The 138,345-nt window shown below is 42.9% G+C and overlaps 8 protein-coding genes across 10 annotated transcripts in view; 6 read left to right on the top strand and 2 right to left on the bottom strand.

The window, feature by feature from the left end:
- Positions 1–18,650: 18,650 nt before the first annotated feature.
- Positions 18,651–27,253, top strand: atg9a (ATG9 autophagy related 9 homolog A). Its single transcript, XM_079174473.1, has 20 exons — positions 18,651–18,786; positions 19,083–19,138; positions 19,689–19,840; positions 19,960–20,003; positions 20,141–20,205; positions 20,318–20,467; positions 20,643–20,784; positions 20,891–21,031; positions 21,163–21,283; positions 21,480–21,655; positions 21,758–21,880; positions 22,097–22,284; positions 22,829–22,982; positions 23,689–23,868; positions 24,044–24,250; positions 24,377–24,609; positions 24,843–24,960; positions 25,091–25,361; positions 25,472–25,620; positions 25,723–27,253. Exons 3-20 carry the CDS (start codon positions 19,738–19,740, stop codon positions 25,729–25,731), a joined length of 2,574 nt encoding a protein of 857 aa, XP_079030599.1. The 5' UTR covers positions 18,651–18,786; positions 19,083–19,138; positions 19,689–19,737; the 3' UTR covers positions 25,732–27,253.
- Positions 27,254–30,103: 2,850 nt separating this feature from the next.
- On the top strand, positions 30,104–62,003 carry pcnt (pericentrin). Of its 3 annotated transcripts, XM_079174469.1 has the most exons (61): positions 30,104–30,260; positions 31,075–31,104; positions 33,318–33,494; positions 33,851–33,970; positions 34,852–35,001; positions 35,115–35,983; positions 36,067–36,420; positions 36,527–36,935; positions 37,120–37,527; positions 37,632–37,850; positions 38,019–38,114; positions 38,240–38,383; positions 38,648–38,876; positions 39,089–39,168; positions 39,276–39,573; positions 39,718–39,818; positions 40,284–40,395; positions 40,581–40,707; positions 40,956–41,075; positions 41,169–41,247; positions 41,341–41,445; positions 41,744–41,855; positions 41,967–42,007; positions 42,098–42,232; positions 42,337–42,583; positions 42,658–42,808; positions 43,093–43,546; positions 43,636–43,833; positions 43,931–44,002; positions 44,328–44,432; positions 44,938–45,090; positions 45,778–45,924; positions 47,392–47,552; positions 47,682–47,854; positions 47,978–48,159; positions 48,252–48,414; positions 48,557–48,799; positions 49,275–49,507; positions 49,735–49,842; positions 50,134–50,154; positions 50,500–50,736; positions 50,823–50,996; positions 51,181–51,333; positions 51,998–52,177; positions 52,286–53,305; positions 54,373–54,543; positions 54,713–54,887; positions 55,110–55,432; positions 55,543–55,645; positions 55,811–55,983; positions 56,071–56,346; positions 56,426–56,583; positions 56,723–56,852; positions 57,064–57,855; positions 57,936–58,136; positions 58,258–58,476; positions 58,663–58,886; positions 58,964–59,043; positions 59,119–59,260; positions 59,368–59,495; positions 61,459–62,003. In XM_079174469.1, the coding sequence occupies exons 1-61, from the start codon at positions 30,213–30,215 to the stop codon at positions 61,500–61,502; spliced, it is 12,477 nt and encodes a 4,158-aa protein (XP_079030595.1). In that variant the 5' UTR covers positions 30,104–30,212; the 3' UTR covers positions 61,503–62,003. The 3 variants fall into 3 exon arrangements, with proteins under 3 accessions (XP_079030595.1, XP_079030597.1, XP_079030596.1); XM_079174471.1 differs by lacking the exon at positions 31,075–31,104; XM_079174470.1 differs by lacking the exon at positions 50,134–50,154.
- Positions 62,004–62,998: 995 nt separating this feature from the next.
- Positions 62,999–69,760, top strand: senp2 (SUMO specific peptidase 2). Its single transcript, XM_079174475.1, has 17 exons — positions 62,999–63,268; positions 64,326–64,387; positions 64,489–64,601; positions 65,335–65,401; positions 65,501–65,573; positions 65,703–65,865; positions 66,418–66,524; positions 66,628–66,710; positions 66,815–66,863; positions 66,983–67,055; positions 67,157–67,303; positions 67,396–67,527; positions 67,747–67,977; positions 68,203–68,282; positions 68,395–68,479; positions 68,567–68,662; positions 68,741–69,760. The coding sequence occupies exons 1-17, from the start codon at positions 63,120–63,122 to the stop codon at positions 68,801–68,803; spliced, it is 1,773 nt and encodes a 590-aa protein (XP_079030601.1). The 5' UTR covers positions 62,999–63,119; the 3' UTR covers positions 68,804–69,760.
- Positions 69,761–70,280: 520 nt separating this feature from the next.
- Positions 70,281–74,220, top strand: LOC306707151 (transformer-2 protein homolog beta-like). The gene is made up of 8 exons (XM_079174478.1): positions 70,281–70,432; positions 71,636–71,769; positions 71,901–72,060; positions 72,191–72,379; positions 72,596–72,711; positions 72,839–73,039; positions 73,137–73,207; positions 73,410–74,220. Exons 1-8 carry the CDS (start codon positions 70,400–70,402, stop codon positions 73,418–73,420), a joined length of 915 nt encoding a protein of 304 aa, XP_079030604.1. The 5' UTR covers positions 70,281–70,399; the 3' UTR covers positions 73,421–74,220.
- A 1,188-nt stretch (positions 74,221–75,408) lies between these two features.
- Positions 75,409–80,894, top strand: LOC306707150 (obg-like ATPase 1). Its single transcript, XM_079174477.1, has 11 exons — positions 75,409–75,494; positions 75,847–75,944; positions 76,064–76,207; positions 76,310–76,437; positions 77,084–77,259; positions 77,396–77,476; positions 78,176–78,273; positions 78,375–78,515; positions 78,803–78,899; positions 79,193–79,315; positions 79,429–80,894. Exons 2-11 carry the CDS (start codon positions 75,847–75,849, stop codon positions 79,531–79,533), a joined length of 1,191 nt encoding a protein of 396 aa, XP_079030603.1. The 5' UTR covers positions 75,409–75,494; the 3' UTR covers positions 79,534–80,894.
- Positions 80,895–82,706: 1,812 nt separating this feature from the next.
- Positions 82,707–89,946, top strand: LOC306707147 (transcription factor Sp3-like). Its single transcript, XM_079174474.1, has 8 exons — positions 82,707–82,790; positions 83,431–83,661; positions 83,751–84,326; positions 85,217–85,417; positions 85,526–85,730; positions 85,841–86,030; positions 86,292–86,488; positions 87,685–89,946. The coding sequence occupies exons 1-8, from the start codon at positions 82,722–82,724 to the stop codon at positions 87,933–87,935; spliced, it is 1,920 nt and encodes a 639-aa protein (XP_079030600.1). The 5' UTR covers positions 82,707–82,721; the 3' UTR covers positions 87,936–89,946.
- Positions 89,947–92,124: 2,178 nt separating this feature from the next.
- On the bottom strand, positions 92,125–117,668 carry uggt1 (UDP-glucose glycoprotein glucosyltransferase 1; the record flags this gene model as incomplete). Its single annotated transcript, XM_079174472.1, has 40 exons — positions 92,125–93,402; positions 93,493–93,637; positions 94,308–94,424; positions 94,835–94,949; positions 95,251–95,411; positions 95,850–96,032; positions 96,696–96,780; positions 96,913–97,017; positions 98,062–98,150; positions 98,653–98,737; positions 98,858–98,943; positions 99,083–99,241; positions 99,725–99,914; positions 100,951–101,030; positions 101,152–101,254; positions 101,542–101,637; positions 101,746–101,876; positions 102,007–102,138; positions 102,337–102,543; positions 103,605–103,699; positions 104,404–104,502; positions 104,704–104,824; positions 105,254–105,418; positions 105,969–106,100; positions 106,261–106,396; positions 106,763–106,848; positions 106,959–107,078; positions 107,568–107,718; positions 108,517–108,608; positions 109,876–109,936; positions 110,030–110,129; positions 112,488–112,588; positions 112,895–112,973; positions 113,079–113,175; positions 114,344–114,518; positions 114,606–114,718; positions 114,817–114,947; positions 115,274–115,353; positions 115,648–115,786; positions 117,638–117,668. The coding sequence occupies 40 exons, from the start codon at positions 117,666–117,668 to the stop codon at positions 93,383–93,385; spliced, it is 4,593 nt and encodes a 1,530-aa protein (XP_079030598.1). The 3' UTR covers positions 92,125–93,382.
- Positions 117,669–125,281: 7,613 nt separating this feature from the next.
- Positions 125,282–138,345, bottom strand: part of hs6st1a (heparan sulfate 6-O-sulfotransferase 1a) — a 47,813-nt gene continuing 34,749 nt past the window's right edge. Inside the window, exons 2-4 of the mRNA XM_079174476.1 lie at positions 130,416–130,638; positions 128,228–128,476; positions 125,282–126,461 (exon numbers count right to left, since the gene is read on the bottom strand). Of these exons, the coding sequence (XP_079030602.1) occupies positions 126,135–126,461; positions 128,228–128,476; positions 130,416–130,638 (799 nt within the window). The 3' untranslated portion in view covers positions 125,282–126,134. The remainder of the gene's footprint in view (positions 126,462–128,227; positions 128,477–130,415; positions 130,639–138,345) is intronic.

Genomic DNA, 138,345 nt, shown 5'->3' with positions numbered 1-138,345 from the left:
AAATGTTCAATGTTTAGCCCCATCAGAGTCTAACCAAATTTATAATAAAAATAAAATAAAAATCTCTCCTAAATACAATATCTAATGGGTTACAGATGCTCAGTAACTGACAATATTTTGAGCTATTGAGCATTTAAATCACAGGATACTATTACAATTATTTTGTAGGAAAAGAGGGAAGTAATAACATAAAAGTGTCAACAAAATAAACAAAGTTTCCAGACTTGATTACTCAAGTCTTAAGCCTGAGAAGATGTTTGAGTCCTGAAAAGACTCTGTGGGACACCAGATGTGTGCACGTGAATGAGCGGAGCAGCAGAGGAGAGCTGGAAATTAATTATTTTAGCAACAGATGGTGCCGCCTCCCGAAGCATTCCCTGGCAACTTTTATCTCTTTGTGATCCTCCCCGTCTCTCTCTTTCTTAGTCTTTCTGTCTTTTTCCTGCTCTCTTTATCAATCTGACACACACACACTGATGATAATAGAATACCAGTCCTTGCTCCAGGCTGTGGAGTTAATCAGGCAGAAATCATTCCCACACACATACAGTACACTATATATACAGACTGTTGGGTAGCTGAAGATAAGGCTGAGGGGGAAGAAAAGTCTGAATGCTTTTGGATACAAAGTTTTAACTAGGGGGCAACCTCATTTTTAGCGGCGAGTCTCTATGGAAGGCAAAATCCGTCTGCTACACTCCTTTGAGTCCAGATTGAACTATCTCAACAACTATTGAATGGATTGCTTTGAAATTTTGTACAGACATTCATGGTTCCCAGAGGATTAATCCTAATGACTTTGGTGATACAGTGGAGGCCTAAGGTTGACTTTGTATTTCACAGTGCAATGTCTTGTCAACTATTGGATGGATTTCCATGAAATGTGGTAGACCTTTGTGTTCCCCTCAGGATGAATTGTTGTAACTTTGGCGACTTATCCTCCAGCGCCATCATCAGATGAAAATTTGGTTTCTTCCAATACTTTGGTTTAACTGTACTTTGTCTTTAGTGCTACTGAGCTAAAGTCAGACGGTGAACATTTTTATACCAACTCATCTTGTTATAAGCTCCACCATAGATTGCCTCATTGAGGACAGTTTGAGTCTAAGATCTGAAGATATTCACTGCATGTTACATTTCATGCTAATTTACTCCAATCTTTGCACGAACGAGCCTCATACATCTGATTTCACTCTTGACAACTGAAAAATTCAAGAGCCTCTGTGCTGTTGGTTCCTCAGTAGCTCCTCTATATATAGCCCCCCCCTCATCCCTCCTCTAGGTCCTCTCAATCTGCAGTCAGTCAGCCTGTCTCGTCCCAAACTCCAGCTCGTCTGCCTGTCAGATTCCGGCACACAGAGCCATTATAATGATGGTGGTGCCGTGACCTGACCCGATGACCACCTCGGCCTAAGGCTCATGCTCACAGTTCACACTTTACTACATCCTGTTTTAACTGATAAAATGACCTCTGACCCCACGAAAACATATAATACTATTGGTACATTTACACTTTCTCCCCCCTATTTTTCCTAATGTTCTCCTTAAATAAGAATATAATGCATGTTTTTGTTTTCTGCCTGGCTCGCTATCTGCCTCCTCTTTAGGTAAATTGGTCTCCTGATCGATGTACTTTGCCTGAGCTATGCGCTATCTCTGGGGAATATGCAGCTAAGGGGACACAGAGGGTTATAAATGACCTGCCAGCATTACAACCTACACCCAGCAACACCTTCCTACACCTCCTCCCCTCCCCCCATCTGGCCCAGACAGACAGGAATGGTCATGCATGACAACAAACTCCAGTGCTTTCTGTGTGCTCGGAACTGCATGTATGGTAAAAACACTCCCTCTACATTTCTCACTATGAAATTCAAACCAAACTGCATTCAAACTAGGGCCTCCAGCTTTGTCCATCACCTTTTCGTCAAGCTCCATTAAACCTCAATGGACACTTTATACTCAAACATGACCCCTGACCTCATATCTTACACCATGCTCTCTGACCAACAGGAGTTGAGAGAGTACCAAAACATCCCACCCAAAGAATGCTATTCAATGAATTTCTTTGTGCATGTTAGGAAAAATTATTTGGTGCTTCTGTAGTTTCATGTCTTCTTCAATACAGCATGATGTTCATGTAGTAAATTGGGGTCCCATTTAGAGTAAAATAGACAATAAAGCAGGGTATGCTTTAGGATGCGGCCACCTTGTGGTTGACAGGTCACTGTCACGGTCTGGGAGTTGTCCATGTTTTAGTCTTACAACTTGAACTCTCTCACAGTGTGTTTTCAGTTCATGAAAGTTAATTGTAACCATTTTTGTTGCCTAAGTATGTCTTATTCATTCATGTATTTGGTTGTACATAACTCCACCCTCATGTGTCACTTCTGGTTGCAAAAAACCCAACATGCCGACAGCCAACGTGCCAGTCCGAAGACCAATGGGTGTCGTCGCAGTGACTATACGTCCCCTTCTTATATACAGTATAAAACATGCAAAACCTGTACTGTTCCTCACACTGTTTCCTCCATTCATCAAGGCCTTTATGCAGAGGAAGGTTGGCAGGTTTGATTATATTATCATATATTGAATATACCAAGAAGATAACTGGGAGAGCTATTAAGAAAATCCTGAGCATCTACTAATCTTTCATTACTGAGCATACAAAAGAGAGCATTCGACCTAGACGCCTGATCATCAGTATGTTTGTGTGCGTGTGTGTGTGTGTCTGATAAAGGCCTTGTCTCTGCTCGGGCGATCACATGGACGCTCGTGCCATTTGATTGAGGCATCGCCCCTGAGACAGCCTCTGATGAAGAACCCCCTCCCTCTGAGAGACTCTCACGCCCCAACGATCCCCAAACACAGGATTAATGTCTGCAGGCATACACATGTTCTTCACTTCAAGCTGCAGGTTCAACAGCCCCTCAACTGAGCATCAATACACCTCGTTAAATAAAAGCACACAAACAGGACATACCGTATACAAGGGTCAATCTGAGTCAAGACGTGATCTACTACAGTGATAAATACTATCTCAAATATCCGCGTAAGTGTTTCAGTTGATATGGAAACACGAAAAACGAATTACGGTAGAGGAATAGAAGAGCAGGGCACATTCATTTAAGACCAAATATCCCTTTACACTGTGTCATGTTGGGTAGTCAGGATAAAGGTAAAGGAAAAAAGCAGCACGGTCCCAGGGTAAAATACCAAGTTTTTAGGGAGTCTCAGGAGAAAGGGACATAAAGAATGACACAAACAGAAAGAGAGAAAAAGAGTAACCCACAGGAACAGAAGCAAGTGTGACAGCCTGGCTATCGTCGACTGAGAGGAGAACAGAGGAGACAGACAGGAGACAGAAACTGGGCGGAAAATGGACAATTGTTTTGAAAGTACAAAATACATAAAAGTAGTAAATGGGACCAAAGGTTACGGGAGACTGAGGAATACACAGAATGACACACGGATAAATAAATTATGACAGAAACAGCTGACCAGTCACCAGCTAATGGAAGGTGGGAGGACACTCTGGAGACTAAAGGTCAGGGGTGCGATGAATTTGAATGGCTGTCTCTCTGGCTAGCTGAACTCATTAACTCATTGATTACAGTTACTTCTACCACAATGTTAAAACAACAGTGGAGACACATCCAAGACTCACTAAACACAACCAGCAATTAATAATTCAACATGATAATGTCTTCAATGCAACTCAGCTGCCTTTCTGTCTCCTTTCTTTGGCTCTTTCTGAAACCTCCGGCAATGATTCTGGCAAACAAGCATGTATTGTTTTTAACATTTTAAACAAAATGCTAAATCAGCCATCAAGCTCCGCCAAGCCGTGCTCCCCCTACAGTGACGGATGTCTTACAGGAGAGTGGATGTGGGTGTGGTTGTTAAGTGCTTATGTGAGTTAATGAGGCGAGGAGGGGAGGGTCCTCTTGCCAATATGGTTCTTGTCCATCCTGGATGGAGGGCTTGTTTCTGTAGTTGTAAGTTCTGTAATTCTCTCAAATGTTTCCTGCCATACTTTTACATTTAAAGGAACAGTGGGTTGCAATTAAGGGGATCTATGGGCAGAAATGAAATAAAATAAGAATCATTGTGTTTTTGTAAGCTTAGAATGAGCCATTTATTTAGAAAGATGGAGCTGCTCCTCCTCACAGAGCAGCTGACATGTTTTTACAGTAACCCAGAACGGACACTCGCAAGACCTTAAACTATGAGACCTCTGTTAAATTCATAGATGCACAAAATGAACTTGTAAACAGTAAAATTGCTGTCATCATATCTTCCACCTCCATGTCAAGGACATCCATTGGAAGCATGTTGGGAAGGTCAGGGTTTTGGTGGCTGTAATGGTCTGTGCACTTGTGGTTTACAACCCTGTAAGAAGCATTTGGCTGTGATGGAGCCGACCGTATAAGAAGCAGGTTAACTTGTGTGTGTGTGTTAAAGGGACTCGACAACATCACTGTGATAAAGCTCTCTGATCCGTCTCCTCTGGTGCGGCCCGGCCTGTGCCAGGGACCTAAACTGTGTCAGTAATATTCCATTAAAGGTGATAATACAATCAGGACAGCGAGGCTTTCAGCAGATTATGGCGGCTGGAAGGAGAGCGACAACATGTGTTTGTGTGTGCGGGTGGGTGAGGGTCAGTGTCACCTGTCCTATATGAGTCACATCTGTCAGGGAGAGAGATTACAGTTGAAATTTAACTCGGTATAAAAAATTTAAAAAAACATCTGGGGGAATAAAGAAACAATTCTGGACAATTCTATATGTCAATATTTCCAAAACTGATCATTTTGTCCTCAAGCACCTATTATCTTTTAATCAAAGGTCTTATGGGATGGCTAACTATGGTTTTGAGGAGAAAATAATCAGCAGAGAGAGAGAGAGAGAGAGAGTGAGAGAGAGAGAGAGAGAGAGAGAGAGAGAGAGAGAGAGAGAGAGAGAGAGAGAGAGAGTGCATTAAGTTCCCTGTTTGGCCGCTTTATTATTATTATGGAAAATATATAAGCTTTAGACAGATAACCTTTTGACCTGTCCTCATTTCCAAAACAAACACATGAATGATTTATCCAAAGTAAACCAGATCAGAGTATACTGCTAAATTACAAACAGGGATAAAGGCAGCAGATAGAATCAACTGTTAAGTGTGTGTGTGTGTGTGTGTGTGTGTGTGTGTGTGTGTGTGTGTGTGTGTGTGTGTGTGTGTGTGTGTGTGTGTGTGTGTGTGTGTGTGTGTGTGTGTGTGTGTGCGCGAGTGTGTTTGTACAGTGCAAATCCTCTTTGAGAGGCCAGTTTTGAGCAGTCTGCTAATTATCACATTCTCTCTGATCTTGGATTAAACTACAGTCACACCCCCCCCACCCCCACCAACACCCTGGCAACAAGACTCCACGGCAACAGCGTGGAAACAGGGCACCATGGAAACAGCCTCTCTCCTATAAGCACGGGTGGATGCTGGGTTCAGGAGGAGAGGATTGTGGGATATGGTGCCCTGTGTTTCTTTAATTGTATCTAACTTCATATTTACTTTAATTCTATTTTATGTCATTTATTTGTGACTTTGGGCTACACATACATATTTTAATTGACTTCACGTTAGTTAAAGTCATACTGTAATTTAATTTTAAATAAATACGTTGTAATAAATCGACAATAAAATGACTATTTTGTCAATCAATTAATCATTTCAGTCAGTGTTTTTCTAACAGATGTGCCAACAATGTAATGGTTCTAGCTTTTCATTGTTAGGATTTCCCATTTTTTGTTTTTTATCATTGAGCCACTTTTGGTTTTCGACTGTGAGTCAAACCAAAAAAAAAGACTTTTTGAAGACGCCACCTTGGGCTTTGAAACGATGAACATATTAACAGAGGAAGTAATCAGCAGATTAATCAATAAAGAAGATAATCATTAGGTGAAGCCCTATATACAGTAACCAGTTTAATCAATCAAACAGGCAACATTTAAGTGCATAAGTGTAACTCCTGCTCTCCAAATTCTAAGACATGTTTTACTAAAAAGTAAATACTCATTGTTACATTTGCTGTTATTTAACTTTTTGGAGCGATTTATTATGATATAAATGTTCGGTCATATTGACAAGTTGTATTTTCTGTGTTTGTACGTTGGAAGCAATGTAAAAAAACAGAGTCAAATTCCTTGTATGCATACGCATACATGGCCAATAAAGCTGATTCTGATTCTGATATTGCCAAGTTCCATTACAGCCCGAAAAGAAGATTTTGTTTAATTCACACACTGTAAAACAGCTTTAATGCGGTTTGACTGAAGCGGAGCTACACTCTCACACCTACACAAGCAGAACAAGCCGGAGAATGAGACAGGAGGGGGAGCGGGAAGGAGAGCAAAGACAGAGCAGGAAAAACGCCAGAAGGAGGAAGGAGACTGGCAGAGCGGCATCGAAAGAGGTGGTTTGACTGAGATGGAGACGCACCAAGTGTGGCCGCAGGGAGAGAGAGAGAGCATCAGAGGGAAGGGAAAAGAGGAGAGAAAGAGAAAGAGAGAGAGAGAGAGAGAGAGAAGTAAAGCTGATGCAGCTCCTGAGCAGAACAAATGTGTGTTGGAGCTGCTGAATATAGGTCACACATCTCCAGTGACTGCTCCCACTGAACCAGCCTTCCTGCAGCATGCACTCCATACAAAACCCTACATTATTTTGGAACACAATCTATGGACTGCTAAATTCACGCCTATAAGCTTTTTACATCAAAATGCGTTGCACAAAAGACAGGACTGAATTTTTTACTGCAATTAGATGACTCCCTCCGCAGTTCAAGCTCAAACACGGAAGCTGCTTCGAGATTTTCTACTTGTGTAGAGTGTTTCACAGCTTATATCCCTTATAGAATGTATATGATTAATATTTTAGTGCTCTTTGCAGGAAGAAATCAACTCAGTGAGAGAAAGCTCTTATTGCTCTACTACTGTCAGTATGTAGTGGCCACTCAACAAATTGCCTTTGAGTGGTAAATTATTTTTTTACAGCCTGTGCGGTTATACAGACTGAGGGAAACCAGAGCGAAGAAGAGGAAGAGGAGAGGACTGTGCACTGGGCAAAGACAGGACAGAAAGAGAGGCTATAAACAGGCAGATATGATACAGCAACACGGCAGCAGGCTTCAGATAATGTGTCAAAGCTGTTCTTTCCACATTCACACCTGTCTATCTCCCGGTTATTGGCCCATGGTGGATAGTCCAGACCTATCACACACACACACAAAACACTAACACAAAATGCCACCCATCTTGCTCAGACACATACAGATACATGACATCCAGGCCGTCTTATGTCAATGAGACATACTTTACACTGTACTGTCATCCGAACACAGAGTTTAGCAGTTTGTAGTTTAAAAGCAGCTTCAGGACATTCTTTACAATATTTTAATTTCTCCCTTTATGCCTCTCACTGTCACTCCCAATGTGTCCCCAGTAGCATCCTTTTCATAAAGTAGCATAACTTTTCACATGTATGGTGTAGAGAAAACATTATTTGTCTTGAATTTAGAGCACATAATGTCACTGAAACTACCATATTCCAAATCTAACCGAACTAGTTTGAATATGGGGGGATTATACAGTAGACTACTGCCACCTGACATTTCATGCTTGGCTGGTCGGCCAGCTATCAAGTTTTCTGCCTGGGTTGAGAGAGAGAGAGAGGTCAGCTGTTCACTCTTTCTGGTTTAAAGGATAGAGACAAGTGGAGGAGTGCAGTGGTATAAGATAAAGATTGCAGAGGAATGAAACTAAGTGCTTGTTGGACCGACACTTCCCGAGAGAATTGCTTACTCAGCTCCCCACTGCATGAAGTCAGGTTTCTGGGTATCAGATGTGCAGTTTATGCAGGACTGCGGGCCTCAACATCATAACTCAATAAGTCACTCCATTTTCAGGTCTCACATGGGCTTTCAGAGTCTGTCCCTGTTTGGGATGCGGGGTTGGTGATGTGTGGTCTGTGAATCAATGCTATATGATCAATATATTACACACAGACTGATGGGAAATGGAGCAGGAAAAATGGCTGTTGCACTGATCATCCGAACAGTTGTCATGACTTTTTGTGTTGTTAAAATTACACATTATTACCAGGATTCAATCTGTTTTGTTCCCCAGCAACAGCCAGAAAATCCAGGACCTCGGACACCAGTGCTCGCCATGGACCTGGTACCCACACAGATACCCACACAACCACTCACACACACACACACTGATAAATGGCATGACATCACTGCCAATGTGGAAGGCATTTAAACCCATATCAGATTAACTTAAGAGGGGGGAGGATAAGTAGCTTGGAGAGGACGGATATTGGCGGACAAGACAGTGTTGCGTGAGACGGTGTGGATGCATGTGCCACTGAATGGTGCGCGTGGACCGAAACACAAATGAAAGGAGGAAAGAGGTAAGATGGGTTCGCAATGAAGACTCTACATGGAGGGGGAAAGGAATGGAAATACAGAAAACCCATCAGGCTTGGTTTTACAAGCATGAGAATGGTTTGTCAGATGAATCCCAGGATGCTGGAGGTGAAAGCCTGTGAGGGTTTTATCCCCCAGTAGGCAGTAGAGGAATGCAATGGGCTGAATTAATAACCTCTGATTTATATTCAGTACTGGTTGTTAACCATTTGTCTCACCTATAGCTTCCATCCACGTACACACACACACACACACACACACACACACACACACACACACACACACACACACACACACACACACACACACACACACACACACATATCCCTCCTCCTCCTTCACCCCCTCCTCAATTCTCGCATCCGTGTTCCGACCCATACCCACCCATAGATATCTGATTGACAGCAGCATGGTGTGGGAGGGCTGTTGCTGTGGGTCAACACGGTCTACCCTCCGTTAACAGATTGTCTTTAATCCGAGAGCCAGCTTTATGAATGCAAAAGCCCGTGTCAGCTCTCGTTTGGCCAATTTATCTGCAGCTCTGCTCTGAATTAATTCACCTAGCCGGCCGGCAGCCGGGCCCTGATGCTCTGCAGTGATCATAAAATAAACGGAGTGTTTATTTTGAATCGACACATATTGGCGTGCAGTTTAGTCACAGGCCTATTCCTTGTGGGGGTGTGTTAGGAACTGTGAGGAATGGTTCCAGTCGACGGAGGCAAAGCAACACCTGCCAAAACCAAAAACCGATGGAAATCAAAAGACAAACAGCAAAGGCATCTTTACACGTTGAGCCGTGCATCAGTGCATAGCCTGTATCACGCCGTGAAATGCTGTCATCGGTGTTCAGCTCCATAACAGTGACACATATTCTCCATAGCTTACCTCTGTGAAAAACCCCTCCATCCTCCTTCTCCCTACTCCTCCCAGACGACGCGCGCCCGGCCCCGCAGAGCGCAGACACCGGCTCCGGTCTCGGCTGCGCAAATCTCGCCGACGGAAGGGTGAGCGTGTTGGTCGGGATGGGGGAAAAGTAGCGGTGCCTCCGTGTTGGTGTTTCCCATTCACCGAGCGTTCGTCTTCATCTCCGAAATGGCTCAGTTGCTCAAACACACCTCGGCAGCGTCCGGGCTCTATGCGCAAAAAAGCCACATCAGAAAAATCCAAGGAGGCTGTGATGTAAAATGTAAAATGTCCACACCAGGGATCCGTCGGAGGAGCGCTAATTGACGTGTCCCGGGTTTCCAGGTCTGCCTCGTTTCAGCGTTCCAGTGTCTGTTTATGTGTGTGTGTGTGTGTGTGTGTGTGTGTCTGTGGATGCGCGTGTGTGCGTGTGTGTGCGTGTGAGAGAGGCTGTGGGTAGGCTATAGTGCGTTCGGTTGAGCGAGAGAACCAGTCCGGGGGCAGAGTGAGCTTGACGCTGCCCACCTCACACACCGACGGGGCGGTACAGACACAGCCTCCTGCAATACAAAACACACGCATTCAGCCCACACACACACCTACACACACGCACACACAGGGCAAATGAAGGGTGGTATAGGTTTGAAGTTATGTTGCTGTTGTCAACGTTGACCACATCTGGATTTTTTTTCTTCTTCAATCTGAAAAGTATTAAGGGTAAAAAAAAAAAAATGGTTCACTAGTGATCTGCAGTTTTTCACTGTTTACAGTAGTCACCATGTGTAAAGCCTTCCAGCAAGAAATAGGTTGCTTTGGTGGGTGACTACTAGGATAAATGAAAGAGCCCAATTACGGTTGTTGATCATGAAATGAACCAGATTGTCCATCAGCAGCAAAAACAGGGGAAAGAGGATTTATGCAAAAGGAAATGTGATTTTTTCTAAGAATAGTCTAACCACATATGCCTCTGCCTTTGTGTCATTAATTTATGCCTAATTTGCCTTTTTAGGTATTTAATCCAATGTCTTGTCTGACCTCTGATCTTCTGGAAAAGAGCTGCAGAGCACCTGAACCAAACTTCATGTATTACAGTACTAAATGAACACCTAAAACTGCTGACTCACAAAGTTGTGAACCATTCATTGTCAATATAGTCATACAACTTCTAAACCCTATATAAAGGTTGATTTGTCATAAAGTGGTACAGCATTATGTCCCCTACATACTTTTCCATGTATAATACACATTAGAAGTGATTCTTGAAGAATAAAATTATTAACGTTGACAAGTTGGCTTGAGTGAATATTAATATGTAATAACACAGAGAAAGAAATCCTCCTATCACTGACTGAAATGATGTCTAAATCTAGAGCTGTCAGCAGTATTCATGTGTATCAAAAGAGGGAACGAGTGAGAGGGGGAGAGTTAATATATGATCTTTCCTGAAAAGCCTACCCCTCGTTGCATAGGAGAAGGAGGCTTGGTTACAGGGTTAGTCAGAGCCCCTGTAGGGTGAAAAATGATATCTGACGATACACACACACACACACACACACACACACACACACACATACACGTACACAGAAACATTTATGCACACAGGACCAGAACAGCAGGGGGAAAAACAAAAAAAATCAAGGAACATAACACACAATGTGCCCAAAGACACCAGTTTGTATGAATGAGTTAGAAATGGATAGACAGCTGGTTTGTGGTGATGTGGACCGTGTGTGGTTTTATTCTCCTCTTCAGAAGGCCAAGCTGAGGGGGCCAGGTGCAGCCATCAGGAGCCCAGTGGGGTGAGGCCTCTCTGGGGTAAAGCATTGTGAAGCTCAGCCTGTTCCCCCTGGAGCCCTGGAGGCATAGAGGGGGCCTCCTGTATGCATGCCTGGAAGTATTTTTTTGATGTGGCCCCCCCATCTTCATCAGGGAGACATTTCAAAAGCTTTAGCCTCGACTATCCCATCTGTTGGGCTAAACACACACACAAACACTCAGGAAATGAGACCCGATCTTTACAATCTTTAATATTAAGTGGCTTTAAGGGAGAACTCCTATAGTAAACTTGCAGCAGAACAGACCATGAATGCACATCATACACTCGTGCTCACTCTAAACAGTAGGAAAGGTTGGTTGTCTTAAAAGGGAGGAGTGGTGTATAAACATAAACCAATATAACAGAAATCCCCCGTCCAAGGTCACCAAACCCAAAGATATTTTGGTGTTTCATTGTTAGAGAATGTCTATAGTCACTGGAGATATTCAGTAACATGCACTAAAAACAATTGCCAATGTTATATTGCAGTGGTGCATTCAGGTACCAGAAGCAGTTTGTTAACACAGGACTAACAGGGATTACAGCATTGTCAGCTTGATTAGGTATACCCTGCAGCAGCGCTTGCGATTCATAATGGACTCTCAAATTCTCTCTCTTGTTTTCTCAGAAGTGTTTTTTTTTTCAAATTTAATGAGGCCTCGCTCTGAAGGTTGCTGACATCATTGGCCATTTTGTGAGAAAGTGGGGATTAATATTTTGCCTGTATTGGAACATTTTTGATTAGACAATGCATTTACTGTATAAACCAGTCATGATACAGGCTACACACAAAATCCTAAATGCACCAAAATCTGTAAGGAAATGTACATGCCTAACTATGTTTATTTTAAGCATTTGTTTTAAATCATTGAGAGTGGTTTATCACACCGGAACAATTCAGATCATGTAGAGTTGAAACGATTAGTTGATTAATCAATCAATCGATTAACTGTTAAATTAGTGACTGAGAGCATTTCTGTTGCTCTCAGTCACTGATCTCAACATGGCGACAACTGAGCTAGCGGCTCACAGCAAACGGTGCAAACAGCGCTAACAGCGCTACCAGTGCAAACTACAGAGCTAACAGTGTTTACCTGAGTGGAAACCGGAGGGTGTGTGCTACGCTTCCCAGATGTGGGTTATCAGCTGTAAGAGCACAGTGCAGAGCAGCGGCTGTGAGCTAGCCAGTGGGGCACGCTAACATGCAATAACATGCATGAAAAGCATGCAAGGCCCAGCTATGTCAACAAACCAAGGAGAAAATCAGATTACAATTTAAACATACTCCACTAAATAGCAAATAGTTGTTTGCTGCTATTACTGCTCTGACTCCCTTTAAATTGCACCTTTTAAAAATAAATATGTTCACTAAAAAGTTGACAAAACTTTTGAATACCCTTCATGTTGTCTGCAACTAAACCCCACCCGACTGGTACTCCAGGATGTATGAAACCAATGTACTGAACATATTTTTGATCTATATGGAAATCAATAGCATACCGAATGCAACGGACACAAATTTGCACAGAAAAATGCCTGGAGTGGAACAGCAAGAGGGGGGTTGTGCTGTCCGTGATTACCTAAAAGCCATCGACCCAACTCATCTAACATGCACATGTATACAGGAACACACACACACGCATTGAACAATGCATTTAAATACACAGACATTAGAAAATCTGGGCTATTAAATTTGTACTACTATGACAACACCAGGACTGTGTGACCCTCAGCAGTGAATTGTGGGACAGATTTTGTTCCCTGCGAGTCAAGAGCAGAACTCTGCTTACTCATCTGACCATAGCTCTCTGTCCCTCTCTCTTTCTCCTTGACGTCTCCTTCTCCTCTTACTGTTACACTGAATGCGTGTCTGTGGGGTGTGAATCAGAGAGAAGTGTGCGTTGGTTGTGGACAGATCATCAATAAGTCCCTCCGGTTCTCCAAGTGAAAACGCAGACAGATTACTGAAGAGCTCAAAGCTGAGCCCAAACATCGCACAGTACTTCATCTGTACGTACACATCTATGGAACTGACAAACAACACTTACATACAGTTAAGAAGCATATCATTTAACACGTGTTTCTGGTAACTGGTGGGTGCATGTCATATGTTGCAAGCGGTAATATGCATCACTCACAATGTCACAGCCAATCAGTTTTATATCCGCGGCATCCATAAATCTCTCCTCATTTATTAACCTCTGTCTCTTTCAGTCGCCCCCTCCTCTGTGACCCGACGCTCTCCCTGCAGACACATCTGTTTATGGCTGTCTGAAGGACACGCTGAATCAAAGGGATGCAGAGAAACTCAGTGTGAAATGCCCTGATCATCAACCTTACTTTGTACTGGTTAACTGGTAAAATGGGACAATCCAAAGCAAGGCCTGGGGGCTGAATTTCAACAAGCTCTGTTTTGGTTTTTACAATGGTCCCAGAGGTACAAAGATGCTTTGTTTGGTCTTATATACTTATATAAATGTATAAATACACCCCATCAGATATACATTAAAAGATGCCCCTTGTTATATGTTAAAAAATAATGAAATATGTAATGGTTGATGCCCTTCATCATTCTTATATCGATCTATATTGCAATCTACAATACATCAACCCAGTTACTACTCTGGCAGTGCAAGACAAACTATGTTATAACAATAACTGCGGCAGCTTTATTAAACCTTGTTTTCATTCATCTACATCAGGGTTTATGACACGTTTCCCAGTGACACACAAACACACATAAACTCTCACACTCTTGAGGAAATGTAATATCGAGCAGATGAGGTTACTTAGTCTCTAATTTAATTTACTTTGAATCACTCAATATTAAACTTCTGCCGGCAGAGGCCAAACACTTCTGTTCGCAACAGTATGTTTCAACATCAGTCACTCAGATTCTCATCACACCAAATTAAAACAAAGCATTAAAGCACAAACACTTTTATATCACTTAGAGAGAGCTTCTCCAATAGTCCAGTTATGGATAGAATATCATACCAGCTGAATCCTTCCGTTGGTTGTCAGAGAACCGGAGTTATGTTTGATCAAATTAAATTGCTCTTGTAAACTGATGGAGCAATAACATCCACCAAAGAATGCAAACAGGGGCAAACTGCTAGCCGGACTGCGTTCAAAGACAACATCCGCCTACCTGGCTGGACACAGTCACTTCCTGGAGTCTCCACTGGACTGTCTTTGTGCAATGCTAAGCTAAGCGGCTATAGTCAATCTTCTTATCTAACTCTCTGCAAAAAAACAAATGAGGATGTTCCCCAAAATGTCCCACTATTCATTTAAGGGAAGCAACTCTATATATTGTTAAGTGTTTCGGTTATTTTTTTTCCACCAGACAGTTTTTATCTGTCCTCACATGCCACCATCTTCCTCTGTATTGATTATCAACTAAACTGTTGATCTTGACCTTTAACTTTTTTGTCTAGTAAGCAAGTCTGATGGACATCTGCATGTCTGGATGCCCAATTTTACTTCATTTATGATGCATATAACAGGGATACAGCAACGAGAGAGTAAAGAGAGACAAAGCGAACATCGAGACGTACAAAGATCTTATATTATAATATAGAATAGAATAGAATATTATTTTAATATCGCTATTCCATATTACAAAGGTGGAAAAAGTGTGTGTGGGGGGATAATACAAAGTTGCTCAGCCACTGTGGTGCTTGTGAGGGACAATCCATGAAGTGGTGTCAGAGTTCACTCCCCGGGGACAAGTAGGCTATACTGAACGGGACAATGATTCATGCATTCATGTCTGATGCACACCTCCCCCCACACACAGACAGACACTCAAACACACACTCTCAGAGAGTGACATATATGATGTCACCCGATGTGCATGACTCATGCAACCCACTTGGCTCTGGATTCGTAATTGAATCATATTTCTCAGAATAAATGAGGATGAAGAAGGTCATTTTGGAAAGAAAGTTACTGACCAGTCGACTATTTAAAGGAAACAAAATGTAGGTGTTCAAGTTATAATTACTATCAGCAGACCGTGAAGTGTGTATTATTGCTCCTATTCGAAGACAGCGGTGTGCTATTTCAAAAAACTCATTTGGCCAACAGTGCTATATCAGCAAACTATAAATGAAAGTTTGACCTCGTCTTCTTACAGGTAATCCCTATTTCCTTCACACACACACATACAGACAAAAACAATCTAACCTATTCAAACATCTCCAGTTAAATACAACCCGGACAGGAAATTGTTATTAAACTGATTCCTTCTGTGTGTGCGTGGGTCTGTGTGTATGTGTGTGTCCAAAACATCTTTCAGGTGAAATAAGGGACCACAAAGGTTGTGCAATATGGAGTAATATACATATGGCAATAAACAGAAGACCTCCTTCCACATGTATCAATGTTCAGGTTTGGAAAATTGCAGGTTAATAACATAGCTGATAATCACACCGGACTGATTGACAACATTTTCAGGTGGCATATTTCAGGGACCACCATTAAGCTTATGTTCCTAGTACGATTTTTAGAAACTTAGGGGTTTTAGGGGAATAAACACAAATGGGCGGTATTTTGAGGCTGGTTGATATTAGTGCCTATATCCAATAGTCTTGCTTTGGAGGATATAAATAGGTTTTGACTCATTTGGTAAAGAAAATAGCAAACTTCTCAAAGTATCAGTGTACAAAGATTTATTGAGGTTTAATGCCGTGTTAACCCCTCATTACTTCTCCACCAGAGTTTCTTTCCCGGCAGTTAAGAGAAGGCTTTGAAACAGTAAACCGTCATGCTGGGACATTGAAACACTAGACTGAACAAATGACATATGAAAAATACAAGATTTCAATAAAAATGAAGGGGTCGGAAGACTCCTAAAAAAATAATTCCTAAAATCCTGAGTACGGTAACTATAAATTGACATAATTTAGATAACAACTGAATCATGATTTGCCTAATCAAAAAATAATTCCTCAAAATGATAACAGCAATAGATTAAAACAGTAATCTCTTGAATGCTTGCCAAGCCCTACGGGAAGTGGGACAATTAGGGCTATGCTGGAAAACCGCCCCGGGGGTACCAGCAGGGAGAGGAAGACAAGCAACCATTACATTTTCATTTTCAACGAGTCCAATGTTGCACCCTGTGTAAATTGTTTGTGCACATGTGTGTATATATTCCATACCTGCTGTGTTGAGTTCACATGGGTGCAAGCCCAGGAAGGAGCTTGATCTGATTATATAGAGAGATGACATCATCCTGATTCCCTTTTCCCTGCCCCCCATCCCGGCACCCCCACCTGCCACACCCCACCCTACCCCTGCTATCCCAGCACCACCCATGGCAGCATGACAGCACGTCTTTGGACGAAATTAGCTGTCAATGCAACCCCCTAATTCCCAACAGACAGTGGGGTAATTTAATCTGCCAGCTATATAGCCTGCAGCAGAGTACTATCATGCTCACACACACACATATACAGACACAACAGTCCAGAATCATAACATACAACACAAGTTATTCACAATGAGTGTTGCAACGGAAAGAAAAAAATAAACTAATTTAGTGGAGGAAGAAGTGGATGAGCTCTAACTCTAGTTTTAGCTTCATTTTAGATCTGGAAAACTCAAACTATCTTATTTTTAAATTATCTATTTGTCAATGCGATGTACTTTTTGGTTGTATTTTGTCTATTGTGATCAGGAAAATGTTTTCGCTCAGTCAAGCCAGAAAAGTAATCGTACAATTTTAGATTATCTGTAACATCTGCAATGTTACCCTTTACTTTTCCTGTACAAACGTCAACAAATTAAGTGAATTAACATAAAGTGAAGCAATGCAAGCATGGTCGAGGTGAGAAACTTTGAGATACACATTACATTACTTTTATACCTCAGTTACTGTTTGTGGTTTATCAGCTATTGAGCTCCGTTGAGACAGACTTTTTCAAACTGGATTAAACTGAATGAAGCCTAATCCTAATCAGAACAGCTTAAATTGCCCAGATCACTATAATAACTGGATTACACAGACTCCCCCCCTGCCTCAAAACACCCCTGCCCTTTTTAAAAAAATCTGCACCCACAGATACACACAAACAAACAGACACACTGTCAGAACAGGTTACATGATGGATTGGTGAATGTATTGTGGAGGTGTTAAAGAAAGACAGAGAGCTGCCGACCTGTCAGACTGTTAGCGTTAATGACTTTGTGTGCAATGTGCATATATGTTTGCGTGTTTGTTTGTCTTCCTGTTTTTGTTTGTGTGTGAAAACCATACTTATTAATTTACTTGTCTGAGGAGATTGGCAAATTAAATCGTCATTATGCTAAGTTCAATATGCAAAGGTACACACACACACAAACACACACACACACACACACACACACATACACAGTGATAGGTAGCAGTGTAACTAACCCAGTGACACAGTAAACAAAAGCACAGCTGTCCAAAGTCTTGACAATCATGTATGAATATTCATCACAGCAAAGAGCAACAGAAGGTGAGCTTGGCTTTGCAAAGCATCATCTTGGTGCTATGGAGTCATCTACCTCTGCCCATCTACTGTATGCTCATAGAAATATGATGCACAGGCAAATCTTTAAGAGATCACATTATTTGGCATTAATAACAAAACATATAGAGGCCATGCTGCTCTTTGAATTCTCAACTTCTCAATCTGAGTCTGAATCTCAATATTTGCCAAGAAAGTCATTAGGATCTTTAGTTGGTGTGCGCTCAGCTTCATTTGACATAGAAATAATGTATTTCAAAAATGTTTAATAGCAGAAACTAGCAGACTATACATGGTAATGGCTGCTGTTCATTTTGGACATAGTATGTTTTGGGCCTCTACAGCAACAATACACAGTAAGGTCCTTAAATCAATTAATTGGTGGAAGTTTATTTACTTACTACTGTCTCTATTTTCCTCATAGCTCTTTGCTTGAAACGTTTCAGATATTAGAGGAAATAATTATATTAAAATAAAGAGTTACCATTATTTTAATTCCTTTCACTGCATACTTTATATGATAATGTCGTTCAGCTGATCAAAAGTCATGTTCTAAAGACTCATTTTAAGATGTAAAACAACAATAATAGATGACAAAAATCAATTAAAAATCTGTGTAATAACAGGAATTGTCCCACGTTATTGTTTTTAATGTACATGTAGAATCCTCATGTAGCAGCATCACCAAGAGTACCCTTGCAGTATGACAGAACCGTATTGTAGTGCTACTTAAAACGGCCAGGCGGTGGTAGTAAACACCCATTTAATTAGACAAACCACTGTAACTGAGGAGCCCGTCGAGGAGGCCCATCACGCAAGGCGTGTCGGTCCATATATACAAAACACGAATCCAAGAGCCCGCCTCTGACCGCACCTGATTGGTTGGCTCTTCTCACCGTCAGGGAACTCTCTTTCTGATTGGATAAGCTTCCTTTCCCCACAGCTGTGACAGACGCCACACGGCTAGCTATTTCGAAAACGAAACTGGCTCGTGTATGACTCCCGACTTCAAGAGGCTGCCAAAGAAAAACGAAAACAAGACGGGTATTAGATAAAAAATAAAAAAAAACGAGAAAGGCTGCGGAGGTGGAGGAACCTAACGGTAAGAACTCCACGCGGCGACATGTTTTTTTGAGAGGGAGGCAGGCCTGTGCTGTCAAAACCACGACAACAACAACACCTGAATCGGTTCTGCTGTGTTGTCTTCGTACTCTGACGTGTCTCTGCTATTTTCCTGTTTCAAATAACCACTAAACAGTCAAAAGGTTTTTCGTTCACCTCGTTTGGGTTTAGCCTCGTGCTATACTGCACTGCCTCCGAAAAGAAATATGACATAAACCCCCCGTCCTACAGTCTGTTATGGTCCTAAAAATTGTCTCTTCCTTTTTTTTTTTATAGCTGGTAATGTTGAGTAAATACCACAACTGGAGAGGACGTACTACACTGCAATGGAGGTAAGCTCGTTTCTGAATCTGACATACACCATAGCCCTGCTTTGAGACAGTATATGTACGTTAGACGTGTCCCCAGTTAATACATATTTCAATGATCTAAAGTATTTCTTCCCACCTACAGTAAAGACTAACTTAACATGTACAACGATGGTCCCTGATTTGTGATGTAAGGACAGATTTTTCTGTTGTATAAGCCGAAATAAGATGCTTCTTAAATCACTATTGTTGTACTTCATTCCTGCTGGGTTTCCATTGTTTTGTCATCATTGTGTTGTATATATTGTTCGTACTCTAAACCATGTAATCTTGGTCTTGAGTCAATACAATCTGTTGAGTCTCTTTGGGAACTTTGGTGGTTTTATGAGAGGCTGTGGTCTGGACTACATGGTTTCCATAATATAGGGCTTAAGTGTTGAATGAGTTGATTATTAACATATCATATGAGGTGTAAACCTTTCTCCCCTCCTCTTCCTCGTCCTGTTTACTCGTATGTGTACCTTCATCCCTCTTGCCCTCCCCTCATCTCTCCCTGCCGTTCTCTGGTCTCTAGTCTGTAGCAGTGGGCCCAGCTACCTGGTGAGACGTAAGCTGCCGTCACGATGGCGCACTTTGACACAGAGTACCAGCGCCTGGAGGCGTCCTACAGCGACTCTCCGCCTGGAGAAGAGAACCTGCTGATGCACGTGCCTGAAGGAGCCAAATGTATGACATGCAAACGCAAATCACAAACAAATCATGAAGTTATCACACACACAGAAACACACCTCACACTGATAGTGATGGCTAACACTGTTACTAATGTTGTAATCAATATTTTGCAGCCCAATGGCACCATATAGAAAACCTGGACCTGTTTTTCCAGAGAATATCCTTTTTACGTGGATTTGGCAGGTATTCCTAATGTGTTGTGTCCTTAGTGTCCATGACGCATGAATTGTGCTTTTAATACAAATCGTGTTGCTAACCTCAGATACATTCACAATATTCCTTAACGTCCGTTACGTCTATAATCTGCACCAGAAGAATGGATTCACCTGTATGCTGCTGGGAGAGATCTTTGAGCTGGTGTATGTATCCTATCCATCAGGAATTATGTTTTTGTGTCTGTCTGTGAGAAGTCCGTGTATGGCAGAGCTTGATGTAGCATGTCCTCTCCTCCTCCTCTCTTTCTCCTTGCAGTCAGTTGCTGTTTGTGGTTGGCTTCACCGTGTTCCTGGCTAACTGCGTGGACTATGACATACTCTTCGCCAACAAGTTTGTAAATCACACCGATTCATCTAAAGTCACCTTGCCTGATGCCTTCCTCACAGTGGATGTCTGCAGTGCCCGGTGAGTGTGACACTGTCATTTAGTCAATGATTGTTTCTTGTGATTGTGTTCGTGAGATAAAGAACCATCGACACTCAAACATGAATGTTTAAGACGTTCTCAGTATGTCTGGAGACCTTAATGCAGTTGGATGTATATGTCTTTGAATTATAAAAGTGAATATCTTCTCCCGCAGTATCCGAGACAATGCGTTTGTGATCTTCGTGTTGATAATCTCTGGGGTGTTTTGGCTACATCGCCTGGTCAAGTTCATCTACAACGTCTGCTGCTACTGGGAGATCCGATCCTTCTACATCAACGCACTCAAGATGACCATGGTGAGACAGACAAAAGACACTTGTTTTAGAAGGGTATTCAGAATATTTTATTTGCTGGCATTGTTTACATTTATTGTACCAACTGGTGCTTTTTTTTCCTCTTCAGTCAGAACTTCCCTATGCAACATGGCAGGAGGTTCAGGCCCGGATAGTGGAGATCCAGAAGGAGCACCAGATCTGCATCCATAAAAAAGAGCTGACAGAGCTGGACATTTACCACCGCATCCTCCGCTTTAAGAACTACATGGTTTGTCCGCTTGTGATGACATCTTAATCCCACTGTTTCGTTTCTGAACTATTCATGTCTGATGCAGCTACTTGCTAAAACAACAGAACAGTGTGACCTCAAACCAAAACCTTCTTCCTGCACTTCTCAAGGTGGCCATGGTGAACAAATCGCTCCTTCCTGTGCGATTTCGACTTCCTGCACTTGGGGAGTCTGTGTTCTACACCCGGGGTCTCAAATACAACTTTGAGCTCATCTTCTTTTGGGGGCCAGGTGCGTCCGTGCTGACGATGTGATTCATTTTCTATGTACAGCCTGTTTTTGTCTGTCCTTCTATGGTGTCATATTCAGGTGAAATGAACCATTTGCATGTACACGCTCATATATTTGCCTATTAGTCAAGGTTTAGAATTACACAGAAGCATTCTTTTTTATTTCCCTTTCGTTTTTAACCTTGGTTGCTCTGTAGGCTCTCTGTTTGAGAACGAGTGGAGCCTGAAATCAGAGTACAAGAGAGGAGGTAACAGGCTTGAGCTGGCCGACAGGCTAGCATCCCGTATCCTGTGGATTGGGATTGCCAACCTGCTGCTGTGTCCAGTCATTCTGGTGTGGCAGATTCTGTACGCCTTCTTTAGTTATACAGAGGTAAGTGGTTCCCACGCACACACACACACAAACCTTCTACATTTTATGTTCTCATTTAGTGCTCCAGACAATAGTTTGTTGTGTGTGTGTGTGTGTGCCTAGGTGATCAAGCGAGAGCCTGGTTCTCTGGGAGCGAGGTGCTGGTCTCTGTATGGTCGATGTTACCTGCGGCACTTTAATGAGTTGGACCACGAGCTCATGTCACGCCTCAGCAAAGGATACAAGGTCAGATGAGATAATAGCTTATCTCCTGCCACCAGTTGATGCTCTTTAGTTGCTTGTCCTCTGATACATTTTTATAAATGCAAAAACATGTCCTCTACGTGGCAGTGCAAAAACTGCTCTTAATACTGATACTGGTGCCTCTCATCAACTGCCTGTAAAGTTAATAATTAAATCTGCTTCCTCCCATTTCTCTTCCTCTTCCTTTGTTTCCTTCAGGCTGCATCCAAGTATATGAACTGTTTCCTCTCGCCACTGCTGACGGTGGTTGCCAAAAATGTAGCGTTTTTTGCCGGGTCTCTTCTGGCCGTCCTCATCGCCCTGACTATCTATGACGAGGACGTTCTCGCGGTGGAACATGTCCTCTCATCGATCACTCTGCTCGGAGTGTGTATCACAGTCTGCAGGTAAGGGAGTAATGTCACCCAGTTAGTCTGTCGGCTTTTCTGATCTAACTAAAAAAGATAGTTCAAACATATAATTATATCATTGTTAATTGTTGAGTTACTACCGTCGTCACCATAAAACTGAACATCAGAACCAGACTATTAGACACAAATCTTCAACTACGTGGGATGTTCGCGCTGTTAACCATTAGCCATTTCTTTATTGGCCCTTTAAAGCTACCCAGACTTGTAATCCCTTTAATGCTCTCCTGCAGCTTACTCTGCTCTATAACGGATGAGTATAAGAGGGTTTCCTTCCTTAAGTAGCTCTCAACTATCTGAAATCTTTTAAAAGCGCTTGATTGAAATAATTAGATATTTGGGAACAAGAAAACCCAGTTCTATATCTGTATAATTTTATCTTGCAAGATATTCCAGAACCTATCAAACAGGATTATTTATCAAGCACTTTTCCACAAATTAGTTAAATATGTTCCATTGATTTTTAAACCTCTTTAAGTTGTAAGACTTCTTCTCCATCACCTCTGTGTCTCTGTCTCTTCAGATCATTTATCCCAGATAAGCACATGGTGTTTTGTCCTGAGCAGCTGTTGAGGGTTATCCTGGCTCATATCCACTACATGCCTGACCACTGGCAGGGCAATGCACATAGATATGAGACTCGTGACCAGTTCTCCCAGCTCTTCCAGTACAAAGCAGTGAGTATGGATACTGAACTGGGAATAAATATCAAGAGTAATCACAAGGGAAGTTATCGAAACTGTGTTTTATACATGGTAGACATTTGAACATGTCATAACACGAAGAATATGAGGTGTAATTAATTAACATTAACGGTGGATGTAAGCCATTTAGATAATGCAGGTTTCAGTTTCCCTGCTAGTGTGTGAACTGGCTCATGGACGTGGCTGTCTGGGACAGTTATAAATGCATTCAAGCCATCATTAATGTTATTACTTACACTATGACAACTCAAAATGCCTGCTGTGAAAAAGACCTCTAGTTATTTTGTCAAATCCTCTCTGAACTGCTATTTCTATAACTGCTATTTTTCTAGAGAGTACACACAGCTCCTTTTCTCTAATTACCCTCTTTCCGTTATTTGCATTCATATCTAGAGAGTAAAACTAAAGATTTCTGCTGTTGGCTCTGAAGAAGCAGTAATGTTATTCTGAGGAAGCACCTTGTATTTATTAAGGGAATAGATTCACTCTACACTCCCAGATTGTCCCAGCTGGGGGCATTTAGAATCTTAAATCATGAAGTCAGTTCCTCAAGATTTAGTTTTACATAACACACTCAACTTACGAATCAGAGGTTCAGGATACTGTTGGTGTGATTGCTGAACCCTACTCGGCCACCTGAGTGTACAGTGTCAACCTTTCCCCGCTGTTTTTCCTCAAGGTGTTTATTCTAGAGGAGCTGATAAGTCCAGTCGTGACCCCAATCATCCTGATCTTCTGTCTGAGGAGGAAGTCTCTGGAGATCATTGATTTCTTCAGGAACTTCACTGTGGAGGTGATCGGGGTAGGAGACACGTGTTCCTTTGCCCAGATGGACATCAGGCAGCATGGACACCCTGCGGTGAGGGACGGCCACTTAAAGTGCAGCCACACAGACATACACTGATGAAAACGCACTTGAAAAATACCCGAATGACTTATCTTAAGACTGTGTGACATGCATTAGATTGAAATACAAGTGAAATAAGAGTCAAGTGTGTGCATCTGTGGGTTGACCCTCTCTCCTCCCTCTGTAGTGGATGTCAGCGGGGAAGACGGAGGCGTCTATCTACCAACAGGCAGAGGATGGGAAGACAGAGTTGTCTCTGATGCACTTTGCCATCACCAACCCCCAGTGGCAGCCTCCCCAGGAGACCACGCACTTCATCAGCCAGTTGAAAGAGCGAGTTCACAGAGAGGCCACAGGGGCAGACACACATCCACTCTCACTGTCCGAGTCTGAGGTACGGGGATAAACCAATATTCATGCCTAAGTATCACAGTGGTCATAAGTTAAATTCCATCGTTTACAGAGGCTGAATTTGAGTTACTCTCTCGTCTCTTGCCCTTTCTCTCACTCTCTCTTTCAGCCAAGGAGCCTCATTGCAAACCTTTTGGTGGGTCCCTCCACACTGACCTCCATTCATTTCGGCAGAGATGGCTCTTTGACCAATCAGGCAGCAGCTGGCTTAACCGATGGGGCATCTGCCTTACGCTCCCTTTCCCCAATCAGCAGTAGTCTTCACCTGAGAGGCAGCTTAAGTGCAGCTCACAGGGCTTCGGGCAACACGTCTACCATGAGCAAAGCAATGGCAGGCTCTGGGTGAGAACATTCTCCTTCATCATGCCCCAACTCCATTGAGGCTACATCTTTCTGTACAACACTAAATATAAAGTGGAGGCTAACTCACAGTTCAAAGTGCAAAATTTAAAAGAGCTTTATCTTTATAACCTAGTTTAAACCTTAATTTATAAGCAATACTCTCATCTTCCCATCCCTATCACCTCCTCTCCGTGTCCACATTTTCTCCTCTTGTTTGCAATCTCTTTCTATAGGACGGATGCTCGGACTGTGAGCTCGGGCAGCAGTGCATGGGAGGGTCAACTCACCAGTTTGTTCCTGTCAGAGTACGCCTCCACTGAGATGAGCGTCCACGCGCTCTACATGCATGAGGTAATTGGGAGGACAGGACAAAACTGAATGAAGCTTGTGTTGCCACATTTGTCTTCTCATATATCTCACAGATCTTCTCCGTCTTTGGTCCTACCCATTCTTCCTCCTCTCTATTTTGTCTTCCCTGTAGATACACAAGCAGCAGTCCCGTGGCGAGCTATCCCGTCACACGTGGCACAGGCAGGAGAGCGACGAAAGCAGTGACAGCATCCCTGATGAAGTGAGGAGCGAACCCAACCCTCACTCCAGACATTTCCCTCGCTCACACACTTTCCCCACCACAGTTCCCAGTCCCAGTGCCATTCCCACGTCAGCTTCAGCCATCAGCGGTACCACCCTGGGCCAGGAGGGGGAGTCATCACACAGCAGCGGCCAGCGGCGTCATAGTGGATCCCCCACAGGTACCCATCTTTTTGATTGTCTCTCCATCTTTCACACCACATACATTTGAATGTAATTCTTCTTAAGAAGTACTTTTCAACTCTGCTGTCTGTGTCCTTCTGTTTTCCAGACTCTTTTGGAGCAGGGGGGAAAGTAGTGAAGTCAGCCCGTGGTGTGCCCATGGGAGGGTGGGCAGAGGAGGGTCAGGCGGCACCGCGACACCACGACACACTACCAGAGGAGAGCTCAGAGGATGACATGCCTCCTCACATACACAAGGTGAATGCTGTATGTGTGTGATCAGAAGGGTGATGTTAATTTGCCTGATGGCACTGAAAGTATAATTTACATTCTTTTTTTTTCTTCCTTCTCTCACTTTAGATTACATAACCGAGCTATGTGAATAAGTATCAGCGTCCCACAACTCCACAGATATCCAGACACACATCCTCGTCCCTGACCTAAACCTTTTCCCAGGACTTACCGTCTGATCTGACACAGATGGAGATGGACATGTGCAAGAGCGGTGTACCGTGATTCCTACAAACACTTAACGGGGAAAATCACCTGGTCAAGTTACGACTGATGCCACCATCCACCATTCAAAGATACTATATGACTTACTACATGCCTAAACAGGGTAAATATCGGAATTGTGGATCAAAAGAGGACCTACAGGATCAAGTTATTTGTAATAGCCATCGATACCATCAGACTACGCTACACTCTTTTATAATGAAAGTGCATGTATTACTGAAACGTGTGAACACTTCATTCTTTGCACTGTGCCGCTGTAGAAAAATACATACCAATTTGCTCACAATGTGATCATAATAATCATAATTGTGCCGTCTTTATTTTTCTCTCTGAAATTTGAAGAATGTATGGTGTCTCTCCAACAATACCAGCATTCACCAAAATGTGTTGAGAACGATGCTGGTAACACAATGACTTTCATTTTGTGAATCTGTTATTGTACCAGTAGCGGGAGGCTATGTATCCCACCCTGTGCTCTGTATTTCAGCTGACATTCTGCCTCTTCGCAAAACATATGAAGGCCTCTAATTGTATCAAAATCACCTGACATTTTGGAACGGGATTTCTGGATTTCTTTCTGCATGTATCGCATAACACAGTTCATGTGAATTTTGTCAAATGTTCAGAAACTTTTCCAGAGTCTAGCTCAGTTTGCACAGATAGATTGTTGTTCAGAATATATACTTGTACAGCGTAGATCACGTGCACTGTGTAAATATATATTATCAGGTTATTTCACACAACAGTCATTCAGCTTAATTAAGTTATCAAATTTACACAATTAAAAGACCAACATGTTGTGATGTATAGCCAGACACATCTGATTCTAATCTAATTTAACCCAGGGTTCTTAGACAAGGCTATTTCAAGCATGTATATTGACTTCTGTGCCATACAAAATACCCTCAAGCACAAGTGCATGACCATCATAAACACATTCTTCTAAAGAGTTGGAACTCACCCCCTGAGAAGAATGACCATCCTCAACGTCCTGTTAATTAACAGCATGACTTTCCCCAGTTCTCATTGTTGTCATTAAGCAGCAATTCTTTAAAAGAAGAATTATGCACTTTAATAATCTGTTAATGGAGAGGGTGTCACTTAACTTGGATTATTTGTATGTATGTATAACTTAATTATTTTATTTATCAAAGGGATGTGCCATGATGATTGACCGTTGTGAATAAAGTTTTGGTTTTCTGCTGTGCACTTGGATGGGGATAAAGAAGCACGTTAATATGGTGAAGGGCAATGATGCATTGCTTCTGTGCTGTAATGTTAGATTCATGATTGTGTTTTTTTTAATACATCTTGTCTAATACAATTTTGTACAGCTGTAAATTCCTCCATTAAAGACAAGGCAATGGGGCAATGATTTTGTGTAGACTGCCAAGACAAAATGACACGGATAGTGACTTGACTGAATATGCATAATATTTAGTTGCATTTCTCATTGGCGTTAGCTTAGCCTAAGTTAGCATTCGGTGGCTAACTAGGGTTCTGTGGGTCGCTAGCTACTGTTAGCTGCTAACAACGCTATAAGGCATTTATGGATGGATTATCATGCAAATAACTTGTCGTGCAAAGAACCTTTTATACTGTATTCAATTTTTATAACAGTCAAATATAGTTCATGGTCGAAGCCCGGATAGCTCAGTCGGTAGAGCATCAGACTTTTAATCTGAGGGTCCAGGGTTCAAGTCCCTGTTCGGGCGATTGTATTTTTCTCTTGCGTCCCATCTCCACTTGAGGAGATCTCTGTAGGTAGAGCTTTCCAGAGCATCGGTCATTCGTTCCTAGCTGGGTCAAGAGTTCAAATCCCGTTTCGGGTGACGATACTTTTTGTCCTGCGTCCCATCTCCAATTGCTCTATGAAGGAACTGTCAACATTAATTTAACAACTATTATGTTATACATATCACTTTGACCAAACGTCACTTCATTTTAGAATTGCTTTATTTAATGTTAATTGTTATAATATCGCGTTAATATTAACCTATAGTTTATCGAAATATTGTTGGTCGGGTTAATATGTTGCATGTCTTGGATGGTGGGTATTGGACAAGGACTCGTTTATCATGGAGCCATGAGGTTATAGGCTACGTATAAATGCCCCCAAAATATAACTTAAATAGCGAGTAAACATACATTTTAATGTTATCTATATATTGCAAAAATAAATCTGAGGGATCGTGGTCAGAGTTGATGACAAGCAAGCATGTAAACAGTTTAAAACAAAACGATTATCTGCCATTCATGCAGGATACATTTTGAAAATTTCAAGGAAAAGCAACTTTTTCATCAGACATAATTCCATTGGTGCACGTGCAATGTGCTCCTGTCTGTTTTTGTAAAGGGTCAGAGTTGAGGCTTTGAGAGGGTGTTGTGTGTTTTTGGTGTAACCCAAGATATGTAGTTTGAGGGGCACAGTAACGGGGCCCTCCAGGGGGCGACATAGCTTGGCATGGCTTTCAGCATCATATTGTGCATTATGATCTGGTGCATCTGGGCATTTTGCATCAGCATCAATTCCACCATGTCTATCAGACAATACACACATATTTGAATACAGTGAGATTTAAATAAGATAGTGTTCTGTTTGCTGTTGCATACCGTCTTTGATGCCGCCTAAGCGTGGTGCCGGGTAAGGAATCTGAGTAATCAGAGGCTGATGTTGTGGCAGCTGTTGTATTATGGTGGCAGGCTGCTGGGGTAGCTGCAGAGAGAGATAAAGGCAGGGGGGAAATAATTGCTTATTTTGCATATTTAATTTGCACTATTCTTACACCACTTGAACTCATTACAAGTCAGTCTGGTATGGCAGTGTCAGTATAAATAACATGTCAAAGGAAAAACAAGGGTAAAAATAGAAGCGAAGAAGGGGATCAGGAGGAGGAGATGAGGATTAAATACACTTAACAGACCACATAGAAACAGCAGATCTGGGGATTGGGGTGTTTTTGAGATTAATGCCGAGTGTCTCAGTCTGTTGGATGATGCATAGAGGCTGAGGAGGGGCAAGAGGACAGAGCAGGGGCTGGCTGGTGGAGTGGGAGCGGTGGAAGGGAAGTGAAGAAATGTGACTTGCACTTTTTGTGTGACCCTCCCCAGGTGTGAGGTCTGTTGAGGTCATGTGCTGCTCCTATACACAAAAGATACCAAATAGAAAGAGAGAAGTAAGGGAGTAAGACATTCAACATATCCTCGCCTAATTCATTTAAATTCCATTTGCTATTGATTGTAGTTGTAAAGCCCAGGCTACAGTACTGAAATGAGGTACAGTCACGCACTGTAAATTATCAGACATGTATTCTGCTTAGTTAGGCCAATATTCCGAATTTCTTTCAATTACAAAGACATGGATAATCTAGTGTATTTCTTAAAGGCAAGCTATAAACACTTGTCATGGTTTGAATAAATCTAATGTGAATGGTGTTATACACAGTATACACAATACAGTTAACTTTTCAACACATTTTTCAGACATTGCAACCACACCTCAGTTGCCTTAAATTACGCAGTTCCACAGCCATAGAAGCTCATCAGACAGTGGAGGACTTCATAAATTGCCCACTGCAATAAGACTTTATAATAAATCACCTCTGGCCAAATCAATCACCCAACTATACCACTGTTGTTTGTTTGGTTGAATCTTAAAACTTTGCACTTTGCCCTTATTAACAAATATTATTTTATTTTATTGTATATATTGTGCATTTTTATATTATATTTTTTTTCCTCTGTTATTGTTGTTGCTTACTGTATGTATAACTGCTGTAGCGAAAATATTTTCCCTTGTGGGATTAATAAAGTATCTATCTATCTATCTATCTATCCATCCATCCATCCATCCATCTATCTGTCGGTCTGTCTGTCTGTCTGTCTGTCTATCTATCTATCTTTCTATCTATCTAATTTCACTTTCAAAACAAACAAGTGAGTGGAGGCATGGTTTGTATTAGCCTATCCTGATTGGCTATGAGATCCGTCAATCTGAGATTGGTGACTTGATGCAGCTATTTGATTGGTCAACTTGACTCTAGTTTTTGAACGACGTTCAAGAGATTGGAATATATTTAACCAAAGCGAACACCATTGGCTGAGTATGTGGAATACAGTAATTTGATTGGTCCGTCCGTTCAGAAGAACTCGATAAGGGCGGAGCTTAGATGCCTTGGCGGCCATATTGAATATTATCTGTTGACAGTTGGGTTCTAAAGGAAGCTCAAGATTTTGTTTTAGCCAACTTATGCTACAAGTAAAGGTCTGGTGTGCTTTTAACTTGAATTAGGACGCACGTCCTAAACTTTTAACTGTTTGATTCAAGACAAGAGATGGATGACGATGAACGGCAGAGGAAACTAGAAGCTGGAAGAGCGAAGGTTTGTTGCTAACATTTAACGCACGCTAACACTGAATGCTAGCAGTTAGGTTAACGATAGCCAACTCTTTTGTCATAGCTTTGTCATAGTTTGTCCACTGTTAACTGCACCCTCCTCCAACATGTCGTACGTTTGGTTTATGTTACTTAGATTATATTTGCCCGTTAAATTACAAGTAACGTTACACGTGACTTTATTCATTTGCCGCGCATATGCTGCGGGTTGATAATTAGCTGAGATTGCACACAGCTAACGATAACAATAATATTTATGGGGCAGCGTTACTAACATATATCTATATAACTATCTATATAGTTAATGAGTTGAATCACTTCTTAGTTCATGTATAGTGTGAGTCCAGCAGGTACAGAAAGATTTGACTGGACATTTGTTTCTCACCTGTAAAATAGTTAATGTTGCATTTTCAGCCTTTTTAAAACAATAAAATGACAATTTACAATCCCAATGTTAGTTGTTAACCTTTTCTCATTATTTTCTTTTAAGCTTCCCACAGCTTTTTTAAAAGATAGTATATAACACTTACAAGAGCAGATGGCATTATGTTCTTAAGATATAGTGTTACTTCGGTTGGAGGCCATATTAGTAATGGGCCAATAATTAAGAATGGCCTCCCCTGTATTGATAACCAGGCCACGTTTAAAACTAGGTTACTAACGTGTTCAGCGTATCTTATTGAATTGCATTTCTTTGATTTTTGTAGTTCACTTCCAGCTCATTGTAGGCCTCCTTCAAAACATATGTGCATCAATATGATGCATGATATCGACTGAACCACTGATATTCCTTACGACAGAAATCCTCAAATATGCCCAGAAGCCAGTCGGTAAGTATAGAAACTGGTGACTGGCAGAGACGTTCGACTTTCTCATGGGATTGTGGGTTAATGGACATTATTTCTCTGTGATTTTGTCTTCTTCTTCTTCTTCTTCTTCTTCTTCTTCTTCTTCTTCTTCTTCTTCTTCTTCTTCTTGGCTTTCAGTTTTCTGAGATTAAATGAATGACTCTCAACACGGATGATCAAGACTAACCCTGAAAGCAAATACAATTTCTACTGTAGCTGCGCACCTTGCATGCACTGTCATGCTGGTTGCAGGCCATCGGGTGGTGCAGTGAGCCCATGAGATTTGGCTTCAAGGTTCAACATGATGCACTTGCATCTCACATGAATGGTGTTGCTATGGCAATGCAGTGCTGTCAGTTGCCTTTACTGTATTGGGTGCACTTAAAAGCTCAGATTTTTATTTTTCACTCCCAATGCAAGGCGTGTATTTATACAAATTACACACACAGACAAACAAACAAACAAACATACATAAGCTACTGTGAGGAGTCTTGGTGTTGACATTGTGGAGAACACACAAGAAGCCTTCAGTAACATCCGATGTGGCCACAATGAGCTCCATCTAGCCGGTTAGTCAGACTCTCAGAAGTGGCCTTGGGCGAAACAATGCTCATCTGGCTAATATGTCTCTCTGAGACGTGTTGTGGCAGGCGGGCGGAGGCGGTGGACAGGGTGATGGAAGGACATGAAGGATGTGGGTTTTAAGGGATAATGGGTATAACCGCAGATGAAACAATGGGAGGTGGGAAGAGATTCAAGTGTGGTGGAGTTGAGGGAATAATCTTTTTTTTTTTTCGCAAAGCTTTTGGGTTTTTGGAGTCAAAAGAGGACGATGGTATGGTGGTGGATGCTAAATGGGAGAACAAAGCAAATCCAGAATGTGGTTTTATAACATGTCATCGGAATAAACGCCGGCTCAAATGCACACGGTGTTGTCATGCACCTGCATGTGACTCATCACACAAAGCAACAAGTAGCTCTCCCGGTGCCATGCAATCTCATTTTGTATTGAGCATGCACACAGATGCTGGAGCCCTGTCGCCTCCTCTCCATGTGAATGCATCTCCCAGTCTCCACCCTCTTCCTCTTAGCCGAGACACATGCCAGCCCCTATCCAGAGTTTGTGGATCCCTCTGCACTGTAACGTTGTGGCTGTGGCAGGGAGTTTGAGGATGAGGAGCTTGGCACAGTGTGCTGTTTGCCTACAGACCGCAAGATCTACATCTGGACTGCCCTGATGAGAAATAATGGGACAGGTCTGACCACCGGCAAGAAAGGAAATCGATGGTTGACTGTCAGTTATTGATGGAGGGATTCACGAGGGTCTCTGTCACAATGTGGACGGCTGTAATCGGATTTTAAGCTGCTTAAAGAAGATAAATCGGCTGACAGAGAGAGAGAGATAAAAAAGAGGAATGTGTTGCAAAGAGAAACTGCCTGAGATGGATTTCTACCAAATCAGTCCCTCTGGAATTCAAGCAAAATATCGTGACTTGTTTGGGGATATTTTTCACTGTGAATGAACTTTTTGGGTTAAATTTCTTGATATATATTTTTTCCCCTCATGTCTTCAGAGAGGACTTTGTGATCCCTCCAAAAAAAAAAAAAAAAACTCCTGTCAACCAGTTTCTCCGTCTCTGACTTTTCTACATGCCAGAAAATGAAAAGACAGACATGGATGTATACTTTGTAAACTCTTTGAACCGTGTTCTCTTTGTGCCGTGCTGAGAGGCTGTCCAATGTGTGTCACTAAAATCTGCTCGTCTCATGGGTTTGATGTAGCTCTCTGGAGATTTGAGAATATTTAGCATCGTCACCTCAATTTAAACCTGGATACCTTGTCAGGCAATGGTGAAGCCTATTTTTGGTATGAGTTCGGGATTTCTTCTTGCTTCATTGGGCACCGTCTTTTTTTTTTTTTTGCTGCACAACTCTGACTCATCAAAATAAGGGCTGCCAAATCAATTTTTCTTTTCCAAAGCGGGGACTATCAACAACTTGTACTCTTATGTATTTATACTTTGCATAATGATTTCAGAATGATGCTTTTGTAACTTTTTCAAACTGAGGAGATAAATCTGGACTCCAGTTGTCTCTCCGCCTTGACCCCTGAGCTCCACCATGCTGATAGTGTGGTGGTGCTCAGTGGTCCTGACCTATGTGTCCGTCTACCTCTCGCTGTCCTTCCTGCGCAGCTTGCTAGCTTCCGACAGAAGCGGGCGAAAGGCGACGGTGCGGGGGCGCCGAAAAAGACGCAGAAGAGGAAGGGCAAGGCTGTCTCGCAGAATGACAGAGCGACGCAAGGCCGAGCCGTAGAACCGCCGCTGTCCTCGGCCAATGACGCGGAGCTGAGCGAGAAGACCGACCACGAGGTACACAACTAATCAAGATTATCGGTCATGCATCGTTGATGGAAGAGACCACCAATTAACAGCTGGTCGTTTCCACTGCTTTACTGTTCACGGGTCACACTGCCTGACCTCCAGTGGTTGTCTAATTTTGTCTGCTCACTGTATGTTTTAACAAGTGGTCCGGGCCCCCCCCCCCCCCTGCTCAGTTAACATATATTATAGAAATGGGTCACTAACCATTACGTTGCCTGTGGGGCATGTTGTCATAGCAACCTGGTCCGGATTAACCGTGGCACTATTAACTGCAACATTGCATTACGCATGGATTGCAATGACAACAAAACAAACTTAATTCTAAAACTATTTCATCCTTTTAGGAACCCCAGAACCAACGACCGAAGGACCCGCCCCCCCACACCCCGGAGCCAAGACCGTCCGCTGTGAATGATTTCAGAGAAGGCGAACTAGTTGCACTCACTGGCAAAGAGCAGCTCAAGGTATACAGAGTATGTTTATATATTTACAGAGGATATGTTGCTTTTTTTTTTTAGGGTATGATAGCATTTTCCATAGTGCATGTTGAAGCATTGGAATAAATTTTTTGTCCTCTACGTAGTTCCTTTTGGCTTTTATCTGTCTGTTTCTGTCAAAGACTCAACTGGGCTTAGGTATGACTCTAAATGACGAGCAAAAGGGAAGCAAGAAGATGGGTTTAATGTCATGAAACGCATACTTAGCATTATAATCTCTGAATTCTCACATTGGAAACTGGTCTGTGAACCCAGTCTATAAATCAGTGTTCCTGTTTACATTCCGTGATGAAGTGTGTTGAGATTTGTTTGGAGTAATTTGTCTTCCTGCTTTGGTTACCCATAAGACGATGGAAGTTTTGGTGTGGTATTGCTGTGTGTACGATTTTAAGATGGTGTGTGTGTGTGTATATGTGTTTTGTGTCATCAGCAACCCATGGGGAACGTAACTGTCTGCTCTTCTGCATGGCTGCTTGGCTGCACTGATCTAAAAATACTGCATAGCGCCTCCATATTATGTATGTCTTTAGAGGAATGAGTTTAAACTAGGTGTTTTAAAATGCCTTGTGTTATGTAAATGCACAGTTAATTCATTTTATATTTATCAGTATGGCCTACTGCACTTTATATATCGCAGGAGGTGAAATGTGTGTCAAAATAACCAATTTATGTTCAATATTGTCATGCTGCTGAGTGGCCTACTCCTCATATTCTACAGACTAAAGAGTGTCTTTGTTTGGGGCAGATCCCTGCAAAAAAAAAAAAGAAATGTCTTATTTTGTAAGTATTTATGATTATGTGGATGTCTATGCTTATAAACACAACCCATACATGTATTCCACTTGCAGCAGCTCCAGCAGGCTGTGGAGAAGCGTAATGAGATAATTGCTCGGCTCAGCTCCAACCTGCAGGAGGCGCTAACCAGCAGAGACCAGGTTCAACTGGAGGCTCAGTCGCTTGCTGGACAGATTCAGGCGCTGCAGAGACAGCTCCAGCAGGTACTCAAAGATGAATCTGTGGGCAGCACTGCAGGATTATTGTTGATATGCACGTCGCCGTTCATGTGCACAGCAACTGAACTTGCGTCTTCTCTGAATTGTCTTTCACACAGACCAGTGTAGAGTTTCTGCGCATCAAAAGTCAGTCGGGGGCTGAAGTCCTCAACACCCCACAACAGCCTCAGCATGGCCATTGCTTCCAAGATGCAGATCTCAATCGTAAGGAGGCACCATCGGAGGAATCGGGGAGTGCAGCTCTTGGCTTCCAGTCAGGTGTTGAAGGCTTTAGCACGGGCAATGACGGTGAGACCGGCACTCTATTACACAAATTGAGGGCTGAGCTGGAAGAAGAAAGGCAGAATTGCCAACGTTTGTGTGCTGAACTAGTGGAGGAGACGGAGAAACGCCAACATGTGCTTTCTTTACTGGATAAGGAGAAGAAAGACAGGGAAGAGGAGCTACAAGACCTCCAGGTCCAGTTAAGATCAGTCCAGACTCAGTGCCTCGAGATGCAGCAGTACAAAGAGGAGAAGGAGAAGCTGAACAGGGAAGTGCTCGAGTTGAGGAACGTAGAGAGGAGATTTAGTGAGGAGGTGGCCAGCTCTGCTCTTCGTCTCCAGAGACGGGAGGAGGAGATGCGGAAGCTCAAAGAGGAGCACAAAGAGGAGCTGGAGGGAGTCAGGCAGCTGTTGGAGGAGAGGGAGAAAGAACTGAAGTTTAGAGAGGAAGAGGTCATCGGGCTCAAAGCTTCTAAGAATCGGCAGAACCAAGCGAAGGCTGGTTTCAGTTGTGAGGAGAAGATGAGCATAGATGAGGCCAATCTGGAGAGCGGACCTGTGGAGGACAGCATGAATGTGTCGATACTGGGGGATATTCTGATGGAGCGCTACCTGTCTTCAGCTCCTCCTGCACTCTCACACTCTTCATTGGTCAATGAAAGCTGTGAACACTGCAGTCAGCTGGACCTCTCTGCAGACTACAGGTTAGAGAAATGCTAATTGCTAATGGTGTGTGTGTGTTTTAGGCTAGTTTAACCCCCTTATGCGTCTCTGTGCCTCCTCACAGTTTTGAGCTGAACAGTGAGGTGTTGGGAGATGAGCCTCTGTTGTCGATTTCAAACCGTTTCCCCGAGGAAAGCGTCAACCTCCAAAACACGTCTACCCCGCGGTGCTCGCCTGCCATTCCTGTGGAGGAAAATTCTCATTCTTGGCTTCACGACTCCTCTTCCGGCGAGCTGGAGACGAGTAAATTCTCTGAGCGGCAGTTTGAGGAAACTGAGGAAACTGACCTGGAAAAGGAGCTGCTGAATCAGCAGTGTGGGGAGCTCCGTGAGGAGCTGCTTCTCAAGGACAGGGACCTGAATGTGTTGAGGGAGGAAGTCATCAACAGTGCTGAGGAGCTGGAGGAGGCCAGGAGCAGGTAATGAAGTTAATTAGGGCATGTGGTTATTTTCTTTTCTCTGATAAATGTTCTACAATTTGAATGAACTTGATCACTTTTTTTAAAACTATCTTTGTACGGTCAGGTGGGCCCAAGTAACGGAAGACCTAAAGCAGGCTCTCTGGGAACTTGAAGAAGAGAAGGATACGAGGAGACACATAGAGGAGGAGATGAACTTGAAAGCCCACGATCAAGACAACCTGAAGAACAAACTCAGTGCCTTAATGGAAGAAAGAAAAAAAGAGAATGCAGTGATGTTGTTTGGAAAGGAGGCTGCTGAAACCACCCTGCTGGGTCCTGCTACCTCTCCATCAGAGGGGGGAAATAAACCGGCAGGGGAGCCAAAAAATGAGCAGGAGAAGGAGGCTGCACGCCCGTCTCATCAAAAACAGCAGGAGCTGATGTTTTTGTCTCTGCAGGCAATGAAGCAGCCTGAAATCTCTGCCAAACAGAGCCCGGAGCTCAGCCACGACAGCCAGCTGCAAACCCTACAGGTACACCAGTATGATGAGTGGGTTTGTGTCGACAGTTTTATAGAAATGTAAACATGCTAGTCTCTGTATGCAGCAGTTGTTTTTGACCCCTAACTCAGTTAAGATTAATGGGAAGAATTCATTTGAAATGGAGGAGGCAATAAGAAAAATTACTATAATGTTCCCTTTCTTCCTTTCCCCCAAGGCTCAATGTGAACTTCTCATGTCGGAGCTAGAGGAGACAAAAACAACGCACAAAACCATAACCGCCTTACTAGGTCAAAGGACTGCGAAGCTGGACGAAACATTAGAGGAGCTCGAAACGACTCGCGCGCAGGTTGTAAACATTCGAACAGAAGTGGAAAGATTGCGGGAAGAGCTGGAGAAGAGCCAGGGCAGTCTGGACAGTGCTGAAAAGGAGAAGAATGAACTGGAGTCTCAGATCTGCTGTCTGAGACAAAACCTGGCCAACCTGGAGGAGGCCCAAGCCCAGGAGAGAGAGGAGCACGGGAGAAAAGAGGAGGAGATGGATGACCGGATTAAGAAGATGGAACAAGTCTTAGAGGAGGAACTGGAACAGTTTGAGAACATGCTAAAGGAGAAGGATGTTGAGGTATGTATGCATGTATGTATGTGACGCCAGTTGATTTATTTTTCTATTGTTTACACTACTGCCAAGAGATCAAAATGATGTGCAAACAAAATTGCTTTTTACAGTTGGACGAAGAGAAGGAGAAATGGGAGGAAGAGAGACAGGAGAAGGAGAAAGATCTCCTCGATGTGAGGCAACACCTGGAGGAGCAGAGGCTGGAAAGGCAGGAGGAGGTGAAGGCTCTCCTGGAGAAGCAGCTCGCTGCTGTTGAGGAGGCTACAGAAAGGCTCGAGACATTTCACCAACAGCAGATAAAAGATATGACGGAGAAACATCAACAAGAGGTGGGATTTAAAAACCTCTGTGTAGCTGGATACAGATTCATCATCATTGCATTTAAAATTGAACAGAATAATAATAGGACTTTGCCGCATTAGTGGTGCTAAACTCTTTGTTGGATTGCCTTTATAGTCTTTGTAATTTCCTTTATGTTTATCTCATAAATTCTTTAGATTTCTGAGTCCAACAATCATCTGCAGTCTGAACTGCTGAAGCGGAAAGCTATTATGGAGGAAGAACAGAAGAGACAGATCAGCCTAATCAAACAGGTATTGATGAGTCAGAACACTTCACTCTAAGATAGACGTACTACGGTGGAATATCCCTTCGTTATTTAGCATTAGCATTTATTGTATTTTCAGCTCGTCACTTCTGCCGTTGTGTCTTTCCGCAGGTGACTGAACGTGAGCACGAGAGGATGGTTTCAGAGCTGACGGCCAAACACGATGAGGAGCTTAGTCACGTGAGGATGGAGGTGTCCTTGGAGCTGAGGGAGAGCATGGAGGCGGCCCACCAGGCTGAACTGCAGCAGACACAGGTATATTACGATATACTGTGTGTGTGTGTGCACACGGCACCAAACCTCTTCAGCCGATGCTTATATCTGTTTCCTCACAGTCAAGGGAATTAGAATGGCTTAGGAATTCAACTTTTACTCAATTGGCATGGGGGATAAGGGTGTCTGTTAAATGTTAATACAACACACAACTGTCTTTTACCCCAAACATGCAGTCACTACTAGACCTTATATACCTTTTTTTACTTATTTACCTTTTATGTTCTACTTTTCATTACCTTTTAGGTCCAAAAGAACAGCGAGTTTGAAGCCCTGCGTCTGAGCCTCACTAACGTCGGCACGTCCCAGCTGGAGCAGGAGACGTCTGTCACTAAGGTCTCTTCCTCCCCGGGGGAGACCTTCGCCCAGGAAAGTGCCCTTCTGCAGGCCCGGCATCAATTAGAACTGGACCAGATCAGACGGCAGAACCAGGAGCAGCAGGAGAGAATGTGTGAGCTGCACCAACAAGACATGAGTGAGTGCTTTTTCCCAGTTGTTCAGTCGGTGTTCTTTCGTCTTTTACATGTGCCTGTAGGTGCACTCAACATGTGTGCCATTATGGGTGTGGGTGAGTCACCCTCATTCTTTAGAAAACATGTTCAGGGCAAAGTAGAGCACAATGACTGCTGTAACCTTCAAATTCTTTTGACGCGGGCAAATCTTTTCATTGGCTTTGTGTATGTTCAGATGAGTTGAAGCAGCAGTGGGAGACTCGTGTTGCTCTGGAGAGAGCGGCCATGGAGGGAGAGCAGACTAAAGAGATACAGGTCATTTGAATACTGTTAATCGAATGCTATTCAAACATCTGTACTGCTGTTTCATTATTTAGCATATTTAGGAAGTTTTACCATCTTTAATTCATCTTGGTCATCAGGCTCTGAGGTCACAGTGGGATAAGGAAGCGGAGAGCACCCAGTCGAACCTCCAGACGTCTCTCTCAGAGACCCAGAGCAGCCTTACTGCCACCCACACGGAGCTCGCCAGCACCCGTGTCTGCCTCACCCAGACCAACAAAGCTCTAACTGAAGCCCAGGCAGCTTTGTCCCAGACCCAGTCAGAGCTGCGGGAGTCATTGACCCGGCTCCAGGAACTCCAGGCCTCCAGTAAGGAGCAGAACCAACAACTGGAGGAGGAGCTGAATCAAGCCTGGGCGGACAGAAATGCTGCTGCCCGTGAGTTGCCTACTTTCACTAAGGCTGCACAATCTAAATTCATTATTTTATTTTAATAATAGAAACATTCGTCGGTTATACTATGCATGCTATTCCATGTATTTTGTTTTCTAATTCATATTAAATGTTTGTTTTGCTGCTTAGGTGCTCTGGAGGAGCTGGTTTCGAGTCATAAAGCAGTGCTGAAGGAGAAAGCGCAGCAAGAACTCCACCTAGAGGAGAAGAAACAGCAACTGCACCTAGAGGTGAGTTCACTAAAACACATTAACATGTCGTTAAGTTGCCATTTATTTCTCATTTCAGTCCACAGGTGATGGAACTTCATATGTTTTTCATTTTATAGGCATAAAGCTAGCATCAATCTATAAATGATAGGAAATTTAAAAACCTTAAAATTGAAATCCACGATACAGTAGGTTTACAACAGCTGTGGTTCCATTCACATATTTTTATGCACATTAAGTATCGAATAAGACAAGATGTATGGAAACTGCAAAATTGTATAAAACCTCCTAAATTTCGCATAAAGGTTTTTTATAGAAAAATAAATGATGCGTCAAATGGTTTATGGAAATGGTTTTGCCGAATAAATATTGAGGTAGCGAACATTTAAACCACAAACCAGTTGATGGAAATGCCAAATTGCTAAATTTTGCTTGATAATTGAAGGGAAACGCAGCTTGTAACAACGATTCCTCTCTGTAAACTAGGTTTCGCGCCTTCAAGAGGAGAAGATCTCGCTAAAAGAGAGGTCTGAACAAGAAGTAGGTCAGCTGTGGACCCAGCTGGAGAGCATGAGGACCAGTCGCCAGGAGTTGGGAGGTGAGATTGATGCAGCCTGACATGTATCAAGATATTCAAAATGTTCACGGTGTATAAAACATGTTGCTTTACTAAAAATGGCTTTTGTCTGTGATATGACAAACAGAACTTGACTGCATGTTTTGTAATTCCAGTTACTGTGCGCTTACCTTTTTCCTTTGTTGTCTCACCTTATTTCCTCACAGAGCTGAAGGAGCAGCTGCTCGCTCGCTCATCTCGTGTCGATGACATTGAGCGCCTGCAGACTGAGTTTAATGAACAGAAACGGGAAATCAAAGAGCAGAATGAGGCTGAGCTGGAAAGCCTCAGGAGGTATGAGAGCACAAAGGAGGCGCACACGCACACACACACACAGAGTCTGGATGCTTCATTCCCTACCTGCCTGTCCAGGTTTGAAATGTGATGCTTTAGAATGAAAACTGATATTAAAACTGTGGTGGTTTATCCCTTCATGTGGTTTGCGTTTTGGCCACAGTCTACAACATTTGTCAACTGTCCTCTTCCTACCCTTTTACTGACCCCATGCCAGTTATACATGCTTTACCTTAATCCTCCTTTAGGTACTTTGAGCAGAGAATGCGGGCAACAGAGGAGAGCTACAGAGAAGAAATTGCTTTGCTTCAGCTGAGGCTGGTGGAAAGTGCCTTGGAAGACTCCGTGCTTAAAACTGCAGATGACAGGTAGGCCAGTAGATCAGTATATAATACCAGATGCATGTACTACAAACTTGGATTCAATTCTTTTAATAATGCTACATTGTGGTCTCGTTTCAGTTTCATATCTCAAGGCCAAGCTGAAGAGGAAAAAGATCATGTGCTCTCCGATACTGGCCTCAAACTGGAGAAACACAAGGTATGTACATACTCATTTTAATTTTTCTGCACATTTTTGGCTGCATTTGTTTCTTGATCACAAGGTAAGTTAAGTGTCATGTTTCTGTCTCAGGAAGCACTTGATTGTTTGCGCCTTCAGCTGGTGGAGAAACACACAATGGAGCTTGCCAATCTAGAATCTTCTATGGCTCTTTCCTTTAAGGAAGAGCTGCGACAGGTCAGACTTCAAACTTTAATGCCTCTATTTAAACAGAATACAAACCTCGTATGTGAGAGGCTCTTGGCACACAAATGCTCACCGTTGAAGGCAAAGGGAAATGTTGTCGTCATAGTTTTTAATATTGTTTGAATATGGGATATTTTTAAGATACTCAGTGTTTGTGCATAGTGTGCATTTGGTTTTATTACATAAAAACAGAAATAGTTGCCAAAAAAAGCTGTTCTGTTGGTGTACACTGGCCCTTTTTAGTCTCTCACTTACTTGTTTAGTAATAATGTAATTACTCATGCTTTAGGTGCGCTCAGATGTCACTGACCAGTACTATGAGGAGCTGCAGGAGAAGATGACTCGTCATGCCCTGGAGCTAGAGCAAATCAGAGCCAAACTTTCTGACCGTCATTTACAAGGTACCTCACACTCACACACACACACACACACACAATGTTACAAACAATACAAGCATGGTATTGAGAAGTTTCTAAAGTTAAGTAACGACTCCTCAAATGTCCTTGTCGCAGAGCTTACCAGAGTTCGTTCGGAGGCCGAACAGCAGGTTGAGGTGAGATTTAAGGAAAGATGATCAGATAATCTTTACAATAAATTACATTTAATGCTCCATATAATGCAAGATTGTGTTGATTTTATTCAGGCGGAGGTAGAACAGAGGATGTGGTGTCACACTGAGGAGCTGCAGACCAGGTTGACCATCATTCACACTCTGGAGAACAGACTGTCTGCCTTGACTAAGCAACAGGATGCAGAAATGCAAAGGAACACACAAAAGGTACACTCTCGTATAAAAGCCTACATTCTAGAAAGGTGCAAATATACTGACGGCTATATAGACGAACGTGTTCTTTATGTATATGTTCCTGTCAACTCCTGCAGCTGAAACAGGAGTTTTCTGGGGAGCTCGTTCACCTCGAGGAAGCTCTGAAACAGGAGAGGGTGCATGTGCAGGACGAGATGAAGAGGCTGAAGGAAGAGCTCCACGAGAAGCATGAAGCTGAGCTCTCTGCTCTTCAGTCAAACCTTCACAGAGAGACGGAGAAGGAGACGTCACGCCTTGAAAAAGCACTTCACGAGGAGAAGGAGAAGCTAAAGTCTCTACAGGCCGCACTGGACAATGATGAGAGTAAGATCATTTTATAAGACTCACGTGGGTTTTCAGTCGACTTTCTAGCTTCTAACAAGGTGTTTGTCTTTTAGGCCCACAGGTCCTGATGGTGCGTCAGAGACTGGAGGCCCAGTATGACGGTGAGCTACAAAGGGAAAAGAGCCGCATGGCTGCAGAACTCAAGGAGCTTTCTGCGCTCCTCCAGGAGCAAGGGGAAGAGCGGCTACGCCAAGCCCAAGACAGGTGAGATCTATGGAGACTCAAGTCTTGATTGTAGCTGGAGGTCAATAGTTAGACTCCTACACACGAGTCATGTTTGTATTTGAGAAAAAAAAAGATCCAATATTTCAGCAACAGTGCTGCTATTATGGTCTGAAAAGTGAATGTTCTGCACCAAGTCACTGTGGACTGGTGTGTCTTTCCTGAAATCACAATAAAATCACCTTCAGTTTCATCTCCAGGACCCTTGAAAATGCTTTCTATTGAATGATTTGTGGTCTTTTTTTATTTTATTTTTTTGTGTTCAGGTTCCAAGAGGAAAAAGCAGCGTTGGAACAGAATTTGGCCCACAAATCTGAAATCTCTCTGGCAGAGCTACAGAAAAAACATCAAACTGAACTGGAACACGAGAGAGAAACACTTCTGAACAAACACTCCCAAGAGACGCACACACTCGATGCCAAACACAAAGCACAACAAGAATCACTTGGTGCCAGTCACAGAGATCAGCTTACAGCTACTGCCGCTGAACTTGAATCCAAACACAAAGCGGAGCTTGTCGCCTTAGAAGCAGCCCTCGATTCCCAACGAAAGGCTGATCTTGAAAGTCTGGAGGCCGTTTTTCAGGAAACAAGTCAGGCTCAGCTCGAGGCTTTAGAAGCCGAGTTGACTCGCAAACACCAGGAAGAGAGGGATGAACTGGAAAAGAGGTTGCTGGGTAATATGGACACTTTGGAGGCCACGTACCTGAAGGAAGTGCAAGTAAGGACACAGGAATACAATGCTGTCGTTGTTGTTTTAGGATTTAAAAGTACAATTGAATGCCATCGTCTTTCTTTTTCAAATCACAGGCGCTGCGTGATGAAATGGTGCAACTTGAAGAGAGACATTGTCAAGACATGACTCTCCAGAAGTCGCAACATCAGCAGATAATAGAGCGACATGGAGCAGAGCAGCTGTCCGTCAGAGAGGAACTGAGGAAAGAGCTGGTTCAGGTGCACTTGGAGAAGTTTAGTGCCATGGCAGCAGAGCTCAGCCACGTTCACAAGGTGAGAAGGAAAGATTGGTTGGTGGTATAACAGGCATCAATCAGATTATCAGTCAATAAGCAGAAATGTTCTTATTTTTCACAATTTGTTCTTCCAGACTGAGCTGGCTGCTCTAAAAGAGGCCTTAGATACAGAACACTGCAAAGCTCTGGAGACTCTTAAGAAGCAGGTATTTACCCAATCATCCCGACACTACCTTTGTTTTCTCATCTCTTTAACAGCCCACATTTTAATTCTCTTCCCATGAGGACACTGATGAAAATGGCTCATTAGTTTGAAGTTAACATGCTGATACGAATAGGAAATATAGGTTGTTTAGTTTTATTTGAACTGATTCAAACATCCTGTTTTTTTGTTTTTTTTTATTCCTAGATAATTTCCTCACATTTCCTGTCCTATGGTTAATGTTGCCTTTTTTCAATCCTACTCCTTTCATGTTGTTTTAATGTTCAGCACGATTTGATGTGTCTTTGCATCCTCTACACTTTTCTCAGGTTTTGGAAGTGGAGCAACAACACAGCACTGCTCTTCAGGAGCTCTCGCTTGCCTACACTGCTGAGAAAGAGCAACTCATTGCACAGCAACATCGCCAGCTCCAGGTGTGTGTGTGTGTGTGTGTGTGTGTGTGTGTGTGTGTGTGTGTGTGTGTGTGTGTGTGTGTGTGTGTGTGTGTGTGTGTGTGTGTGTGTGTGTGTGTGTGTGTGTGTGTGTGTGTGTGTGTGTGTGTGTGTGTGTGTGTGTGTGTGTGTGTGTGTTTGTGTCAAGCATGAGGGAGCATCACGCTACCGTGTGTGTGTGTGTCAAGCATGAGGGAGCATCACGCTACCTCTTTGTGTGCGTGTGTTTGAATTTGTCTTTTTTTACAGCGGTAGTTGACATCCAGTGCTCTGCCTGGCGAGTAGCCTCGTCTCTGTGGCTCTTACAGCCCCTTAGAGAAGGGATTACACTGAATTATTGTTCATCTTTCATAATGGTGCGTTTGTGTGAGGCAAAGAGTATTTATTTGGGTTTTTTCTTTCTTTCTGAGAAGCACTGTGAATCTGAACATTTGACCCAACTGCATATTGTGGTATTAAACAAACCCATGACATGTGGCTGCTCCAGGAGTTGAGGGCCGTCTCTGCGCGGGAATTGGAGGCATGTCGGAGGGAGCTGGAAGAGGAGTCATTAAGGCAACGGCAGCACTTCCTAGAGGAGGTGGAGCTCCTCAAAGTCCAATCAGAGGAGAGACTGCAGGACAGGATTAATCAACTGAAGGTAAAAGATGACAGTGTTCCTTATGCTTAAGTTCTTTAGTATTTGAACTTCTTTTTAGGAAGCCATGTTGCCTACATATAATCACTTTTTTTTTTGTGGAAAATATGATCTTTGTTATTTGTAGTTATTTGACACTGAGTGCCTGTTTAAAACAACATTATGTAATATTGCTGGATTATTGAGAGCTGTAGTGTGTGTGTGTGTGTGTGTGTGTGCGTGCATGCTGTGGCACTGCCCTCTCTAAGCTCCAGCTGCACCAGTTCATTCCTAGGCATAGCTCTTGGTTGGACTCTGTCCCACTGAAGCTTTATTCAAACCCAGTTTCCACATAATCCCATCATCATCATATATGTAGAAGTGTTCTCGTCCGTCTGTCTCTCTGAATCTGTCCTGGGCTGTGGGTGTGTTTGTGTTACTGCCATCTACAGTGGCTAAATGGGATGGATCTAAGCTTTTTATCCTCTGATGCAGAAGGTTTTAAGGCTGAAGGTACTTTTTTTTTTCAGACATTTGGCTTTTGACCATCTGAAATGTGCAAGCCAGTAGTCAGCCGTAAGCCAGTGAGACATGGCCGGAGATCTCTTTTAGCTGAGGAATAAATGAGCCAACACTGTACTGCAGCTTTTTACGATGGTGATCTGTATCTTTTAATTGATATATACCAACATCACTGCCTTTTGTTTGAAGACTGAATTTGAGGAGCAGAAGGAGGCGGAGCTTGAGGACCTGAAGCGGAGCGTCTCATCTGAACAGGAGGAGAAGGAGCAGAGCTACACGGGCAAAATGAGTCAGCTCACTGTCCAGCTGCAGCAACTGGACGCTGTGGTGTCCCAGGTACCAGACGCACGCACACATTACCTACCCAGTCTAGTGGTTTTATAGGTTTTACGATTCTTTGTGAATGAATAAACTGGCACCAGCAGTTTCACTTTGCTGTGGACAAGATTGGGCAGGCCTGAGAAGAATGTGTTGCATCGTGGGTGTTGAAGCTCAAAGGACAAAATGAATGAAAAGAATTGGTGCATTAGGAGTTATAGGGACTTGGAAACTGTAAATACGAAATAGACAGCCTGGGAATTGAGGGTGAAGAGAGAATAATGCTGCTAAGGCATCCATAGGGTAGTTTTTCTTTGGATGAGATTACATCTTAAAAAAAAAAAAAAGATTGTCTTATCGATGAAACTCTAATCTGGTGTGTTTTGTGGTCGTGCTCTCTTGGTTGAAGCACGCAGTAGAACTGAATCGACTAGTTGGGTAATCGATTAATCATTGGAATACTGGAACTTTAAACAGTTTACCATCTCTTTGGTTACTAATCGTTATACCCAGTAAAGCCTACGTTTTTATTTTTCCAAAAGACAGTTTATGGCTTTATCCGGACTGACTTCATAGCTGAATGTGTGATTTCTCATTTCTTACCTACACGTCCCCTAACTCTGTAAATCCATATTGGCTCTTGTTGGCACAATTGGCAATAATGTGGCGTGTGTGTGCATCCGTTTCTATGGCACCTGCCCGGCTTGGCTCTCGATAGTGAGATATTACTACCCCCCCCACCCCATGAGGTTAGCAAAGAGAAGCTTAAGAGAGGTTGGGAGGGGGCTGTTGTCAGGGCAACAACATTGTTTTGTTGAGGCAGGTGGCTGCATGAGAAGTGTTTGATGGTTTGTGGGAGAGGGAACAAGAGAGGGAGACAAGGAAGCGGTCGAGGAACGAAAGGTGAGAGAAACTGAGCTTCAGAGACCTGGAAGAAAACGGAGAGACAGAGCAGAAGTTGTGCCTCAAGCAGACACTGACGTGGAGATTAACCAGAGTATGTCTGCCAGCATGTGTGTGTGTGTGTATATATGTGGGCTATAGGCTGGTTTTAACGGAGGAGGAGTGTGTTTTGTGTCTCATAGCGGATGTATTGAGTGATTTTGGTGCTGGTTGTTGTCTCTGGCTAACGTGGATTATTTATTTTTTTGACAACCAACGGTTTTGCTTTCCTTTTGAATGCAGAGCATGCCTTCTGCTTTTGTCATGCGCTTGGCACGGATAGTTTGTCGGTGATGTGTTTCTTGTTATTGCTCTTGTTTCAGAAACCATGTGATGCTTTGAACAAACAAAATGAGATGGCAGTAAGCCGGTCTTCATTTGAGCCGTTTTGCTTTCCATAATTTGGGGTCAATTTGTTGCTTTCTCCCCTCTCTGGAACTCATTTGCTCACGTGGAAGTCATAGCACAGGTGGGAGAGGTGCAGGTAATAGGTGTGTGTTAAGTGTCGGTAGAATCAACAGCTATCTCTGTCCCTGTTTCCAGCTGCGAGCAGAAGTTGGCTGTCTGCAGGGGGAGTTAGAAGGGAAGCGCTCAGAGATGGAGACTCTGGACACTCTCCTCCAACGAAGGGAGCGAGAGAGTCAAGAGGGAGGCAACCTTCTGAACATGCTCACTAGTGACTTGCAGACTGCTAAAGAGGAAAGGTAAGTGGTGTTGTGGACATTGTTCCACTTAAAATTGTATCATTGTGAGAATCTGTCTTGACTTTACACGCCAGTGTGTTAAATGTAGAAAGTGATTAGTTTGCACGTGTGTCACTTTTGCTTTCCCAGACGTAAACTGCACAAGGCCAATGAAAAACTGAGGAAGGTGCTGATTGAGATGATTCGCAGCACCATTACAACAGAAGACCTGATTGGACAAAAGATCAGCGCCAGAGGCCAAACATCTGAGCAGACGACCCGTCAGAGGAGCTCAACGGGGAACAAAGATGCACAAGAATCCGGTTTGTTGGCATTGCAATGCATCCTATGCTTTATCTTATGCTTTAGTTTTTGTTAGATACAGATATACGTAAACATTTAGTTCAGTCAATGCAATGATTACTTTTGACTTATTCATTTCGTAGGTATTTCAGTTGCGGACGTGTCTTCAGAAGCCATGGAGCTGACCCAGCTGCTCTGTGAGAGCCTGCTGGTTTCAGATACTCAGATCAGTCCTGGGGGAGAAGAAGCGGCTCTGAACGCCTGCAGCCGACTGCGTCACACTGTGGAAACACTACTGGAGCTGCTCAACCAGGCCAACGCGCAGGTAAAAGATGCAGAGAGCTCCACACAAAAAAACCCCTCTTTCTTCTATATAGCCTTGTCCGCTTTCTAACGGTGAGTTTCTAACTTCTCCAGCTGGAGCAGACTCATGATGTCCACCTTTCTCTGGAGGAGAAGTTCTCTCAGGGCAGAGACGACTCCGCCCAACTTATTGAGCAGCACAAGCTCCTGTTGGAGCAGCTTGATCAGGAGGCGAAGCTGAAGAGTGAACTCCAGCTGGAACTTCACAAGGCAGAGGGTGAGCACTAGATACTTATTGGCTCTGTTACAGCAGTTAATCCACTGACTGTTGCCACGCCGTTGTTCCTCTGCCTATCCTAAAATTTCACCAATTGACCTTTTCCTTTTAAACAAAACCTTTTTCCTTTGCATGTGTTCAGGGCTTCTGGAGGGCTATGTGGCAGAGAAAGCGCTCCTAGAGGAGTCTCTGCAGCAAAAGGAGGCACAAGAGGAAAGACTAGTGGAGGACCTGGAGGACCTGAAGGTGAAGCTGCACCAGATGCAGGTCCTCCCCACAGAGCTGGACAACCTCAGACTGAAGCTCCAGGAGCTCAGTGAGGAGCACACGCTGCTCCTCCGGCAGAAGGAGCATCTCTCCGCTGGTCTGGGGGAGAGAGAGAAAGGTGAGCGGGAGCTAGCGTGGAATCAGGCGTCTCTTGTTTGCGTAAAAATATTCCATGACCTCTTTTTAGTGCGCTTGACCACACACTTATAATAATGTCTGTGCTCAGATGTGTCTTCTCTTCGTAGGCTGTTGGCTCAATTTAGATCCTGACGCAGGTTTGTGGGTCAGAGTGGAGTGTGAGAGTGTGATGAGGGGGTGGGGGATGAATATGCAGTACATTTGCCGTGCTGTGTGAAGTGGCTGTTTGTGCCAGTAGTTTGTAGCAAAGACTCTTGAGTGCTGTGTATTTTTTTTTTTTTACCTCTTACACAATGTTCTTGTTCAGAGCTGTCAAAGTGAATGCATTCAGTGCCTTTTTTCAGGAGGAAAGGCACAGGATGTGTAATATGTATTTAACTCCTCTATTGTCTCCCCGGCTCTGTGTATATTTGCATTGAAACAATTGCCCTAACATACCCTTCTTATTTTTCAAGCTCTGCTGGCAGAGACGGAGCATTTAACCCAGGATAGGCTGGACTTGCAGCGGCAGGCAGAGAAGGACCACAGATCTCTGTCGCTGCGCCTCAGGGCTCTGGAGAGGGAGCTGGAGGAGCAGGAAACCAAGGGCCTGGAGACGGAGCAGCACCACAAAACCCACACCGAAGACCTCAACCAGCGCGTCCAAGCACTCGAGAAGCAGCTGAAACACGACAGGCAATTTATAGAAGTGAGTTTTTACAAATTTAAAATAAATATTGTTTTAAAGCCCTGAACACACACAGTAAAGTGCAATTCTTTATAAGTCTTTCATTTGTCCCTTTAAACCCTTCCAATTATGGTTTTGCATTCTCGCTTCACTTGCTTCCTAGTGTTTATTTGAGAGTGTCACAGGGCATTTCTCATGTTGCTGCTTAAAGTTGCAATCTTTCACATCACTCGTTCCTGTGCGTATAGGAGCAGGCTGTGGAGCGTGAACACGAGAGAGACGAGTTCCAGCAGGAGATCCGAAGCCTGGAGGCCCAACTCAGACAGACGTCCAGCGTGGATAACAAAGGACACAGGGTGAGGCCCATTCATTTGTTAGCAGAGTATATACGGTAACATCTAATGGGTAATATTTCTCATCTGGACGATATCTCACAAAATGCTTGTTTCTAGATAAACAGTGCATTGCATGTGCAGTGTGTGTGTGTGCATTTGATGTGTTTTTGAGATGAGTGTCTATGACATTGCTCATGGGTTTATGAAGCATACGTGCAGTACTTACAGAGGTTGAAGTGATGATTGCATTGTTTGTGTCATGAGCCTGACTTTTGCCATGTGTTTATCCCTGTGCTCAACGGATTGCTGTAGTTTCAGGACTTGGTTCTGCAGGTATGAAATCTAACCGTAGCATACTTCTCCTAGCGCCTCTGACTCTTTTGCATGGTGTGTATCGTACATCATTAATCCATGCAATCATCCATGGATTAATTTGCACGGCTTATTTGTGCTCGTTATGTGTTCTACATTCATTCCTATTTAATCCTTCGTTTTGTTAATATTCATTCGCTTCTGTGTCGCACTTCATCTGTCTTTCACCTACGTGTCACTGCTCTCTGGAATGGCTTAACTTCCATGTTCGGTACCGGCCGCTGCAGATCTGGAATGGCTAATTTATCTATCTACTTAAAACTATAGAAACTTGTCATCCGAAATGTTGCCTCTACGTCTCTGCAGGTGGAGAGTCTACAAGCTATCCTTAAAGACAAGACGGATGACCACGCCTCCTTGCTTGCATCCAATCAGCAAGCCCAGCGCGACCTTGCAGAGCGCAATGAGGAGATAGACAAGCTAGCCGGACGAATCCGAGAACTAGAGCAAGCGCTGCTGAACAGAGCTGAGAGTCAGAGATCTATGAGTCACCTGGAGCAAGAGCTCCAGAAAGCAAAGTTGAGAGAACAGGAGCTCACACAAGTAAGAAGATTGTCCACTTGAACTGAGCAGTCACTCTTAATATACCGCCGTTCTTTGTCCTCACAAACGTTACTCCCTTCTGTCAGGATAAGCAGGCACTGGAGCAGCAGCAGCTGTCCAACAGGCTTCAGATCTCCGCCCTGCAGTCCAAAGTGGATGAGACGAGACACTGTTACCATGAAAACACGCGCGACCCCACTCAGGAGCTCAGCGATGCGCTGGACACCGCTCGACAGAGCCTGCAGAGCAAAGAGCAAGAGGTCTGTAAGATTCTACCCAAAGCCAGTGTTTTGGGCTGTTGCGTGGCGGTTGTTTGATGCATTTGGCTGCAGCGCCACCTTTTGGTACAAATGTGTATGCAAACTTGATCCGTCTTTTTAAAAGTCACCACGAGGGAAAGACACTTTTAAACCCACTATCATAAACTATGTTGCGTCTTTGTAGGTCGAGGTCTTGCTTGGCCAACTGGAGACGGTGCAGAGAGACTTAAGCCTCAAAGAGGTTGAACTAAAACACCTCGCACTACAGCTGGAGCTACTGACCAATCAGAATGCAGCTCAGGTTAACGAGCTCCAAGAACAGATTGCTGCCCTAAAGGTCAGCGCTATTTCATTATTTTCGTCAATTTTTATTACGCTGCTTTTTAAGCTCTCCATCTCTGTTTATTTCTGTACCCCTGCCCAAAACGCATATTTTTTCCAATTAGACCGACTATTAGAGATCTTACAGGACTAAAAGCACTTTCATGTATTTTGGAAAAGTCCTCTTCCGTAACATCCCTAGAAACTGTTTTTCAAACAAACATTTATTTTTGGGCTTAACTACTGAAGTAAAGAGTAGGAACTTGAATGGAGGAAGACTTGATGAGAATGCCATTGGTGGTTTCTTACACATCCATAAGAAAGAGATGAATAACATGGATAACAAACAATAGATTGACCTGGTGTTCAATATGTATGTAAAGGAGCAAATTGCTTACAACTTGGGAACCCAGAAAGATAAATTGGACTAAACTTGTCAAAATGGATTGTTTACATATAATCCCACATATTAGACATTTAAGTATACGTCATAAACTCACTTTACAGTGTAATTTTGAGTGTATATATGCAATTGTATTTATATATTTATAATCCCCCCCCAGAATATTTTTAGTTTTTGTCTCAGCTTTATTCTCTCCTAATAGTTCATAAAACAAGAAAGAACCAAAAAACCAACAGCTTATGACTTAGAATTGAACTGGTTTGTACTCTGCTTGCAGGAAAATGTGTCCGATCTCAGCATACTCAAGGAGGAGCAGGAGGAGCAAAGTGAGGTGGAGGACACGGAGGAAGAGACGCTCTCCTCAGCATTTCTCCAGGAGAAGAATCAGGAGATCGACCAGCTCAACACAGAGATCCAAAAACTGGAACAGGAGTTGGAGAACACCGGGGACAACAAGGTCAGAATATGTGCACACAGAAGACATGCAGACTGTGTGGAAGTGCCCACAGTTTATGAGGGAAATTATAATTGTCTCATTAATTGTTCTCGTCTTTCTGACAAAAAGGCTTTGGAGGCGGAGCTTGAGGATCTGCGCTCACAGGTGGAACACCTTCAGTCTGAAGTCACGAGAGTGCGTCAGGACAAACGGGAAGAAGAGGAGCGCCTTCACGAGGTCATCAGCACGCTGCAGGCCGAACTCGCCACATTAGGCCCCAACCTGCATGAAGTCAGTGACTCTCAGGATGGTGACAGCATTAACCCCTCGCCGGCTCCCAGCCCCGAACCGGACCACTATACCATCCAGGGAGAGGCGAGGAGGGGAGGCCCGAACAGCCTGAAGCAGGAGCTCAGTCTGAGTCGCTCTGCCTCGTCGCGTTCCCTCCGATCTCGTCTCAAGGCCCTCCAGACTCAGCTGGAGACCGCGGTGGCAGAGAAAGACGGACTGGAGCGATTACTGCTCAGCCAGGAGGAAGATTACAGAGGACACGGGGAGGAGTTCGGAAAGAGGCTGACGGCTGAGCGGGAGAGGGCAGATGAACTCCAAGGTGTCCTTGCTGTCAAGGAAGCTGAGCTGGAGGAAGTCAAAGCCCGGAAAGAAGAGGAGACGGGGAAGAGGAAACTATCTGAAGAGGAGGGGGACAGTTGCGAAATTCGAGAGCTGAGCGCACTGCAGGAGAAGAACGTCCGCCTCAGCTCTCTGGTTATGGAACTCCAAAAGAATGAACAGGAGAGCGTGACCGAGATCGAGACTCTAAAATCAAAAGAGCAGGAATTGCAAACCGAAATAGAAGTCCTTCGAGAAACCAGTCTCACTCTTGAGAGACAAGTCCAGGAGGTTAGGGCCGAGATGGTGGACATGGAGGCACTGGTTGCTGAGGAAAGGACAAAGCTGAAAACCCTCAAGACTGTGATGGGAGAGCTTTCTGCTGAGCGGGAGGCACTGAGGAGGAGGGAGCGGCAGCTCCAGGAGGAAATCGAACGGCTCAGGCAGGAAGTGGCTTCCATGAGAGCCTGTATCCAGGACCTGACGGGTCGACTCAGTGAGAAGGAAACCAGTCAAAAAGAGGCTCAAAAGGAAGTACTGGTGAGTGTCAATCCAAGATGCAAACGTACAGTAAACTTTCAAATGCATATGCGTGACCTCCTTTTAACTTCCTAATTGAATTATAGGCCTTTCAATAAAGGGAATAAATATCTAAAAATGAAACAAACCTAAGAAATTCATTACCTAAGATTTTGATGGTGTAAAAAGGTTTGTTTACATCATTTATAAGTTTATAAACACAGCAGTGAAACACACTTTTATTTTCAGTAATTATGTCTCTGAATATAAATTACTCAAAATGTATGTGGTAAATGCACTGACTGGTTTTTTAAATCTGGTCATGAGAACCAGAACAATTCCTTTTCTTCAGCCTGTGCTCCAGTTTTAAAGTCATTCAGAGAACTTGGTAAACCTTTATCAACAGGTCCGATGTGCAGAGAGCAAATATCTTGCTGCCGCTCTTTTTTTATTTTTGCTAGCGTACAGCTGTGCTAGCGACTGCAGGCGAAACCACATCTGGTTGTAGTTAACTGCCGTAACACGTCACATCACATCGCAGCGTCACTCCCGAGACTGCAGGCTCTTACTAACACGGAGGAAGTGACATTAAAATGAGGAAGCAGGAGGAAAATCTTTGTTAGCTGTTTTGTTTGTTTTTTAAAGCTCCAATGCACTTTATTTTTCACTTTTTGGCGTGATAACTTGGCAGGATGTGGTAAGGAGAAGTTCTAGTCGTTAAAAAAGAATTAATGGAGGCTGCAAAGCATTTGTTGGGCTGCTGCACGTCTTTGCACTCATCTGATTTTGATGAGTTGATAATTGTTTGTAGCCATTATTGTTGTTATTGTGTACTAAAGAGGTTTCTAGCGGTATATAAAAGATAGAGTCAGAGTTAAAACACAGCAGGTACATGTGGTACTCGTTAAATAGGTATTTACTTTGCAAATCGGTTGTTGCTCTCATGTAAACGGTAGTTTTTCCAGGAAAAACGGAAAGCTATGAACAAAATATGGTGTGGATATATATGTGTGTGTATATATACATGTGGGTGAAGGGTTTCATGAATACTAAGACGGGCTGCTAATGAGACTTTCTCTTTGTCTCAGACTCATGCTGAGGTGACTCTGGCTAAAGCAGACGCTGCCTTGAGACAGAGGGAGGCTGAACTCGCCAGACTGAAGGAGGAGCATCGGGCTCTGAGGGCCGAGCTGACTGCGCTGAAACAGGGTCTGAGTACCAGCTCAGAGAGGGCTGAGAAACTAGACGAGGAGGGACAGGTGGGAACATATGACAACGGAACAGAATATTAGATATTAGAAGTTGTAAAGCAGTGGGAGTTAATCTGTCAGTCTGTACGGATCCACTGTACATGACCTGAAATCATGGCGGTACTGAATTGAGTGTATAAAGCTGTATTTTAATGTTTAATGTATTTCTGTCTGTCAGACCAAAGACCGTGCCTTAGTCGACCTGGAGACTGATAACCAGCGGCTGAAGGCGGAGCTTCAAGGTTTACAGGAAGACCTGGCTGTACTGGAAGAGGAAATATCCTATCAGCAACTCAGACAACACAGTCACCAGCAAGACACGCTTCGTCACCACCAAGGATACCCACAGAAGGGTGAGCACTTAGCAGTCCTGCAAACGTATACTCTGCTGTTATATTTTATGGCACATCCACACCAATGACATAGAAGTAATTGACTTCAAGTGTTACTATCACCATGTGCATCCTGGTCTGCATGCACAAGATGGACAAAACGTAGAGAAACAGCCCCATAGTGCTATTAGAGGGTCTAAAACTCTTTCGTTCTCATAATGATTTATTTTCTTCATCCATCAGATATTTCCCACAGAGCTTTTGAGGATGTTGTGAGCGAAGCCTCTCTGAGCTCTCCCGAGGTTTTAAGGAGACTTGAATGCTCCGAAGACAGAATCCCAGAACGGTTCCACGGCTCTGCCCTCGACTCTCGTCTGTCCGACTTCAGCGCCCTGAACATTACAGGCCTGGACCTGCACCAGATCAAGAGCTCACCCAGGGTGGTGATGGAGCCTCCGCACTCCAGGACCATCACACCAGATCCAGCCTCACACAGCAGCCACTCCCCAGGCTCCGTGTCGGTGTCTGACAACTTCTCCATGCTCGACTCGCTGGACACTGATAAAGTATGTTAGTCTAAAACTTCCACACATGCTTCCTTTGTGGCATTTGGTCATTTCGTTGGTTCAAATGTGGTTAAATATTTGTTTAATCTCTTGTAATTCTTTTTTCTTAGGTGCGTGAATTGGAAGAACTTGATCAAACAGCACCTCCTTCCTCCCTGGGCTCCAACTCCTCCTTGTCTGCACCAGAATGGGCCAGTGATGGATATGGCAGCAGTGAGTATTACCTCTGGTTTATATACATTTTTTTCATGGCGCAGAGAAATAAGATATATCAAGCTTTGGCTACATAGACAATACTTATTAGTAGCATCAATTCATTATAGTTTTTCATTGGCAATTGATCAACTTAAATCTTCTGTTTTCCTCTTGTGCTTTTAGATGTGAGTTCAGAATTGGGTGCGAGGCTCCGAGTAGAGCTGGAACAGACTGAAAGGCTGGACGCCCAGTTTCTTGAGTATCTCCACTGCCGAGGAATGAACCCCACAGTCAACACAGACAGTGCTGCAGGCAGTATGAGCTACAGCGATGACCTGTTGTCGCCTGAGCTTCAGGTAGGCTTTAATTCAACTTGGCAGTAATTCTATTGATTTCACAATATGGCTAGACATTACTCGGTTTCCTTCTCCGTCTTCCTGCAGGGTCTGTTGAAGAAGGTGTATCAGGAGAGCTGCCGAATTCTCACATTGTCCCAACGCCGCGCCGCGTCCTCAACGCAACCTCATGTCTCGGACTTAAGAGCCTTCTCGTTGAGTCAGAGAGGGCATCGTTCTGAAGACGGCGCCATCACACTGGACCAGCAGGACAACGCCTCCTCAAACCCCCCCATGAGCTGGCAGCAGGAGAAGAGGGCACTGCAGGAGACTGTGATTGCTCTCCGAGAGCTGCTCTGTCGAATGGCCCAGAGACACACACACGTGAGTTTCTGTGGTTTTTAAAGAGACATTGAAATTGATTTATCTTTACTTGCTGATCACCTTCTTCTTTCTTCCTCAGACTGACTACAGAGATGAAGATGACGGGCACAGAGATCAGCTCCAAACTGACGGACGGGGTGAATCCCACCTGAGGACTGAGCTGGAGGAGAGCCAGAAACAACTGAAATGTGCTCATGACACTCAGCAAGAGCAGAAGAACAAAATACAGTCAGTCAGGTATGTTGAGTATCTAAGTATTGGTGGTGCTAGTATGAAATTTCGCTCTCTTCTCCGTGTTCCTGTTCCACTCACACAGACCAATCTTACCAAAAGTGGTGAAAAGTAAGGTTAGGTTTGTGCTTTTTTTCCCCTTCAGGATGGCTGTAGAGGAGGGTGAGGAGGCGTTGAGACGGGAGCAGATGAGAGTCCAGGAGTTTCAACAACAACTGGAGCAGGAGAGAGCTCTGAGTGTCCGTAAGGACAGAGAGGAGGAGGAAAGGAGAGAGGTAAGACGAGGACCTAACACATGCACACTGAATGTACTGTACATTTTCATACAGAAGTTGGTATTCAAAGGATGAAATAAGTGCTGTGAGCCAGCACGAACATTTGAAGGCCAGTCGTTGATACAGATTAAGAGGCACGGAATTATGTATCGTCAACTAAAACAGCACATAGTAATTTTGGTGACAGATGACTCCCCTCTTCCCTCTCCAGGCTGTGCAGGTTTCCTCTGAGCAGCAGAGGTCAGAGGTCACTGCTCTTAAGGGTCTGGTGGAACAGGAGAGGGTGGCCTGCAGCAACCTCAGACAGGAGCTTCAGATTGAACAGTCCCGCAGTGTGCTGCTGGAGAAACGCCTAGAAGACACCCAGAAGGAGCTGGAAGATGAACGCCAACTTTCTGCTCACCAGCGAGAGCTCAACTTGCAAGATAAGACTCGTCTTGAGCGCCTCTTGACTGAAGCAGAATCTTGCAAAGTAGAGATTCACTCCAAGCTCGAAAGCGCTCGCAGGAAGATGGAGGAAGAGAGAGACCGTTGCTCCAGGCAGGTGGGTGAACTCGGCCGCAGACACGAGGCGGATGCCTCCAGAGACGGGAAGTTCCTCTCCGACATGCGCGCCCAGCTGGAGCAGGAGCGAAGGCAGGGGGAGGAGCTGGTAGTTGAGATGGCCAAATTGAGAGCTGAGCTACTGCAGAGCAGGAGGAAATGGGAGGAGGACGACACAACGAGGAGGGTGGAGCTGCAGAGGGAGCAGGAGGCCGCCGCTCGACATCGTGTGGCTATGGAATCCTTGAAGGAGCAGAAACGGGAAACCAGCTGTGCTTTAGAGATGGAGCGAGAGCAGTCCAGACGCCACGGGGTGGAACTGGCCGAGCTGAAGGAGAGACTGCGACTGCTGAAGGACAAAGAGAGGGAGAGGGAGGCGCAGTGGGAGAGAGAGAAGAGGAAGGAGAAGCAAGAGCAGATGGAGAGGGAGAGACGACAGGACAGGACCAACAGCAAAGTGGTAAAATGTCATCAACCTACTTATTTACTTTGTTCAATGCCTTGACAAACATGCTTCCTTACAAACATTTCTGACTTTAGTGCGAGTTGGAGCTGTTGAGGCAACAGGACCAGCAGCGCATGCAGGATCTACAGCGCACTCTGGTAGAGCTGGAACGAGAGGAGAGAGAGATGGCTGCTCAGAGGCTGTCTGGACGACCCACAGGGCAGCATCACACGGCCGCATCTTCACAGCATAGCCAGAGCGACTTCCAGGCCGGCAGTGCACAACTAAACCAGCAGGTACACAAGTAGTTATTACACGAACACCACAGGACAACAAAAACGTAGTGCTGTGCCACAGAACCCTGTAATTTATCACTGTTTGATGAATGTAAAGTTGAACATACTTTTCTCGCCATAGACGTCGTCCGTGCCGTCGTCCCCCAGTCTGCCGGAAAGGTTGCTGAAGGAGAACTCTGAACTTACCGAACGAGTGACGTCCCTGAGTCAGGAGAGAGCCTCCCTCAAACACACACTCGCCTGCACGGAGCGACAGCTGCGGCGCACCGAGAACGAGCTCGCTAAGGGCACCGCCGAAACTGAAAACAGGCCCATCAATGATGTGACCAGCAACAGCAAGGTCAGTACGAAACACATAGCACATATTGTTAATAAGCTGTCCAGGAACAGATTTGACAAGATTAATCACTGCAGTGTTTTCTGTACGGTTGAAAGAAGTTATTTCTTACCAATGTCAACTTGAACACCCGACTGTAACGCTGATATACAATATATTACAACCTGTGGTTTTTTAATTGTTTTTCAGATGCACCGCTTGTATGAGCGCTACCTCCGCGCCGAGAGCTTCAGGAAAGCTCTGGTGTACCAGAAGCGTTACCTGCTGCTGCTGGTGGGAGATTTCCAGCAGTGTGAGCGGGACACGCTGTGTCTCATCGCTCACATGGGGGCCCGGCCGTCCCCCCCACTCTCCCACAACAGACCCCTCGGACGATTTAGGGCTGCCGTTCGAGTTGTCATCGCTGTCTTGAGGTAGGGAGCTTCCCAAGATGGAAAGATTCAGGACTTAACTCAGTCTATGGATAAAACTAATCTCACCTTATTTTCAGAATGAAGTTCCTGACCAGGAAATGGCAGAGAGCGATCAGAAGATTATCTGTATCTGGGACTGTCAATGGGCATGCTCAAGGTCTGCTCAGTGAACATGTTTAATGATGCTATGTGTGTATGAGTGGGTGGGTTTTAATCTTAATGTCTCTTACAGGGCCTAAAGCTGAAGTTTTAAGGCAACAACAGCCGAGATTAAAGTTCAACTCCCCACCAAACAGAGACAGCAGTGCCGTCCACAAAGACACGGTGTCGGCTCTTGTTCCACCCACAAAATCACCCTTCAGGTTGCACAACAGGTTTGGGCTCTTCCTTAAACTCTCCATTGTTAAGTGGATGTCTTCACAAATATTTGAATGAAATTCCTGTCATTTTTTTTCATCATTGAGCTGCCTTCTCTCCGCAGGGTTTACTCCAGCACCAGTCTGGGCTCCGAGCATTCAGGAGGAACGTCTGAGGATCCAGAGCGATCTCTGACAGAATACATCCACCATCTAGAGAAAGTCCAGCAACGGTTGGTGGGAGCGAGACAAGGTGAACAGCGTTACGCATAAGGAAGGGGAAACGGGTGGATTTCAGCACCAAGGTGGATGGCATTTTGGTGCATACTGGAAACACAGGGTGTCGGGTGAACACGGAGTCCATTCATCGGTTATAAGATTGGGGCACCTCATTGGGTTTCATTCATTGCACTCTAGTCCATGTTTGTGTTTACAAGTCATCAGTGATTGGGCCTGAGCAGCGTACAGTTAGGTTAGACATTATACTGGTGAATTTCAAGGCATCCCACTCAAAAACAGTCAAATTATGAAGCACAACTTCTTGGGTTCTGAGCCCCTAATTATAGCTGTAGCGAGTGATATCACACTGGGAGATGTTACAGGGCACTGGGTTTATGTTTTATAGCTCTCATGCCGAGATCAGACCACGCATCAGCCTGGTGAGGGCTCAAACGACTATAAAAAGATCCAGAATATATCAGTCACTAACGAGTCCTACAACTTGCTCTGTGACATATCCCCAAAGGAGCACAAACTGCTCTAAACATGGCAAAGTGAGGAATTATGTCTACGATACCAAATTAAAACACAAATATTGTGTAGTCTGATCCCAGCATAAGATGCATGTCTTCCCTTTCATCAGAGAAATATACACAGAAAATACACTACTGGTGACGGAGTTCATTACAAGACTACGAAAAACATTTATTAAATCCCACAAAACCTGTGTGCTCTGTCATCTCCCAACCTAGTGAGCCAGACTCATTTAGCCCCGCCCCCTAAAGAGGAAAGGAGGATACAGTCAGCCTGTTCCCCTGATATGATTGGTTATCGGCAGCGCTGGCTGCGGGAGAATAGGACGTGGCTGTACCTGAGCTGCTTGTCGCCCCTTTACCTGAATGGTCCAGGTGAGTGAGAGTGTAAAGTACTCACTCCACCAAATGTCAAAGCAGCTTGATGCAGCTCTCAGGACGGGTGCTTTCCATCGTTCACTGGGGGGCACGAGATAAGCGGTGGTAGCACTCTGGTCTAACACATGCATGCCCTGCAGGTTTATGATCCCTCTATATTTATGTTGATTCATGTTAAAAGTCCATTTTCTTCAGATTGCACATGTATAACTCATTTTTAAATGTTTTATGCAGACTTATCCAGCCAGCTATTTGTTTCAGTGCATGTCAGAATGATCCAGTCGATTAACATGGTTTAAGATTTAGTTTGATATTAAAGTTTATCATTATAGAAAACAATTGAAAGCTTGTTGTTGGTGCGGTGCTTTTATATGATGGTTGGGAAATTCCAATAATGTGATATGATGATAAACGATAAACTAATTCTGAGTCCTAGAATTATTTAAGTATTTTTATACAAACCAGGAATTTGACTTGGTGAGTCATATCGTCCAACTTGTTTTCCATAATATTTACATACTTTGGACGTTATGATCGTGCAACAGGTATTAAACACACCATTGTAATCCTCTAACTCTCCAAAATGTGCCTCGTCAGCTGTCACAATAACAAAAACCTGCAGGACATTTACACTCAAAGACGGTGACAGTACGACGGACTGTCACGCGTGATTCTTCTCTTCACATGTTTTACGGAACTGAATATTTAATCTGGTGGTGATATTTGGGGGTTCTGCTAACCTGCATTAGCAATATTTACTGATGTGTAAATAAACTTTAAGTGTTAATGAGTTTAGCAGCAGTGCAGTAGAGGCAGATATTAACCCTAAAAAGATGTATTTTCATCAATGCTGTTTTCTAACGGGTGTTTTTGCACTGCTTTCAGTCTACTCGTGTCAACATCTGTGATTGCTTTACATTAATTTAGAACAAATATATATTTTAGAAATAATATTTTCAAACAAATGCGCAGTTGTCTTTACTCAAAGAAATGGTTTAAGTTGGACCATCAGCGGTAGTTTTGTCTTTAACTTTCCGATAGTTTGTCTAAACTCTGGATGCTAATCACCGTTCTTTGTTCTTTTAGGTTCGTCTGCTTTCCAGCCCGACCCGAAGTTCTCCGACCATTGAATGAATGAACGAACGTCTGCATATCGTTCCAAAACTGTAGAAAACTGAAATATGTAGAAAGGAATATTGTGTTACATTTTTTTAAAGAATTGATTTTTATAATTAAATTATTTTTCAATATTTTCTATTATCATTTTTCTATTCTCTGTACAATAGTGTTTGAAGTTCAGCTTGAGATGTTGCAAGAACAAATGATTTTTCTTTATTTTAGATATTGTTATTTTTCTATTGTCTTTATATCCCTTTGTGCTTGTAAATAAGACCGATGATCATTTTACATTTGTCCAAATTTGCACTGATTTTTCTTTCTTTCTGTAAATCCATGATTAACAAAGCTAGTGAGCACATTATTGCATAAAGTTGAACAATATTTGTTGTTTTTGTATTCTGTGTTTCTACCATAAAGTTGATAAATATTTTAAATGTGTAATGAAGGTGTAAAGAGACTGTTTATTTTATGGCTCATTATTTAATTATATCCTGAGGTATAAAATTCTTCATATTGGATGCTTGATTGCTGTGTGCTATTTATTTGGTTAACCTTAACACGGGATAAACTAACATAAATACTACTTTTATACAAATACTCTTCCAGTTACAATAACTGGAACAGAGCAGTGTGTTGTTCTCCAGTAACGGATAAAGATAGTCTGTACACACACATTGTTGGGATGATAAAACTACAAATACTCATGGTATGTCACATTTATGAGATAGTAAGTCATTTCCATTCCAAAAATGAGATGATTGTTAAAAAAAAATTCAATTTTTTTGGCACTTGGAAATGACAGATAATGGAAAATGTAAACCATACGTTGGGCTCTAATTTTTACATCTTCACTAAAGATTTCATTTGACTTTCTTTATTTTTTAATTGTTTTAATACAAGATTAATCAAAACACAGACAATGATCTTTAGTAGATGAGAACAAATGACATTTCAATCTTACTCCAAACGTATACAGTCAAATCAGGTTTGGATTTGATTACTAAGCTTGTTTACCAGTTACTTAGTAAAAAGCCATAGTTTTTACTCATTTTTTAATTATCAATGAGCGTTTAATAACTTCATATTTTATTTTCCTGAAACGGGCTTGCCTTGATTTTTTTTACTGATTACACTCTTGTTTGTAATTAAAATGTAATCAACAATGCCCTCCCCATTTATTGGTTTGTTTTCTTGAGAGTTACGGAGATATTATATATATTATATAACACGTAATCAACGTCTGAGAAGCTCAGCAGCAGCCAGGTAGTCTGACCTGACGCTGACGCTAACGCTCTTCAGACTCTCGATCAGGGGTTCGTTTGTTTATGAAGTCAGCAGAAGCCGCTGTGTGGTGTTCCTCCATTTATTGTCTTCCATTCCGTTTATACTTGTATAACTCCGCCCACTCAGTTTTCCTGTAGGCGCATAAAACGTTCGCACCACGTGAGACATCAACACAGGATGACGCACATCCTTAGAATATCAGCACAGTGCTGCTAACGGCTAAAGCTAACGAGCCAAACGGCGGCTGGTGTGTCGTAGATTGCTGTTTGGCGTCTTTATCTGTGGTGAAATTAGTCCTGGACCGCGTAGAAGACCACGATACACTTCTCTCGTATTTGTCTGGGATGTATGGATGGATAGTGGACGGAATCTCGTCGCTGTTTGAGCCCGTTACGGGGAAAGGTAACGTGAGCGAGGAGGTACCCACGCGACCTGGCGTGGAAGCGCGAGCGCAGGAGAGCCAAAGCAGACCAGCTAAACGGAACTACCAGAGGTCGGTGGTTGAAGATCAGAGACTGTTTACCTATTTACGGATTCGATTAACGTTATGTCAAATGATGTATCCAGTCACAATGAGGAGGCCATTGACTATAACGTTAAGTCATTCAAGACAAGCTAGCTCTTGTTAACCATAGATAGATAGATAGATATATAGATACTTTGTTAATCCAGCAAGGGGACATTTTTTAGCTACAGCAGCAATTATGGTATAGCTAAATAAAATAGCAGAGTAAAAATATCAATGCACAATATATACAATAAGAATAACAGTAAAATATTAGATATAAAATGCACAATATACACAATGAAATAGAATAATATTAAATTAACTAAACAGTAGTGCAACGATTTAACCAAACAACAACAAAACAATAATCAGCAACATAAAATAGTGATATGACATTCATTTAATTAACATGAAACGTCCATATTGAAACACCTAAAGAATATATTTAATATTAGTTTGCTTCAACTTTTTAAAGACACAGCCACCCAAATGTAATGTGTCATGTCACCCTAGCTACACTCCAACACCTAACGTTAGGTGATGCTAATGCAGTCAATGCAGGTGTTTTTAGTAGTATGTTGCCCCAATATATATCAGAGGTATAACAATACGTTTAGATACATTTCACATTGACATAATTGGCAACTGTTTAGATTATTGCCTAATCATGAAGATTAAACATTCTCCGGTTTGAACCTCTCAAAAGTGAGGATTTGCTGCTTTTCTCTGTTCTTTAACACTGAAACTGAATATCTTTGGGGTTTTGGACAAGATAAGATGTTTGAAGACGTCCCCTTGGACTCATCATAGTTTCCCAGACTGTTGTATCAGACAAACGTGGCAGGTTACTTAAAAAAAGACAATCATTAGTTGTAGGCAGGTGTCCCTAAAGACGTAGACGCTTAACAATCAAAATATAAGATAGGCACAAATTGAAGCGAACCCAAATCTGCCATCACATTGATGATGTTGTGTTATCGAGTCAGAAATATTGTGATATCGTCGGTATCACTCATCTCAAACTGAGTTCTTCTTGTTGCAGTGTTGATGTTGCAGACGGTGTTTGCCAGAGTGACCAGGTAGAGGCGAAAAGACGGCGAAGAGGTTTGTTTTAAGAAACAGATTATCCTCATATTAATTAAGTCTCGCACAGATGGAAGACTGTTGTTGATTTGGGGCGTCCTGTGTGTGTGTGTGTGTGTCAGATGTAGTCATCAGCTTCGTGAAGAAGACGGTGGCCGGAGTAGCAAACCTGCTCAGGCTGAAGAACCCGCTGACGACCAGGTGTGAGAAGCCCGGACATTATGAAGACACGCAGGTTTGTGCTCCGACTCCCTCGTCGCACATGTGCATTTGTGTCCAATAGCCAAATCCGGAGTTCTTTTTCGTGCTGCCATTCATGTGAATGAGCCCTAGGGAATGAACTACTAGAGCTCTTTGAGCCGTTTTGGCTTCACGCGCCACTGAACAACTTTCATAAGAATCGACGGTAGACCTCCAACACTGTATCCAGTTCTCTGTATGCATCCACGATGCACGGCTGCTAAAAATGTTCGGTTCACATCTTGTCTTGTAAATATCAATCGTAGTGCTCACACTCTGTACTTAAATGCTTCCTGGGTGACCACAATTGAACACTTCTGGATAGAAATGTTGCTATATTTTGTATGTAGTACAGCATGAACATAACGTTTTTTTAAACGTCCTCCTAACTCACATTTGTAGCGCGCATCTACTGAAATCAACTGACACAAACACACGTTGATACAGTTGATTTTTCTTTTTAAAAGCAACACAGACGAGGTTTAGAAGGCTGTCCTTATGACGTAATCATTAGAGTCGTCTCGTGTTCTCTGTATGTCTTTTGCTGCACTGACTAGAGTCAGTGTGACAGTTACACATTGGATGCTTAAAACTGTTTTGTGTGCTGTAGTTTGGACACATATATCAGTAACAGGGAGTGAGCACAACTTAAGTTTGATTTACTGTTACATCTGTGATTTGTATCGTCTTATCTTTTTAATTGCTTTGCGTTTCCTGTTTGGGTGCAGCCTGTTACTCTGATGGGGATCGATGAGCTCCACACCTCGTGGCTGAACAGTGCTGAGTGGAGAATGAGTAAGTGAGGACGGCTGTGATTTATGTCTCTTTGTTTCGTCCACACTCTTTGCTGAGTGGTCCTCTCATCCTTTTATCCCCGTTGTGATTTGTCCTCAGGTAAACCAGTGAATGACCGGAGCGGGAAGAATCCCTTTCAGAGCTCCTCGCCTCCTTTAATGAGGAAATACAGGCAAGTCACGGTCCAGCTCCCTTCACTCATCCAATATGCTGTGATGATACCTACGGGGCTGTATAACCATCGTTATCACCTTTTTAAAAAATGCTTCTTTGCTAAAGTACATGACCTTTTTGAATCCAGCGGAGCAGGGCTGTCTGCAGGGCTCCCCGACAGGGAGAGGAGAGGCTCCCTGCAGCTGCTTCCCTCCAGACCTGCTGTGAGGGTGGGAACCACTAACCCCGATCTGAGCTGCAATGGCTTTGGGCACCACCGCTGCTTCAAGCCCAGTCTAACTGTGGAAGAGGTAAAACATTCTTTAGGTTTTTATCTGTTGGGTTTACATAAGGATACTTTATAAACTGGCATCGTTTGTACAATATTTTTTATTAATTTAGAAGTCTTTAATAAAATCACGACTGATGCTACATTCTTTGAGTTTGGCACTGATGTCAATATGTGGGAGTTTAGACAAATCTATATTATTTAACATAAATGCATAAATCTTGATACAGATCCCTTTAGATTTGTTTTTGGGAGGGGGAACAATTAAATAAAATGACCCCAAACCATGTTGGCATTTCTTTAATGCAATTCCTTGTTAATTATTGGCCAATTTATACACCGATACAATATATCATCAACAAGCTAATATAGTCTGATTTATCTTTAGTTAGATTGTAGAGGGTTGCTGAAACAGACAAGAAGTCCTGTAGAATAGATTCACCTTTTTTGAGTACAGTTAACCCCATTTACCATTTTCAGCATTCTCATGTAGTTTATGGTGTATTCACCACTAATCGTGCTTTCTGTACCACTTGGCTTTGTCGGTTATCATGAATTTGGGTTCTCCCTTCAGGCCATAAAGCAGAACAATAAAGAGCACTACAGGCGCCTGCTGGAGATGGTCTCAGAGAAGTACAGCAAAAGCCAACCACTACCTTTCAACCAAACAAAACCGCAAGAGTGAGTAGAACCCCATTAGTCATGTGGAGTACTGAGCTATGTCATGAAGGTCCATTTAACAACACACCGTAGGACATGAGCTCCTTTCTTCTATTCCTCCCAGTGAGTCGCTTTCACAGGTTGATCACAAAACTGCTGCTTCAGGAAAAGCCTTTGAGCCAGTGTCCAGGAAGACGGGATACACAGGTGAGAATCATCTGCAAATGTATTTGTTTGTGATGGGTAGCTTCTGTGATGTTTATATTTCTGAGTAGTAGTTATAATTAGATCCTACTTGTCCTTTTGAACAGCTTCCCCAAGCGTGTTTACGTGGAGAAATGCATCTGCAACCAAGGACAGGTTAGTGTAGTGAGTCTGTGTGTGTGTGTGTGTGTGTGTGTGTATATATAGTATGTGTGTGTCGTGTATATTGATTAAATCAGCTTATTGTTCTAACCTCCTGTATGATTCATCTCCAGGTGGGGTAGCTTGACTTTTAGTAAGACTTTCAGTGGATTCCTTGAGGACACACAGCCTGTTAGATGTGCTAAGGTAGTCCTTTATCTCGCTCATTCATGACACGTCAAATCACCGTTATTGGTGGAAACTGAAGCTTAATATTTCCGTCTGTTTATGTCGACCCGTGAGTGCAGCAGAAACAGGCAGAAGATTTGGACCTTTCCACAGAAGTAGCAACTCGACTCAATCTAGTGGACCGAGAGACTCCTGCTGTCAGTCTCCCAGACGCACATTCTGCACATACAAGGCACAGTGATGAGGACATACCCAGGCTGACCAAGGTGAGATGGTGGGGAGTGAGGTGTAGTCACCGCGTCGGAGAACTCCTTATGCAATTTCTTTTCTTGAATGTGTTCGTTGTCTCTGTGTGCAGGAAATGGCAGCGGAGGTGAGTAGTGCTCTGGCTCAGAGCGATCCCAACCTCGTTCTCAGTGCAGCTTTCAAACTACGCATCACACAGAGAGACCTGGCCACTCTGCAGGAAGGCGGCTGGCTCAACGATGAGGTAGGTGCTAGGAGTCAGTGCGACTGTTTAAAGTGGACAAGGAAGCTCTTACGTTTTGTAGGATAATCGCTTGCTCAGTGCCCGGGTCAACCAATTGGGCTGTTCTCACACAGAGCAGCGAAAGGTCCTCGGCCGGCCTACGCATTGATGATCTATCCCTAATCATGTATTATGTGTAAAGATGTATTATCTTGTGCCTCATCTGTTTCATTTACCAAGGTGATTAACTTCTACCTGTCCCTGGTCGTGGAGCGAGGCGCCGGCGAAGCAGCAGCAGCAGGATTGAAAATCTACTCGTTCAGCACTTTCTTCTTCCCGAAGCTGCGAGGTGGAGGAGGCGGGCAGGCCGGAGGACACACGGCTGTGAAGCGCTGGACCAAGGCCGTCGACCTTTTCCTCTACGACCTCATCCTGGTCCCTCTGCACCTTGGCGTCCACTGGGCAATGGCTGTGAGTCAGAACCACAACCACTATAGATGTTCGTTGCCACGTCACAATCCTCCTTTTTAGTTGGCGAGCCTTAAATGCTTTAGCAGTTTTCATCCAAGAATTGGGGGAAACGTGTGTTTCGATAATCAATTAATGACTTTGTCACTTTAATTTTAAGTATTTCCTTTTTGTTGATCGGGGGGGTGATTATGCGGGATATTTTAATTTTTTTCCCTCTCTTTCCAGGTAATTGATTTTAAGTCAAAGACGGTGAGGTCATATGACTCGATGGGACAGAGGCACGAGGACGTCTGTAGTCTTTTACTGTGAGTCCTCATTGTGTTCTTAAGCTTTCATTATCGGGCCTTTTTTAGATACCTTTTCCATAGATCGCCGTATATGCTTGCATAATAAATCATCAATATTCTCCTTTTCCAGACTCTACCTTAGAGAGGAGCACAAAGCAAAGAAAGGCAGAGAGATGGACAGCCCCAAATGGACTGTTGGAAGCTTGAGGCCCGCTGTAAGTAAAACTGCGATGAATGACTTATCACTAAACTTTATATTTTTACTGTGAGATTAATGCTTTGTACACTGCTCATGCCTCTAGGAGATTCCCCAGCAGAAGAATGGCAGTGACTGTGGCGTTTTTGTCTGTAAATATGCTGACTATATCGCAAAAGGAAGGCCTCTCACCTTTAAACAGGTAAACACTTTATCTTCACCTAATATAGTGACACTTTTTAAAATAAACACAAAGTAACATTTTTCTCTTTGTCTACAGTGCCACATGCCTCTCTTCAGGAAATTGATGATTTGGGAAATCCTCAATCAGAAACTGCAATAGAGGATCGCAACATTCTCAATTAACCGCCTAACAACAGTGACTCTCTAGAGTGGAGCAACATCTGTGTACAGTGACTACACGGTGAAGAAAAATAAATGAATGGGCCAAAGAAGTGGACTCGACTGACGGAAATCTAACCCGGTGTAGCTGTTCTGGTCTGGAGTTGTGATAAAACTAGTCTTAAGAGGTAGTTGTGTCCCTTTTTCTGTCGGGGACGTATTGACACTTTGTAATCTCTGAGTTGTAATTGGAGACATTATCGCGATGGAAGAAGTGTAGGTATTACACAAACGTTGGCACTACTGACTGAATGGCTTTTTTTATTGACTTTGGATTGTTTGGTTTTTCTGTTTGAAGTTCTGCCGGAAGTGCCTTCAGCCCTTTAACACTGAACTCAACGTAGAGCAATGCTTTTGCATATTTTTGGAAATTGCTTGGTCACATACAACTCAAAAGCCTGATTTTGAATTTGTTAAATTGGATTGTTGCAGTGATATGTTCTTTTCCAATTATGGTCAACAGAGTGGACGGCGACTAACTATTATGCTATTTAACCATGAAACTCAATCTCTGTAAAATAGACAATGAAAATCAAAATACCTCCTTTCCGGTCCCCCTTTGAGACAAAATATGCATGGTTGAATGCTTGTAGTATGATTGTTTTGCTATTATTTATGACTTGACTGGATAAGAAAGTGTTTTGGAATGTGTTTGTTTTTCTCCATGTGAGTGGAGCATTAATAGTTGTTTCCCCACATGTAACTTAAGGCTACTTCTGTGAATCTTTTCCATGAGCATATTGCAAGAGGCTACTTAGGGCTATTAAATCTGCTTACAGTATAGTATACTGCATAGCACACTACTGTACACACATGCATGTTTGAGTTCATGCTTTAAAAATGTGATTTTTCTTTCTTTTCTTCTCCCTGTAATAAAGTATTTCGTTTTGATATATTAAATGACTCCTGTAATGCTACTGAAGGCTTCGACTGGAGCAGGATGGTGTCTGCTAAAGTCTATATTACAATAAATTGTCACATTTACCCTAAATATGACATTACAAATGCAAAAGTAACGCAAACTGTAGAGCAACTAGTACAACTTCTGAGAATCATTATGGGGCAATAAACCTGCAGTAAGGGTTCTCCTTTGTATTTTATACAATACCCCAGTGTGTATTTGTATGTTGCATAACTATTATGTGAGATCTGCATACACCTCGCGAGAGCGAGTTCATCAAGCCGATTTGTCATAACTATTATGGAAAATTATCGATTTTTCCTTCAATGACTTCCGTGTAATGTGACCCAGCGTTTCTTACAGCGCATACATTCTTGTTAAACTTAGTACTTATTTATCTGGCCTTTAAATAACATGCTTTTCGATCAAATGTTTTTAGAGCGAAATTTGCAGCTTTTATTGTGAAAAACCAGAGCAGGAAACCGAACCCTTCGCTGGCGTTACGTCATTAGTTGAGTTAAGGCTAGCTCGTGCGGAGCCAACGTTTGCTGCGCGCTAAATTTTTGCAGGCGATACAGTTGAATCACTGTTGTTTACCACGTGCTTTTTGCTCATCTGCCGTCTAGTAATAATAACATGAGCGACACCGAGAAAGAGTTCAGGGAGCAGGTGAGTTGTGATTAGTAGTTGAGCTAACAGCTAGCTAGCTTAGCTTAGATGTTAGCTGCGTCGGCAGGTCACTTAATGGCAGTAAATACTTTTTGATAACAGGCCTCAAACCTGAGTGAAATGTGTCTATATAGCGTTTATTTGAGTAACGTTGACTAGAAGAGTACTGAGTGTTTAGTAAATGTAAAAAAAAAAAGATATAACGTTGAAGCCTACGGCCTACAAATCATAGCCGATGTAACGTTAGCCGAGATGTAACGTTAGCCACCCGTGCGTTTGCTTTGCTACTTTAACTTACTGACTTGTTCCGTAACCTTAACTATAGAAATATTGACTTCCGGTAAACATTAAATAATGACTACAAGTCAATATTTAATGGCTGTAATGTTAAGATTTGTATCCGTAAAACGTAATGTAGGACCAGTCAAGCTAACCTAGACGTGTAACGTTATTCAGCTAAGTTAATGTATGTTGTTTTTCCTGTTTATTTAAATTTTATTTGTGTGCCTTTTGGCTCTTACAGAAACCAACTTGCCTTATCACCCTTGTTTGTTCTTTGTTAAGGTTGAGGTTGGAAGAAAGAAAAAGGCGGAAGACGTGTCAGATGTGAAGTTGTTATTATTTGGCGCTGATGGTGTTGATGCATGCTAATGTGTTGGATGCTGAAAAGAAGCAATCAAGATCTGTCCCCACTACTAGTGTTGTAATGGCAGATGGTAAATGGGGGAAGAGGAGGAAAAAGAAGTCATTAAGTCAAACGGAAGAAAGAAGAAATGAAGGGTTGTTTTGAAGTTAAAGAAGTTATGAAGTTAAGATCAGAAGTATACCAGGGTATGATTAATTTTCCTAACAGGATTTCCTATGCTACTCTTTTTCATCCTGTTTCTTTCTCTTACGCATGAGCATTTTGTTTTCTCTCTATCAGAAACGTCACTGGCCAATCCCTCCAAACCTTCTAGGTTTTACTTTTTGTGCAATATTGTCTTCAGCTAAATTACGTAATATATTATTTAATTATGTATTGCTATTTATGACCTCTTTATAAACACATTACTATAAAAAGTGTAGTGTCAAACCTGTGATGAAATGTCATGAACTCTCTCTGAAGATGTAGAGGTCAACGCTGTCACCTCCTGGCCCTTTATTTTTTTGGCACACAATTGGCTTTAGAGGGTTTCTTATTTTGGTGTCTTGTCTGTCCAGGACTCGCAGCCTGGCTCTAGGAGTGCGTCCCCTCGGGGATCAGCAAAATCCACCAGCCGCTCACCAGCACGCTCAAAAGAAGGCTCCCGCCGTTCCAGGTCGAGATCCCGATCTCGATCCAGATCCAAATCCAGGTGAGATGGTTTTCATGTGCATATCAAGGTGGTGTGGGGTATGTGGACTCTTAATCTTAATTTTATAAAGCTTTTGTACATGTGACACAAGTACATTACATGCTCAGAGTTAAGTTAATGTCCGTCCACAGGTCCCGTTCCCATCGAAGCTCACGCAAGCATCATTCTCGCTCCCGTTCCCGCTCCCACCGACACCGCTCCAGGAGCCGCTCTCGTAGCTGGGAGTACCGCCGGCATAGGAGCCATAGCCGCTCCCCCATGTCAAATCGTCGCAGACACATTGGAAACAGGGTATATATATATTCTCTCTTGTCAGACACCCAGTTTGCTGATTTGCTTCAGAAAAGCAGGATTCTTTGCAGTGATGTGACGGGTAATTTGCCCGCAATATTTTTACACTCCTCTCTTTACTCTTTAACAGGCCAACCCAGACCCACACAACTGTGTGGGTGTGTTTGGACTGAGTCTCTACACCACGGAGAGAGATCTGAGGGAGGTTTTCTCTAAATACGGCCCTTTGAGTGCCGTCAACATTGTTTATGACCAGCAGTCGCGTCGCTCAAGAGGCTTTGCCTTCGTCTACTTTGAAAACTGTCAGGACTCCAAGGAGGTACGGAGGATAAAACGGAGATATCACAGATATCATTGTTATAATGTTGACTCTATGCTTTCAATAGACCATGTCTTACACATGTATCTGTATAAAAAGGGGATTTGACGGAAGTCTGTGCAATGCATTGCATTCAGGGCAAAGGTTAAACATGACAACTATTTATCTGATTAGAAAAAAAAGTCTCCTAACTGTTGTTGTTGTTGTGGGTTTTAGGCCAAGGAGCGTGCTAATGGGATGGAGCTTGATGGGCGCAGGATCCGAGTGGATTTCTCCATCACAAAACGAGCCCATACACCCACTCCTGGAATCTACATGGGACGTCCCACATAGTGAGTGTTTCTTAACCCACTTAGCTTTGTCTTTGAGGACATTTTCTAGAAGCTACTGTGCGTGCGTGTGTGTGTGTGTGTGGTATCTTACAAGGTGTCACTGACGTTTATTCTGTGTGTTTTACAGCGGCGGTGGTGGTGGAGGTAGTGGTGGTGGTGGTGGTGGCGGCGGTGGCGGTGGCAGCGGTAGTGGGAGTGGTGGTAGCAGTAGTGGTGGTTCATCACGACGGCCCTCGAGGGACTGTGACCGGGGCTACGACAGAGGCTATGAGCGGAGTTATGATCGTGACTATGATCGCTATGACGACAGAGAGTACAAATCGTACAGGTGAGTTGTTCTCCCCGTAGCCTGTTTGTCATGTTACTCTATGATTAATGGTTAACAGACTAAAGGAAAGTGTTGCGGTTTTGTTTTCCCTCTACAGACGCAGATCTCCGTCTCCTTACTACAGCAGGGGTTACCGCTCACGATCCCGGTCCCGGTCCTACTCGCCACGTATGCTTAAACCATTTTTCTATTACACCGCTGGGCTATATTGACATATTTATAGTTTATATGAAATTCAGATATTTATGTAACCTTCACAAATACTTTGTCTCCAGAACAGTTTAGATTATCCACAAAAAAGTAACATAAATAATGCTTGTATTCTTTTTGAGTCTGGCACTTAATCTCTTCTTCTGTCCTTTGTTCACAGGTCACTACTGAGCAGTTGGAGAAGAAGGCAACAGTTTCAGTGTTATTGTTCAGATGCTTTCTTTTCTTGACTTTTTCTTGTTTTGTTTTATTTGCTTTCTTTCGAGATAATGTATGTTATATGAATTCTGGATTTGTTTATGTATTGAAGGTCTAAAAAAAAAATGTCAGTGGTGAATTTATCATAACCAAATTTGTAGGCAAACTCGTGCAAAACAAAAACCTAAAATGTCAGATAATGGGTTCAAGTGAAAATGAGCAACGCTTCGGATCTGCACCAAAAACAATCCGTGACGTCATTTTTGGGTATCCTAACAGCTGAAACAGAAAAGGAAAACTTGTTTTGCGTTGCTAAATACACGAAGGGCTCGGTTGTTTATGCTCGGCTCAGACTTGTTTTTATTCAAGCAGGATTTTCTTTGGCAGTTATATTATAGTTTCTAACTTTGCTGTTTGTATGTAGCTGTCAAGATCCCAGTTTGCACGTATTTAATGTTTTTAAATACCATCTCTTCTATTTATTTTTGTGTTTTTCCGGTGGAAAGTTATTTTTTTGGGGTGTTGTACATACACAAAAAGATACTTTGGTCAGTTGTTCTGTTGTCTAGTGACAGTTTGTAGTATACTGTGATGGCCGCATTGCCCCGTGGCTTTAGATGCAGGAATAATGCAGGTATTGTACCATGAAGTCCCATCAAACAGTTTATTTGGTGTGTTTTTTTTTCTTGACAAATAAAAAATATTATGCTTAGACATTACGCATGCACCCTGATTCGAGTGATCTTCCATAATAAAGCACTGTTTTGTCACAATTTGAGTTTTCTACAGAATTGGGTATTTTATGAAATGTATATTCAGGCTATCCTGGATACATAAATCAATATTGTTGCATTATATAAATACTGTATAAATCACATGATTCAATGACCCATGTACCGTCTTTAATGCTGTGTCAACGTCCCAGAGGACATTTGCTTTCCGTTTGGCCGCAGTGAGACAGTTTGAATCTTAGTTTTTAGTGACAGACTTAAATCAAATATAAACTATGTGAGGCAATTATACGAAAGATGGTTTACACTACACTCAATAGAAAATTGGCATGGTACTACAATATCAATGGAACTTGTGAGAATAAACGTAATAATTAAATTCTTAAAACAACATAGGCGAGAGGTTTGTAAAGGGCTCAGAACAAATATCCACGACAACTAGTCAAGTACAGAAAAAGATGTGATACAATGAAAAGCTCCAGCACAGCTTCATGGAACAATATTTTGTCATAGACTGTTTCCAATATCAGGAATATACTTTCGTTCTGAAATGTTTGTTTGTCTGAACACGAGCCTATTATGTATTGATGTTATTATGCTATTACACATAATGCTATTATGTTTGTGTGCATGTCCTTTAACATCTCCGTCACCACAGAAAGATCGGCAGTAAAGTAAACTGGAAAGATATAAACCTGACGATTCGCAAATGTTGTGCGTAAGAACGGTAAGATTTTACATGTGTAATATGCTTTTTTTAAAGTTAAATATTTAGTATACAAATAAACTTTCTTTATTGACGAGATGTAATATACAAATAATTTAAATACTTGCAGCACATACAGAACAACTGTTGGTAGAATGATGCACATACACACAAATAATAAACAAGATTAAAGGACAATTACATTACAAAAAAGTTTTCTGATAGGTGTTAACTTTTTTTGTTGTTACAAAAAGTTGTTACATTTGAAGAGAAAATTATAAAACGGAGTTAACTAGAACATGTCTGTTTATTAATAACAAATGTGACATAAAATATCATCTGGATTTCCATAGTAAAATACAAGATATATAAATTATCTTTAAGGTTAAAAGAATAAACAGGTCTGTCCAACGTAACTTCGTGTAGTCTGTGAGCGCACTTCTCTTCTGACGTTACGTCCCAGCTCTTTCTCTCTGACCAATCACAGAGCACTTCCGGCTAAACACTTCCGGTTTGCTCGAGCACTTGCCTTTCCACCCAAGCGGCTGGTGTGTGCAGATATCAGAAGAGTGAATACCACGTAGTCCACTGGCTAAAAATAGACATTAAGGTACTAAAGGAGTTGGTTTTTTTCAGCTAATTAACTTTAGGGCTATTTGTAAATACTGGGAAATGCAGACGGTAGTGTTTGTTTAGTCAAATATTCTGGCTAACAAGTAGCTAGGAGTGGTCTCAGGTAACCACTAGCTTACGTTAGCATGCTGTTTTTGAATGAGCATATGACTGCAGCCAGTCTGTGGCTGGAGCCACCTCAGCACGCTTTAAGTGGAGCTAGTTGAACAGGAATGAGCTAATTGGTGGCACATGTCCATGCGTAACTTTTAGCCGTAGCGAGATGTTGTTACGCTAAAAATAAACCTGGCTTTAGTGAAAGATAATGGTGTCACTTGTCACTCTCGCAGATGCCACCAAAAAAGGCAGAAGCCCCCAAAGAGCCCACATTGATTGGACGATTCGGAACCTCGCTGAAGATTGGAATTGTGGGATTACCTAATGTTGGGTATGTACATGAATTAAGTAATGGATGTAAGCTAAGCAGTTTGTTATATGAGTGAATGAACAGATTCATCATTTCGGGTTGATTATTGCACTGCTGTTGACACTCTCCTGACTACGCAGGAAATCCACCTTTTTCAACGTGCTGACCAAAAGCCAAGCTGCTGCAGAGAACTTCCCATTCTGCACAATCGACCCAAATGAGAGCCGGGTACCGGTGCCCGATGAGCGCTTTGATTTCCTCTGCCAATACCACAAACCAGCCAGGTCTGTGTTATGCCCTTGCAGCTGATTGGTTGTTGTTTTTTTGTCCATGGATTTCTGTCTCATCAACAATCTCTCCTTGTCTGGCTGCTTTTGTTTCTTTAGTAAGGTTCCAGCTTTTCTGAACGTCGTGGACATTGCTGGTCTGGTGAAGGGAGCTCACGCAGGACAGGGACTTGGAAACGCCTTTCTCTCCCACATCAGTGCCTGTGATGGCATCTTCCACATGACTCGTGAGTTGTCAATACTATGGCCTGCAGCTTCCGTCCGGTAACAACTGGAGGAGAGGGTACAGGTGTTGGCTAAAGATAATTTGCTATGCCTGTGGACCAGACAGGATGATATATTCTGTTCTATACAAAGTTGTCTAACTTTTGGTCAAACTCGTAATTTTGCTTTTTTATTGTCAGATCGGATAGTTCCTGATTATAATACAATTTCAGACCATTTTATTGAAGCAATGGGCAAGTTATTGAGACAACTTTTAACATTTGGGGACTGATGAAATGGAATGAAGGGGTCGGTAGAGAAACATGTTTTACTTTTCGTGATGTAGAAAAGAAATGTTGTTTTGGTTTCAGTTAAGAACATTTAAACAACATCCAGTCCAAGCTGGAATTTAGAGTGAAAGCTTTTACATTTGTGATTTGCCTGTCATGTAAAATCAGAGTCAGAGACGATGCTAAATAGATTTTTCAGACCCATATGAAGTTTATACATTATAGCATTTGTAGAATTTAGGTTTTACCTGGGTGCACATTCTCATTTAAAAGTCTTAGGGATCAACAAAATAGCTTTAGGAACTACTTGCATGGTCGTACATACCGACTGACCTGCTCAGGGTTTTGGACTTCACCTGTCGTCGCTTGTGTTTTTTAGGTGCGTTCGATGACGAGGATATTATCCACGTGGAGGGTAACGTTGACCCGGTGAGGGACATTGAGATCATCCACGAAGAGCTGCGACTAAAGGACGAGGAAGTGATTCCTCAAATCCTCGACAAACTGGAGAAAATGGCCGTCAGAGGAGGTGACAAAAAACTCAAACCCGAATATGTAAGTATGTATGTATGTATGTTTGTGAGATGCATATGTTGCCCTGTGTCACGATGCGTCACAATTGGGGGATAAAGGAGATGAAGACCTGTACTCAGTCTGCAGACTTCATTTAATCTGCTGCTTCTTGCTGCAGGATATCATGATTAAGGTAAAGAACTGGATAGTGGAGGAGAAGAAACACGTCCGCTTTTACCCTGATTGGAACGACAAAGAGGTAATGAGTGTGTGTGTGTGTGCTTGAATTAGTGTGTTAGTGTGTATTAGGCTTGTGTGTCTATAAGTGTTTGGTGTAATTAGGGCTGTACCCAATGTTATTTTTTACATTCAAAGCTTCTATTGAGGTTTTCAAATAAGGCTTTGAACGTCTGTTGTCATCATCCTAAAAAAAAAAGTCCTCAAACATAATCCTGAATTTGAATGAAGTGATTCATCGGATTAACTGTGTTAGTCTTTCTTTTTTATTAAATCAACTTTCTTTAACTTCTCGCTAGTGGGTTCCTCCATTTGTGTCCGGTGAGCAAACAGCTTTTGTAACGCCAACAAATATCAACTGTTGGATCCCAGGAGTGGGAAACCAATTACTACGCAGCTACCACTGGAATCTAATTCTACAAATAGTATAATACTAATAATATTAGCATCCTCTGATCTTCATCTGCAACTGTACTTAAATACCAAGTTCACACAGAATGAATAGAATGAGGGAGAAAAGCTGCGCAATATTTGAATGTTATGAATGAAGCTTTGAAATATTCGGTACTGCCCTTTTGTGTGTTTTTGACTTTTGATTGTTGTAACTTTGTTATCCTGATGGACAGAGTCGTCTGACTGGTCATCACTGCATCAGTAGGTTGTACATGATGTCATTAGTAGGGTGTCCCCTGAGCTGTACCTGTTAAAATTATCTCCACAGATTGAGGTGTTGAACAAATACCTGCTTCTGACATCCAAGCCCATGATCTACCTGGTTAACCTCTCGGAGAAGGATTACATCAGGAAAAAGAACAAGTGGTGGGTTTGCTTTCACCTGCCCATTGTGCATAAGTACATGTTGCATACGTTGTTTAGGTATGCAGCCATTGTTTGAACACCCTGCTGCTTGTTCTTCTCAGGTTGGCGAAAATCAAGGAGTGGGTGGACGCCCATGACCCCGGTGCTCTGGTCATTCCCGTGAGTGGATCTGTGGAGTCTAAAATGCAGGACATGGATGAGGAGGAGAAGAATAAGTACTGCGAGGAAATGAAGACGCAGAGGTGAGACATAAACTCACGGTGTATCGTCAACCAGGCGTAGAAATAGTCACTTAGGGCTTTGTTGAGTCATCTCTCAATTATTATCACTATCACTTGTTTGCAGCTAATAGCAATGTTATTAATTACTCCGGTGTTTTCCTTGCTGTGACAAGTCAAAGTCTGCACCATTTTATATTTCAGTTTGAAGATACAATAACAGATGCTTTTATCATTGAACGCACCTTTTTTTTTTTTTAGATACTTGTCTGCTTGAACTGCTTCATCGTCACTTCTCTTTGTGTTTCTAGTGTTTTGACCAAAATAATCAAAACGGGGTACGCAGCACTGCAGCTGGAGTACTTCTTCACAGCCGGACCAGACGAGGTGCGAGCGTGGACCGTCAGGGTGAGTGCTGTTAAATAAATAACCCGTCTTTTAGGATCATTTTTACCATATGTTCTCAAAAGTCAGTGTTTATTTCAAAATCCTCTTCATTGTTGTTTAAAAGCGTCATTTACAGTTGAAGACATTTTCTGTAAAATGATCATTTTGTCAAAATAAAGTTAGTAACAAACAAAGATATGAGTTAACTTATTTCTAATAGTAAGTGCTCTTGTTGCCAAATGGAATACCACATATTTATGATGAGTTGTTATTCTGAGTTAACCTCTGGTTATCTTCTTTATTTGCTGCAACAGAAAGGGACCAGGGCTCCTCAAGCTGCAGGAAAGATCCACACTGACTTTGAGAAAGGCTTCATCATGGCGGAGGTGATGAAGTACAATGACTTCAAAGAGGAGGGCAGTGAGAATGCAGCCAAGGTGTGTGTGTGTGTGTGTGTTTATAGAGACTCATTTAAAGCTTGAACTGGGACTGAATTTCTGCCAATAAAAACGCTCTTGAATACAATTTTTAAATGTGTCCTCTCTTACAGGCGGCTGGGAAATACAGGCAACTGGGCAGGAACTACATGGTGGAGGACGGCGACATTATCTTTTTCAAATTCAACACACCCAATGCGCCTAAAAAGAAGCCGTGAGACCACACAATCACCAGAGGGAGAACTCAGAATACTGTTCAGTTTTCAAAGAGCGACACTGTGTGCTGGTTTTCATATTTATCTTTTGAATTCAGAGGATCAGCTCCGCAGTTATTCACTCAACTGGCCTCACAGATCTGAATCGATTGAAATTTTTTCAATATAATAACATTTCTACACAAGCATAGCTGTAATATTTGGCACCTTCTGTACCAGTCGCATATTTTTGAAAAGATTATATTCTAGCTTTCATGGTCCCAACGGAGGACAGGTATAACTGAACTGAGAAATGTATCATTTCTGATTTTATAGGAAATGGCCAATTAAGAAACTAACAGAACACAAACTGCATATTGCTTTATGATTGATGCTGTCCATGTGTTTTTAATATGCATCAGAGGATCAGAGCTTGTCCCCTTTTCTAGACGCATTTTTAACATTCAAGCAAGAACAAAGAGTCTTTTTTTTTTTTATCTTTAGGAAGATATTTGATCCCTACAACAATAATAGCTTGCCTTTCTGTCATTATTCAACAATTACCTTCATGATGACTGCTAATTAATTGGCGAGCTCTCGCATCATATCAACACGCTTTATTTCAGCCCGGCGTGCTCGATCTGTAAATCAGCTCTTATTTCATACAAAAGTAATAAACAGTGCGACCATAAGTGGTAATATACAGCATGTGTTGTTTGGTACAGGTGCCTAATCAGCGTTAATTAAGTAACGGCCATCTTAAATGAGTCTACAGTGTTTTTCCCTGGAACTAAAATGATATGAACTATTTTCTTAGTTGATTTATGCCTTTTCCCTCAATTCAACTTTCTGCTATTCAAGATTAAGTCATAATTCCTTTTCCAATTATGCTGAAAATGATACATACGTTTGACTGGTGCTGTGTTACCTATTAAGATCAAATGAAAAGCCATTGCTCAGTGTAGCATTTCAGGACTGTGCTGTATTCTGAGGGGAAGGATATTATTATTTTAGAAAGAGCAAAGCAGGCATCCCTGACAGTGCAGAATGAGACACCCGAATGGATCATTGTGTTATACACACTGCTTTTATTGACTTTGGTTTGGGCTGGTTTCAAAATAAAATAAAAAGCCAACATTCACATTATGAAGTCCACCCTGTGTGAAGAGATGAGGCTTCAGTGTAAACCAGCGCTGTGGCTCATCTGGGCTGCACAGCTTCACAATGCTTCTTGTTTCACCTCTCTGTGTGAATGTCTTTATTTTCAACAGTCCCCTCATTTAACATCTTGTGGATAGAAAATCCTGATGGACCTAAAGGAGCCCAGATACAATAACTGTCATCCTCATCAATATGCATGTGTCAATAAAAGGAGACGAACCTGTCATTGCTTTGTGTCTTTCTTCTTTTTCCTCACGTTGGAGGCTAAAGTCACATGAGGGAATGAATGGGCTCTAAATATAAATATAAATATATATACCATAGAAATATAATTGTTATTAACAGTGTTTAATTGCAATCCCTTAATAAATTGATGTATTTAAACAAGCTGTGAACAACGGAAGAACCCAATTTGTCTTAACTGATGCATTAATAAGTAAGAAAAAGAACCCATCTGTCTTATGTAGTGATCACACATTTGCCAATTACATTTTCTTATTTAAATGTTGAATCAATTACATTTTAAAATGGAATCGCAATTTCATTTGATCTACTTGTGTCCACCTGTTTTAAAACAATCTCTCCACAAAATCCACTTGGTTGCTATTCTGGAGCCTTCGATCATATCAGCAGAAGGAAATGTAGATGTTCAAATTTGTGGCAATTCCATTTCTGGTTGATTTATAAATTACATTTGAGTGAAAACAATGAAATTGTGCTTCAGGTTTAGTCTGGAGTCTGTTGTTTTAGGGTTTAGGGTCCTTGGACAGAGGATGTTGAATGCCGTACAGATTGTAAAGCCCCCTGAGGCTAATTTGTGAAATTGGGCAATACAAATTTAATTTAATTTGTCATGCATGAGCTTCAAGTTGTCAGAACTGTGTGCATAATTACATTTTTAGTGATTACAGCAGGGTTTTTTCAGGAATATCACCACAAACATTACGTTTGTTGTACTGCAAATACTTAAATATTGGAATACTTCCATCAGTGGGCCACTGTGTTATAGGTCATGACTTAACAGACACTTATTCAAATGAAGATCTTCTGAGGTTGCCACTTTAAGGACTTCTTGTACAAGTTGATTTTTAAACGTTTGTGATTGTTTAAATTCGAAACTATTTCTATTCGAACAATTTCATGAGATAACTTTTGAAAAATGCCTCGTAGAAATGGAGGCCAACTGACAAGTGATCACAGAACTTTAAAAAGCTAAATCGTCTATTGCACGTTATGTGTAACGGCGAAAAGAAAACAGTAGCTTGATTTTACATTAAAATAATTAAAATAAATGGTGTAATTTCAAGAGAAACGCGGCTATTTAACAAGTATCTCAGTTGGGGGATTTTAACAACTGCATTCCTTCTCTTCACACGCTCAACAACAAACAGGAAACACACGTCCTATAAAAAGTGAGTGACGTTTCAGTTAGCCAATGACGTCCACCGTACCCCTGGCTCAGCCAATCGCTTTAGAGAAGAAGGGCGGGACGTCCTGAAATGTGATGCAAATTCGAGCGTCAAGCCTGTTAGTCCCGCCCTTTTGTGTTTCCCGCACCGTCAATCAAAATAGAAAAAAATCGACCCGAATTCACCGATCAACACTAGCCCGCCTTTGATAAAATAATCATGTTTGGAGTTTAGTTTACCCGATAATCCTCCCGGTTACTACCACTCACGCTATGACCGGTACGTAAACGTTTACCGCATCGAAGCGTGCAACTAATCGGTGAGTTTGTGCAACGTACAGCGAAGCAAGCTGCGTCTTTTTTATCTTTTTTTTGCTCTGCTGCTAACTAGCTAGATATGGTTAGCTAACGGAGCTAGCTGGCTAGCAACGAAGTTGACAAAGTAAACACGTCAATCTGGGCCGAAATTGCCACAGAATCTGCGCTGCGAAGTTGAGTTTCACAGCCAGCTCCTTTCGGACTGGAGAGTGGGGATGCTTTGCGAGCTTTTCTGGCAGGCAGCAGTTGAAGATTACAGAGTTTTGCTGAGTTACCCCCCTGTCTCTCTGCTAGCGCCAGAGCAGCCTCTCTGAAACAAGGAGAAATGGCGTCCGCGGACGTGGACAGCAGTCAAAGCGGGTTTCTGCAACCCGGCGGCGCAGCGGAAACACAGGTATCCCGACATTTTCTAGCTCGTCTTACTCGCTCGCTTTCGATTGCTGGGTTGTGTTTTTTTTGAGAGCATGAAGTTCACACGTTTTAAAATTTTGATGGCATGGGGTGAAAGCCGTACACTTCCTGTGTTCCCCTCAATAACGGCCACCCACTTTACCCCTGTAAAACCCGCCCATAGTGGGTAGGACACTGAAGTCAGTCACTTGGGTCGGCTCGCTGGATAGATAGCCGGTTTACCTTACCGGGGTGTGATACTACTGCAGGGAAAGCGTCCATAATCACAACAGTAGCGTTCAATTGTGTTGTAATAGCTGCCCATCCCCCACCCCCATGCACTCGGTCATTTCTGAGCCTGTTAGCTACACGCCGTGTGTTGGTGGTTGCTACAAGGTTGTGGCTGTTGCATCGTTTGCATCAGCACAAATCCTATATGCCCCCCCCCCCACACACACACACACAATCACTGTGATTTACTCTCTTTGATGTGGCAGCACAATCTCTGAATCCACAACTGCTTTTCAGAAAAATAGCCAGGCTGATTCTCCTTCTTTCCCCCCCTGTGATCTAATCTAAAGCCGAGTCTTCTTGTTGACGTGTGATCTGTTCTTGTTAATCTTTGTGTACTATTTGACTCCCAGACTACAGATATGTCTGCCATTCAGCTGACGGGTTCAGACCGATGGGAGGTGTTAACACCCGTCTCCACCGGGAAGGAAGATCAGGGAATTGTCCACATTCAAAACTCTGGGATTGTCACCTCAAACGGGCAGTACATGCTTCCTATTGGGAGTCTCCCCAACCAGCCCATTTATGTCACAGCATCCGGGAATGAGGTTGCACACAATGGAGTGTCAGGCATTCAGTATCAGGTAAAAAAAGAGACAGAAACGACACACTAAGATAGTGTACGTGTACATATGGCAGAGATCTTCATCACAACTATGGTTCATTCTTCCAGGTCATCCCCCAAATCCAAAATGCAGACGGGACCCTCACAGGATTCACACAGGGACTGGACGATGGCACAGGGCAGATCCACCTACTCCAAGATGGCGGCCACGGCAGCATTGGAATCAGCTGTGCCACGACGTCGACCACAGACCTTCTGACGCAGGCGGGGCACGTACAGTCGATCCAAGGCGTCTCGCTGGCCGGGGGGTCGGCGTACACCGGCACAGTAGGGCTGCCCGGCAACATAACGTTCGTCCCTATAAACAGTGTGGATCTGGAGTCTCTGGGGCTGACCGGGGCGCAGTCGGTCCCCATCGCAACGGGGGTAACGGCTGAAGGGCAGCTGATCATGGGCGGCCAGACGCTGGACAGTCACGGCCAGGACACTGGCGTCAAGCAGGTGACGGTGAGCGCCGCAAACCACGAACTCTACGTGCCGACCACCACGTCCTCTAACTCCTCCCATCTTCCGGAGACCATCGACGGTACCGGGGTCCTGACCCAAGCAACCGCCGTGTCTGCGGGCGTGTCCGACCCCTCCTCGGAGAACTTCAACTCCCACAACCACCTGCAGCAAATCCAGGTCAGAGTGTGTGCCTTTAACACCACGTCATGTGTATGTTGAGTCAGGTCTGCGTGCTTTAAGGCAGTGGTTCTCAGACCGGCATCAGTACAGGGAGGTTCCGGGGTTATCGGCCGATTAATCGGCTACCGGCTTTTTCCTATCGTCTTTATATCGGCCGCGCCATTGTGTGATTCTGTTTGAAGACGCAATAACAGAGAGATCGAATCACAGACGTGAGGCTTTTTATCATTGAATGCACCGGTCTTTCTTTTTTTTAAAAGATACGCGTTTGCTTGAACCGCTCCATCATGGCTCGTCTGTGTGTAGTATAGTTATTATATCGTTCTTTAAAAATATGAAAGTAACCTATATCGCTATAAAAAGTCAAGTCTTAAATCTAGAAATCACCAGCCTCAGCGATGAGCGCGTTAAGTAGACTTTGATTTGATTTAAGGGGCCGAACAAGTCAAACGGTTGCAAAGCATTGCTTTAAGACACCAGTAGAGCTTAGTGTGTCACCGTGTATTTAACCTCAGTGTGTCTGATGTGTATCCCAAGTGGCCGACCCACCTAGATTTGGCTCATAATAGGGATTAGTTTCTTTTGTAACTGCGTAACTACAATTGAAAGTTCAGACTGTACTTCTGTTGTCATCACATGTCTGCTTGTGAATGCATTGCTGTTGTGCAACCACCTCTCCAGTGTTTATCGGAGCTCCCGCCCTGAGGCTCGACAGCCACAAATGAGTTCTTTTCTCGCGGTGAAATGCTCCAGCTTGCAATTTATGAACACGATTAAGACTAAGCTGTCCGCTGTACCGTTGAACCAGGACCTCCTGCATCGAAACATGACACGAATGCTGCTCTCTTAGCCTTTTTTGTGTGTAATTGTGTTTTTATTTTCTGCAGATCTCATCCTCACACGGCACCACTCTCTCGCAGCCCATCCTGCAGCTGTGCGGGGACAGTCAGGGCCAGGTGGTTCAGGGTCAGGACCTGAATGCAGGAGGTCAGACTCTACAGAGTGTGCAGCTGGTCAACCCGGGGACCTTCCTCATCCAGGCCCAAACCGTCACCGCTACCGGACAGATCCAGTGGCAGACCTTCCAGGTAACCGATCCGGACCGTTTGGGAAGTGGCCTACAGAAGCCGTTGAGCTTTTCGTTCTATGAAAGATGTCAGATTACGAACACGCGTCTCATCTCTCTCTCCGTGTAGGTTCAAGGTGTCCAGTCACTCCAGGGGCTTCAGCTGCCCCAGGGGCAGGGACAGGCCCAGCAGCTGACCTTAGCCCCGGTCCACACCCTCCCTCTGGGCCAGACGGGCCAGGTCAGCCTGCCCAACCTCCAGACAGTCACTGTGAACTCTGTAACACAAAGCGGAGTTCAGTACACACAGGCGGAGGACGCAAACAGTCCAGCTGGTAAGGGGGGACACCTGCACATGCTGTACACTCACACATAACATATTCATTTGAATTATTGCATCGCTTGAAGAGGCCCTACATCTTCACCTTCTTCTTCCCTGTTGCAGGCATCCAGATAAAGGAGGAACCGGACTCCGAGGAGTGGCAGCTGAGTGGGAACTCCACGCTGAACCCCAGCGACCTGAACAACCTGCGCGTTCAGATCGGAGACGAGGACATGGATATGCAGGGCGGGGAGGGCAAGAGGCTCCGCAGGGTCGCCTGCACCTGCCCCAACTGCAAAGAGTCCGGAGGAAGGTGGGCATGTCGGAAACACACACACACACGTTGCAGATACCAGGAGGGGCTGGTGATCAGCTCACCGTTAACCAGCTTTACATTTCTGTGTTGACGCGGTTCAGCTGGTTTTATAGCAAAACTATTTTCAGATTGGCATCGAAAAAAAATTCCTATAAATGTAGGATTATTATTCAGTTGTTATTAAGCATGGTTGCGTCTTTTATTAGGTTTGTTTGTAGTTAAATTGCGTATTTTTTTTTGCCGTTCGGCCTTGCACAGAGGTTCGGGCACGGGGAAGAAGAAGCAGCACATCTGCCACATCGCCGGCTGTGGGAAGGTCTACGGGAAGACGTCTCATCTTCGAGCTCACCTGCGCTGGCACAGCGGAGAGAGACCCTTCGTCTGCAACTGGATGTTCTGCGGGAAGAGGTTCACCAGGAGCGACGAGCTGCAGAGACACAGGAGGACACACACAGGTGAGACGCTTTCATGAACCGCCTCGTAAACACGGTTATACAGATTCATGTCTGGAGCTAGTTGTACGCATGCTAAGTGAGTAGCACGCGTTCATGTTGGATGAGTGAAATCAAACCCTTGAATTGTTGCTCTCTGTCCATGATGCACATTTTAAAGGAACACGTTGTTCCTGTTGTGAGACTGCAGTTAAAACAGATCCCACAATATATTTCATATTAGTCTGCGACTGTCCTCGCCATTGTTTTTGATGACGCAATGTTCAGTGATGAGAGGTGTCGAGCACCGTCTGTGAAGTGAGAAAATGAAAACTTGCTCTAACGCTGCCCAGGAAGTCTGGAGCGCCGAACACTTCTGTTCTTGTATTCTGGGGATTTAAAACAAAATGTTATGCACCAATATTTGGCGGACCTTTTTAAATTTATGTAAAGGAAAATGCATAACGAAGACCGCTTCGCCCCAAAATTGAAGAAATCCCTGAATTTTCGTACTCGTAGTATTTCTGTACTACTGTGAACAAAGTAGTTCCAATGAAACCAGTTCACCTTGTGTTCTGTGTATTGTCTGGATAAATCGCAGTAACCAGCACACTGTCTCTACAAAGACACGTTGCTGTTGAGTGTTTGGAAACGTAATCTTTCAGTAGTTGGAGCCTCACAACTGTAACTCCCTCCTGTACTGTACTGTACTGTACTGTACTCTACTGGCTACGGAGCAGAAATCTCAGACAGTCGGCTCATGACTTTCTGCATCGTTCGATACAACTCAATGTAACTGAGACTTTTTTTTGTTGTAATTTGGAATTAATACAATATTTTTGAGGCGGATGAAGTTACTAAAAGTGTTTCATTGAGAAAAAAAAAACGTTTTTTCATAAAGATCCCTGAAATATGTTTTATTTATTTTTTAGAAATGTGGAGACGCTTTACAGTTTAAGCATCCTCGTTGACACAGTCTGAGAAGTGAAACACTGATCGACAGTCTGCAGGATTTCTTTTTGTTTTTTAACCGTTTTACGATCAGAGAAGAGAAAACTCGTCGGTGCGCTCTGGTGTCACCTTTTTTCTAAATGACCCCTCTGGCAGATTTTGGTCTTCTCTGTACCGCCGTTGATCGTTCCTTAATTGGCCAACATGTAAACTAATTGAATTGACCGGCCCAGTTGTTAAACGACGTGTGTTTGTGTCTTGACTCTCAGGAGAGAAGAAGTTTGTGTGCACAGAATGCTCCAAGAGGTTCATGCGGAGCGACCACCTGGCCAAGCACATAAAGACTCACCAGAATAAAAAAGGCATGGTTCCTTCCTCCACGTCTCCGCCCACCTCCGACGCCATCATCACCGCCGACGGAACCACACTCATCCTCCAGACCGCCACCCACGACCTCCTAGCCAATCAGGAGATCCCATTGCAGCTGGTCACCGTGGCGTCCGGTGAGGTCATGGAATGAGGGGCGTGAATTTGGGTGGGTTTATTTTGAGAACTGGCCTATCACAGGGACCTCTTGGGCTTTTCTCTTTCCCCTCTAACCTTTTTTTTGTTTGTTTTTTACATATGAATATATACGTAAATATATATGACAAATATATATATTTTAAGAGTTATCATGACTTTATGTTTGTTTTTTGCAGTCTTTTTATAGGCGGGCAAAAAGAATAACATTAAAATGTGGTTGCTATTTACACACGTACACACACACACACACACGCGCACACACATGCATTAACACTCAACATGAATACTCAACACAATGAAATGCCTTATTTTGTATCATAATCTTGTATAAAATGCTGGAAGTGCATGTGTTTTTTAAGCTTTGCAGACGATGTAACTGTACCGGAGATAAATGTGTTTGTGAAATGGCGATGATGATGATGATGAAGAGGAGGAGTTTGTGAAAGAGAGAAAAGGAAGTAGTGAACTTCTCTGGCACGATTGAATTTGTGTCGCTGGAGAGAGTTCTGACAAAACCAGCGCTGCTTCCACGCTGAACTGCTGCTGCTGCCGCCGCCGCCGCCGCCATGCCCTAAAAGTGGTCGTTTTTAAAGGAATAGTTCAAGATTTTTTGGGATTAATGGTTTAGATGAGACGATCGCCACCGCTCTCCTGTCTGCATGGTAAATACGAAGCGACTGGAATTGGGGGAACGGCCAACTCTGGCTGACAGAATCTGTCCGTCAGCACCTCTAAAACGTCATAACTCAACACGTATCTTTGTTTGATTAAAAGGTACAATATGCAACGATCTCCTTTTTAAACCCGATGTATGGACTGGAGCGTGCGGTGGTGTCTGTATCGGCAGAGACCCGGCCCTCGGCCTGTATTTCTCTCTTCTCTTTGGTGTCTGGACGTGTTCTCATTCCCAGGTCAAACACTGCCGCTATGTCACACACACACAGAGGTACACAGGCAGACAGGATGACAGGTGCCTTGGTCTTCGCGACACCTTCATACACAGCATACAGCCACGTGAGTGCGATCACTCGTTATCGTCTCGCTCTTCTCAAGAAAGCAAATAAGCGTATTTTTCCCCCCCCAAATTTTGAACTTTCACTTTTGATGAACCCCGCAGCAGGGCGCTGACACAGATGTCATAGTGTAGTATTGTGCCGCTTCAAGCAGAGCAGGAGGTTCAGCTGGTGGTCAGAGTAGGAACTGATCAGAAGTTGTCGGTTTCCACCTTCGAGGAGGGTGAAATAAGATGCAAGCCGCTCTGAAAAAAAACAACCAAAAGGGCAACTTCTTCCAGCATCTGGTCAGTGTGAACAGAATGTCTCATCTTGTCTTCACGAGCTCACCGTCCGCTGTGCGTGTCCACGTCAACAAAAAAAAAAAAGTCTTTTATTTTTCTTTCTTTTCATATTTTTGTTGTAAATTCACGTTGTATATCAGTTTCCTGTGTCTCGTCACCAATCTGCACGTCGTCTAAGCCGATGCCACACGATGGCGACCGCAGCAGGGTGGCGCGGTCGCCTCTGCTCCTGCAGGGCTCTTCGTTGCCATTGTTGGCTGCACGCGGCTTCAGGGGGGGATGCACGCGCGCCGACGTTGCCGTGTGGAGATGCAACAAAAACCATAAAGGCCCCCCTCCCCCGAGGGTGTGTTTGTCATCGGACATTCCAGTTGGACACCAGATGTGGGATTAGTTTCGCAATAACGGCTCTGTTGGTGATTGTGGACGGATGTCTCAAAAGGAAAACAATCAATCATGCCATTTGTTTGTTTTTATTTTATTTTAATTAATGTAATCCCTTTCCTCTGTTTGTCCTCGTTTGTAGCATTCATTTACATGTATATTATCTTATTTTCACATTGTTTATAGAAGCCATTACTTAGTTAACTGAATTTGTTGTATCAAAACCTTATTTTAAGTGATTTTTTTAAAGAATTGGTGTAAAAATTGAATGTTACCTTTTGTAAAACCTTTTTTCAAATGGATCACAATAAAAGTCTGAAACCTTCCAATGACGGGTTTTGTGTGAGTCGAGGAAAGCATCGCGGTACCTCCCACACAGAACAGTGAACCGCATCTACTCCACACGGAGGGTCACACTTTAATTGTTTTGCATTTATAGCCGGAATCAAACTGCGATATGATGTGCACCGCCGCTAGCGTTGCACGTGTAGAAAAACAGGTTCCTAACGTTTCAGGCGTATGTACGACATCAACAAAACCCAGCTTGTTCTGCATGTTTTAATTTTAAACTGAATAAAACGGTTAAATTATGTGAAAGTATGTTTTTATGAAGACAATAGACAGGACAGCTATCATCACGCTGAACACTGCTGTGGCTAAATAATGTCCTCATCACTGATTCATTACATGACTTCATGTTGAATGACTTGAGACGCACTATACTGTGACTGTTACAATACTACACTACGACTGTTCTACATTACTACACTACGACTGTTCTACAATACTACACTACGACTGTTATACATTACTACACTACGACTGTTATACATTACTACACTACGACTGTTCTACAATACTACACTACGACTGTTCTACAATACTACACTACGACTGTTCTACATTACTACACTACGACTGTTCTACAATACTACACTACGACTGTTCTACAATACTACACTGACTGTTATACAATACTACACTACGACTGTTCTACAATATTACACTAAGACTGTTCTACAATATTACACTACGACTGTTCTACAATACTATGACTTTTATAACTTTTGTGCATGACATTTCTTATGACATGATTTTTTTTTTTACATTTTTGATGACATACTGACTTTTTCCATGAAATTTCTTATGAAAACTAGACTGACTTTTTTCATGTTGTTTTTGAAAACATACTATACTATGACCTTTTCATGACATTTTACTGACATTTGTAAGACAAACCTTTGATCTCATATTTTGACCTTTTATGACATTTTTGAGGATATACCATACTATGATTTCTTTTGACATTTTTGAGGACATACTATGACATTTGTAGGACAAATTATTATATTATGATGTGACATTTTTGATGAAAACTAGACTGACTTATTTTTGAAAACATACTATACTATGACATTTTATGATATTTTGGTGGACATACTATACTGTGACCTTTTAAAAATAGATTATACTAGAAATGTATTGCATACTATGCATGATTTTTAAAAATCTTTTTACACAACATACTATGACTGTTTTACAAAGTGTTTGACATAATATACGATGACGTTTTTAACATAAACTATACTAGGATTTTTTTAAGACTCTTGACATCTTATACGATTGTTTTCATGAAAATGTTATGACAAACTATAGTGTGACTTTATTCATGAAATTCTTGACATAATATACGATGACTTTTTAACATTTTTGATGCCTTACAATACTATGATTTTTTTAATGAAACCTTTTATGACATACTTTGCTTTAACTTTGTATGACATTGTATACTGACTTCTTTATGACATTTTTAAATCTCTTGCTATCCATTGTGTTCATCTATCCATTTATTATGGTTTATAGTAACATACATGTGTATATATATATATATATATATATATACATGTGTATATATATATATATATATATATATATATATATATATATATATATATATATATATATATATATATATATATATACATATACATATACATATACACATATATAACTATTTCAACCTCTTATCAATTATCTATCATTATCTTTTTACCTAATTCAACAGTTGGCCTAACTTAAAGGTAAAGGCTTTAACTTATTCAATCTGTCAATCATTACATTAAGCTCATTTCAACTGTTTATCCAATACTTATAGTTATATATTGCAGCCATTTAGCCGCTACTTTTAGCAAACCATTTCACTTGAGCCATCATCTTTAGCTAACTATTTCAACTGTTTATCCATCACTGTTAGCTGGTCATTTCTCTGCAGTTTTCTCATACTTTCACATGCAGCACATGGTGTTCAGGTGTTACAGCCTGTTTAAATTAACTGTCTGTCCAGTTTTACCACGTTCTCTGTGGCACTGCAGAGGTTCCCCTTTGGGGTAAGTACCCCAGCGTAGTTTGCACGTGCATACACATTAAATAACAAAATATCTTAAGCCAATCTCTAGGCAAATACCTTAAAACATGCATGAATCGGTGCCACACTGGATCACTTCTTAATTGGGGATCTTTATTTAACAAAAAGTGAAACAGGATGATCCTAACAAATCCACAGATGTGTAACCAAGAAACAAAAAATTAAATATTTTTCAGCTCAACTCTAACATCATGGCGACTCTTCCCTCACAGGACCACGAACACTCCCATGTCTTCTCATTTGTAGGTTTATGCTGCAACACACACAAGCTTCAAACATCTTTCCCTGAGAGTCACGGTGACATTTATTATCCAAAATAAACGGGATTCAATCGAGCCTGCTGGTTTCCTTCTTCATTTGTATGTCAAATACCAGCTGACGAGTGTAAACACAACTAACAGTGATTCCACTCGTGTTCCCTTTAAGTGTTGTGGAGTTTAGGTTGGGCACTAACCATCTCTACAGTTTCAGGTGATTCTTAAAAAGATGACTAGTGGATCCCCCCCTGTACATATTAATGTATATTGTATATGTTATGGCCTACATTTTCAAGACTTACCTATTATTTCAGCATTTTATGGGCTTTCCAATTTATAATTCATGGTAAACTATAAAAGAAAATCAACAAACAGATTATTCTGTGATGAATAACGGGATCATAAGTTTCCTGCATTGGACACACTTTTGATTAGAAGTGATTTTGCATTAATTTGCTTTGCAACTTATTAATGTCATGATATTGACTTCCAACATATTGCCCAGCTCTAGTATTAAGGTGTGAAATGTATTGAAGGTGAACTATCAATGATTGTTCTCCTTCATATGAACTCAGTCTAATTGTACCCTTAACCAATTTAGAGGAAGGCCTAATAGCTTTATTTTTTCCCCGTGACTGAACAGAAATCCCTCCCAACAACACACGTTTCAGAACAAAACCAAAGTTAACCAGCAGTGAGATTTTCTACGGTCCTTCTCCCTTTGTGCTTAAACCACGAGCCACACCAGAATCCCAATCAGTGGAAACATACACACTGACATCTATTACAGGGGGAATACAACTAGACCGAAAAATATTCATGATTCGCTTCACAAAATACATTCTCACCACTTGCACACACACACACACACCCACACACACACACACATGTACAGAACAATCTCTTAAACCCGACTCCTCTTCACACATTATAAAAAGAACAAAAAACAAAACCGTCTCAACCATTTAGCACTGGTTTGTGGTCAGTCCGTCAGCAGGCTGCCAAGGCCGGAGAGGAACCTCTTTAAACTCTTTAAACAGAGTCCAGTTCACCACCTCATCACAGCCACTGCAGGGTCCTCACAACTCTGTGTGAACATCTGACAGAGAGGACAAAGGGGATAAATGTCAGACCAGATGTTCTTTCTATTTAAGCCCACATTTACTGGACCGTTGTGAGTGTTCAGTACCTGTGTCTTGCGGTGTTTTTGTGTGGTTTATTTTCTCCTTGACTCTGGTCTGCAGACGTTTAATCTCCTGGTCATAGTCGGTCCACTCAGCCACGATCCTCACCGCGGCGTGCAGCTTGGGCTCTTTGGTCATGGGGTTGTTGCACTGAAATCAGGAAAATTGAGCCTCGTTACTACTTGGTCTGGTAATCTTTTAACAGGTGACGAGAACAGGCTGCATCTTGTGTAAAGTGGTCCTTTTATGTGACCGTGTGTGGTGAATTTGTTTTACATATCTTAAAAGAATTAAGTTGACAGTTTTGCTTTCTCTGGACAGTTCGCTTGTTGCTTTTAATTCAGTCTGAAGTGTTGATTCATGTTTCTTGAGCGAACGCGGCAGATTTATACGATTTTTCCTTAATTGGGTTGCAAATAATCTTCCTCTGCTACAGCCTCTGTGATTTTTCTCTTACTCTACTGCGCCAATTATTTGATCGTTGACAAGAATGTAACACTTTTCAGCTCAACAAACACTATTTAGCATCGACCCAAATTTAAACCCTAAACATATGGACATATTTTTCAATGAAAGATTTGCCGTTTTTGTATCTGAATCACTTGATTTTTGAACTCATCCACATACTCAGTGCTCTATAATCAGTCTATATAACTTCCTCTCAGTTGGCCCGTCTGCCCTCTAGTGGCTGTTCGGAGGCATGACACTGCTGAACTGAGCAGGGAGCTACAGATCTACGACACTGTGTCTTCTGTCTTTTCTTTGAGCGTTTTGTCCTGATCCTATCGCCGACGTCTCCAGACAGACAAACTCTTGTTACCAGGTCTATCGTCTTGGCGCTCTTCTTGGTGCTGTCGTCACACCAGGTCTCACACCACAGCCACTCCTGAGGCAGAGACTTGATGGGCACCTGGTGGATCATGTTGTTTGGAAGATCCTGGAAAAAACAAAATAAAAGACAGAGATTTTAGTTGTTACAGTAATCTCTTTGTTTGAATCAAACCAGGAAACAGCATGTTACAGCTTTAGATTCATTAAAGTCAGCTTTTTCAAACATTTAATAATAATAATAATAATAATAATGTGAAGGACATTAGAGGCCGAGGTGCGTAAAAGTCGGGCTGCTGGACGATGCATTCACGTTATGTTGTCATAAAATCATAAGCAGAGGCACAAAAAAGAAACGCTTCCTTGAACACATCGGTGAAGGTTTTCACCTTCTCAAAACCACACACAAAAAGATTAAAAAGCAACAAAAGTGTCCTTTAAAAACAGCCTCATTCTTTACAATCAGATCCCAAATGCTCAGTGAAATGAAATATGTGGACAGCGAATGAGAAGACAGACCTGGTCGAGGTTTGAAAGGCTGTTGGGGTCCTGGCTGAGCCCCTGGTACTGTCCTCTAAGTCGATCTCCTGCAGCTATTTTCCTGAACTTCTTCAGGTCGACCACGTACAGGGCACTGCAGAGGATGAACAACGGGAGCACGGGAAATACGCATGAAAGCATGAAAATCAGAGCTTTCACGTCAACCAATCACGTTGTGCGGAACGAGGGACAAAGGCAGCAGAGACATGATCCACGCCTCCCGTTGTTACCTTTCACAATAAAAGCCCTAGACAATATTTGCAATATTTTTGCACTTTAGTGTCGTTCATTTTGACATGCGCTCGTTGTAACAGCCGTAAGAGCGTGTCTGCGTATGTGAGCGCGTTTCAGGGCAACTATTAGACCTCAGCTGCGCTGTCGGGAGTCGTGTGTACCTGATGTGGTATCTGCGTCCAGCGAGGTGGCTCGCCCAGTAGCCGGACTTCCAGAAGCGGTAGCCGTCCATCTCCCTCCGGCTCTCACAGAACGGAGTGTAACCGTACGGAGCTCCCTCCAGGTCGAAGTCACGCAGCTCCTTCAGGTCTGTTCGCACAATCTGAAGGAGAGAGAAGGATCGCGTTAGAGCGGTGACACTTCCCATCATCAAATATTCTTTCAGCTACTTTCTTGAGTAATTGTTGTCGATTAAAATTTCAGACGATAGCAAAAGTTGCATGTGTTGTCAGTCCTTCTGTGCAAAATCCAAATATATATTTAATTTACGAACATAGAACAAAACCAAAACGTATTCACAATTGAGAAGTTAGCGCCGGTGAATTTTTGTCTCATGAATCTGAATTTTTTCAGCACTAATCATAAAAGTTGCAATTTTCTGAAATGTTTGATAACTTTAGTTCAAAGGAAGTCCAGAAATTATAACTAGTGCTGCATTTTTCACATTTATCAGTTGTTAGTTTATTCATCTCGTTTTTATTGCATCAGCTTGCAGTAAAAAAAAAAGAACAAATATTTGTACGTCTTAGTGCGAGCTCACCTGGTCAGCGTCCACAAACAGGAACTTGTCGACAGCGAGAGGAAACAGCACATCCAGGAACAGGATCTTGTAGCCCCAGATGATCCTCTGCTTCTCGGTCTGTTGGTGTAACCAGCGAGGCCACTTGTACTGGACCAGCTCGTACTGGAAGCCATACTGCTGTGCCATGTGGGGGATGAACTCCTGCAAAATGGTCACACAACAAAAACAGGCCTTTCAACGTGTACTACTTTAGGGAATCAACTTGAGCGCTCGTTCACCAACGCACTCGGAAGAAAACTTGTCACCTGTAAGTTCATCTCGACTCCAACATTAGACCTGAGCTCAATAGTTAGGTTTAGAGGCATTTGATCTACTACAACATTTAAATAACGTTGTTCTTATTATTGTTATTATCATTATTATCCCGGCCTGGAAGATCAGGCTAACGGCTTCCCTTATACAATGATTTGAGCCGATCGCCTGCACTCATTGAACTACAGCTATTAAGGAGTTAATTATGGAAATCTAAGGTACGAAACAATCTGTGACTTTAACAAATAAAAAGCCAGAAAGCAAAGCGTACTGCAGGAAAATGAGGCTTAAAACTAAAAACAGGGGATGATAATGATGAACGAGCCAAGAAGAGCCCTGAAGTCTCCTCATGCATCAGGAGATTTCCTTCTGAATCTAATCCCTGCTTCATGTTTCACCTTGATTTTCAGATCTTCTGTTTGAAGCTCACATCACTGACGGACGGAGAAAAAAAAAAAAAAAAAAAAAAAAAAAAGCAGCGGCCGACAGAGAAAATCTCCTCCTAAATGATAATATGCCGGCTCATTTCTTCAAGTAAAAAAAAAATCCTACCTTAAACGTCGGGGACAGGTAGTTCTTGAGGAACCAGAACTTGACGGGAGTTTTGGTGTTTTTCAGAACTGACAGCATCATAATCCTGAGAGGAAAGGAAGGATGATAATACTGGTGGCAACAGAGCGGGGAGAACAAAGGCGCTCACATGAAGCTCAACTTTGATCTATTTTGGTTGATACAACAACCCTCCTTCCCTCACATCTCTGACGCTCACCTGAGGAAGCGCTCATAGAGATGCCCCGAGGCCACGGAGAAGATGTTGATCACGTCGTCCTTCTCCGGCTTCAGCTCCTCTGTCTTTACTCCACCCGTGAACCCTCTAAAAAGACAAAATGTTATAGTTTTAACACAAAGACTTAATTGTGTTGTTATTCAGCCATCCAGGGCCCTGTTTCAGAGAGCAGGTTGAGTGAAACTAGGAGTTAGGTAACCCTGAGATGAGATGAGGGAAACCAAAATCTAAAATTACTGCATTTATTTTGCCTTCACATTCAACAATTGCACCAGAGTCACATCCCCCTCGGCTCAGAATAAAACCTCTGCATGTCCTTCTTTCTATTTATATCAAGCAAAACATTATTACTGGATCAGATTGTGAGTTTACAATCACGTCTCTCGTGTCTATTAATAAATCTGTGTATTTGAAATCTTCAACTATATTTTTCATTTTTCAGTTGCTGGCCTTTGTGTTTTTTTCCCCAATCAGATTAAAGCTGAACAAACCTAAGACATTGTCAGATTCCACCACTTCATAAGCTGGTAGATAATGAAACAATATAATAATAAACTGATAATAAACAATACTGAATAAAACGTATAAACACCCTCTCTGACTCAGGCTCTTTTTTAAAAGATAGATGTGCACAGTCCACATTTAAATGCATTAATATCTCTGCGTCCACTGGATTAAAATATAGCCTCTGACTTTTATTTACATACATTTATTGAACAAACTCTGATCAGCTGTTCTGGAACCGAAAAGTTTTCAATCTCAGGGTTATTCAAATCAGAGTTCATCTCAGAGTTTGTTAAACCTGCTTTCTGAAACAGCGCCCAGGTTCCTGCAGGCTACAGATAAATAGTTAGTGATAATCTTAATCTCTGCACACATGTAGTGACGTGAAGATATTATTTGGGCTGCACATAACAATTACGTTGATTGACTCATTACTTTGTCCGTTAATTCGCAAACAAAAACATTTTGTCCAACCGATGGCTCAAAAACTAAAGTGTTCAATTTCCAAATAGTAAACAAGAAAAAAGCAGCAAATCGTACAATTTGAGAAGCTGTTTGTCACTTGTCGACTTAAAGGACTGCAGTGATCTATTTACAGTAACTACACATTTTGAATCAAAGCTGCACCTGGTCAGAGACTTCCAGAAGCCGGTGTCGTTTTCCTCGGTCACATCGCTCAGCAGCTCCTCGTTGAACTTGTCTGGTTTCTTCTGGACCTGATCAACAAACAATTTGAACCCCAATTAGTTTGAACCAAAGTTAAAAGTGTGATTAATCCATGTGATGTAGCAACTAAATATGATCTCATCGAGCTCGGATTCTATGGAGAACCAACACGGTGTCGTATGAAAGATGCATTTTCAAAATAAACAAAAATATCTAGAAAGTAGGCTAGAAATAAGTAAAGACCTTCTGCTAAACATTAAAATAAGCTTTCAGGCTTTTAAGAAAAATCAGCTTTGCGAGGAAGGAAAATAATTCAACAAGAAAACTTTTACACATGTAACTTATGTAGATATTGTATATGTTCTGCATGACTATTAAAAAAACTGACTGCAGCTTCTTCTACTCATTCAGACTCATGAGAATGTTGGGAAACTGGAAATGTCGTGACTCACCGTCCTGGATTTGGTTTCATTTATTTTGGGGACAAACATGGAATCTAACATTCCGATCACTGTTTCCATGCGATTGTACCAGACAGTCAGGGACACGCACCTTGACTTTTATGATTCGGGTCTTGAAGTTGTTCAGCACGACTACAATGTCGTCAGACTCTGCTGGAGAGTCCGTGCCGTCGTGGCTGCAACAGAAGAAAGACGAGGATTGGACAACGGGGAAGTTAACACCTAGTTTGTAGATCAAAGACTATTAAGGCGTTGTAACACTCTGACACAATAGAGCCAGTTTTCCATGCACTCACCTGTAAATCTTGTAGATTTCATCAGAGCGTCCTTTCCTCATCTTCAGGATCCAGGCGCCTGGGTTTGCCTTCAGCTGAAAGTAACCCTGCAGAGCAGAACACAAGAGATTAACCGTGTTTGTGACTTTAATAATACATCTAGAAAAGCAGAAACAACGTATCAACAAACTGTAAAAATCTGCCACTTTCGGCTCTGGAGTGTTCTGGGACTCGTCGGTAACTCACCAGGTTCGCCATGACGATTGTGTCCATGATGACGGGCTCGGAGGCGGTTCCCAGGGTGAACTGGAGGCCTCGTGGCGGCTGGCCGGAGCTGACGTCGAAACAATGGCCTTCCAACAGAAGGTGCTCCAACTCGTACTCTGCAGCTACAATGTTCTCCACCTGCAGGCACATAGAGTCCAGACAAGCAAAGTAAAATAAGATATAAAATAAATGAAGTTCAAACAGGATTATTGGGGTGCTGATTGGGGACTTTTTTAATCATGTTCCCTAATTTAAATGTTAATACACACATTAATAAAACCCTGATACAGATACACAACCGTTCTCCTCTTCATATGCACTATGACGCAAGTGGAAATTGTCATTTTGATGTAATTATATAATTTACTTCAAAGAAATGCTGAAACAACAGTTCCTTAGACAATAAAATGAAAAATGAATCCAGTGAAGTGAGTCCTAAATCGAAGTGGAACAACATCAGTTAAACCGACTGATGACTGATGACACATTAAAAGACAAACCATTGGACCTGTGGTAAAACATCTGTTCAGAGAGCAGGAGAGAGCGGGCAGATAACTTCAGACTTTTGAATATTTCACACATGTCGATCCTGATCGGACCCAGACAGACTCATTGCTTTACCTCCTCCAGGTAGATGTTGTCCAGGTCGTACCGGGTGTGCACAGACTCCACCATCCAGCTCTCGGGAGTGTTGATGTTCAGGGTGAAGAGAGGAGACTGAGGCATGTCCAGGAACCTGGCCAGAGGGCCGACGGAGAAACTACCGTCGGCCTGAAACGCCACCTCCGGCTCCAACACGTGGCGGTAAAAACTGGAAGAATGTTGACACTCAATGTTACTCACCAAAACACATTGTGTACCTGAGGTCTACGGAATGTATCGTGAACAATTCCTTCCTCATATAAAACAATTGAAAAGCCGAAGTATTTGAAATTCAACAACTGAGCAAACTCCATCCAACTCCAAAGAGACAGTATTATGTTTGAAAACTCTGGAAAAGACTTTGGTGAAAATGGTTTTAAATGGTTTTGTTTCCCCACTAGCGCTGCAACGATTAGTCAATCAATTATTCAAACGACAGAAAAATAATATCCAGTTTTTTTTGGGATAATCTATAAATCGGTTAAGTCATTTTTAATCCCAAAATGGCAGAAAATGATGCTTTTCTCTGTTCTAGATCATATAAAAGTGAATATCTGACAAAACAAGACATTTGAAGGCCTCACGTTGGACTTTGAGTAACTGGGACGGACATTTCTCAATTCATTAACGACTAATTGATCGATCTAGAAAAGAACTGGCAGATCGTTGATAATGAAAGTAATTGTTAGTTGCAGCCCGAGTCCACACAGATCCAAGGAAATGATGTTTCCTGCTGCAAGAGCAAAGTAATTAATTAATTAAATCAATTACAGTAATTAGGTTATTAATCACAATTTAGAGCAAACAAGCTCTTCATGTGTCTCTGATATCTGATAATTTGTTTCTGGTAAAACAGACGGAAAAGAAAAACGGGAATATTGCAAAACAAGAGCGTCTAATTATACAGTAGGTCAGTAAAACAACAACATGTTTAAACTAGTGTGTGAACTTATCAATTATATTTTTTCAATAAAAATGTATCCGGACTATAAATCCATTTCTGGATTTTTCCGAAAAAGAACTGAAGCCCTCAGCAAAACGATCTGTAGTACGGTCGACAGTCCTGACACCGGCACAGAGACGTACGGTGTGATGCTATTTTAAAGTAAAACATAAAATAAGCACATTAAGAACGGTAAACCTCTAGCCAGAGAAAGCAGGGACACACGTAGATTGGACCATTACTTATAATACTCGGTTCTCACCTCTTTAGCGGCATTTCTGACAGTTTGGATTGGCAGTTCATAAAGACCCGCAAGTTGACGTTTACCAGCTGCGTCAGAACCTGCAGGGGGAGAAATGTCCAGGAGGACGAGAAGGTCAGCTGAGACACAACATCTGGACAGGGTCGAATAAAATCAACTGGACCGATCAGTAAGAAAGACTTAAGACAAGATTCAACCCACCAACAGGAGAGGAGATAGTTTCTGTGCGTCTCTGGTTACAGGATCTACCACGGCGACGACGTCAAAGTACACGTCTCCCTCCTTTGGGCGGATCTTCACAGCACTGCCAAAAAAACAGCAAATCAATGGTGAAGTGAAGCAAACGCAAGTTTCAGATTGTTTAATGCTGTTGCTGGCTGCAGAGGGCACACTGATTTCAACAATTTATTCTGCATTTAGAAAAAAAAAAAGCAAAGCGACAAATACAGCATTTGCCTTTTTATTTTAATATTTAAAAAAAAAAAGCAAAATAAATGTTTAAAAAACCACATGACCCTGCGGGAAAACAGGGTCTCCCCTCAGGCAAGAAGGCTTGCTTGTAATAATTATGCGCATGTAATGCTACTTTACCTGTATCGGTCATTGGCAAAGTCATATTCTACCCGGGCCTCTCCTTTAGGCTGAGAGGAGAGCAGAGAGTCCACCTTCATCACAAGGTCGCTGGCCCTAAAAGAGACTCTGCATTAAAATTCATGAACACGCCGCAAGAATCTTAAAAACTCAAGATTCAACCTTGTGGAAAAACTACAGATGCATCGACGGTAAATAAAACACCTGTCTTCCTCGATCCCAAATTGTTGGACTTTGCTTTTGATTCGCTCTCCAGATGTTTTCAGGATGATGCTCTCCAGAAGCAGGAAGTCATCCTGGTTGAACATCTCGTCTTCCTCCAGCGGGCCGATGATCTGTGAATAGGAAAGAAAAGTGTTGGTTGGACTGCTACAGTAACTGTGGTAAAAAAAAAGGCAGATTTGATCCATGAATACAAACGATATTTGTTCAGGATGTGACCGAAGAAACAAGACTGTGACTCACTCTTCCGTTGCTGATAACTGCGTTTTGTCCTTTCTTTAGTTTGAGCACGTCTCGGCAGTAGGCCGCGTGGGAGCGCAGGAAGTCAAATTTGGGACCCTCGTATGCATCCTTGAACAATGACACATCCATACCCTGAAGGAAAACAAACAAGAACGTGTAAGCAGCAGATGCAAGGGAAAATTAAGAGTAAAGATGAGGGATAATTGTTGTTAATTAATTCATGAAGCCGGACGAGGGCGAAGTGTTTCAACAGACACAACATGAATGAAACATGATCATTTTGAGTCATGATCCTGAACAGATAAATGAAGCCGTCCGCCTCCCTCTCACCCCGACGGCGAACTCCCCGACGTCGACTCCCTTCTCCAGGGCAGCGGCGGTCTCGTCTTTAGCCAACTTGGTGATGAAGTTCTTGGCATTGTTGGCGGACTGCGTCTGCATGGCGGCCCAGATGGCTCGGGCCACGCGGCTCGTCTCGGCGGACGGAGCGTCGGACGGGTTGTTGATCATCCCCAGTCGGACGTTGTTGCTGGTTTTCTGTCATGGAGCGAGCGCGAGTGTTAGCGAACGATCGGTCGCTGCTTTGAGAGCAGAACAACAAAACAGCTGATCTTTCCAAACACATAATAACACTTTGAGATATTCTGGTCAAGGCCCTTCACAGCCGTGTCCCCGTTGGCATCTTTCTGAACTCACACCCTCCCCGTACTTTCAGATCCTCTCGAGCTACTCACCACACCATCTGTTCACCCGACCACCATGGAGACTGGAGCCTTCAGCTGTTCTGCCCCTCGTCTTAAGAGCTCTCTCCCATCAGACATTCACAATATTGACTCTCTCGCCACCTTCGAATCGTGTTTTAAAACACACCTTTTCAAACTGGGATATTCAGTCTGATTTTGTCTCTAGCGACTACAACTACATTGAGTTTTGCACTGGTGATGATTTTACAGTATTAACTTATTGTTTTAACTGTGGCTGTAAGGTATTATTATCATCATCAAGGTATTCCTTATTTAATTACACTATACACCGACACTGTCACAGCTCAAATTCTACAGTTTGCAGGATAGTCGGGCTGAGAGATGTGGTTAAAATCAATACTGCAAAAATCAATAACAATATTATTCCATCATCATTATTAAGGAAAATGTATGTACGTCACATAGTTTATTAATCAATCCTTTGATTACATTCGATCAATTCTTCATTTGTGTGTTTGATCTGTACAAAAACTGAAGTGTAAGAACAACACACTGGTTTTACGGAGAAGGGGTGTTACTAGCAAGACTTTTTTGGGCCCATCGCATAACTTCTTCGGGGTTTTGTCGTCACATTGAGGTCGGAGACTCCAGGAACCAGAACTTTGCATTGTTACTGTTCAGTTTCTGACGGAGGAATTGTGCTGCTTTAATGACAGAAGTCTACTAACTCGGAGGTTAAAGCTTTCCCATGCAGCAGGTTTTTTTTCCTTTTGTTTGAAATCATTCATTTGGACAAGAACATTTCAGAGAGAAATAAGTTCATTGTCTCGACAATAAAACTACAATAACAAACCAAGGTCCGGCCTAAAGGGATAGCAGGAAAAGATGTCGTACCATGTGTCTGATGGCGTCGTAAAGGAGCTGACGTCCTGAGGGCTTGTCAAAGTCTGCGACCACCCAGAAGGTCACAGGGCGGACGTAGCCGTCATCTGACAACCACAAAGGAATAAACAGCCGGTCAGAATAAATGAATGAGGTGTTGCGACACATGAGGCCAAGGAGATGAGCCGTATAATCTACTCCCAAAATCTTCACACTTGAATCTTTTCTCATCTTTCTCATTCTCCATGCAGCTAGAACTAAATGACACATGCTCTCCTAAAAATGAAAAAAATAAATAAATAAAGCTATGTTAGAACTTAGTGAGCAGTTACGTAAACACATTCTGTGGGGGCTTTATATTTCAGATCCTAATGCACAATCGTCACATGCTTGATTAGTAATTTGTTTCCTTTGAGAAATGAAACACAGATGGAAGAGTGGTGGCGGATTCACAAACCAATCTAAAACACAGCCAGCAGTGGAGTTCACAGACAACAGACAGAAAAGAACAAGTGAGGAGGAGCGGGAGTGATGCGGAGGAAAAGTGTGATTACCATGCCTGTTGGTGGTGGTCATCCCTGATGTAGGGACATTTTTTAAATCACATGAACAGGAGGAAGAGGAGGAGGAGGAGGAGGAGGAGAGGACAGAAGGAGAATACACGAAGATAGATTTTAGACTTGAAGGTGACTAAATTATCCTCACTAGAAACAACAACAACAACAAAAAAACTGCACAAGCATTCTCATTCAGAGTTTGTTTTGTTATACAACCGGAAGTGGCCTTGCGAGACCGTCCTGTACACCTTTACCTTTCTTAGTCATGTAGTTCATGCTGTTGGCCACAGCGGTGCTCTTCTCTTTGGTGTCGAGAGTCGAGAAGCGAGCGTAATCGTCTACAAAGTAGTTGTCTGTGAGGAAGAGAAAAATGGGATTAACTGAAACTCATGTAGCAAATATGCCAAAGATCATATTCTGCCAAGATGTACACGTGTGGATGTGTACTCGGGGTGTGACGCAAAGCTACTACCTGTATACGTTTGTGTCTAGAAAATATCTGATCATTAGGTAGAAATAATGGCTGAACAACATTAGTACATATGTGTACTTACTGGTATCAGACAGGTCCAGGTATGTTCTGCTGGTGGACAGCACTCTGGGGTTGATGCGAGGAACAACGTTGGGCTGATTCATGATGTAGTCCACGACGTCATGATCTGTGGCCAGCTCCCCCTGCGAGCCACGTGAGCACACAATCAGGATGTTAAAAAGGAACGCAGACCCAAACGTCATACGTTGAATATCTTTTTCAATCCGCTGAAAAGTTTTCCTCCAACAAGTTTGGATTAAAAATTAAAAATGGAGGAAAAACAAGACTGACAACTAAGAACACGCTCACCACTTGAACTGCTACAGCGACTGAATTAAACTGCCGCTGTTAACCGTGCTTTAAGACCTCACAAAACAGAAGGCTTTTCAAGTAACAACTATTCAAACATTTGGATCCTCGGAGTGCCGGAACTGGCATTCAAACAGGAAATCACGGCAGATGGCATTCTGACAAGAGATCTAGCTTTTAATAAAGTTAAATCAGGTGATAATGAAACCATCACTGTATAACAAAGTGCGTGTGTGTGTGTGTGTGCGCGCGCTCCAACTGACCAGGTAGACGGCTCTCTGGAAGAGGGAGGTGGTCTCCAGGATCTTCTGCATGGTGACCGTCTCCAGTTCGTCCGGGTCCAGCTGCTCCCGCTGGTAAGGTATGCCGTTGTACATGACCACCGGCAGCGGGCCCACCCCCGTCTGCTGGTAGTACGCACCCGCTTCCTGAAAGAGGAGAAACAACAAGGTGTTCGGAAACATTCCACCTGTTCTCAAGTCTCTTCATTGGCTCAAAGTCCAAAAAACTAATTTAAAATGATACTGTACTAGGACCAAGAGCTCTTATCTGACTTGTGTCTGCAGTTGAAAACGCAGGGAAGATGCATTTTGTCACTACACATACTTGGAATAACCTCCTAGATGATCTGAAGATTTGTCCACTGTTGCCTGTACAAAAATGTGTGTACTTGTTTGTTTTGTTTTTTTAATTTATTGCTCTCATTTTAAAAGGAACAGTTTGACATTTTGGACATGTATTTCCCTTTCTGGCGTAGAAGATCGATACCACTCTCATCTCCGTGCAGTAAATATGAAGCTAAAGCAAGCAGGCTTGGCTTAGCATAACGACTGGAACCAGAGGGAAACACCATTTAAGGTTAAAACCTCTGAAGCTCACTAATTAACACATCACAACACGCACCATTAATCCGTACACGGACAAAAATGTCACCACAGATGCATCCAGCAGAGCGACATCACATTCAGCCAGTCTCACCTTCCTGTTGCTGTCGTAGCTTGAATCGGCTCCCAGGACGCTGCTGACTTCCACATAGGGGAACCTCTTCTCCAGCACCTTCACCACATCCCCAACACTCAGCTTTCCACCGATAGCCACCTGGTTAAACATCTGGAAGGACATGAGGAAATAGGAACGGAGAGAAATAAGAGAGCAGTTATGAGTTAGACAAAAGTAACACAACGTTACCTTAGACTAAAACTTGAACCTTTAAGTTATAGTAGGTGTTTTTACAAGAACCAGATCTTCATCAGTGTTCAGGTCGACTCACCGAGATGACCGCTTCAAATGCACTCTGACTGTCCACCTCGTCGCTGATATAGTTGTAGGCTCGGACCAGCGCCACACCTGGATCCTGCATGCCGTCGATGTCATCTTCATCCGACACCACAAACACCAGCCCGATCCTGAAACACACAACAAATAAAGTTTCTAAAAAAACCAGACTCGTGTGTGTTTATTGGACGGTTAAAATGCAGAGTGTGTGCCGTCTGCTTCATCAGCATTCAAACAAGCTGACCATCCCAAGACGCCACATGCGGGGAGGTATCAAAGGTCTCCTCACACCCGCCTGATGAAACTCCTAAATGAAAATGGATTTTCACAACCCGCACGACTGCAACTGCTCTGCAGCATCTTTTTTTTAGATTTTTTTGCATTATTGTAAAGCAATTAAAACATGTAATGGAATCTATTCTAAAAGCCACTAAAACATCCACGTCTAGTCTCCGGATAGTTTACAGCTCACCACATCCCCGATGACACCAACAAACCTGAGTGGGATGTTGTTTGCGTAAAACATCTCTGCAACACTCAGCAGCTCAACAGCATTCTCCTGAGTCGGGTCCAGAATTATCACCTGCAATTCACACACACACACACACACACACACACACACACACACACACACGTTAATGATTCAGATCCATTTGGATACACAAGGGGTTGATTATTCAGGTATGGACGGACCAGATTGTGGAAGTTCTTGCGGATCTGCCTGATGACTCCGGGGAAGGTCGGTCGGAGCAGCTCCTGCACGTTGTAAGGCCACGAGCTATACTTGTGGTCCGTTTCCAAGTTGTTAATCCACTAAAAAAGGGAAAGGAAAATTTAGGAGGAAATGTTTGAAACAGCACCATGAGCCCAACAGCAGATCAGTTTTCACTGACTATACATCTTTCTTATATCATTTTCAGTTAAGTGATTTATGTTTGAATCTATGTAAAAAAACACAAAGGTATTCAGTTAACGGACTGGGACCAGAGAATATTTGGTATTTTCGCTATTCAGACTTAATCACTAACCAGAGCAGGTATGCGAGCTCAATAAAACATCATTTGGAGTGCTTGAAACGGCACCAAATTTGTTCAGATAGCAACCCTGATTGTAGTTTTGCTGCACAATAAAAATGTTTCCAGAAGCAACCTATTTGTTTTTCCATTTCCACAGCTAATAAGCCGTATTACAGAATTCCAGCAGCTCGAGGATTTCCAGGACATGTGGGAACAAGAACCGACGAAGTAAAACACAACCGTGTTTGCATTTCATTTTGTAGGAGCGGGCTTTGTGATTTCTTACACTGATGGCGGGGTTTCGGATGTCGACAGCGTAGTCGGAGTCAGAGGGCTGGACGCTGAGCTTCAGGATGTCGTGGATGTAGGGCGTGTCGATGTGCAGCGAGCGCAGACCCTCCATCACCCTCGCCTCACTGCGCAGCACCTCAAACACACTGCAGGGGACAGAGCGTGGTCCTCTACAGTTAGTGTGCGTCTTTATGACTGAATATGAGAAGGAAAGTACCACCACTACTACAGGACATCGGACAAAGTCAGCAAGAGATGTACACCTCGGGCTCATCGTTTGTCAAAAATAAATAAAAAAATCTGTAAAAGGTCTTATTTTGAATATTCTAATACAAGTAAAAATATGCTTAGAGAAACCCAGCTGCAAATCAGATAATAAAAACACCACTTCAACATACACACTCTCTAGTTTAACACTTAAAGTGGAAACAATTAACTGAATTAGCGAATCGAATGACAATAATCATTATTTTTAAACTATTTATTGTAATTTTTACGTACATAATTAGCGGCTCCTTTTGCATTTTTTCCCAATATTTATGATTTAGGCAGATTGCAAGACAACCTTATTTACTGTAAAGTGCGTCAGCATCTTCCTGCAGCACAGAAACGCTAAGAAACACGAACATCACGCAATATAACTGGTCGAATCTGAACTGCTGTTTAAAAAACTAAATCTAGGTATTTTTTTGGTAAAAATCTGTAAAAACTCATAACGCTTAAAACCTTATGTACACCTAATGTTTAATTATGGGCTGTTGATGTGTTTGCATGCAGGATCTAAAATAGTGAGTTTAAATGAGACAGAATATAAATGTTTGATTTCATAAGTTGCAAAACATGATGAAAATGGGTTAGTTAGAAACGGATGTTACACAGCCAATGAACAGTTTGATAATATACCGTATGTTAATATTTGATAATGAGTGTGTGTGTGTGTGTACCTGAAGATGTCTTGTGTGTCCAGATCAATATGCAGCCCGTTGATGAACAGGGCTGAATCCCCCGGCTGCAGGCCCAGAGTTCCTTTGAAAAACTACAGAGACAGAAACGTCAACATTACTAAACATCCTGTTGACATCAAACCCTTAAACTCCCCACTCAACTCCAGCTGAGCAGATCGCCACGCTGTGTAGCAGGTAACGTCAAAGCCAGCCATCACCAAGTCAATTACATTGTAAAACCAGAAGCAACAGTCAACACAAAGCCGTAATAAGGAACGACTCCAAACAAGCATTGACAGCTCTGTTTAAAGTCGGTCTGTTTAGAGCAATCAAACCCCACACTAAACAAATCTAATTATTAGAGAAAGAACGTGTGCGCGATCCAGAGAAGTTGTGTGTGAGTGTTTGTGTGTCTGCACATGCCAAAGGAAACCTCAAAGTTGTTCTGGTGCAGTCAAATCCCATTACGGAAAGACAAAGACATCAGATTATTCATACTCCAGACACTGCAATTACAACGAGACATGATTAACACAAACACCGTGCATCCCAGTGTGTGTGTGTGAGAGAGAGAGAAATGTCTGCATGCAAGTGCATGTGTCCAAACTACTTCAATCAATAATCATTTCGCGCTGCAGGACTCAGTGCGCCTGCTGAATGAATCACCGATTCAGTAATTAGGACGTTTGGTGCTCACCCCCACCGCCCGCCCAAACTCCTGTCTGCACACCAAGATAATGTGAGCACAGCTTGAGGATGGTGGGGGAAGGAGGGGGAGAGGCAGGGAGAAGTGAAAAAAAAAAATATTTGACAAGAAACAGAGTGATTACTTATTCCATTAGCAGGGCAAAGCCAAACACATTGTCAGAAACTGAACGCTTTTCAAGTCAGACGCTGTTTACAATTTATCACATAATAAAAAAAGGTGAGAGGAAGGAAAGGAAAACAGGAAGGGCAGTTCTCATTTTGAGATATTTCCCTAAAGGCGGCTATGAGGCGGAGGGTGTGTGGGTGAGGCTGTATGCAATAACGCTAGCTTGTGCTTTTCTTTATTTTCCCTCTTTATTGGATTAGATTGGGAAACAGCTAAACCTAAATTATCCGTGACCACCGGACAACACAATCAGCAGGAGGGGAAAAGCACCAGCATGTTGCATAAAGACAAGACGGAGGAAGGGAAGAGGAAGAGGATGTCAAGTCACTATCCGGGTTTAAACAACTTAAACAAATTTATAGAAAAGCAGCAATTACTATTTCTGCTTTAGGTTTATTCACAAGGAAGGTTTACTCCGTTATGATAATCGGTTATGTTTTTTTTTTTCTCAGAAGGATAGTTTAAGAGGAATGATCGACGTGTACCTTTTGGTTATCGCCAATCTCTTTGCGGATCTCAGAGTGGACCACTGTTTTAGTGATGGACCTGTGAGGGGGAAAGGGCAGACAGAACGTTAAGACTGCAGACTTGTCGATATCTGTGCAAACCAAAAGTTCTGTGCGAGTGTTTCTTCTTTACCTGGCTTTGGTGGGGAAGTTCTGACTGAGGTCTTTCATAACGGTGAGGGCATCAACAGCGGGAGCAGCAAGAATGCGAGCTGCTGTCTGGAAACTCAGATCTATGAAAGAAAGGGTGGGTGGACGGGTAGGAAGGCAAGCAGGGCAACAAAAAAAAAAAAAGAGATGAGTGGACAAAAGCAGAGAGGAGATGAGGAAACACACAAGAGGGTAGAGAGACAGAGAAGAGCACAGAAAAGGGGAACGTTTTGACAAAATAAAAGCAGTATGAGCAGTCTGTAAACTCACAAAGAGTGGACGCTCAAGTGTCCGAAGCGTTACGTTTATTACATGTCGTCCTGAAGAGGGACATGAAAGTCTGAGAATCACCGAAGTCATCAGATGTGTGTAGAAAATGTCATCTAATTGTTGTCATTTCATTCTGGAACCAAAATGGTGCATTTACCGACCGATGGACGTTTCCACTCCCGGAGCCACGTACGGTGGTTAACATGGTCCAAAAAAAGTCATCAGTTAAGCTGATTAACATATTAATTAGCAGATGATTCCATGTTAACCTGCTCGTCTGTGCAGCCGAGGCATTAATTACTCGCCTCGGCTATCTCAACGGTTTTAAGGCAGGATTAAGAATACAGGCTGGAATACATCAAACACATGTAGAAGTGTAGAGAAGATAATGTGTAGGAGCAAACAGAGTGTTTGCTTGCAAGCAGATAGCGAGGACTATTTCAATGCAGTGAGCATCGGCGTAATGGTGTTGTAGCTCGTGTGATTATTAGCCCCTGGAGGTCTCCCTCTCTTTGTAAACAGGCTGAGATAACGAGCCCCAGTGGGGTAGGAGATAAAGACAGATGCCCACATGGCATGTTTGACAGCGGAGCTCGACCGACTCTCTCATCCGCTCGCATCCTTTATTCACCACAGTCAAAGCGGCCTCACGCCTACGATAGACATTTGCATGCAAAAGCACATAAACCAGGAATAGTGGGGGAAAAAAATGTGTTTGAAATATGGAAACTGCGAAAGTGTGTTTAAATACGTAATCCAATAGATGATGTCACCCTAGTCAATAATGCTTTTATGCTGCAGAAGACAATGCACTCGTCTTCAAGGTATTAGGGCTCAAATGTATGAAGAGGATGCTGATCGACCGGCGGCCGTTGATTACAGAACTAGACAGATGAATTCTCCGCAGCGTGTTTGGTTCACTGATGGTATCTGCTCTCACGGTTAACAGCAACAGAAGCCTATATTAAGTTCTGTTGGTTCACTGATGATCAGTGCATGAGTAGAATAAATCAAACTAATGAAACAAGCGACGGCACATCAACAACTGGGACGCAAATTCTCTCAAAGTCATTAGTTATAACTTCAAATGCTTTTTGTGCGAATGATTACAAGAAAGATTTAAAACAGTTTTTATACAAAAAGAAATCAAAGCTAAACATGTAGTACAACAAATTAAGAGTTTAATTTATGCGTTTAAATCCACAGAAAACTAAATCAAAATGTTGCTCTCATTTGACATCAAGGGGATCACTTTCTGCTCCATTTAATTAGTGAGTTATTCCACACTGTGTGACTGTATCAAATATAGGACCGCTGCAGCTCTTCACTAAAGCTTTGTGGAGTTTACGCTGAGTGACATCTTCAATGTCTTGCGCATCACATTTTAACACTTTGAAGATATTGAAGTATTCAGATCCTTTACTGAGAGCGACGCAATCAAACGTTTGAAAGAAGAAATAACACGTTCTGTCTCCTACAAATGAAAAATGATTTCATAATAACCGTTGCAAAATTCACTATACTCAGGGGTCCTTCCTTTTAACGTTGTACTAGAGTAAAAATACAGCGGTGTTATGAGCAAAATATTCTATAATTAGTTATGCCGAAACATGCATATTGTATTACATAAATTTTGTCACGGTGGAGCTGTTATAAAAGTTCTTTGGATTTAAAACAAAGTTTGGCTGCACAGTCTGACTTTATAATAAATGTAGATTCGGGGTTTAAAGCAGAGGATCTGTAAAAACGTTCCGAAAGATTTCTATGAAATTCTAACGAGAGACAGACCTCTAGCATAAATGGATCATATTTTGATGGGGATGGGATTTCTGCCATTAGAAATAATTATCTCTTGTCAACTGTGGCTCTGAAGCCAATGGACACAAGAGCTCCGTCCAAGTCCTGCGGGCGCATTTACAGGATCATAAAATCGATGCGCGCAAAACGTAAGTGACAGGAATAATGCCAGCCGGTGTTAACAGTAAGCTGAGGAAGTGTTTCCCTTTGGTGCTGAGAGGGCCTCGCATTAATTCATTGGCTCGGTCACTTTTACATATTTATAACGGACGTAATGCTGCTATTTCTGACATGGACTGTTTGCATCTACATCTCCAATAACGGAACAAAAACAGAACCTTTGCAGGAGAATATGATTTGGAGAAGAGACCCACCTTGCATTTGCCAGACTTTCAAAGGGGCCATGTCATTGGTGCTTTCGACCAAATGTTTCCTCAACTCCTTCAACTGCTCTTTAAGCTCTGGGTAAACTGTCCTGGTGAGAGAACAAAAGACAAAGCAGACGGAGGGAGAGTGAGAGAGAGAGAGAGAGAGAGAGTAATTGCATCTGCTAAATGCCCTAATTGCTCATTTCGAGTGAGTTGTCAGATTTACATATTGATTTGTTTATTTTCAGGTTAGTTAATCAGACATAAAGGGTTTACGGTCAGCACTTTGAGGGAAGAAATTGGGAAAAAAAGGGGAAGAAAAGAGCAAAGGCTGGTGTGGCGCGTGGTGCTCTCATCCTGGATCTGATCCAAGCTTTGAGTTTAGAACCATGCGCCGACGCGGAGTCACTCACTTCAGTTTGCCAAAGAGGAACCCCTGGACCTCGTCCACTGGATCGTTCTCTCCCATCACCGTAGCGTTCACCTCCGCCCCTGAAACCACAATCAATGAACTCGTTATTCACATGAGGACTCCTCCAGGGTTACACCGTCGTGTGTGTATCGATAGTGTGTGTGTGTGTGTGTGTGTGTGTGCACCTTGGACTTGTGTGTCGTCCTTTGCCTTGTACTCCTGACTTTTGATGGCCAGCTCCACTCCGTACCCCGACAGATAGACTTTCTTCTCACCTGGATTCTGGAGGGAAAGGAGGAAGCGTTGTAAAAAAAAAAAAAAAGACGAGAGGGAGAAGTCGTCCTTATCTCTATCACGGGTGTGTCAGATTCCTTGATGTGCTTTTATTCAGCGACAGATCAATGCATGTGATAATGAAATAAAAAGTTACTAACGGCAGAATTTAATTGCAGCTACACTCGCAGTGAACTTAATGTTTTCAGTCTATATTTGCGGCTTCTGCTGTTGTAAACGTCTTTGAACACATCTTCTTCTCTGTTGTAAAAAAAAAAAGCTTCTCACTTGCATCACAAACAAACGTGCGTGCACACAACTTTGACAGCTTTCAAGTGCAGACAACCAGCTGTTGCTTGCTAAGTGCTGAAGACATTAACTGTAACCCTGATTGGCCCCGAAGCGTTGAAGTAAAAAGAACAAGCGCAAGAGTGTTACAACCTCTTTCGTGCACAGGACTTTGTGCCCAACAGACAGATGGTAAGAATAATTTAGCATAATTACAGGGGGAAAGCAAACTTATCGGCTCTATTTGCATGTGAGGGAAGAAGCAATCAAACTTCAACCTGACGTAATGAATTGGAGAAGCACCTCTCATCTCAGGTGAGACTGAGAAGCCCAATTAAACGGCAGAGTTTTTTTTTTATAAAGATAAAGACAAATAAAAGTGCAGTACTTCTACACACCATGACAGCAGAAAGAAACTTTTAACCTGACAACCTCTCTGGTCACACGGACAACCCTTAACAAAAGTCACATTGATACCCACAATGGTAACAATGGAGACTTGGTAAGTAATCTACATGCAGTAGTGGTGCATCAATGTGTACCTTTTAGTTGTTTTGGTATTTCTGAGTAAGTGCAAATGAGGAAACAGCTCAAACACATTCAGATGTAATGTGTATGCAGACAAGCACTCATCTAATTTCCCCCCTCTTCTTTATTACATGCTGTAAACTGTTCTAGTGCATCGTCCTCATCTTACACTGCACCAAAACAACATTAGCCGTTCGACACTTCTCGTTCTTCAACCCAAATTAAATGCATTGCTGCTTGCACACACACAGACTGTATATATGATATACTGCTAGCTTTTTACTGCAGTGTCATTGTGAACTATATTACTGCAGCAACCATTTAAAGTGACCCTTGTCATAAGAGTGTGAGAAACACCTACAGCGAGGTAGTGGCGCAGCACGTAAGTCGCCAGGCCTTCGTAGACTTTGGACGTTATGACTTCATGAAGCCTCTGGAAAGCCTCTTTCCCAATCTCGCCGTACAGAATGACGACAGGAGCTTCTGGATTTGATCCCGGGTATTTGTGATCGCCTTTGAACAGGAATGGCTTTGGCCTGAAAGAGAGAGGGTGAAGTCAGTTATACGTTGTTATTTTCCTGGTTCATCTCCCTCGTGTCTGAATTCAATGCGTCTGCAATTACCTCGAAAGTGCGGTTTTCAGCAATGCTCCTAAACCTTCTTCGTCACACGTCTTTTCTCCATGGACGCTGAAAAATGCTGAGCAGCCAGCGAGAGGAGGCTCATTGGACGCAATCTAAAAAGAACAAGAAAGCAGGATCTTTCACTCACACTCACTCCTCACATGCATGTACAGGCCCTTCAAACAGAAAAATCAAAGCATCCTCCTGTTACCTGTTGGAAGGAGTGTACTGTTGAAGAGTAGGCTCTCAGGGAGAGGGCGAACTTCAGCATGTTCACCTGGACGGAGCTGAGCAAGGCACCAGCTTTCTTTACGATCAGGTCATAGTAGGCCTGATCCGTGTCTGCATGACGACAACAACCACAAACAGAAGGAATGCGTCACCGTTGTGTTCGGTCAGTCTTTATCGCACTCTGTTCAACCGTTTTACGTTCTTTAAAATCTGTCACAGGAGTTACGGTTTAACTGTTTTGAAACAAATAAACAGAATAAAAATACAGTTTGCAGCTTTGTTCTATCATGTTGCTGCTCGCATAAGTGTTTGGCCAAAAACACTGACACTGCAGTTGCTTCCAAGAGGCTTTCATACACATCATTAATTCAGCTGCTCCCGGCACGGAGACTGAAAGTGGAAACTGGTCAAGAGTGGCTGAAGCAGCTTTACTTTACCATCATGCTCTCCTTCTATGTTCTGATTGGCCTCCACAAAGTCCCAGAACTTCTCCTGGCTCTCCTCTGCCAGAAACTCGCTGAGGAAGAGGAAGGTGGCATTTTAATAAGCTGTGCACACTTACTGTCTGTATGTTAACAGCTACAATTGGATGAATAATAAAAATAGACTTGTTTTGTTTGCTCGCCAAAGTCAGAGCACATAGTACTATTATATTAGCATCAGTGGGAGTTTAAACTCACTGGGAGGACATCCTCAGTAATCACCCCACATGCCCTCAGGACATTGATTTATTTATTATCTGCTTCCCAAATGTAACAGAAGATGTAATGTGGTTAAATGGCTGGTGCTGCCGAGCGGCGCGGTATCGTACCTGGCCTCCAGCAGCAGGGGGGTATCTTCCCATTTGGTTGTGAGGGTGGTGGTGACAGCCTTGGAGTCTGCACCCGCAGATACTGCAGACATCAGCGACAGCAGCAGGACCCAGAGAAGCCACATCCTCAAGCCTCCGCCTGAGAGAAGAGTGGAGAGGGGGGGGAGAGTCAGAGAACTGACAGGATAATGAGAGCAAGAATATGTGTTACACAGCCAGGGAGGAAAGCTCAGTCCTGTTTATATACGACATGAAAAAAAAGCATCTTGGGAGACACACGGACATCTGAAATATGTGCGACTGCACACTGAGGGAGGACAGGGATCCAGAGAATCAGTCCACATGTGAAACACTTGTGTACCGTTACGTGAACTCAACTGCTCATCTCTGAAGTGTGGGTACCTGAGCTGGGCAACAACTGATTATTACCCTTTATTAACTTTAAGCAGAATCGTATCATGTTAGCATTCTACAAATGTCTGTGGTCCAAATTATTGATTTCAGTCAATTGAAAATGTGGTCAGTTATTGAAGTTTTTGTTTGATTGTTTGAATACGATAAGTTGCAACCTGTCACAGGGTAGCCCGCCCTAAAGTATACTCCGCTTTATTGTATATTTTACTCTAATTGGGACCGTGATTTATTAAATGAACATGCTGTATTGGAGAAGACTTGAAGCTAGTGATTGAGACCATAAACTTAAGTTTACTGAGGTAATAAATCAAGAGAGAAGTAGAGTCATTTTCTCATTGACTTCCGTACAATCTGACTTCTTTTTGCAACCAGAGGAGTCGCCTCCTACTGGAGTTTACCTTTGTGTTTTAACATGATCGTATGAAATATACTATACAACGACTTTGAGCCCATTGCTCGTATCATGTTACACGACCTCTTGTTTTAGAGAGTTGTATTCACACCTGGTGGAGATCTGCACTCCCCTGAGTGCACCTTTCTAGTTTTATGTTTTTTGCATACATTTACCACGTTGTGATACACATCTGTATAACAAAATATTAACATTATATGCAAACTGTATATACTAACATTGTAATACTACACATTTACCTTCACCATACCCCTTCATGAGCATCACCTTAAAGCCCGTTTGCTAGCTGTGTGTCTCAACGCAACGTGTTTAATTTTATGCTCAGCAGTGGTCACTCAGTGAGATACGAGAGGAAGGCAACATCTGGTCACAGGTGATGCTTTTGACACGCTACAGTTGTTTTACAACACAAGTAAAATATCAATAAGTGTGGGCATTGTTCCAATATGCCACAGCCCCGTCCCAAGACTCTAACACCCTCAGTTTATATTAGTTAATAACGTGCTCACATTGTGCATATTCCTAAATCACTGTTAACTATATGATGCAGAGTGAACCTGGGGCTAGGTAGAGCCAGACCAACACAACAATAGAGCGCACGGTGACATGTCAAACACACCACAGTTAATCCGTTTTTGATCATGTTTAGACGAGGAAAAGCTACAAGTTCTCACATTCAAGTCGATTAAGTAATTGAGTAATCTTTGCAGCTCTATAGTTGTACTATTACTATAATTGTAAACAAAACGCTGAATGAATCTCTGACCAATAGGAAAGTTTAGCGTGGCTCCTGCGTCCAATGAGCGCACAGTTCGTACTTCCGGATCGTTTCAATGACAATCCTCAGACCTGTTAAAACAGCATCACGGTGTCTCTAATATGTTTCAATGACCTGCACTGATGTCGGTTACAGTTACACCCAGAACCAGTAAACCGTTGGTGAATCACGGCGAGCTTAACGCTTCCTGTAAATTGACGTTAGCCTCAAAAGACGCAGTAAGCTAGCTAACTCCTGCTACACAACAAGGGAAACCACACAATTTTGACTTGTTTCGGTTTACTCGCTGTCAGCTAATACTGTACTCTATAAAAAACAATAACAATCAGCTTCGGATACAGTCGTTTATAGCTTCATCACACAAGAAGTGAATGATATATTCTCACCGAAGCCGGCTCCGTAACTTCCTGCAGTCATGATGCACTGACGAGTGAGTGGGTCCTTCCGGATAAAATAGGTAACCACAAAGTTGCCTGTTAAAAATTACCAAATCCTTCCAAACAGTAGCATGAATCCTCCGAGCATTAAACTATTTAACAACAACGTGACTTGAACACAAAATAGTCCATTTCAGTCAGAAATAATTGAAGACTGAAGTATGAGGAAACTTAAGCTAATCTAGCGATTAACATTACCGCCTGAGCCATATGCCTCCTAACGTTACTTAAATACCTTTTTTTTATATACTCAATTAAAAAAACAAGTATTCAAGAGAATAATGATACTAACAATAAGCATTTGGAGAAAAAATAACATGTTTGCAGCCAACATTTTTTATTTTTAAATAGTCAGACTGATAAATCATAAAACTATCCCTGCTAGAAATGAGACATTTGCTGTATTTAAGAATATGTAAGTGGCTGGAAACTAAAGACATGATCCATGACAACAGATCTCATTACTGGATTGTTATATATCAAATATAAAATGTATGCTTAGCTGTGGTCGTATCAGTTATGGGAACACACCCACCCCAAACAAAATTTACATTGTGCCATTCCAGTGATTTTGGACAGTAAAATCAATATTTAGTAACATACACAACTGTCTCTCCGGCTACAAATCAGGGCAGGTGTCACTTTTATCGAGCTGGTCATTTCGACACTTCATTAGCGGCAGGCTCTATGGTTTCCTGGACATTTGTTTACAGTCCTTACAGGTGTGAAACAAATAATGTCTCTCGCTGTTTTTACTGTCTATGGTGCAGATTTACAGGATCATTAAAGTCACATGGCTGCCATAAACCCAAGTATGTTAAAACACACATCTTGTGTTCATCATTTTTAAAGAGAGGTGTCTATAGAAAGCAGCACAGTAATCATTTACTTATTACATATTTCTTTGTATTTAATTATGTAACAAAATGAACACAATATACATAATACACACTCATATTAAAGCTGAGCTGTATACCATAATATATATAATTATATGAATAAAATTGTAGGATGGATTTGACATTTAAATGGAGAAAGATTGCAGAAGATGGGTTGTGTATAACTGTGTGCATGTAGATATGTTGAGGGCTTCCACACACATGTTCTACCACATGCTGTTAAGGTGATATATATATATATAGTTGGGACCTGATTTGAGAAAACAGCACATATCAATTTGAGAAATGGAAATGAACGTTGCTGTATGCATGGTGTGGTAGCCATGGGAAATAAATCCTGTAATTAGAATAAGCCAAAGCTGTCCCTTTGGTCAACACTATTTGTTATGTGGTAATGAAAAAGTAGAGAAACTGAAATCCCTCTCATTTTGCAAAAGGCACCTGGGATTCCTGGGGTCCATTTTTTAAAGTCTTACCTGAGGTTGTGTGATAGGCTGTATCTTTCTTCCTCTGGGGCAGGTTGGTAAAAAAAAAAAAGTGTCACCTGTAGTGTGGTCTTGATAAAAGAAGATGAACAGGAGACTCTGTCCCAGGGTGTGGAGGCATGGGTCTTGCTTTTTTCATTTACTCGCTCTGCAGCCTAAATTAAATTGGACAGCTGATCCTCCAGAGGGAGTAGTTCCAGGGTTTGATTTGACATTATATAAAAAGCAACGACATTAATTATCCTGCTGGATTTGACCTTCACTTTGAAGTGCACACACGCGACACTTCATGTAGATGCACACACACACATATACACATATAGACGCACACACACACACAACGTAACACAAAAATCAGCTGCAGGACTGAGGACAGGACAACACGTCCTCGCAAGTATAGCTAAACCTAGCCTCACGCACGCACACACTGAGCCCACGGGGCCTGCTCATCTGTCAAAGAGGTGACATCTTCAGATGAATTATGGGAGATGGTTGTCATCTTCTCCGGGGTCACACACGAAATGGCGAGCCCGGGCTGTGGGCTCCCTCTCCTCACACTATCACACGTCAGCCATTTTAGAGGTTGAAAGCCTCAACGGGGGACCAAAGCGACCTCAATTAAACCTCCATTAATATTAATACATTTTGTCGTTTCACGTGAGTTGCCGCTAATTAAATGTGTCCCTGACTGTATAATGGGGGTCAGCCGGGGTCTCCCACATGAAGGTAATTCACCACATTACAGCCACCAAACACTGGGGCCGGTCTGGGCTCGAATCATAAATACACACAGAGAAGTCTTGAGTACCTCAGTGTTGGTAACAGTTAACACTTATTCAGCGAAAGGAAAGCTCTTTTTTTAATTGGGATCAGCCACTTATTTGTTTTTTTTTACACAGTGAGATTTATGGTTTTCATTTCTGTACTCTGTTGTGTGTGTGCTTGTGTCGCTGCGTGTGTATAAAGGGAATGTATCACCGCTCGAGCAGCCTCGAGTTTGGCGCTGACCCAGTGTTTGTATCCCGCCGCATTTCTCCAACATCAACATATATAAGACTTTTATGAGGTTAATAAGTTCACTGCGGATCAGCTCTTTATGAGCTCCTGGGCCACACAGCTCCATGCACATGCACACGCACACGCACACACACACACACACACACACACACACACACACACACACACACACACACACACACACACACACACACACACACACACAAACATAATAAACACACCATAATGGGATTGTGGGATTCCTCAGATTGCACTCCCACTGGTGTCAGTCCGTATACGAGCTCCAGAGCCGAGTGCTGCCTGGGAGGTTGGATTCTTCTGTTCAAATCCTTTAATATCATGAGAGATGATTTGGTGTTGACCCGGGAGGTTAGCCAAACCTGGAGTGGGAGGTCAGATAACTGCCCCAGTTGTCCAATATAATCATATTTATTTTATTGCTGAAGGAGAAATGTGCACTCCCACAGCGGATTGAGCGCTCTCGTCGCCCTGTGTATTTAATTATTTTTTTGACGAAACGGGGTAGTGAAACTCTGCAAATTGTTTGTGTATAGAGATTCATCCACATTGTTGTGTATTTTGACGAGGAAGGTCTAAGCCATGCCACTGCTGGAAATGACTCAACCAGAGACAGAGGACCAAACTCCATGGTGACCAGTTCCAGCGCCAAAAGGGCAATCCTCCAGAACTACAATAGCCTGGCTCTGAGGCATGTGAGGGAGGCACTCAATATGAACTTATCTGCAGAATTCCACGCTGAAAATAAGCGATAATAATGCCAGAGCTTCTTTGTTTGCATGAAAGAAGCACAGGACCGGCAACGAGGGGCTGCAGCCAGTGTGACCTGCTAATAATGGACGGCAGCCAGAGTCCATACAATCAACCGAGAGCCTGGATTCCCACTGCAGGAGAGAGCTGCGACTTTCTCTCCCAAACACTCGCATGCACATGTTCACCCAAACAAAAGCCGTTCCAGCCCTCTGCAGTAGCTGAGCCATTATTGTTTGTTTAGTCCAGCTGCACTTGAAATGACAGCGACCCAGAGCTATGGGGAGGATTAAAGACTGCGTTCAGTCCAATACACCATGCACCAGCTGCCAGAGAGGCTGCACAGCCTTCCCTTTCTCTCCCGCTCCCCCTCATTCTCTGTTCATACGTCAGCCACAAAAACATCCTCTCTTCCCCCCCCCCGTCTTATATGAAAGGCCCTCTCGGATTCCTCATCTCTCTTGGTGCAGTCTGCGCGCTCTGATCTCCCTCCGGCCGATTGCCTCGGCCCATCGCTGTCCGGGCAAATTATTATTTTTTATGCCCGGCCTTGAGGGGGGGGGGGTCAAAGTTGACGCTCACCGGACTGTTGATGAGACAAGGTAAAAGCCTGCGTTCTGCTCCCCTCTCCAGCCAAGGGCGGGGAATGATATTTATACCGGCCCTGCAGCCTCCGTCCCCTGTTCAACTACCCGCCACTGCAGAGGAAGAAGCATATTTGTGCACTCATACATGTGTTGGACAGGCCCAGAGTGCCTGCAGATTGAATTAGGCTGTAGATCACTGTCGACAGGGCTGACGCGGTCGTCGAGGGGGGGGGCCAGGCTGCTTTATGGGGTCACGGTCTTGTGGTTAATGTAGGCAAGTGGTAGAAATGTCCTCTAGATTGGCCTGTGGATGGAAGAGGAGAAACCCGGAGGGCAAAAAAGAATCCCTAACTGAGTGTTTCTTAGAGGAATGTGTGGCTGCATAATTACTGTTAATTACCTTGGATGTGTTTTTCCATCTAAAGAAAGTCAAAGGGGGGAGATGCTTTTCATACTTGCTGATAGAGTGACAGAGCGAGAAACCAGACAAATGATATGCAGTGACAACCAAAACACAGTCAGGTCTGTAAAAATGAAATATTTTAATTGGTGGCTTGATGATTCATTTTCTTGCAATCATAAGAAACAAAACCCAGAATGATGCATACAGAAGGAGCCAGAGACAGACTGCACACCAATCCAAAAGAACAAGTCTCTATCACACAGTTTTCAACACCTCTTTTAAAAAAATAAAATAACAAAAAGGGATGAGGTTAGCGACAACATGGGCTGCTTCATTGTCACAAAGCAAACGCTGTTAAGACATCAGATATACATAGTGATGAGACATACAATGTTGGAGTATAGCTTTACAGCGTTAATTCCTGGAAGAATTCCTGTGAAAGGATTTGGTCTTTCACACACTGTTCAGGTTACGGGGAGTATTTTTTGAGGACCGCTTCAAGTCTGATGGTCGTTTGGAACTGAAACGCCGAAATTAAAATCACTCTGAAGGTAGAGAATCAGTTTTGTATTCTCTCTTCAACCGCTAATGCAGAGCCAGATATTGGTTTGGAGCCAAAAAAACGCAAGTCTGACTTTAAGAAAAAAAAGAGGCTGTGGGCAAAATGCCTGGAGCTGCAGTGTTTCTAAGTCACTGGTTTAAACAAAAAAACAAAAAAAATGACGGGGAAGTTAATATGAAACAAAAAAAGAAGAGATCTCTCTTCCCATATCCATTCGCGTTACTTTGAAGGCTACACAAAAAGCAGCATATTGACACTGGATGCATCCCAATACCTTTCATCATCCCCCCCTTGTTCCTCTCCTTCCCCTCATGAATCATCCCTGATTTGAAAAGGAGCTGATCAAAAGGAGAGACACTGGGGATGCAGGGTGATTAGTTGAAATTTAACAAGGAGGGTGGTGGGCGGCTAAATTGTTGGTGTCTTCTTCCTTCAGACTATTGTTCACAGCGGGGCGCAACATATTATTTATCCTTTTCCAAGGCAGCTTGCATCCTCCCATTGTATCCCTGGATGACACCAGACTACATTCATTTGAATTGAATCGTGCTGCGACTCGTCTTTTTCCCCACTTTTACATTCTCTTCTCCGGCTCCGTCTTCTTGGCATTCCCTTTTATTGCTCTGATTTTTTTTGGGGTGTTCGCTAACATTTCATTGAGTATGAATTCAGTATTAAATGTGCTAATTAAATCTGAATCCTTTTTGAATCCCTTATTGAACCTTCTTCAGTTTAGAGTCTTAATAAAAACTCTTGTTATCACCTTTTGTTAGCCGAGGAGACAGAAACGTGTGACGAAGCGCGACTAAAATGAGATTAATAAGACGACGAATGAAGCGTTGATTAAATGTATCTGGCACATTGAAATAACAAGTGATGCTTTTTTTTAGCAAGCAACTTGCTCAAAATGCTGGAAGTCCTGATACAGAACTATTAAAAGGATAATTTTGAAATATTATCATGGAAATGTTAAAATGAACGTGACGCAATCATAACAGACTCTCTAGAGAAGAATAACCACTTAGTTGGTTTTGTTGAACTACAACCCACACGTTCTATTCTTTTCTCCAACAAACCATCTTTGGTTGAGCACAGACCAAGTTTAATGTTTTGCCATGACCGAATTAATATTTCTTGGATTCATGTTGTATAATCTATAATCGGAGAACTCAGCACTCTGTGCCTTACTTAATAAATCATTCAGAGTGTGTCTCCTACATAGATCTAAATGCGTCTCCAAAGTGATTTAGTTTTCGACTGATAAAATGTTTAGCTCGAGATGAAACCAGCGTTTAAATCTGATATTTTCCACAAACGTCCTAAATCAGCTGCTCAGGTCATGCCATCACAATCTATGTAAATATAAGATTTAAATGTGAATTCTGCCCTTAGCGGACACCTGTAGGGTCACAAACAAATCCTGCAGCTGCTGCTGGATAACTAATACAAAAATAAAGTTTTGATTCACCCCTAAGGTTTGCGTAGGGAACGCTGTGTCGGCTGAGTGCTGAGATCACCGATGGGTCTACTTTCCGTTTTGTCGTTATAACAAAAGCTCCATACATGAGTTCTACAGAGCAGGGGAGACGATACATTCAATAAGAGATTAGCTGAGGATCAGAGCTCAGTGAATGAGGACATTTTACCAAGCGAGAACCTGCCGAATCAAATTCTGTAAAAAAAAATAAAAATAAAAGAAGCTGGAACCACAAGCGCTTGACAAATTAAAAATACCAAAGTCAAAATGACTGATTGGGTAAAAAAAAAGAAAATATGGTGCAATTGGTGAAGCCGCCTTGGAACCCTACTTGTAGAATTAGCTGTCATGAGTAAAGACGTGTCACACACGCAGATCTTTTAAAAGTAGAAATTAAGATTTGGATCATTTCTGGTGATACAGTCCTCATGCGCAACGACGTCATCGGGAGGAGACAAGAAAAGGGGGGAAGGAAACCGTTAAAAGGAAAAAGGACAGAGGGGAGTATTATTGGCTTGCATCACCGCAACGGTCACACTGCTGTGACATGCAGTTGGAGGGACTTTGTTGCCCCGCCCCACCACCACCACCACCACCACCACCAACACCAAAAAAAAAAAAAATTGCAAGATAATTGGTCATGGAACCTGTCATTCACAAAAACTCATCAGGCATCCTCTCTCAGTCAGGCACACTATTTACAAAGGCATACACATACGCCAATCAAAGGCGTACTGTACATACTATATACACACACTCAGCCACACAGACACACGAGTAGTCAGAGAAATGTAGAATAAAGCAGACATAATTATGTTAACTGTGATCTCAGTACATAGAGGCACTGCTACCTCGCCCCGTGCCTTCTTCAGGGTAATACCGGTCAAGCTAATGAACTGCAGGTCACCGGCGCTGCGTGTGCCCTTTCAGCAGGTGGGAAGGAGGCTTGTTCGAGGCCGACGCTTTTTACAACGCAGCTCAGAGAAATGGAAAATGCCACCCCACTACATTAAGGGCGCACTATTGCCAAGGTGACCCAGTCGTTCCGCAACTCCCATCTCAAGCATTTCTTTTCTGAGTTCAGGTTTCCAAAGTGCTCGTCGCTCACACAGCACGGTTCCTGGCAACAACCTGCAGCAGACTCCCTCCTCCTCCTCCTCCTCCTCCTCCTCCTCCCCCTGCCTTTGATTCTTTCGCACCTATGTGAGATTTCGACTCTGTAATTGGCTGTCGTTCTCTGCAGGAATGAGACACACAAAAAAAAAAAAAAATAGAGAGGAAGGAGAGGAGAGAAAATGAAGTCGTTAAGCGACAGGATCTTTGAGAACCTTGAACAGAGAAACAGATAAACAGGCCACGTACCCCCCCCCCCCCCCCCCCCAGATGCAAGGCTTCAGTAATGGCTATGGTCCATTGTACATCAATCCGATCCTTTAGCTTTGACTTATAAAACCAATAAAAATAAAGAAATAAAGGAATCACTTTTCTTTAGGCAGCAATATTGGTCTCAGTGTTATTACAATTCTGCTTTAAAAAAGCATACACAAAAAGGAAAATGCAAATGAAATCATCCTAAAATGAGAATGAGTCATCATTTCATGACCAAAGCGTGTTCATGGGTAAAATGGCAGATTTTTTTTTTTTTAAGCAGAAAGCTTTATTACACAACTTTTCTTTGCTTCTTTTTTCAGGTTCAGTCTCTCGTGTACTGCTCTCTTTGTTCAGCTCGGCCGTTAGCATACTTGTATAGCAGTCCCAGAGTATCCAGGAAGTAGACTGGTCCTTTAGCGAGAGCTTTATGGGAATTCACAGACTTAAATTTTATTTTTCTCATGCTCCATATTAGGCCACAGAGAACGAGGAGGAATACAGGAGAAAGAGGAGGGGGAGGCTGGGAGAGATGGACGAGATGCTCGGTGCATCAGCAACTCTTAAAAATATCTCTCAGGAGAGACAGAGAAACTCAAGAGGGGCAGGGAAGGGAAGAAAGGGCAAGCGGGTGTTAATAACAACTGGACCTCAATAATGTGAGCTGATGCAAATCGACCAAGCCCGGGTCTCCATCGCCACCACTGCAACTCTCATTCCCGTAGCCCAGCTCTCCAGTAAAGTCTGTTTGTCAGTCATTTGGGTCTTTTGATGCAGGCGCCACTCTGTGTGTGTATGTGTGTGTGTGTGTGTGTGTGTGTGTGTGTGTGTGTGTTTCACATTACATATGCATGTCTGTGTGTTTGTTCTCATTCTGCTGCTACCAGCGGTTGATGATCTGGTTCATGTAGTCCTCGGTGGGGAGCCTGCCGCCGGCCTCCTCGGTTCTGCCTCCCTCCTCGCCCTCCTCCCGCTCGTCCCTCTCCCCCTCTCCGTCCTCCAGTGTCGACACCGAGCTCTGCCGGCCGTGGGAGGGCCACAGGCTGACGCCCAGGCCCAGGCCCTGGTGGCTCTGCTGCATGTGGTTCTTGATGCGCTGCTGCCGCCTCTCCTGCTGCCTCGTGTACTGGTAGCGCTGCTGGAACAGGTCCCTGGCGTAGTCGTAGAGCTCCATGTCCAGCTCATTCAGCTCCTCTATACGCTGGACCTGACAAGGAGGGGAAATGGATGAAATGTTTCAGTAAAGAAGGGGTGGAAGAAACATTTTAGCCATTTGAGACCAAAAGTTTGCAGCATCCATGGAACTAAACTGAGGAACTTAAGTTAAACTTACATTTTCATCTGTTTTTGTTTGTAGTGATTGTGGCGTGACTCCAACGTTTGAGTGGATTAAATAAATAAATGAAAAGGAGACATGCAGAGTTGATAGTCTCTACAGTAGACAATCTGGGCCCATATTTCCAATCTGGCCAGTGACGCATTTTTGGTCCTTCTTTTAGGACTAGGAGTAATGAACGAGAGGGCTAGAGTGGATCTTAACATGGCCTTAGAGAGTACAACCCAGAGGGCACAGTCTTTTTTTTTTTAAACCTGCGATTATTGTATAGGAAGACGTGTAGAGATTCTGAATTCCTCTTAAACGTTCATGCCGTGGAGTGCCCTATTACATGACATTTGTTGTACAAAAGCTTTAATGGACTTCCAACACGAGAGAGGGGAACAGAGGGGGAAAAAGTGTGTTGGCAATATGTGGAGCAAGATAAAAGAAACGTGTTTGATGTTTTGGTGCGATGCAACTGGGTTTTATTGGCGTGTGTCATCTGCTGTGTGTGGATTCAACATGGAGGGGGAAAATGTGTTTAATTAAGAAAATCCCTTTGAAATCTGCGATGGAGTGCTGGATATCATTTGTGAGACATGTGTGCGTCAACAGAGGGAAACGGCGCGCTGCATCATCGGCGATAGAGAAATGAGACATGTTTGATCGGCAAGCACGGGGGACACCGGCACAAAGCTAGGAAGACGGCGCTGAGCTCAAGTCGTCACGAAGACTTCACGTATCAGGGAGCAGTCGTCACATTAGTTGGAAACCAGTTTCAATCAAAAATGACTCACTGGGATCTTGATGCACAAGGATATAAATGAGCTTTCAACAGCTTTGCTGGGGAGTGGAGAGTAAATATTCTTCTCTACACCTGCTGATGTAATTACTTGACATTTTAGAAATAAAGAAATAGTGTCACAGTTTCACACAGGGCCTTTTTAAGCATTTCATTTGAAAGCTACTTTTGAAAACAAGTTTTCACTCAAAATGCCAGCACACATCCTCGGCCAACCTGTCAGACTTTCACAGAGTAATATTTTCTCCTTTTGTGATAATAAGCACATAACCTTTCCCCAGCCTCTCTGTCAGCGGGGCATATTTTATTTTGTGGTGTTGATGTTTAAATCACCAGTCTGCTGTGTACTGGAGGATATTTTTTTGTTGTTGCTGGGAATGGAGCCTAAGAACTCCCACACTGGACCAATCAAAGTGTGAAGAACGCGTTTGAAGCTGCTGTTTTTTTTAACTGCGACAGTCATCCCAACTCATTTCACAGCAATATAAGACCACTGTGTTCCTCTGTTTCTCATTTTATTTTTTCGGATTATTTTTCCCTTTTCAAATATTCTTTATATTTTCTAGTCTGTAAGCGAATGTGCTCCGGCTGCCATGTTTAATTTCTTAGAGAGACGTTTGGTCATAACGTAGTATAAGTGCTTAGTGGTCCTAGTGGTTCCCGGTCTAGGATTTAACTACATGGTTCCCAAACTGTTTCTGGAAGGGGTCACATGCCGAAAAGGTTGGGATCCACTGCTTTAATCTTTAATAAGGCACTGGATTAGTTAAACATATTATGGGTTTTTTTAATGTAAGATTTTGAATGCCCACAGAACTAAATCTCCACAAGATGACTGAGCAGCAGCACTAACCGTGGCGTTGTCCAAGTCCACCCCTGCAGCTCTGGTGCTGTTGTACTGCATGAACGGCCGGATGAAGCGCAACCTGAAGGTTCGTTCAAACAGGAACTGGGTTTTCCTCTGGTACTCCGTCAGACCAAAGAAGGACATGTCTCGAAGGTTCTTCTTGGCCGACTCCAGGAGAAGCTGGGCCCTCTTCTTCTCTGGAACCGTGGACATGTTGTAGCAGCCGACGAGGCTCAGGTCCGCTAGCATACGAACCTGTCGGTAGGAACAGGAAGTGAAGGAGGTTATAGAAATCGGGGGATGATTTTGTGAACGACAGTCTTAAAGAATGCAACTTTAAATAAAGGGACTTGTGTTTAGTGCCAGAAAGGCTTTATGAAAAGATTATAGAGCAAAAGTAAAAAAGAAAAAAGGGACAAACAAACAATCAGGTGTTGCATTGACGCTGAATAGAGCTGAAATGATGAAGAACAAACAAATCAACTGATGACTGGATAACTGATTAATTATCTAGCGAGGGCTGCAACTAATCATTATTTTCATTATACACTGTTATTATACATTCTTTTCTCAATTAATCATTTTGTCTACGAAAATAATTGCATTCAATTTGCTTGTTTTGTCAAACTCAAAACATGTTCCATCTACTCCCATTAATAACAAAGAAAACTAGTAAAAAAACAACAGCCACATTTGAGAAGCTGGAACCCTGAAAGTTTTTGGCCTTTTTTGCTTTAAATATTACTGAAACTATTTATCAACTGATTAATAACATCAGCTCGACATCTAACTAAAATATCAAATAAGAAATATGTAAAAATACTGGTTCTCCACGCTATAATGTGTTTTTATTCATAACTATTATGACATTATTGATTTGTTTTAATATTAGTGTTATTAGAAATAACTCAGATTGCATTTTTTATCATAATTAACTTTAATTATCACCTTCCACAGAATGCAGCTCAAAGTGCTTCACATCGATAATAAGAACAGAAAACTAAATAAAGAGCAGATCATTTAAACATTAAGAAGAAGTACATGTGCCAGAAATCACTTTGAGTTTGTCATCATGGACGTTTTGTCTTTTTTAATTTATAATTCATTAATTTTGATATCCGTATCAATAACCACGTTCCTTTCAGATTCCTTGATCAGACATTGAACTAAAACTAAAGCAGTTTCCATTCTGGTAAATTTGTTCCAAAGTGAGACATCACTTCCTCCCTGAGTGTATTCTGGAGCTGTTGTGTTACAGCACAGGAGCAGCATACTGATTTGGATTCACAAGAGTAAAACAGGATGCCTCAAGTGTGTGTGCGTGTGTGTGTGTGTGTGTGTGCCACATTCATAAGCCATGGGACCCTGAGTAATAACAGCCCCAGGCTCAGGTGAGATAAGCTGGCCAACACATTGAGGTGGGATACTGAGAAAGCCATCAGAAAAGAAGGTGTGAATTTGAGGTGTTTATGGCCAGCAGGTGAACTCCTGACTGCGTGTGCGTGTGTGTGTGTGTGTGCGCGTGTGTGCTTATATGTGTGCATCTCATCTTATACCTTTCACATGTTTTGAATTGCAGTAAGTCCGAATTAAAGAAGTCAAATAAAAAAAAAACTTTTTGTTGAGAAATAAATATCTAGTCGATCTTTATACATTGAAATAAATGGGTTATGAGTGTGTGGCTTTCCCATCATTATCTATATGTTGTATTTAGGTTTGTTGTGTGAAAATTCCCTAAGCAATCTTTCCGGCCGACGTTTAGTCCCTGTATTGATATTTTCCAATGGGCTTGGATGTACGACACCAGCGGACAATGTCGGTGCGATGAACCGTTTGGTGACCAGAACAAAAACAGTCAAGCAGGAGAGAAGTCAGGTCGGCTGCAGAGATGCATGCTAGCAAGGTGGCTGTGATGAATGGCAGCATCATGACTGAAATCAGCTGCTCTTTTCAGTGTTCGCAGTAAAAAGAGAGTCTTTGCCAGGAGAAGCCCAAAAGCAAATATGAATCGCTGAGGATTTGTGGCCAATCCTGTAGCATTCTTTCACACGACTGCACTGGCTCCAGTTCAGAGGACTGCCAACGTGACAACCCTGCAACACATTCAGGCTTTTGAAGCTTATAATGTGTGTGTGTGTGTGTGCGTGCGCGCTAGTATCACAGCTACTGGTTATATTGGACTTTTCCTCTGTACCTGTCTGTTGTTGGCCAGATTGTAGGGACAGTCCATGAACTGCTGCAGGGTGCACCCCGACCAGTCGGAGCCCTCGTAGCAGGAGGGCAGCTCCTCGGGCGTGGGGGTCCGTCCATCGCACATGTGCAGGGAGGTTTTCCACGTGGCTCCCCGCTGCACATGCCGCCACTCGCTGAGGTATCGAGACACAGGGTCTCTCAGCAGAGTGATGTAGTAGAACTTCCTGTTGGGGGACAAAAATGAAATCTGTGAATCCTCTGTTGTCCATGTGGTGGCGCTGTGTACAACGCTTTACTGCAGCAAGCTCGGTCTGCATCCACAAAACTCAAGTCAGAGGAAAGGCTAAAGACTTAGGCTGCCATACTAAATACCATATTATTTGCATTTACGAGAGGCAGCTCTGTGACGCACAGATGAAATCTGTACAGCTGATAGGAAGCGAAACTACAAATGAGGAAGCAGAGGAGGTGAGGGAGAGAGTCGATATGTCAGGCAGAGGATCAGGTCAGGTGTTTCGGGCCACGCGGCGCAGGAAAAGAAACTGCTGGCACAAGCACATCTCACTCTGCAACACACATCTCCACGCTGCAAACATCCTTATGTCTCAGAATCTGAAACACACACACACACACACACACACACACACACACAGACACAGACACAGACACACACACACACACACACACACACACACACACACACACACACACACACACACACACACACACACACACACACACACACACACACACACATCCTTCCTCCTGCAAGTATTAGGTTTGCCTGCGAGAGATGACTCATCCCGCATCTAAGATATGGATGGGACTGTTTCTGTGGTGTGCGTGTGTGTGTGTGTGTGTGTGTGTGTGTGTGTGTGTGTGTGTGTAACGTAATGGTGCATAGCACAGTTCAATGTCTCTCCAGAGGGGACACTCCCACCAGAGCGGAGACCTTTACAGGCCTTCACACTCCAGCTAATTACTGCAGTCTAATCAATCAACACATCCTCATTAACCACACACACACACACACGGAACGTGTGTGTGTGTGTGTGTGTGTGTGTTTATGTGCCTGCAGTGTGTCTGGCAGCGATGGTATGGATTTGTCTGGGCAACAGACACATGCCGCCGGTCGAAAAATACACAAAACGGCACACACGCTGCCCTCCTCTCCTGGGCCTGCATCACGGCAGAGGAATGTGTTCAGAGAGAATTTTGTGTGCTGACAGGACTCCATGAAATGGCCCGGTCCACACAAGCCACCTCACATATACACACAGACTCTCCGCTTCCATCACTAAATCTTTTGGCTTCACACTACAAAGCTCACCCAGTGAGAGAGGAGGGGTTTGCTGGGTGGATACAAAGCCCCAAGTGTCACACAAACAGCAGCAGTGTCTGGATATTAAGAAGAAGCGGCTATACCCCCCCCCCCACGAAAAATCAGTCCGTGGCAACAGGGAGAACCCGGACAACGAAACAACTAAACCCTAAATCTAGCAACAGCGGAGCGATGCACAATAAAACAACCAAACTCCAAATCCAGGAGCGGCACGCATATCCTGACCTGGATAATAAAATAAACCAACCCCAAAAACAAATCTGGGAGATCCTGCGCAACAAAACAACCACACCCTGAATTTAGCTGCAGCACGGAGCGATCCCTTCAAATGAAACAAATCTAGCAGCAGCAGAGGGATCACGGACAATGAAACGACTAAACCCTAAATCCAGTGGCAGCTGGGAGATCCCAGGCAAAGAACCAAACAGACCCTCAATCCTGGGACAGCAGGGGATCACAGCCATAGAAAGAAGTATCTTAACTCTAAATCCCATCAACCTAAACCTAAAATCTCAGGCCCGATCTAATCAAAATCAGGGGAGGGGAGAGGCACAGTCGCACTGGAGCCGGCAGAGACCGGGGTACATTATGGAGATTCCTATGATGACATTATCAGGATTCCTAACACTCCCCAGAGTGCAGTGTGTAAGTGTATGTGTATGTGTGTGTGTGTGTGTGTGTGAGCCTTCTGTGTGTTTCTGGGTAAGACTACGCCTATTAAATCAGTGATGACATTTCCCCCCTCTTGGCGTCTTTTCTACTGAAAAAACACAGAACTGTTTGGCCCTCGCAACAGAGACGGGTGGAGAGAACGAGGGAAAGGGTGAAAAACAGAGAGAAAGAGCGAGGGAGAGAGGGAGGGGGAGAGAGAGGGGGGGAGAGGGAGAGAGCGAGAGAGAGAGAGAGGGGGGGGGCGGAAGAGAATTTCAATTAGTTTTCTAATACTGTGAAAGCAGTGAGGGCCCCGAGCCCAAGTGATTTATCAAAGTTATGGCTCCAGCTATAATGAAGGCTCAGGCATATTACCAGGGAAAATAAATAAATAACATGCACATAAACACACACACACACACACACACATATACATGCAAAACCAAATAAATGATCTTAAACGGCGTGCCTGCCTGTCGTGTCTGCTGGGTCAGGCAGACTGCAGAACTGGTGCCGTGGAGACTTTCTCGTCTTAAAGCCTAATGATGTCTGGCCGTGTACTCAGATCCCTAGGTAATGATGATTCAACCCACACACACACACACACACACACACACTCACTCAGCAGCAAGTCCACTCCCTTTAACACACTTTCTCACACACACACACACACACACACACACACACACACACAGACACACACACACAGACACACACGCGCTCCCTGCCTCTGAGCGGCACTTTCTTTCTTCTTCACAGGTGATATTGCTTACAGTCGGAGCGTACGTGAACTTGTCAAATTAACTTCAAAGCTAATACACAGCGCTCAATCTCTCACCGTCGAGGTTTTAGCACATCATCCTCCGGCTGAACGCAGGAATTTGCAGTCTGGGAGCAGCAGCTTGGCGGTGGCCCTCTTGCAGACTACGTGTGGTATATTTTTCCTAAAACTTTTTTTTGTGTGTTATCAAATGGAAGAATACCTCTGAAAACTGCATTCATCTGGTGTCACACATGTCAACTAATCGGCGGGATTCATCCCACCGGATCGGCGGCGTTGGCTGGTGTTTGGCAGGGAGAGGTGTGACAAAGCTTTTCTTTTCTGGACCGCTGTGGGATTCGGACTGAACAAGGACAGTTTTGTCTTTTATCTCTCGCCTTCTCTGTTCAAATATTTATTTGTTTTTTTTTCACCCCCGATCGCTATATCTGAATAAAAGAACTGAGGCTGCAAGAGCGGGGGGGATTTCTCAGAGGGGGTTTCTCACTTTTTACCCGTCTTTTCTCACCATCTCTATCACCTCTCGTGCACATCTGTGTGTTTACACGCTCTGTAATAAGTGAGAATGAGACACCCTTTGGCTTCTCCATCTTGCCAGGAGTACAATCATCTAAGGAGACAGTGAATACTTGTTCTTCACCATCTTTCTTTGGTCAAACTTAAAGGATAAAAGAATAAACATCAGCAGCTTTGACCCAGTAATGACCAGCTTTGTCCCTAAAAAAACCCACATCGGTCAAGTGAGTACATGTGAGCTTGCTGAGCTTGTTATCAGGCGGAAACACACAGCGCCTGGGCGTGTTATGGTCCCTGAGAGCTCAGTGTAAATGAGCCCTTTGCCTGTTTCCTGTGGGTCACAAATCACCCCTTTTGCCACCTCCACCTTCTCTCTTTAACCTCTCTTCCCTTTCCGTTTAAATCTTTCCCTCTCTGTCGCTTCTCTTCCGTCAGCCCATCTCTCTTATGCCCGGCCTCCATCTGTAAGGGTGTCTCTGCCTGATTACAATGCATTCTCCCTTCCGGGAGGTGGTTTTGTTAAAATCTCAAACCAGAACCGCTGAGTAGCGTCCTTGAGGGCGCACCGCAAATTGAGGAATGGTGAGGTTTGAGTTGTTTTTTTTGAGTTTTAGTTAGTGTTGTTGAAAAGTTAGAAACAGGAGAATGATTAATACGGGTTAGGTCTGCAATTTGACATGCTGGAGTTACCATTTTTTCAACAGGGAAGCAACAAGAGTAACAAGAGCACAAGAAATAATGGAGGTGGTTTGTGGCTGCAATACACTAGAGATACAAAGTCTTTTCTTTTTCCTCAAGAGAGGGTGAAAATGTTTAGATGTCTTGTTAAAATATAAGGTTGCGCTCAAGAGTTTGATTTACGTACCCAGAACACACAAACATGGTGACGCCAACAGCATCCCTCTGTGCAGAGCGGCCATGATTTATTAATAGTTTGCGGATGTTAGTTGAAACCAGATCCACTCAACAACAACGCTTTTTCCCCTCCTCTAAAAATGACCCTGAACTCCAACAGCTTTTGTAAAAAAGAAGGTTTAAGGTTAGTGGCAGGATGTGTGTTCCATCGCCTGGTTTAATAAATCACTGCAGGATGCCAACAAACCAAAACCAGTGATACTGTTTTACATTTCTGATGGGGGGGCGGGGTTAGCGCTTGGTATTGAGAATCAGTTCTGAATTGGAATAACTTCATAAAATGAAAGGATTTGTTAATAACTGTACCTTTAATTTCTTCTTAAATGTGAGGATTTGCTGCTTTTTCTCCGTTTCATTTCACTGTAAACTGAACACCTTTGGGTTTTGGATTGCGGTTTAATATCCGTCTACATTGTTGTCAACAAACATGTGTGGCGTTTTTTTTCACAACGGTGGACCGGAGCTAGCACGCAAAAGTGGCGTCTGTCTTCACAAGAGATAGACAAAGCAGTAAAAAGGACAGCTGTAGCTGAGGCGCTTCACTGCAGTAGGACCACATCTGTGATTTGTTCAGCAATGAAATGGGACTAGAACAAAAAGGAGGCAATCGAGGATGTGATTGATGCAACAGTAGAAGTTGTTCGAAGTCAACTTACAGAAATAGTGACTCTTAAATCTACAGCTTCTTTAACCAAATGCGAAAAACGTTAAGTTAACTGGTTGTAGCAACCGTGTCAACTGAAAATGACATTGGTGGGATGCAAACCCACACTCGATTGATTTTATACGCACCAGAATCGATACGCAGAAATCTATTCTAAAACCTACACTTTTCCTGGGAGTACACGACAGTGAGTGTTTCTGTGTGCGTGTGTGTGTGTGTGTGTGTGTGTGTGTGTGTGTGTGTGTGTGTAGTTTAACTTTCAGGGAGAGCCCTGGAAGTGCCGAACAGTGTGCCTCACTCTCTTTGCTTTCAGAGGAATGGTCCCTGTGGAATGTGCTAGCTGTAAATGCAGAGGAACCATGTGTGTGTGTGTGTGTGTGTGTGTGTGTGTGTGTGTGTGTGTGTGTGTGTGTGTGTGTGTGTGTGTGTGTGTTTAGAGAAGGGAGAGTGAGGAGCAACATGTCAGGACTTGAATCTCAATAGACTTCCACGAAGTCCTTCCTGTTCCATTTGCGCAGTTACACACGTCATCATTTGGACACTTGATTGCGCGCACACACACACACACACACACACACACACACACACACACACACACACACACACACACACACACACACACACACACACACACACACACACACACACACACACACACACACACACACACACACACACACACACACACACACACACACACACAACACAACACAACACAACACTCCGCCCCATAAACAATGGTCAGGTTGGAGATGCACCGGCCTCATGCATTAGACAATGAACAATCAGACATGGTCGTGAGCTGACAGGCTGCAGGATATCCTGTCCCTCTGTCTGCGGCGACCTCTCTCGAGACTGAACTTCACCCTTCACTCCTCCGCTCACCATTTGTCATCTCATCCCGCGTCCGGTGTGTCTTCTGCTAATGACGCACCGAGACGGACAGAAATAGAGCCTCCGGTTCAGACAAGCTCTCGAGGAGTCTTCTCCGCCTGCCCTCGGCTCACTCGCCCTCCATCTACTCGCTCTTTGTGTCCCTCCCTCTCTCTTTGTTAGTCGATCAATAACAGCCTCAGGATTCAGACAGCTTGCCTTGGTAGCTTGAACTTTAAACAAAGAAGACGTACGAGAGACAAGTGAAAAAGCAGAGAGTTACAGAGAAGCCGGTGGCGACAGTATTGCAAAAGAGGGGACACAGAGGGGCCACGCCGGAGTGAAGCAGACATCCAGCAGATTGTGGTTCAATATGAGAAAACTTGTGGAAACTCTTTGTTCGCCCTCAGCAAAGAGAGAAATCCCGTTGTGCCAAGACGTTATGGTTTCTGAATTTTTTCCACTGCAAGTGTTCACATTTTCTATACATCATAACATCCTGACGGAGATTTGCAGACTTCTGGATGCAACTTGATATGCTGTGTGCCGATGTGGCCGAGCAGTGGGACCGGGACGCGTGGGCCAAGTTTTTACAATGAAATAAAATATGCAATAACTCCAAACCCCGGCTGTAAATGATTACCTTTATTATTGAATAATCTATCAAATGTAAAATGAAAATGTGCTCATCACAGTTTCCCAGAACCAGAAGTGACAGCCTCAAATTGCTTAAAGTTCAAAACCCAAAGATATTTAAAAGCCACCATCACGTTTAAGAAGCTGGCGTCTGGGAATATTGACTGGAACTATTAATAAATCATCAAAGTGGTTGCTGGATATTTTTCTGTTGACAGAATTGTTACATTTTTCCACAATAAGTGACTTTTAGCTTTCCCCTTGGTTGCAGGGGAAATGTAATGGACATTTTTGCTATTTTAAAATTTTAATTGACACAAAATGGTGAATTGATTACTGGAAAACAAAATGCTGCCAATCATTCCAACAGTGAGTCAGCAGATAGAGATTATAATAAACACAGATGAAGGCAGTTGCAGTATTTTAATGTTGGAATCCTGCTTAATGGACTCAAACAGCGGTGTGGCATGATTCATGATTTACATGCAGCTGCAAATAACATGTTCAATCATTAAAGAATCTGAAGTTTATCGTCTTAACTGATTAATGGTTTGGGTCTATAAAAACTCATTTCACATTTGTGATTTCATTTTTACGATCATAGAGTCGAAGCTGGTGTCTTTAAACGTCTTGTTTTGTTATTAAAGACACTGAGCATGCCTCAGAGCCCAGGCCGGTACCGGTAGAGCATTCATCTCTGCATGCAAGGTGCTCTTTACAAATAAATGCAAGCTGGCAATACAAATAAGAGTCGCCGTGCTGCCGTCGCTAAAGGTAGCGTGTGAAAACTTAGCTTCTGCCATGGGTGCAAAATAACGCATCGGCTCACTGCGTTTCAGAACAAACCAACAAAAAAAAAAAAAAACCTTTCCGTGATAACCAGACAAAGATAAGAAGTAAACAGGGAGAAGAGCGACTCGGATGGAAGTGACCCAGCTCGAGTTGGACATTACGGTACAGCAATGGACACAAACAAAGAGAGGGAGAGAGAGAGAGAGAGACAGGGGAGGGAATCCCCTGAGTGCAAAGCTATGTTCAGCGGGAATGTACCGCCGCCTGTTCTCTCATGTAACTGGACTGGCAACAGCCCAGAGAGCTGTCTGACACAGGCGGAGGGAGGGAGGGGGAGATATGTAGGAAATAAGATGGATTTGGTGAGAGGGAGACGGGTGGAGGACAGGAAGGATTGCACAAGTCATCATGGATCATTTTTCATGTTTTTTAACAGTTTAAAGTGACGTGTCCCCGACAGTATTGGGTGGTATGACGACATCAGATACACTGCCAGGAGATATACGTACATGTTTCTACTGTCAGAGGGTTTGCAAAAGGTACACATGGTTCCTATCTCGTAGACCGCTTTGTGGATATTTTGGATTTTTTTTATTTACTGTTTTCTTGATTATACGATGAATTGTTTCGACTACAAACAGTATGAAATACCCATTATAATTTCCCAGAGCCCAAGGGGAAATCTTCAAATTATAACAACATATATAAAAAAGGATCAAATCCTTGGTGTTGTTTGGAAACATGACTAAAATTTGTAACCG

This window comes from Pholis gunnellus, assembly GCF_910591455.1.
Source record: "Pholis gunnellus genome assembly, chromosome: 15".
Classification (NCBI taxonomy): domain Eukaryota; kingdom Metazoa; phylum Chordata; class Actinopteri; order Perciformes; family Pholidae; genus Pholis; species Pholis gunnellus.
The sequence above is the reverse complement of the archived record's forward strand: the minus strand, read 5'-3'. Positions and strand labels throughout refer to the sequence as shown.

What these genes read in the sequence shown, in the direction of transcription:
- atg9a (XM_079174473.1), top strand. Translation starts at nt 19,738, where the DNA reads ATGGCGCACTTTGACACAGAGTACCAGCGCCTGGAGGCGTCCTACAGC. An exon ending in GTGGATGTCTGCAGTGCCCG is followed by an intron (nt 20,468 to 20,642) that starts GTGAGTGTGACA and finishes CTTCTCCCGCAG; the next exon opens with TATCCGAGACAATGCGTTTG. An exon ending in ACGCGCTCTACATGCATGAG is followed by an intron (nt 24,961 to 25,090) that starts GTAATTGGGAGG and finishes TCTTCCCTGTAG; the next exon opens with ATACACAAGCAGCAGTCCCG.
- pcnt (XM_079174469.1), top strand. Translation starts at nt 30,213, where the DNA reads ATGGATGACGATGAACGGCAGAGGAAACTAGAAGCTGGAAGAGCGAAG. An exon ending in AGCTCAGCCACGTTCACAAG is followed by an intron (nt 43,834 to 43,930) that starts GTGAGAAGGAAA and finishes TTGTTCTTCCAG; the next exon opens with ACTGAGCTGGCTGCTCTAAA. An exon ending in TGGATAACAAAGGACACAGG is followed by an intron (nt 49,843 to 50,133) that starts GTGAGGCCCATT and finishes GGATTGCTGTAG; the next exon opens with TTTCAGGACTTGGTTCTGCA.
- senp2 (XM_079174475.1), top strand. Translation starts at nt 63,120, where the DNA reads ATGTATGGATGGATAGTGGACGGAATCTCGTCGCTGTTTGAGCCCGTT. An exon ending in CAGGAAGACGGGATACACAG is followed by an intron (nt 66,711 to 66,814) that starts GTGAGAATCATC and finishes CCTTTTGAACAG; the next exon opens with CTTCCCCAAGCGTGTTTACG. An exon ending in GCGTCCACTGGGCAATGGCT is followed by an intron (nt 67,978 to 68,202) that starts GTGAGTCAGAAC and finishes CTCTCTTTCCAG; the next exon opens with GTAATTGATTTTAAGTCAAA.
- LOC306707151 (XM_079174478.1), top strand. Translation starts at nt 70,400, where the DNA reads ATGAGCGACACCGAGAAAGAGTTCAGGGAGCAG. An exon ending in ACTGTCAGGACTCCAAGGAG is followed by an intron (nt 72,380 to 72,595) that starts GTACGGAGGATA and finishes TGTGGGTTTTAG; the next exon opens with GCCAAGGAGCGTGCTAATGG. An exon ending in AGAGAGTACAAATCGTACAG is followed by an intron (nt 73,040 to 73,136) that starts GTGAGTTGTTCT and finishes TTCCCTCTACAG; the next exon opens with ACGCAGATCTCCGTCTCCTT.
- LOC306707150 (XM_079174477.1), top strand. Translation starts at nt 75,847, where the DNA reads ATGCCACCAAAAAAGGCAGAAGCCCCCAAAGAGCCCACATTGATTGGA. An exon ending in GAGGAAATGAAGACGCAGAG is followed by an intron (nt 78,516 to 78,802) that starts GTGAGACATAAA and finishes TTGTGTTTCTAG; the next exon opens with TGTTTTGACCAAAATAATCA. An exon ending in GCAGTGAGAATGCAGCCAAG is followed by an intron (nt 79,316 to 79,428) that starts GTGTGTGTGTGT and finishes CCTCTCTTACAG; the next exon opens with GCGGCTGGGAAATACAGGCA.
- LOC306707147 (XM_079174474.1), top strand. Translation starts at nt 82,722, where the DNA reads ATGGCGTCCGCGGACGTGGACAGCAGTCAAAGCGGGTTTCTGCAACCC. An exon ending in TGTCAGGCATTCAGTATCAG is followed by an intron (nt 83,662 to 83,750) that starts GTAAAAAAAGAG and finishes TCATTCTTCCAG; the next exon opens with GTCATCCCCCAAATCCAAAA. An exon ending in TCCAGTGGCAGACCTTCCAG is followed by an intron (nt 85,418 to 85,525) that starts GTAACCGATCCG and finishes CTCTCCGTGTAG; the next exon opens with GTTCAAGGTGTCCAGTCACT.